This window comes from Hyla sarda, chromosome 4, assembly GCF_029499605.1.
Source record: "Hyla sarda isolate aHylSar1 chromosome 4, aHylSar1.hap1, whole genome shotgun sequence".
In the NCBI taxonomy this organism is placed as follows: Eukaryota; Metazoa; Chordata; class Amphibia; order Anura; family Hylidae; genus Hyla; species Hyla sarda.
In genome coordinates, this window is record NC_079192.1 from 143,694,131 (window position 1) to 143,838,309 (window position 144,179).

A 144,179-nucleotide genomic window follows, 5' to 3' on the forward strand; every position below is an offset into this window, starting at 1 on the left:
ATAAGTGTCATGTGATACATGACATGTGATAAGTGACATGTAATAAGTGACATTTGATAAGTGTCATGTGATATGTGACATGTGATAAGTGGGATGTGATAAGTGACATGTGATAAGTGTCATATAAAAAGTGTCATGTGATAAGTGACATGTAATAAGTGTCATGTGATATGTGATAAGTGACATGTAATAAGTGTCATGTGATAGGTGACACATAGTAAGTGACTTGTGATAAGTGATATGTAATAAGTGTCATATAATAAGTGTAATGTGATAAGTTTCATGTAATAAGTGTCATGTGATAAGTGCCATGTAGTAAGTGTCATGTGATAAGTGCCATGTTATAAGTGTCATGAGATAAGTGTCATGTGATATGTGATAAGTGACATGTAATAAGTGTCATGTGATATGTGATAAGTGACATGTAATAAGTGTCATGTGATATGTGACATGTAATAAGTGACATGTGATAAGTGTCATGTGATAAGTTTCATGTGATAAGTGACATGTAATAAGTGTCAAGTGATATGTGATAAGTGACATGTAATAAGTGTCATGTGATACGTGACATGTAATAAGTGACATGTGATAAGTGTCATGTAATTAGTGTCATGTGATAAGTGTCATGTAATAAGTGTCATGTAATAAGTGACATGTGATAAGTGACATGTAATTAGTGACATTTAATAAGTGTCATGTGATAAGTGACATGTAATAAGTGTCAAGTGATATGTGATAAGTGACATGTAATAAGTGTCATGTTATAAGTGTCATGTAATAAGTGTCATGTGATAAGTGTCATGTAATAAGTGTCATGTAATAAGTGACATGTGATAAGTGACATGTGATAAGTGACATGTAATTAGTAACATGTGATAAGTGGCATGTAATAAGTGTCATGTAAAAAGTGACATGTGAAAAGTGTCATATCATAAGTGTCACATGATAAGTGACGTGTAATAAGTGAAGTGTAATAAGTGTCATGTGATAAATGACATGTAATAAGTGCCATGTGATGTGACATGTGATAAATGAAATGTGGTGTCATGTTATAAGTGACATGTGATAAGTGACATATGATAAGTGCCATGTGATGTGACATGTGATAAATGAAATGTGGTGTCATGTTATAAGTGACATGTGATAAGTGACATGTAATAAGTGTCATATGATAAGTGCCATGTGATGTGACATGTGATAAATGAAATGTGGTGTCATGTTATAAGTGACATGTGATAAGTGACATATGATAAGTGCCATGTGATGTGACATGTGATAAATGAAATGTGGTGTCATGTTATAAGTGACATGTGATAAGTGACATATGATAAGTGCCATGTGATGTGACATGTGATAAATGAAATGTGGTGTCATGTTATAAGTGACATGTGATAAGTGACATATGATAAGTGCCATGTGATGTGACATGTGATAAATGAAATGTGGTGTCATGTTATAAGTGACATGTGATAAGTGTCATATGATAAGTGCCATGTGATGTGACATGTGATAAATGAAATGTGGTGTCATGTTATAAGTGACATGTGATAAGTGACATGCGGTAAGTCTCATGCGATAAGTGATGTGATAACAGACATGTGATAAGTGTGATTTTTTTTCTTTCTGCACACAGCTTTTCGAGTTTATGTTGGAAAATCGGGCTGGTATAAACTGGAGTCCCATTAAAACACAAGAGTGGATTTCATACAGATTAGGCACAAAATATGTGCAGATTCCATGTAAAAATCTGGGTAAACTTCTGCTGTGTGAACAGGCCCTAGAGGGAATTCTATCAATGCTAATGAAGTATTTGACAGATATAAAGGGGTTATCCAGCATTAGAAAAACAGCGCCACACCTGTCCTCAGGTTGTTTGTGGTATTGCAGCTCAGTCCCATTGAAGTGAATGGAGCCAAGTTATAATACCACCCACAACCTGAGGACATGTGTGGTTCTGTCTTTAGAATAAACCAGCTGTGTTTTTTTTTTCTATTCCTGTATAACAATGACATATAAAAGCCCAAATCCTGGTTTCTACACCCAAGACACATGAGGTAACCTGCCTTCAACCCTGTAACCCAAACCACACACACCTATCGGCATTCCAGACGGCTGACTCCGACACACTACAACTCCCGGCGTCCCTTGCGCGCTGGTTTCAGGGCGTGTCTGCGCCTGCGCTCTGCTGGTACCGGAGCAGGCTGAGTGTGCAGAGAGTGGAGAGTCGGTGGTTGGGTGCGGGCGGTTTCCTGGCGGCGGTGCTGGACACATCACACCGGGGTAAGGCTGTGCGGTATTCGTGAGCTGTGTGCCGGTGTGGACTGCTCTTACCGGAGGGGGCGCACTGAGAGCAGCTGCCGGGGTTAGTAACTTGTGATAGACGTCTGGAGTTTATCAGGAAGTGTCCAGGAGAGGCGGCACAGCCCTGATCTTACCTGACGGCTCCGGGAGACCACTGTGTATGACAGGCTGCTGCTCTCTGCTGTCAGCCACTGGGGTCACATATAGGAGAGCTGGGTGTAGTCCTGGGTGTGCACTGCTGTGTGATTCATAGTCCTGTCCCACTGGGTGACACATGTCTCCCTGTACTGGGTGCACTCTATGTGTCCTGCTCTAGGCTCTGAATACTTCTGTCATTATAATACTGCCCCCCAGGGGTGCACCATGGGACCATACATTACTATGGACCTTATTTATGATGTACATGAGTCCTTACGTGTGTGTGTGTGTGTGTGTGTGTGTGTGTGTATATATATATATATATATATATATATGTGACAGCAACCATATAGGCCAGTGGTCTCCAAACTGTGGAACTCCAGCTGTTGCAAAACTACATCTCCCAGCATGCCCGGACAGCCAACGGCTGTCCGGGCATGCTGGGAGTTGTAGTTTTGCAATGACTGAGCATTCTGGGAGTTGTAGATTTGCAACAGCTGGAGGTCCACATTTTGGAGACCTCTGATCTAGACATATAAAGGGAGTTGTAGTTTTGCAATGACTGTCTGGGCATTCTGGGAGTTGTAGATTTGCAACAGCTGGAGGTCCACATTTTGGAGACCTCTGATCTAGACATATAGAGGGAGTTGTAGTTTTGCAATGACTGTCTGGGCATTCTGGGAGTTGTAGATTTGCAACAGCTGGAGGTCCACATTTTGGAGACCTCCGATCTAGGCATATAGAGGGGGATTTTATCACGGATGGTGTAGGGGAGGGATTTTTCAGTGCTTTTTATTTGTGTGGGGGTAATGTGTACATGGGCCAAACCTATGGCATGTGGTAAATATGGCGCTAGTACACACACGGTTCCTCCTCTGCGCCTTTTTTAACCAATTGTGTCAAAATGCGATACTTACTACAAATCCCGTCCCCAGGTCTGAGCTGGTACAGATTTGTGACTAGTCGCACATGATAAATTCATGATCACTTTAAAAAGGTAACCAGACTGTGGCGTAGGCGCACCATTTTTATTAAAAAAAAAAAAGCATCTAAAGCAAAAGTTACAGCGAAAAGTCTCTAGACAGCCACTGCGAAAATCCGTGCGACAAATCAACACCACAAAACCAATGATAAATCCCCCTATCCCCTCCCCCTCCATAGACCCACAGGCAGATTACTTTGTGCATATACTTTATGGGGGAGATTTATCAAAAACTGTGCAGAGGAAGAGTGGTGCAGTTGCTCATGGCAACCAATCAGATCCCTTTTTTCATTTTTAGAAATCTGTGAAAATGAAGCAATCTGTTTGCCATGGGCAACTGCACCCCTCTTCCTTTGCACAGGATTTTATAAATCTCCCCCTATGGGCGGAATTTATCATTAGTTTTACCCTGTATTGCAACTTTTGCTTTAGATACTGTATCTTAAATTAACTGGTTAACTTTATGCCGTTGTCACGAATTTGATGTACAACTTTTTTGTACAAAGGGACGGACTCGATTGTAATTTCAAAAAATGTGTATTCTCCTCGTACGCCATGTGACTGTTTAAAAAAATTTGGCGCATGTGTGCATTACCTCCACACAAATGAATGGTGACGAAAAATCGTTCACTTACACCACAGTGAATAAATTACGCCCTGTGTGCTTGCATTGAACCTTAAAGGGGTACTCCGGGGCTTGGACATCTTATCCCCTATCCAAAGGATAGGGGATAAGATGCTTAATCGCTGGGGACCCCCGTGATCTTGCACGCCGCACCCCATTAAAATCAGTCCCCGGAGCATGTTCGCTCCGAGTCTGATTACTGTCGATCACGGGTTGTGTTGTGATGTCACGGCTCTGCCCCTCAATGCAAACCTATGGGAGGGGGTGTGACAGCTGTCACACCCCCTCCCATAGGTTTGCATTGAGGGGCGGAGCCGTAACATCACATGGGGGCAGAGCCGTGATGTCACAACGCTCCGTCCTCGTGATAGACAGTAATCAGACCCGGATCGAACACGCTCCGGGGACTGACTTTATTGGGGTGCAGCGTGCAAGATCACGGGGGTTCCAAGCGGCGGGACTCCCGCAATCAGGCATCTTTTGGATAGGGGATAAGATGTCATAGCGCCGGAGTACCCCTTTAATGGGAGACTCCACTGCTAGACATCTTATCCCCTATCCAAAGGATAGGGGATAAGATTTCTGATCGTGGGGGACCCCGCGATCTCCTTGCTGCACCCAGCGTTCCTTTAGAGAGCCGGTTGCAGCGCCGGAGGTTCGTGACATCACGACCACGCCCCCCTCATTGCAAGTCTATGGAAGGGGGTGTGATGGATGCTACGTGCACCGGATGTCTGGGATGCCGCAGACGAGATTTTGGGGGGTCCCCAGTGGCGGGACCCCCGCAATCAGACATCTTATCCCCTATCCTTTGGATAGGGGCGGAGTACCCCTTTAATGCTCATTTACACTATGGCATTTCCACAGATATTCAGAGCGGAGTTTCCGTCTGGAGGGAACACTGGCAAAACAAGTTGGTGCTAGGTCTGCTCGAAGATGCGCCGTCTGCATAGACAGCAATGCATTTCAGAGCATATTCTGCCGAATTTCTGTAGTGTAAATGGTGCAGTAGAATCTCATTGAGAACAAGAGAGGCTGCTGCATCATATTTTCCTAGCTGAATTCTGCTTGGGAGCTCCATAGTGTGAGTGGGCTCTTATTGTATATTGTCTTCCTCCAACATGAATATATTATGACAAAAAAGAGATAAAGCAGCAACACACACATATGCATATTCTTATGCGGTCTAAGTCATTTCCGGGACCTGTCAGACAGATAGGAAGAGGCTGCGCTGCGGCAGATATTGCATGACTTGCTTACAATGGGAAATTTTCTGATCTGGAAGACTCATCCGTATGTCTGTAAATATTTCTTATAAACTGTTGTATAAATAGGTTTTGTGTTGTATAAATAGTAACAATGTCAGGAATGAAGGGAATTAGTTGTAAACTATATACAATGGAAAAAAAAAAAAAGTATTGTGTATGTTAAAGGGATACTCTGCCCCTAGACATCTAATCCCCTGTCCAAAGCATAGGGGATGAGACGTCTAGGGGCGGAGTACCCCTTTAACGGATTACCACAGTGTTCCCTAAACTGTACTCTCCACCATTCTGGGAGTTGGAAGGAAAACACCGGATTATTAGATCAGTCTTTTTCTAATAAACATCTCTTCACTCATTAGGTTTTGGAATCACCAGTTTGTAACTGAGACATTTATCTGCAGTTTTTACTGCAGTTTTACATTCTTTATCCCAACCAAAGGTTATGAAAAAATTCCAGACTATTGACCTAATAGGTCACAGTGGAGAAAGCTATAGGGGATCTTGTGCTAATAATGGTCCTTGTGGTAACCAGCCCCATATGTGCCTCCATCTCTGTGTGAATGAAACATTTTACGGCGTTGCTATGGTTAACACCACTTTGCGTACTTTTTTTTTTTTTTTTTTACTACCTGCTTTAAATTCATTATATGGCTCCTTTGAGTTGCTGTAAAAGTTGTGGTTTGCTTGAAGAGAAACTTGGGCAGTATGTCTGTACTATATATATATATATATATATATATATATATATATATATATACATGTATTGAATTGTATTTGTATTCTTAGTGATCATATGGAAGGGGTTGGGTTACTACCTATTCAAATGCATTGAGATTTTTTCAGTAGGCAGAATTTCAGAAGCCATATCCACAGAAATCCTATCATTCTAAAATTTAGACTTTGACGTGTCTATGATATGATTATTGCGTTGAATTGGACAACGCAACTGTAGGTAGCCAGGAATGACTGTCTCGATCAATGGTCTCCAAAACTGTGGCCCTCCAGCTGTTGCAAAACTACAACTACCAGCATGCCCGGACAGCCAACGGCTGTCCGGGCATGCTGAGAGTTGTAGTTTTGCAACAGCTGGAGGGCCACAGTTTAAAAACGACTTGTCTAGATCAGTGGTCTCCAGCCTGTGGCTCTCCAGCTGTTGCCAATCTACAATTTTCAGAATGCCCAGAAAGTTATCAGCGGTCCAGGCATCCTGAGAGCCTATACAGTTGTCGCCCATACAACAAAAGGTACAATGCAACTCCAGTTTAAAGCGCAACTGTCATGAATTTGGGGCTATATAACCTACACACAGCCTTTGTACAGATTGTGTCTACAGTAGTGTTTTTACCTTAGTTCTCTCTGCTTTTATCATCCCAAAAAATGTTTCATAGCAGCCGCACACAGTCGAATAGGTGTGGAGCGAGATTCGCAATGCCCCGCTGCCGATACGCCTATCCCCTATACGTCAGCGCTGGGACCGCTGTGTGATTGACACACAGGTCCCTGCGCATGCGCAACTTAGCTTATCTTCCCTGCGCGCAGCAGCGTGTTATCCTGGCAAGCGCTCACTCCTGCCGCCGTCCTCCTTAGTGCACCTGCGCAGTGCTAGAGGCATAGAGCGCGTTCTCTGCCTCTAGCACTGTGCAGGCGCACTGAGGAGGCAGGAGCGAGCTCTTGCCAGAATATCTCATGCTGCTGCGCGCACGTAGGATAAGCTAAGTGGCGCATGCGCAGGGACCTGTGTGTCAATCACACAGTGGTCCCAGCGCTGACGTACAGGGGATAGGCTAGGATGTGGTGGGGCATTGTGAACCTCGCACCACGCCTATCCGACTGTGCAGCTGCTATCAAAAATGTTTTTTTGGGGTGGTAAAAACACTACTGTAGACACAATCTGTACAAAGGCTGTGTGTAGGTTACATAGCCCCAAGTTCATGACAGTTGCGCTTTAAAGGGGTTATCTGGGAGGAAACTTTTTCATATATATCAACTGGCTCCAGAAAAGTGAAACAGATTTGTAAATTACTTCTATTAAAAAAATCTTAATCCGTTCAGTATTTATGAGCTGCTGAAGTTGAGTTGTTCTTTTCTGTCTAAGTTCTCTGTGATGACACCTGTCTCGGGAACTGTCCAAAGTAGAAGCAAATCCCCATAGCAAACCTCTTCTACTCTGTGCAGTTCCCGAGACAAGCAGAGGTGTCAGCAGAGAGCACTGTTGGCAGACAGAAAAGAACAACTCAGCTTCAGCAGCTGATAATTATTGGAAGGATTAAGATTTTTTAATAGAAGTAATTTACAAATCTGTTTAACTTTCTGGAGCCAGTTGATATAATTTTTTTTTTTCCCTGGAAAACCCCTTCAGTCTTTATCTCATTGATGCCAACTATGAATGTTTCCCCCTCTGGCAAGAATATTTGCACCAGCCTTTTCAGTCCAGTAACCACCGCTGCCCCTATACACATTGTGATAAAGCTTGTATAGACAGATTGCATGTTGCATGGCCGATTATTAGAATGTTTATGGGCACCTTTTAAAGAAGAGGTGTTGACTATGAAAACTGGTAATGGCTGATTCATACAAGTGTATCCTACTGGGTGTATATGCAAGAGGAATGGATCCTGTATATATTTACTACTGAGTATATACCTTCTCATAGTAAATTATGAGTTTCCAAACTAGCTGATGTTTAAAGGAAAGTGCATCCTGATTTTTATGCTTATATAAAACATATGACTGAAGACTTCAAAGGATGATTAATCCTTGTAATTCTTCAGATTCCTTTTTTTAAATTGGGTTTGTACAAGATTGTGGATGAGTAAGGGCAAGGAACATGCATCTTGTAGGGCTAGACTGGCGTCCAAGCTGTCTACCTACATTATGGGTATGTGCACATACCCATATCCGAGGCAAGGACTGAGCCCGCCCTCACTCACCATGCACTCCCTCCCTCCCTCCCTGAGTCTGCTGTGCTGTGTCTCTTCATCTAATCACTGCAAGCTGCTCTGTAACCTTCTCTTCTCTGTTTTCATGTTGCAGTCTGTTCTGGGTCACCCTGAAGACTAGGACCTCCAACTGGTTACTATAAAACAGCACAGCCATTCAATTTGAATTAGAGATCATTATGTTAAGGGAGCCCTACAGTGTTTCCTAAAGCCTGTGGTTTGGGCATTAGGAAACTAGTGACAGGTTTCATAGAAGCCTATTACTGGTATGTTTATGTCCATGTTATGGATGCCAGTCCTAGTCTGACCACGTTTCTGATTACCTGGACTACAGATGTCCCGATACAAATACCAGTATTGGTATCTGGACCGATACTGGACATTTGTACTTGTGCAAATGTCACCGATACCATTGGCAATAACTGATCGGTGGGGTGCCGTTCAGCAGCGGATCTTATGTCTCAGCTGATCGGCGTGGGGGCAGCGGCTGCAGTGGATCCCGTGTCTCAGCTGATCGGCATGGGGGCAGGGCTTCTGTGCAAGTCCCTGAGGTTGCCTATGGAGAAATTTAAGGCCATTTCCTCCCAGTGTTCTATGGTGCATCCGCATGGGAGGGGGCAATAAGAGCAGGCAGGTATGGTGCATCCGCATGGGAGGGGGCAATAAGAGCAGGCAGGTATGGTGCATCCGCATGGGAGGGGGCAATAAGAGCAGGCAGGTATGGTGCATCCGCATGGGAGGGGGCAATAAGAGCAGGCAGGTATGGTGCATCCGCATGGGAGGGGGCAATAAGAGCAGGCAGGTATGGTGCATCCGCATGGGAGGGGGCAATAAGAGCAGGCAGGTATGGTGCATCCGCATGGGAGGGGGCAATAAGAGCAGGCAGGTGTGGTGCATCCGCATGGGAGGGGGCAATAAGAGCAGGCAGGTATGGTGCATCCGCATGGGAGGGGGCAATAAGAGCAGGCAGGTATGGTGCATCCGCATGGGAGGGGGCAATAAGAGCAGGCAGGTATGGTGCATCCGCATGGGAGGGGGCAATAAGAGCAGGCAGGTATGGTGCATCCGCATGGGAGGGGGCAATAAGAGCAGGCAGGTATGGTGCATCCGCATGGGAGGGGGCAATAAGAGCAGGCAGGTATGGTGCATCCGCATGGGAGGGGGCAATAAGAGCAGGCAGGTATGGTGCATCCGCATGGGAGGGGGCAATAAGAGCAGGCAGGTATGGTGCATCCGCATGGGAGGGGGCAATACGAGCAGGCAGGTATGGTGCATCCGCATGGGAGGGGGCAATAAGAGCAGGCAGGTATGGTGCATCCGCATGGGAGGGGGCAATAAGAGCAGGCAGGTATGGTGCATGAAATAGAGGAGCATTTTACCAAAACCCAGGGCACTAGTTTTTTTGCCCACATATCCTCCTGAGGGCGGTGCTGAGGCACCAAAACTAGTAGAGGGGGAGTGTCACCATTTGTGAGCCATATTGCAATCGCACATCGAATCACATATTTTACCATGTGTCATTTATTGTAATAGGTATCAGTAATTGGTATTGGTGAGTACTTGAGTATCAGTACTAGTACTCGGTCTTACATAAGTGGAATCAAGACATCTGTAACCTAGACGGACACCTGTCATTAAACCTGGGTCGGGCAGGAACGTTTGGCTCTAATGTGAATGCAAAAATGTATTTGCTATAAGCCTGTGTGAAGCTGTCTGTACACATAGATGGTTTAAGCAAAGGCAACAGCGAAACTCCATCTTAGGAACTTCACCCATTAAAGGGGTTATCCAGGAAAAAACTTTTTTTTTTTTTATATATATATCAACTGGCTCCAAAAAGTTAAACAGATTTGTAAATTACTTGTATTAAAAAATCTTAATCCTTTCAGTACTTATGAGCTGATGAAGTTGAGTTGTTCTTTTCTGTCTAAGTGCTCTCTGATGACACGTGTCTCGGGAACCGCCCAGTTTAGAAGCAAATCCCCATAGCAAACCTATTCTACTCTGTGCAGTTCCCGAGACAAGCAGAGATGTCAGCAGAGAGCACTGTTGCCAGACAGAAAACAACAAATCAACTTCAGCAGCTGATAATTATTGAAAGGATTAAGTTTTTTTTTATAGAAGTAATTTACAAATCTGTTGAACTTTCTGGAGCCAGTTGATAAAAAAAAAAATAAAATAAAAAGTTTTTTTCCTGGAATACCCCTTTAAACACTGTTTGGCCCTGTTAGGATCTGGAGAACACAGAAGATTTTTCCTGCAATGTTCTTTTAGCTGGATGTCGGACCTATATGGGCTCTGCTCCAATCATTTTGGGGGTGGTGAGCATCCTTTCTCAGCTCTATCTCTGTCAATAGAGATGTGTAGAACAGTGGGACAGCCTATTTTAGATGCTACTATTTATGTATTTGTTGTTTATTTGCTTCCTATGGTGTCACGGTATAATATGGATTTCTGAAGGTGCCCAGATTAATGCCGTATACGCAGCACCTTGTCAGCAGTGAGATCTGTGCTGATATGTGAGTCACTGCGAGGAATTTCTCAGCATCTATTTTTTTCACATCCTTATTAACCAGTGACCTCACCCTACTGTTTTGGAAATTTTTAGTCTCTTTGATTTTCTCAGTGCTATTTTGCTGCTATTGCTCTATGCCTAAGTTTCCCAACCGGGGTCCTCCAGCTGTTGCAAAACTTCAACTCCCAGCATGCCCGGACAGCCGAAGGCTGTCCGGGCATGCTGGGAGTTGTAGTTTTGCAACAGCTGGAGGCACCCCAGTTGGGAAACACGGCTCTATGCCATTGGGGCAGACAGCTGCCGGCTCCACCACATCACCATTTTCTGGTATTCAGTCTCTTGATATAATTCTGTATATTGCACAAATCCTCAGAGCCTTTAGAGTTAAAAGGGTACTCTGGTGGAAAACTTTTTTTATTTTTTATTTTAAATGAACTGGTGCCAGAAAGTTAAACAGATTTTTAAATGACTTCTATTAAAAAAATCTTTACCCTTCCAGTACTTTTTAGCAGCTGTATGCTACAGAGGATATTCTTTTGTTTTAATTTCTTTTTTGTCTTGTCCACAGTGCTCTCTGCTGACACCTCTGTCCGTGTCAGGAATAGCTTTGCTATGAGGATTTTCTCCTGCTCTGGACAGTTCCTGAGACGGGCATCGAGTGTCAGCAGAGAGAAAAAAAAGGAATTAAAAAATCCAAGAATTCCCTCTGTAGCATACAGCTGCTAAAAAGTACTGGAAGGATAACGATTTTTTAATAGAAGTAATTTATAAATCCTTTTAACTTTCTGGCACCAGTTGATAAAAAAAAAAAAAAAGAAAAAAAAAAAAGAGTATTTAAGTATTACTTTTTGGGGTTTCTTCTGTATTATTTATCATTTTGAAGGTTGGCGTAGATAGATTACCGACATTTACTAATTCCTTCAGCCTTTCTTGAGAAACAGGTTTACCTTGGTGGACTGCCTTGTTGTATTTCCCATGTATATGTATATGTTGCAGTCTCTTCTCACTTTGTCCAGTTGTAGCCATTGTGTGATCCTTTTATTTACAACAGTGCTTTGTATGATAGTACCCAAGAATCTGTGACCTAGAAAGACTAATAACCTCAAGAAGGAAACCCACAGGTGTCCATGCATTGTGTGTGTTGTGGCCGTGGGGGTTCTTTTCTTTCCAGCATGGAGGAGACTTTTTAACTTTTACTTTCAGGTATTGTGTTAATGCAGTTTAGTCTTTTTATCAGTATTGTTTCCATTGTTCTGCTCACCCTCTTTCATAGGAACAGAACAAGCTGCATCGGTTAGGCCCCTTTCACACTACAGGTATCATCCAGTATAAAGTCCAGAAAACGTCCGTCAAAAAATCCCATTCATGTCAATGGGATTTTTTGAACATCCTTTTGCATCAGGCATATCTGTTTTTCCTAATGTCAGTTATTTTTGCCGGCACAAAAGACGGTGCATGCACAAATTGTTTGTCCTGCAAAAGAAAAAATGGACCTTAACATTTTACATTGAAGTCTATGGGAGCCGGTGTTCAAAAAAACATTATTATTATCATCAGTTATTGTCAGGTTTTTTAACATCCATTTTATGCACTGAGCATGCTCAATACAGCTTTACAATAAAAGCTAAAAAGTTAAAAACTTGATAAAAAAAACAAAAAAAAACAGATGTAACTGGTAATAATGCATGAACTACATCAGGTTTTTAAGGAAAAAAAAAACATTAAAAATAACGGATGATGGTCATCAGTTATCATCCATTATTACCAGTTATTGCATCAGTTTTTTTCCCATCTGTTGGATGATACCTGTAGTGTGAAAGGGGCCTTATACTGCATGCTGGACACCAGTGGTGCTTGATGGATCCCATTGACTTTCATGGGGGCGGTCAGGTTTCTGGCCTTTTCTCTCACAAAATAGCTCAGCGCTCTGTCTCCTATTTTGTCTGGTGTTTCGGATTAAATCTGTAGTGGAAAAGCCTGATGAAACCTCTGACACAGATGTAAATAAGACCTTTTTAATAGTGATTAGAGATGAGCGAATTTACAGTAAATTCGATTCGTCACGAACTTCTCGGCTCAGCAGTTGATGACTTATCCTGCGTAAATTAGTTCAGCCTTTAGTTGCTCCAGTGGGCTGGAAAAGGTGGGTACAGTCCTAGGAAAGAGTCTCCTAGGACTGTATCCACCTTTTCCAGCCCACGGGAGCACCTGAAAGCTGAACTAATTTATGCAGGAAAAGTCATCCACTGCCGAGCCGAGAAGTTCGTGACGAATCGAATTTACTGTAAATTCGCTCATCTCTAATGGTGATCTCTCATTACTTCTGAGTAGTTCACAAACTTATCGCAAACTTCACACGTATACAAGACATTTCACTGATGATCAATGGATAATGTGCCTCCGAATGTATAGTGCATGATGGTCAGCAGATGTGTAGGCCCCATATTTCTTTTATCCGGAGGTCATAGGGCTCCAGTTCTTGTTCCAGGAATAAATAAGAGAACACTTTCCATTGAACAGCTGGAAATATTTCTGAACAGACAGAGGGAAGCTGGAATGTGATTAATATCTGTTGGTGGACTCCCCTCCGGCTTCCATCCTCTCTCCCACCGCTCATATACAGACGACGGGCAGAAGCTGTAGGTGATAACATAAACTCCTGGAGGCTCGGGGTCCTGGTATGTCATATACTTTCATACACTCATATATGCTTGCATATTAAAAGGACAAACCTGGTTACTGTAAAAGTCCTGTGTGACTGCCCTGTCAGGGTATGTTCACACGGCGAATGTCCGCACAGACATTCAAGTCTAATCTTTTGCAGAGTCCGCTCAGAAATTAATTACCGTCTATGAGACGGTGCATTTCCGAGCAGTCGTAGCATCCGCCAGATTAGTTAAATATGTGGAATGTCTGCACGTGTTTTCCATGCGGACATTCCGCACAGTTTCCTACCGTGTAAACCTGGCCTTAGGGTATGTTCACACTGCAGAATCTCCGCCCGAAGAGCAGCCGCCGCCGCCAAAGTCCTTCGGCACTAGGACCGCGCAGGCCTGCACCATCACCATTGCTGGCAATGTGAGTAATTCCAATGAAAGAATGAAAACGTTCATTCTTTTGGCATGTGAATTTCCACTGCAAATCTTTCCGCAGTGTAAATGGGTCAGCGGAACACCCATTCACACCATTGTTAGATTAGTGCAGCGGAATCTCTGGCTGGATGACTTAGAGTGGCGTTCTCCAAACTGTGGACCCCAATGTGTTGCAACACATGGGGGGAGAGAAAAAGTTGACCAGTAGCCCAACCAATTAGATTGCTTCTTTCATTTTTCATAAGCCTTTTTTTTTAAAGATAAAAGAAACAATCTAGTTGCTATGGGCAACTGGTATTCTTTTCCTCTGCACAATTTTGATTAACTTCCCTATGGAGTTCCATAGTTTTGAGACCTAGGACTTAAAGGGAAACTCCGTTGCTCAACGTTTGGAACAAACTGTTCCGAACGCTGGAGTCGGGAGCTCGTGACGTCATAACCCTGCCCCCTCAATGCAAGTCTATGGGAGCGGGCATAAGGGCTGTCAGGCCCGCTCCCATAGCCTTGCATTGAGGGGGCGGGCTATGATGTCACGAGCTCCCAGCTCCAGCGTTCGGAACAGTTTGTTCCAAATGCTGAGCAGCAGAGTACCCCTTTATTCTCATCACGTTTTTACATACCGTCGCTGCATACAGTTTTCAGTGTGAAAACCATATGAAAAAACTTACACAACTAAATGTATCTGGTTGTGTGCGGATTTGTTCTTGTACATTTTTTTTCCTGTGCGCATAACTGTGATCTACTACGGTTTATAGGCACTGGACTTTCTGGTTTTGGGTTCTTTTTTTGAGGATATAAAAACCACATAAATTTTTTATAACATTGCACTCAAAACGCATTGAGCATTAAAATACATGGAAACAAAAAACTGATACGGCAACCGTATGTTAAAAAGGACATGTGAATGTAGCCTGAGAGAGAGCTGCTCCAATTTTGGGACAGTCAATTTAGGTAGAATGTTTCTAGTCTCTGATCATAATGCCGCTATGTACTCTGAAATCACGATGGCAGTACGAGAGTGTTTCCCAGGCATCTGACAGGTTGTTTCATGAGCGTTTTATAGATTGTATCATGATGTTCGCTGTTTACATAGGAAGAATATTGCAGCATGATTCTCTTTTTCTTCCTGTGAAATCTGACCGGTACGGCATTGTATGTTGTATAACTGGGGTGACTATGCTTTCGAGTCCCTCAGTCAAACAGGATACACTCACACATGCACTTTAAGGGTAGGTTCACACGTGCTCTATGTTGCTGTGTGTTTCCTGATGTGTATTTTCCTATCCTCAGATGTCAATGGGTAGCAAAATCAGCTGTATATTTTGCTACACGTTGACTTCAAAAGGTAGAAAAATATTCAGTGGCAAAATTTGGCATGCGTGACCCTACCCTTAGACTTCATACAGAACATTGACATACATGGACTAGGTAGGGACACACGGGGGTATACCCTGGCATCCTGTTCACCTGGGTTAGCAGCGTATTCCATAGAAATTCATGATGGATACGTTCTGTTCTTTACAATCGGGGGGATATGTGCCTCCACACTGACTTTGTTCGGACATGTAATACCTGATCTTACATTTATCTGTAATATGAGTGCCGTACATTACTACAGTTCCTTGTGGTGACCATGCAGAGGAAATGTGTGGTCAGCTGCAGCTATATTGGCTAAGTGCCATTGTTTCTGAAGCTAGGTCCATGGGAATTGACTGATCACGGGCGATCTTTCTTTTTTTTTTTTTTTTTTTTTTTTTTTTTTTATTGAAGAGGGGTACATGTCTGCTATATGTAGTTATAATAAATACTATTCACAACTTATGTCACTAGAGACCCTTGTTAGAATTTTTTTTATTAATGTGGCCTTGATCAATATAGAGGCAAACATTACTAGAATGGGGGCAAGAAAAATCAGTATTGGAGATCCTTTTGCATGTTGTGGTCAGTGTCTGTAATTTCTTCATTAGGTCATGTTTGGTGGATGTGTCGGGTGTTTGCTATACCTTGGTATGCTCGAGGTCTGTCTAGTCGCATACAGTAAGCGGTCTAGTCACAAGGGCATATGCAGAGCCAGTGAAACTCTTGGTATGGTTCACTGCTTTTATTTAGTAGTCAAGTACGATCAGTTTTCCCTCCTTACTCATCTTCCTTTCCTACCATGTATCACAATAACATTTACAGGTAAGAGATGAGGCAAAACAGGCGACATCTTTGTTTTATAAGCTTGAATGAACCATTGACTTATAAAGCAGAAACTGCAGCATGGTTTATTACTCTTTTATGGAAATTCTCCTCTCCTCCTCCAGATTATAGAGATTGTTTGGTTGATGTGATGATCAGAGAAACTACCCAGATTCTGCAGCAGATTTATTCTTATAGGCACTATATTCACATTTCACTTTATTTCCTACACACCTGATCATATACTTTTATTATATGTGTCATTTGGAAAGTACAAGCTCTAGAAGCAAATCACAAGGTTGTTCCAATTCTCTGACCATTTCAGGACTCAGGGGATTACATGTCTGTGCAGCATCTGTGGGATTAATGGCAATGGCTGAAAGTATGTGTGTTTATACATACATACATACATACATACATACATAAATACATATATTTTGCTCAAAATAAATAAATAAAGGGAACACTTTCGTCTTTACATAGTTGAATGTGCTGACAACAAAATCTCACAAAAATTATCAATGGAAATCAAATTTATCAACCCATGGAGGTCTGGATATGGAGTCACACTCAAAATCACAATGTAAACCACACTACAGGCTGATCTAACTTTGATGTAATGTCCTTAAAACAAGTCAAAATGAGGCTCAATAGTGTGTGTGGCCTCCACGTGCCTGTATGACCTCCCTACAATGCCTGGGCATACTCCTGATGAGGTGGCACATGGTCTCCTGAGGGATGTCCTCCCAGACCTGGACTAAAGTATCCGCCAACTCCTGGACAGTCTGTGGTGCAACGTGGCGTTGGTGGATAGAGCAAGACATGATGTCCCAGATGTGCTCAATCGGATTCAGGTCTGGGGGAACGGGTAGGCCAGTCCATAGCATCAATGCCTTCCTCTTGCAGGAACTGCTGACACACTCCAGCCACATGAGGTCTAGCATTGTCTTGCATTAGCACCAGCATATGGTCTCACAAGGAGACTGAGGATCTCTTCTCGGCACCTAATGGCAGTCAGGCTACCTCTGGCAAGCACATGGAAGGCTGTTCGGCCCCCCAAAGAAATGCCACCCCACACCATTACTGACCCACCACCAAACCGTTCATGATGGTGGATGTTACAGGCAGCAGATCGTTCTCCACGGTGTCTCCAGACTCTGTCACGTCTGTCACATGTACTCAGTGTGAACCTGCTTTCATCTGTGAAGAGCACAGGGCACCAGTGCTGTATTTGCGAATCTTTGTGTTCTCTGGCAAATGTCAAAGATCCTGCACCGTGATGGGCTGTAAGCACAACCCCCACCTGTGGACGTCCGGCCCTCATACCACCCTCATGGAGTCTGTTTCTGACAGTTTGAGTGGACACATGCACATTTGTGGCCTGCTGGAGGTCACTTTGCAGGGCTCTGGCAGTGCTCCTCCTGCTGCTCCTTGCACAAAGGCAGAGGTAGTGGTCCTGCTGCTGGGTTGTTGCCCTCCTACAGCCTCCTCCACGTCTCCTGATGTACTGGCCTGTCTCCTGGTAGCGCCTCCATGCTCTGGACACTACGCTGACAGACACAGCAAACCTTTTTGCCACAGCTCGCATTGATGTGCCATCCTGGATGAGCTGCACTACCTGAACCACTTGTGTGGGTTGTAGACTTTGTCTCATGCTACCACTAGTGAAAAGCATTCAAAAGTGACCAAAACATCAGCCAGGAAGCATAGGAACTGAGAAGTGGTCTGTGGTCACCACCTGCAGAACCACTCCTTTATTGGGGGTGTCTTGCTAATTGCCTATAATTTCCATCTGTTGTCTGTTCCATTTGCACAACAGCATGTGAAATTGATTGTCAATCAGTGTTGCTTCCTGAGTGGACAGTGTGATTTCACAGAAGTGTCATTGATTTGGAGTTACATTGTGTTGTTTAAGTGCCCCCTTTATTTTTTTTGAGCAGTGTATATATGAAATTAAAGCCCTATTGTATTGTATGGTTGTATGCATCAAAACAACATAGCAAGACCCCAAATGTTTAATTTCTCATGTATAATTTCGGGAACATAGTGTGTGGTGACATTGTGAGGGCTTGTGCAGACCTGTGCCATTGTGAGGCTATATTCACATTACACATTGCATTCTGTCAGCTGTGTAAACAGTGCAGCGCTCTGCTGAACCTCATTATAGTATTTCGGCTGTGAGATTTCATTTCCTTTCTGAATGAAAAAGCCGGACTAATGCCTACATGTATACACACTTCTCATTACTATGCAGTCTGTACTGTGCTCAGAAATGGCAGTATTTTGCTATGTTCAGCTGGTCCTACATTTTCAATAACTGTCGGATCGGTTAAACCAGTGGTCCCCAAACTGTGGCCCTCCAGATGTTGCAAAACTACAATTCCCAGCATGCCTGGACAGCCGTTGGCTGTCCAGGCATGCTGGGAGTTGTAGTTTTGCAACATCTGGAGGGCCACAGTTTGGGGACCACTGGGTTAAACATTTGTTCAACCAACAGTTATCTGCCTCAACCTTCCCAAAAACATCAATCAGCCAATGAATGAGCAGACGTGCTGCCAATGGGCATGTGCTGCCAGCGATTGATTGCAGGGTCCAATGCTTGTAAGGGCTCATTTCCAGTATGCGGTTGGGTTGTCATACAGTCATACAGCTCTGGCACAGGCTTGCCCTCTGGCGGCAAAAATCCAATGCCTTATACTGTTGGCTGGTTTGGACAACTTTAGTATAACGCGTATGGACACCTTTAACCTGTTAACGACCATGGACGTGTATACTTGTCCATGCGCAGTTAAGGGGGTATGGCGTGGACTCCTGACTCGAGCCCGCGTCATACCGGCCGGCCCCCAGCTGATTCCTGTAGCTGGGGGCCACCGTTAATAGCCGACATGCAGCGATCGCCGCGGCCGGTTATTAACCCTTTTGATCGCCGCTGTCAAAGCTGACAGTGGCATTTAAAGGTGCCTTTATCCCGTCCCTGGTGGTCCAGTTGGGTGGATCGTACCCCCCCCCCCCCCCCCAACAGAGCGATCGTGCAGAGCACACAGATTAATGTGGTTTTATGGAACCACATTGATCTGTATGAGAAATCAAATGAGAGAACAAAAGTGTAAATAAGAAAAAAGAAAAAAAAAGTTTAAAAACACACATTAACCCCTTCCTTATTAAAAGTTTAAAGCACCCCCCTTTTCCCAAATTCCATATAAAAAATATATAAACATATGTGGTATCGCCGTGTGTGTAAATGTCCGAATTATAAAAATATAATGTTAATTAAACCGTACGGTCAGTGGCATGCGCGCCAAAAAATTCCAAAGTCCAAAATAGCATATTTTTGGTCACCTTTATGTACCATAAAAAAATGAATAAAAAGCAATCAAGAAGTCTGATCAAAACAAAAATGATACAAATAAAAACTTGCGCAAAATATGAGCCCTCATACCACATATTAAATGTATTCATTTTCCTGCATGTAGTTATGATTTTTTCCAGAACTACGACAAAATCAAACCTATATAAGTAGGGTATCAATTTAACCGTATGGACCTACAGAATAAAGATAAAATGTCATTTTTACCTAAAAATGTACTGCGTAGAATCGGAAGCCCCCAAAATTGAAAAATGGTGGGTTTTTTTCTTTAATTTTGTCTGATTTTTTTTTTTTTCTGTTTTGCCGTAGTTTTTTTTTTTTTTAGGTAAAATGACTGATGTCATTACAAAGTAGAATTGGTGGCGCGCAAAAAAAAAAAACCCTCATGGTTTTTTAGGTGCAAAATTTTAAGCGTTATGATTTTTAAAAGCTAAGGTGGAAAAAACGAAAGTGCAAGGGGTTAAGTTTGCAGCTCCTCTACTTTTAAGAACCGATGGAGAACACGACAGTATACCTTGATCTATCTATAAACACCCATAGAAGTGCAGACAGGCTCAGTCCTACACAATTTCAATACTGCTGTTGTCCTTTTTATCAATGCTTTGTGGGATAACTACGAACTTGGACACAATGCTGTTTAGCGAACGGCCTTTCCTATTACAGTGCTGAATTGAATAGTCCACCACGGATATCTTCAGAAGTTTTCCTCTTTATTGGTAAAATTTTCCTAAAAGCTTATTACAGTACAGACAATATGGGTAGGTGGATGTAGGTCCAGCTCCCTTCCTCAAGCACCGTGCGCATGGACTGGCGTGGGCAGCGCCAAACAGGTACAAAATAGAAGAAGGATGTCCAGTGCAGGATAGGTCCAACGTATAGCTTTATTGGTTAAAACCCAGGAAACATAGATACAGCAAACACAAGTGACTCGTTTCGGCTCAAGGAATAAGCCTTAGTCATAGTACAGACAATATGCTTTTCACTTACCGTATTTTTCCCGTATAAGACGCACTTTTTCTTCCCCAAATCTGGGGGGGGGGGGGGAAAGTCGGTGCGTCTTATACGGCGAATACACCCCCCTATCGCGGCGGTCCCTGCGGCCATCAACGGGCGGGACCCGCGGCTAATACAGGACATCACCGATCGCGGTGATGCCCTGTATTAACCCTTCAGATGTGGCGATCAAAGCTGACCACCGCGTCTGAAGGGAAAGTGACACTAACCCGGCTGTTCAGTCGGGCTGTTCGGGACCGCCGCGGTGAAATTTCACCGCGGCGGCCCCGAACAGCCCGACTGAATAGCCGGGTTAGTGCTTACAGGACACCGGGAGGGACCTTACCTGCCTCCTCGGTGTCTTCTCCGTTCAGGGATCCCCTGTATGGCCGGCGCTCTCCTTCCTCGTCATCACGTCGTCGCGTAACGACATGATGACGGCGCCGGAGAGCGAGGATACCCGGCCGACAGCAGAGACGTTCCGGAGCGACGGGGACACGGCGACAGCGATGGAGCGACATCCAGGCCAGCGGTGACGGGTCCGGAGTGGCGGGGACACGTGAGTATTACCTCCTATGCAGTGGTCTTCAATCTGCGGACCTCCAGATGTTGCAAAACTACAACTCCCAGCATGCCCATGCCCCCCCCCCCAAGACTTTCACATGTGAAAGAAGGGAATAAACAGCTAACTTTCTCAATCTCCCAATGCACATAAATACTCTTGTTGGCCGAGCATGGATGCTGTTTTAATGGAGAAAGGGAAGCAAGTCTCCGCCAGACTCCTTTTTGCTTTGGGGTTATCTCCCTGAGAACATAAGGATATGGGATGTTGAAAGGGGATGCATATACAGATTCAGTGCAAATGGACAAATTTACCTGGACGTTACCAGGATGGAAGTAATGAGAAAGAGGTACTCCATGTGGACTACTCAAGAGATTCCAGTCGAGATTAGGCTGTGTACTTTAGTGGTAAACAGAAATAACTTCTCGTTATGATGTAAGAAATTGCGTTATGGTCACTTGGAAGAAAAGAAATGCTGAACACTTCTGAGGTACTTTGCCTCCAATGTTCTGCCCACCACCATGTTTGAATGGCGTCACAGCTCCATAGCACATTCCAGCCTCTGGCTCTAGTACGTGTTGTCCTAAGCTGCAGGAAAGACTGTTTTTTTACTTTAATGTTCAGTCTCTCTGTGGGCAGGAAACACTCCCTTCACCCTCTTGGTTTGTTATTTATCAGATCTCATAACCTTGTTTTATTTTAATAATGAACAATGCTGTTAAAGGGGTACTCCGGTGGAAAACTGTTTTTTTTTTTTTTTTAAATCAACTGGTGCCAGAAAGTTAAACAGATTTGTAAATTACTTCTATTAAAAAAAAATCTTTACCCTTCCAGTACTTATTAGCAGCTGTATGCTACAGAGGAATTTCTTTTTCTTTTTGAATTTCTTTTTGTCTTGTCCACAGTGCTCTCTGCTGACACCTCTGTCTGTGTCAGGAACTGTCCAGAGCAGGAGAAGATCCCCATAGCAAACCTATGCTGCTCTAGACAGTTCCTGACACGGACAGGGGTGTCAGCAGAGAGCACTGGACAAGACAAAAAAGAAATTCAAAAAGAAAATAATTTTCTCTGTAGCATACAGCTGCTAACAAGTACTTGGGAGGATTAAGATTTTTAAATAGAAGTAATTTACAAATCTGTTTAACTTTCTGGCACCAGTTCATTTAAAAAATAATAATTTTCCACCAGAGTACCCCTTTGAGGCTGCATTCACACGTCGTTTTTACATTACGGGTGGCGGATCCGGCTGGGGGAGGGGCAAACCGGGCTCTCCCGTACCCCAGCCAGGCCAGTGCTGAAATCCATTTACTTTAATGAGCCAACCGTAGTCAAACGGTGACTCCGGTCGGCTCATTTTGACCAGTATCTGGTTTTGTGACCGGACCTAAAACCGTAGTATACTACGGTTTTGGGTTCTGTCAGGAAACCGCTGGGGTACAAGAGAGCCCGGTTTGCCCCTCCCCCAGCCGGATCCAACACCCACAACATAAAAACGAGGTGTGAATGCAGCCTAAGTCTTTACAAGGAAACTTGGCAGCGCACACCTTACCTAGGGTGCAGTCACGCCACGTTTTTGCGATACAGTTTCCGTATCAGGTTTTTGATGAAAAATGGATTCCTCAAAACCGGACTAAACTGTATCAAAACGTGTGTACAAATCTTAACCTGTATACGGTTTGAAAAATGATGTCCGGTTGCATCCGTTTTTTAAGAAAAAAACGTATACGTTTTTAACTTTTCACTCCATTGTGAATAAAGTTCCACTTGTTTGATTGAAATTCCAAGAAAAAAAGAACTGTGCAAAGTCAAAATCCGTATGGTGCAAAACGGATGGAACCGTACGCACATACAGTTCTGTACGGTTCCTCTTGACTCCCATGTTTATAAAAAAAATTTAAATAAAAAGTATACAGTTTTTCACCCGGACCAAAAACCGTGGTAGGTTACAGTTTTGGGTACAGGAAAAAAAAAACGGACAAGACTGTACAAGACTGAAAACAGATGCAACCAGATGCATTGTTTGGCATATGTTTTCAATGGAGAGTCAATTCGTATGGTTATCAACACGGTTCCATACGGTTTTCACATTGAAAACTTATATGGGAACTGTATTGCAAAAACGTGGCGTGAATGCAGCCTTAGTTGTGGTTTCCTCTCTGATTCCTGCTGGAACAGGTACATCTTTGGGTTTAAGATTGTAAGGTTCCATGGAAATAGTCCAACCAAGGAGCTTCTAGATGACTGTGATTCTCTGCAGAACAAGGTTATCATCATCGGGGGTAAATGCTTATGACTATTGTCTTCATGCCATGTACGTGGCTCTGTAAGAAAGTCTATGTGAAATGTACAAGCTGAATTCCTGTACAGAAAAATATAATCTTTTGTGCTTTATGTCAGTCTCTGGATTGCCTTGGATTCTAATTAAACTTTTTGTTGGACATTGTTTCTTCCTATCTGCTTCCTACAGATAAGAAGGAACAAGTTTCTTGTATTGATAAACAATCAGGGTTCCTACTGTTCATAGGGAACAAGGTTAAACCTGAACATTTCTCAGCTGTAGAAATAGTCAATTTTATTTTATTTTTTTAAACTAGAAAAGGTCTGTCTGAATTTGAACAATGATTCTAGTAAAAAAAAAAAAGTGATATAATTCTACATTTGGCGCTGTAAAGGAGTACTCCGCTGCTCAGCGTTTGGAACAAACTGTTCCGAACGCTGGAGTGGGTGCCTGGAGCTTGTGACGTCATAGTCCCGCCCCCTCTTGACGTCACGTCATGCCCCCTCAATGCAAGTCTATCAATGCAAGTCAGCTGTCACGCCCCCTCCCATAGATTTGCATTGAGGGGGCATGACGTGACGTCACGAGGGGGCGGGACTATGACGTCACGAGCTGCCGGCTCCAGCATTTGGAACAGTTTATTCCGAGCAGTTTGTTCCAAATGCTGAGCAGCGGAGTACCCCTTTAAAGTTATGGCATATTGCTGAGATTTCCGATTGACCAAATTTTCTCTGCACTTATTGTGGAAGTACAGTGATCCCTCAACTTACAATGGCCTCAACATACAATGGTCTTTCCTGGTCTTTTCTGGACCATTGTAAATTGAAACCAGACTCAACATACAGTACAATGCTACAGACAGTCCAGATCTGTGAAACGTGTCAATGGCTGGAAGAACCGACCAATCAGAATGGGCATTCACTGGTAAAACCCCTGTATTACTGATGTGTATGCACTGAATTCCTGTCTAGTAGCGCCTCCCTACAGTACAGGGAGGTATTACATGTTCTGTACTACTCTTTGGGCCAGGGTTAGCTGCTCCTTTGGACACCAGGTGAGGGCAGCTCCATGTTACTTTTTTAGGACATTGCGTGAACTGTACAGGACCCTGAAGAAGCTCCTGTCCTCTACATAGACAGTGATTACAGCTCCCAGCAGATCTTTCTTACTTTTATATGTGCGGACTCGCTTTATCTGTATATAAGTTATCTACTTATTTTTATTTATTTTTTTAATCCTCACTTTTTCTTATTTTTGGATGACATTTTGTGGCTTCAGAACCAATTACCAGGTTTCCATAGAGTTCTGGTCTCAACATACAATGGTTTCAACATACAATGGTCGTCCTGGAACCAATTAATATTGTAACTTGTGGGACCACTGTACGTGGAATAACAATTTTACCATTTCAGTTTAGTAGCAGCGTGTGCCAAAATCGGAGCCAACCTGGGACTTGTCGGGTTTGCCTGGAAAATGTGATTATAAACACAGAATCTTTTCATTTATTTATCAGAAATAAAACACTTTCTCAATTGTAGGTTTTTTTTAATTTTTTTTATTCTTATTTTTTGTAGCCTGTCTTCATGTATGAAAACGTATTTGTTTTAAAATGTTAGGTAAATCTGAATTTTCATGTTTTGTATTTTCTAGAATTACAGCAAGGATATTAAGAGGAAGTTGAGTAGCAGTCGGGTGTGGGGGACACCCAGTAAGTAGCCGACACAATGACTAGCGCCTTTCGGAAAGACTTGGACAAGTACAGAGATATGGATGATGATGAACTTCTTGGGAACCTTTCGGAAGCTGATCTGAAGCAACTGGAAAATGTCTTGGAAGAGCTTGATCCAGAGGTAAGTGTATGTGGTGCTGAAAATGTTAACTTTTATTATTCAGAAAAAACAACAAATTCCATTAGTTTATCTGTAGCAGAACATACAAGGCTTGTAGACGTGTACAGTCTATATAACAAAATATTGTATCTTCAGAAGCCAGGGCCCTTGATCTTGGGATGTAAGATATTGAATGTAATGTGTGACCCTTAGGTATAGTCAAGGGTCACGACTAAGCCCCCTCCAGAACAGTGAAATCTCTCCAAACTAGGCAGACTTTGCAACTCCCATATGTTATATAAATGGCTGTCTTTGATAGGAATCTTCTAGAAGATTGTTTATCACTGCTGTTTTGAGTGGTTGTCAAAGAGAAGTCATGGTATATGCCAGTTTTTCCCAACTAGCGTGCCTCCAGCTGTTGCAAAACTACAACTCCCAGCATGCCCGGACAGCCTTCGGCTGTCCGGGCATGCTGGGAGTTGTAGTTTTACAACAGCTGGAGGCACGCTAGTTGGGAAACACTGATGTACGTTTTCCCATTGATGGCTTTAGAACTGGCAGTTCAAAAACTGTACCTTTTTACAGTTTCTATGGACTTTACCATTGCCTCTAAGAACAGCTTTCTAGTACAAGTAGGACAAGACAAGTTCTTCCTTCTTATGACTTATATTGACAGCGGTTTCACGGATATCTCTATTGACTGTCCTCGGCAAACCGGCATTGAAGGAATACCAATTTGTTCCCATCGTATTGTTTTGAGCTCTTTGCAGGTGAACACGTTCTCTAGGTGGAGCACAGTTGTAAAAATATTTTGTTTCTTGCACCTCTCCCTTTTTTCCAGGCTTCTTGCTATGTGTTTTTGTGAAAATTCGCAGGCCACTCATAAAGGTCTGCACACCATGTATTAAAGGGGTATTCCAGGAAAAAACTTTTTTTATATATCAACTGGCTCCAGAAAGTTTAACAGATTTGTAAATTACTTCTATAAAAAAAAATCTTAATCCTTTCAGTACTTATGAGCTTCTGAAGTTGAGTTGTTCTTTTCTGTCTAAGTGCTCTCTGATGACACGCGTCATCGCGTTAAAGGGGTTATCCAGGAAAATCTTTTTTTATATCTCTATCTATCTAATATATATATATATATATATATATATATATATATATATATATATATATATATATATATCTCAACTGGCTCCATAAAGTTTAACAGATTTGTAAATTACTTCTATTAAAAAATCTTAATCCTTTCAGTACTTATGAGCTGCTGAAGTTGAGTGGTTCTTTTCTGTCCAAGTGCTCTCTGATGACACGCGTCTCAGGAAACGCCCAGTTTAGAAGCAAATCCCCATAGCAAACCTCTTCTCTGTGCAGTTCCCAAGACAAGCAGAGATGTCAGCAGAGAGCACTGTTGGCAGACAGAAAACAACAACTCAACTTCAGCAGCTGCTATTTATTGGAAGGAATAAGATTTTTTAATAGAAGTAATTTACAAATCTGTTTAACTTTCTGGAGCCAGATGATTATAAAAAAATAGTTTTTTTTTTTCCTGGAATACCCCTTTAATATTCAGTCTAGGCTCTTTTCTCCCATAAGCTTACTTTTGTCCCAGAGTTTAATATTCGCTCTAATGAATCCACCAATCCCCTCAACAGGACACAAATGATCAGGATTGTCTCCTCTATTTCTGTAAGATATTTAGTTATGTCTTTGAAAGCTTCTGCATGTGAAACAGTGTCTGTTTGGCTTCTGTTCTGCATTTCCTGTAGAACATTGTAATCTTTCCCAAGGGTTTGAGCTAGAGATGAGCGAAGTTACAGTGATTCCATTTATCACGAACTTCTCGGCTCGGCGATTGCTGACTTTATCCTGCATAAATGAGTTCAGCTCTCAGGTGCTCCGGTGGGCTGGAAAAGGTGGATACAGTCCTAGGAGAGAGTCTCCAGCCACAGGAGCACCTGAAAGCTGAACTCATTTATGCAGGATAAAGTCATCAACCGCCGAGCCGAGAAGTTCGTATCGAATCACTGTAACTTTGCTCCTCTCTAGTTTGAGCTTTCCTGCCAGAGTTGTGGCAATCCAAGCAGAAAAGTGACATGAAGAAAATGTTAACGGTTTAAAGGGAACATGTCACCAGGTTTTACCCTATAAGACTGCTCACTGTATGCTATGGGCTTAGAAGTAATAATTCCTATCATGTCTGTGTTTATAGCAGGCATTTTGTGTAAATGTTGGTGACTAGTTTCAGCCCCAACAACTACTTGGTAGTCATGAGCATCTGGCGCACCACTGAATCAAAGTTCTTTTTTTTGCAGGTTGCGCCAATGGCCTGCTATAACGCTAGGAATGATTATATAAATGCTGATCGCACAGTATAAGCAGTCCTATAGGGTAAAACCTGGTGACAGGTTCCCTTTTAGTTCTGCAGCTAACAATTGTTTTTATACTCGATTAGTTGGCCAATTATTTTTGTGATTTATTTGGATTAAAAAAAATAATGGATAAGGGACCAGAGTTAACAGAAGGACATGAGGAAAATGGGGACACACCATGAACATTTAAAGGGATACTCCGATGAAAACCTTTTTTCTTTTAAATCAACTGGTGGCAGAAAGTTAAACATATTTGTAAATTACTTCTATTAAAAAATCTTAATCCTTCCAGTACTTATTAGCTGCTGAATGCTACAGAGGAAATTCCTTTCTTTTTGGAACACTGATGACATCACGAGCACTGTGCTCTCTGCTGACATCTCTGTCCATTTTAGCAACCATGCAGAGCAGATGCATAGCAGATGTATGCTAAGGGCAGCATGGTGGCTCAGTGGTTAGCACTGCTGCCTTGCAGTGCTGGGGACTTGGGTTCAAATCCCACTAAGGACAACAATAAATAAAGCGTTATTATTAATATAATAACATCAGCAGAGAGAACTGTGCTCGTGATGTCATCAGAGAGCATTCCAAAAAGAAAAGAATTTCCTCTGTAGCATTCAGCAGCTAATAAGTACTGGAAGGATTAAGATTTTTTTAATAGAAGTAATTTACAAATATGTTTAACTTTCTGCCACCAGTTGATTTAAAAGAAAAAAGGTTTTCACCGGAGTACCCCTTTAACATGGGAAAGAGAGGGGACAGGACCTGAAGGGTTAACCTATGAGCCGGAGCCTCACTGCGGGGGAACAGAAGCATATGTGCCCACAAAATGACACTTAGAGGCACTGGAGGATAAGGGAGACCGTGACACAAATAGGTGCGGACTAAAGGGCCAAGAGGCAGGGAAAGAGGTAATGGTAGTAGGTATGCTGTTATTTGCTAGGCCACGACAGACAAATTGGTAATGGAAATCATTAACAATTTCCATTATGGATTCTTATTGACTAAATTGATCTTGCAGCCCTAGTTCCCTTAAGCTCCATTTTTCAGGTATACATTGCATTGTTATTATAGAATTGCTTTAGAATATCTTACCCATACTAAGATGTCTTCAGTTAAATGTATGTGTGGGGGTCACTTCAGGAAGAAAGCAGTGCAGTTTACGATCACATGACCAAGCACCATAGGCTTTTACAGAGAGATTTGGAACTGGGGGTATTGGCTTATTTTCAATGAAGGTTGATAGATTATATGACCTAAATAAGGATAATGAGGGGAATTCATCAATTGTTGTCTAGTATCTGTACTATTTTAGAGTTGAAAAGTCACGTTTGATTTTACCTTCCTTTGCCAAAGTCATCAAAAGTCGCACGCCACTTGATGAGCACAGGGACATTACCTCAGAGTCCTCCTACATTTCCCACCTGTTGTGTCCGGTGTATATGAGGCAGGGGGAGTAAGAAATCACTCATGGTCTGCCATATATCTTAAATTTTTAGCATTTTGAAACCCCTTAGGGACCAGGGATGCCCTTTTTACCTCCTCTCCAATTGCCATGCACAGTGGTAAATGCTGGACAGCGGCTATTGGCCACTGTCCGCGATTAACCCTTTAGACTCCGCGATCACACTTAATCATAGCGGCTATAATTTCAGATTTCACCTTGCCACTAGCTCAGGGAAACTGATCGGGACAACCGTGTTGAAGGTGCGGTGTCCCGATCAGCTTTTATGGCCACTTACCTGCCTCTCCTCAGTGTGATTTTTCGCTCCTATGGTTGTGGGTTTGCATCTAAAAGAGGGTAGCTGCGACTTTTTTTTCTGACTTTCAGAGAAAAGTCGCACATAATCTGTGCCCACAGCATAAAACTAGTCTAAAGCACTGCAAATAGTGGTTCACTTTCAAATATGATCAAAAGCAAGTGTCGCACAAAAGTCGCATGGGAAGAGACTTTTTGTGCAATAATTTTAGACTGAAAAAAAAATGGTTCTAAAGAGCTTGATGAATTCCCCTCAATATATCTAGTTTATAGGTTTTGCAGTAAAAATGTTAAGGTTACTTTTAGAGAAGGTGAAATGTTTACATAACTTTAAAGAATAGAAGAAGGGCTTACACCTTTGCATTACTTACAGGTGAAACTCGAAAAATTAGAATATCGGGCAAAAGTTAATTTATTTCAGTTATACAACTTAAAAGGTGAAACTAATATATGAGAGAGACTCATTACATGCAAAGAAAGGTAGTCCAAGCCGTGATTTGTCATAATTGTGATGATTATGGCTGACAGCTCATGAAAACCCCAAAGCCCCCCCCCCCCCCCCCAATTACAACATCCGTCTACCAGGAGATTTTGGAGCACTTCATGCTTTCTTTCCTTTTAGGTTGCCTTAATGAAATACAATGAACTTTTGCACGATATTCACATTTTTCGAGTTGCACCACTATATTCTAGTGCCTTGCAGAGATTGTCATTATTCACATCTCCATTTTCTTTACTGACTTATTTCTCAATTCAGGCTGAAAAGCATAGGAAACCAATTTACTTTTTAGTATGTTTTTGGAAGTAAACCTTAGGGCTTGTTCACATTAATACCCAACCCTGTTAATTCATGTCCCTTCTCAAATCCGTTCAAGCCTTTTTGGAAACTGTTGTAAATAGATCCCATTGATGTCAATGGGATTTTTTTACAGTCCTTTGTCACCCGTTTGCATGCGTTTGGTTCCTGTTCTGTTATTTTTAGCGAAGAAAAGACGTTGCATGCAGTATTTTTTTTTTCTCTGTCAAAAATAACGGATTAAAAATTGATATATGAAATGTAACATTCAAGTCTATGGCAAACGGATGAGCCTGTAATATTTAAATGCTAAGCAGATGTTGCAGGATGTTGTCCTGGTCAGATGTATGCTGGGCTCTGTCAACCTCTACTAATATATTTAAAGGGGTACTCCGCTCCTCAGCGTTTGGAACAAACTGTTCCGAATGCTGGCGCCCGGAGCTCATGACGTCATGAGGGGGCGGGGCTATGGCGTCACGAGCTCCTGGCGCCAGTGTTAGGAACAGTTTGTTCACGCCCCCCCATAGACTTGCATTGAGGGGCGGGGTGTGATGTCATGAGGGGGCGGGTCTATGATGTCACAAGCTCCCGGTGCCGGCTCCAGTGTTCGGAACTGTTTGTTCCCAACGCTGAGCAGCAGAGTGCCCCTTTAACAGACATGAAGAAACCCTTTTTTATGTCTCCTTAGAAGTCAACACTACTTTACACTTATGTTTCTGGCGCTGTGTACAGACCAGACCATTATTTAAATGCATAAAGTGAACAGTTACTGTGATGAAGATGGTTGATGCCTATTTCTCCATTTTTAGAAGGATTCTTGTAGAACTGGAAGAGTATGCCTTAGGTGTTATGGTGAAATACCATTTATAAGAGATACTAATGGAAATATTTATGTATTAATGCATCACCATAAACACCAATACCATAGATGTTCAGTGCTGTGGAAAAATATCTTTTACACTGCATTGTTTATTTGCTGTGAATAGACATTGGCAATCACTCATTCTATTGTATTTTCTATATCCTAGAATGCATTGCTGCCAGCGGGATTTCGACAGAAGGACCAAACGGTTAAGAAAGGAACAGGTTCATTTGACAGAGAGCATCTGCTAGAGTTCTTGGAAAAGGATGCTCTGGCACAAAAAGACAGGGAAGACTATGTACCGTTTACCGGAGAAAAAAAAGGTAAACTGTGTATTTTGTGTTGTTTTGTTTTCCTTCTATGAAGGGGGAAAAAACTTGGAAACCATTGTCCTGTTTTTTTCTCTGCAATAACAAAACACTCACTTCCTTCCTTCCTTAGGTACTAAAAATATTCTGATAAGCCTTAAAGGGGTACTCCACTGCTCAGCGTTTGGAACAAACTGTCCTGAACGCTGGAGCCGGGAGCTCGTGCCGTCATAGCTCCGCCCCTTCAATGCAAGTCTATGGGAGGGGGCGTGACGGCAGTCACGCCCCCTCCCATAGACTTGCATTGAGGGGGCGGGGCTATGACGGCACGAGCTCCCGATCCAGCGTTCAGGACAGTTTGTTCCAAACGCTGAGCAGCGGAGTACCCTTTTAATCTCATTAATCACAATGTTCAATGAACAGTATTTTCTGCACTAAATATATTAAATCAACAAAATTGTACAAAAAAATGGTCTAATATGGAGGTATTACTATAAGAACTAAGGATATAGAATAAAGTGTTAAGTGCGGTCAAGATAAATGTTCAGAGATCACACAAAAATAACACTCCAAAAACCTGTCCAGTGACACAGCATGCTTACACAACTGTATACTTTGCATTATTCACTATATCTTGTATTGTCCAGCCTTGTACGGAGACAAGCGGCAGTGTGAATGGAGGCCAAGTTGTACATTGCTCCATTGTGCTGCAGTCAATCAGGTGATGCATCAGTGCTCCAAAGGGAGAAGCAGGTGAAGATGTTTTAACCTCCCGTTTCTTTAGTCTGTTTTTGTTGCTTTCTTTTATCTGCTTAATATAGTCAGAGCCACGATGAGGTATTTAAGTATAAAAAACAGTGTCTTGTAATGTCACCAATTGGTCTCATATCTCCATTTTAATAAGAAGCTTGCGTGGGTGTTTTTGCACCTCTTTCCTTGTCTGACTCTTCTTCATACCCAGTAAGAAGGCAGCGACAGATTATTATACATACAGTAAATACAGTTAAGAGCCATATTTCCCTTATATTAAAAAACAAAAGGCTGAGATGCTTTAATACAGATCTCTGGTTCCACTTTTGTGCCTTTATATGTGGCATGTATAGTTCCGTATTTGGAAATTTTCATGTCAGCAAATGTTTACAGTAAACCCACATATAATGCAGCTGTACATAGCGTGTTTCCTAGGAAGTGTTATATACACAGCCTGGACGCTATAACTAGGTGAGTCACATGTGTTGGTTACTGATTAATTTTACTTGTGTTCCTTACATAGTCATAAGTGACATAAGTGAGTTAGCTGGACCATAAAGCTTTCATTTACAACTCCTTAAATGGAATAATTCAGAAGGGATGCCCTTACCTGTACACATTACCTATCTTATCACTGGTAATACTGCAACAAGCTATATAAGGGCAGAAAGTGGCATGACCTAGAATGGACAGCTTCTTAAGAAGGGGACTTTAGCTCCCTAGAACTGTGTTTCCCAACCAGGGTACCTCCAGCTGTTGCAAAACTACAACTCCCAGCATGCCTGGACAGCCGAAGGCTGTCCAGGCATGCTGGGAGTTGTAGTTTTGCAACAGCTGAATCACCCTGGTTGGGAAACACTGCCCTAACAGGATGAGATATGTTGGTTATTTTATTTTTCTTTGTATTTATAGTTTACTCTATCCTGCAGACCATGAAATACTTCTCTCTCATCTCAACCCCCCCCCCCCCCTCCCTCCGCTTACCCAGGTTCACATTGCCATTTAAAGGGGTACTCCACTGGAAAAAAAAAAATGAATCAACTGGTGCCAGAGAGTTAAACAGATTTGCAAATTACTTCTATTAAAAAATCTTTATCCTGCCAGTATGATCCACAGGAAGTTCTTTTCTTTTTGAATTTCCTTTCTGTCTGATCACAGTGCTCTCTGCTGACATCTCTGTCCATTTTAGGAACTGTCCAGAGTTGGAGCAAATCCCCATAGAAAACCTCTTCTGCTCTGGACAGTTCCTGAAATGGACAGGTGTCAACAGAGAGCACTGTGGTCAGACAGAAAGGAAATTCAAAAAGAAAAGAACTTCCTGTCGAGCATACATCAGCTGATAAGTACTGGAAGGATTAAGATTTTTAAATAGAAGTAATTTACAAATCTGTTTAACTTTCTGGCACCAGTTGATTAAAAGAGAAATTTTTTTTTCCAGTGGAGTACCCCTTTAACTTTCTGGCATAACAGCACCTTATATGTACTGGAAGGATTAAGATTTTTTTTAATAGAAGTAATTTACAAATTTGAGCAGAAAAGAAGAAGAATCCGGCACTAATGGCAGGTAAAAGGATCCACTTTATTGAAGCATATATATAAAATACAAGTTGGGCATGGTATCCTACGCATTTCAGACGAGCATGTCCTTAGTCATGCTTGTCCAAAACGCGTAGGATGTCATGCCCAGCTTGTATTTTATATATATGCTTCAACAAAGTGGATCCTTTTACCTTCCATTGGTGCCGGATTCTTCTTCTTTTCTGCTCATATTGAAGAAGGGGGACGCTACCCCACGACCCGGGCACAACTGAGGTAGTGAGGTTTGGAGCGATCATCTACTATATGGAAAGCAATTTACAAATCTGTTTAACTTTCTGGCACCCGTTGATTTAAAAAAAAAAAAAAAAATTTCCCCAGTGGAGTACCTCTTTAAAGGGGTACTCCGTTGGAAAATATATATATATTTTTTAATCAACCGGTGCCAGAAAGTTAAACAGATTTTTAAATGACTTCTATTAAAAAAATATTTATCCTTTTGAGTACTTATTAGTGGCTGTATATTACAGAGGAAGTTCTTTGTTTTTTTTTTTTTTGTTTTTTTTTTTCCTTTCTCTCTGCTGACACTTTTTTATCTGTATCAGGAACTGTCCGGAGCAGGAGATGTTTGCTATGGGGATTTGCTCCTTTTCTGGACAGTTCCTGATACGGACAGAGGTGTCAACAGAGAGCACTGTGGACAGGAAAACAAGCAAATCCAAAAAGAAAATAACTTTCTCTGTAGTATATAGCAGCTAATAGAGATGAGCGAAGTTACAGTGATTCGATTTGTCACGAACTTCTCGGCTCGGCGGTTGCTGACTTTATCCTGCATAAATTAGTTCAGCTTTCCGGTGCTCCGGTGTGCTGGAGACGCTCTCCTTGGACTGTATCCACCTTTTTGGAGAACCCGAAAGCTGAACTAATTTATGCAGGCTAAAGTCACCAACTGCCAAGCCGCGAAGTTGGTAATGAATCGAATCACTGTAACTTTGCTCATCTCTAGCAGCTAATAAGTACTGGAAGGATAACTATTTTTTAATAGAAGTAATTTACAAATCTGTTTAACTTTCTGGCACCAGTTGATTAAACATTTTTTTTTTTCCAGTGGAGTACCCCTTTCAAAAATATTATTTGCATAATTTCCTTTGTGTGGGTTATCATATTTTACATAAATTCACTATATCAGAGCATCACAATCATTCAGTTAAACTAGTACAATGCCATTACAATCTTTCTAGTTAACATAGTTTGAGTTGCATAGTCTAATTTGTTAACCATTTCTATGTCTATCTAGCTTGCATTGTTATGTATGGTTTCTACAGAGTCTTAGGCCCCATTCAAATCACGTTTTAGGTCTCCACAGCTGCTACTGTCAAAAAGGTATTTCAACATACGCCACAGCGTGCCCTCAATAGACCAGCAATTTCTATGTTAGGTCTATTTCATGACCATAGTTTTTTTATTTTTGTACTCTGCAGATAAACTTTCTTTGGTTGAGAAACAGACCAAATTAAGTAGCGAGTAGACTGTATGCTACCATATATGTCAGAATATATTTTTCACTCCACAATTTTTATTTTTGTTTGCCTGTAGATTTAGTAGTCTGTAGGTAGAACATTTAAAGGCCTATGGCTATTTAAAGGCAAGGAAGAAAAGAATGGAAACAAAAAAAATAAAATAAATAAAGCTGTTGGCATAATCAGGAAAAAAAAAATATATATATATACACCATCCAAAGAGAAGACACAGCAAACTGCAGCGGCATATAGGTGAATAAAGGGGCTAGAAGTTTATTTGCACCAACAAGTACATGGGACGTTGCATGTACTTGTTGGTGCAAATAAACTTCTAGCCCCTTTATTCACCTATATGCCGCTGTAGTTTGCTGTGTCTTCTCTTTGGATGGAATTTGCTTGGTCTGGTGGTGGCACGCGGTTTGGTCACTTACAGACGCACTGAGACTCTCCAGTGCTGACTCCTTTCTTTACTTGTATATACATGTGTGTATATATATATCTATCCTATATATAATAAATATATGACTAGGGTAGACTGAATAAATCCACCTTTTTCGTCCTGTTTTTTTCTTGAAGCTGTAGTCTGCATTAGTACTGAAATGTTATATTGTGTACTGTTTTGCATGTTTATCCACAGTTTGTCTTGCAATATGCAAAGCAATGAAGTACAGGTTTAGAAGGGAGGGTTTGAGATTTATTACAGTAGTTATGGTATAGCTATAACCTTTGCTCAGCGTTTTTGCACATTGCGATGCTCTATATAAGGAGCAAAGCCTTTAGTCACAGGCAATGGGGAAAGGCCATATAAAGGTCTTCTTAGAGCAAGAATTGAAGTAGTTGTACTTGTTTCTATGAATACACAGTTGTATTTACGGTGTGCGCCATGGTGATTCATTTAGTGCCTTCTTGAAATCCTGCCCCCTTTATTGCCTCACAGATCTTGTCTTTACCTGCAGAAATAACAGGTATTGATACTTAGATCATTTTAGTGTTTGAAGATCTGATGTTGTTCTTACTTGTTAGATTCTGGCTCCTACATGTAAAGAGACATAGAGTTTTTTGTACATCCTATTATGTCTTATCTGGTTTGAATGACTAAGGAGACTGTTTTTTGTTCAAACGTAAAAAACCTTATTTGTAATTCTTTAATATTACAACTAGCATAGTGTAAATTATAGCACCTCTATGGGGAAGCTATTTTTGGGGTTACTGCGGTGGTTCAGTAATATTTACAATTTTCTTTTGTTTATTGCTTTTTACCTTACCATTTGCCACAGTTTCACTGTGTTTCACCCAATGTCCCTTTTGCCATAAGCCTTACTATCTGGCTTACTATGTAAGCTGCAACCGGAATTTTCATTGGATTACAATCTGTTTATTCAGGCCGCTATTGGGTGGAATGGTTGTTGGTCCATGTGGTTGAATTGAGCAGCACCCGTTTATTTATTAGGCTGGATAAGGCACGGGTAAAGCAGCCCTTCAGTATAAGGACCCTGTTTGCTGCACTGTCAGTTTCTGGACTCCATGGAGTATTTTGAAATAAGTGTTAGGACATTGTTTATTTCAGCTATTTATGAAAATTTAGGTTAAAGGTAAGGTGTACTTTAAATGGGTTTCATCCAAACTCGGTGGCCTCCATATAATTTAAGCAGATAAGGATAAAAAGGAAAAAATATCCTGCGGTGGTGCTGCCTTGTGGATAGCACAATTATGGACAATGTAAAAAAGTAACAATGTATTTATTTAACACACAAAACTCTTTTTACATGAATAGCAAGACGCGTTTCGAAGGCATGTTCCTTCTTTGTCAATTGCTGGGGAAATACAGACATGGTGGGTACATATAACTGGTTTTGGGCGCCAAAAACATCTGGGCAGGGGTCAGTTTCAAAGAGGTGGGGCCACAAAACGTCACACATTTGCAGTATAATAAAGGAGAAAAAATAGCATGTAAATATTCACAATGGAGTGTATTTGGAACATAAAGGAATTGAGCCGCATGTCCTGTAAGTCGTCCTATGTCATCTACCTCTTGGAATGCCCCTGCGGCACCCAATATATTGGAAGGACCACACAGATGCTGAGCAGCCGCATGAACAAACACCGTTCCAATATAAAAAATGGATACCTACTACATAGCGTGTGAAGACATGCAGCATCCCACCATAATTGCTCCATCACTGGCTTCACAGTAACTCCAATCGAAGAAATCCCCGTAACTGCTAACAGAAGATTTACTCAGTTATGCAGGAGAGAGAACTTTTGGATCTTTAAAATTTAAACTTTGACCCCCATGGGATTCAACGAGTATATAGAACACACAATCTGAATAGATCCACTTTCAAAATAACCCCCTTACTCCACTAAAAAGTAGGCACCTCTGTGATTGGCTCCCCACCATCATAGAGGTAGTAGGCGAATACGCGATTGGCTCCATTGAAAAGACCTATAGCTCATCCGTAATATGGACTTTTTAAGTTGCAATAGTCGGCAGGTCTCTGGTCCACTAAGTATCATGGACCCACAGTTCATTGGCCGACACAGATGTTTCATAATTCCCGCATCAAAACACTGAATGTCTGCACCCAGCGGATTGGCTGTATTTACTATAAAAGAACACCATCTTATTGGTTGATTCAACCTTCGCTCCAGACATAAAATAGTCGGCGCTTTTCTCATTGGTTGTACTGACACCAAACAATCATAGCTTATTGGTCAAATACCTTGTATATACCTCCCACTACCACATACCGGCATGTAGCTGATTAGTCCCTTTCCCATCATCAAGAAGAATTCTGATTGGTTCATCCTGCTTACAGCAACAGATGACGTTACTATTCTCTGGCCGCCCATTGGTCGCCGCTCTATATGTTTTCAGTGGTCTCTTTGAACCCGAGATCCTCGACTACTTTGTCCCATAGCAACAGATGACGCAATAGGAGACAAACTATCCTATTGGTCGCTCAATCTACAGCCCGAATAGCGGCAAATACAAAATACATAAAACACATTTTTCTCTTGACACTAAGTTGCCAATTCCTTTATGTTCCAAATACACTCCATTGTGAATATTTACATGCTATTTTTTTCTCCTTTATTATACTGCAAATGTGTGACGTTTTGTGGCCCCACCTCTTTGAAACTCTGACCCCTGCCCAGATGTTTTTGGCGCCCAAAAACACAGTTATATGTACCCACCATGTCTGTATTTCCCCAGCAATTGGCAAAGAAGGAACATGCCTTTGAAACGCGTCTTGCCATTCATGTAAAAAGAGTTTCGTGTGTTAAATAAATACATTGTTACTTTTTTACATTGTCCGATCATAATTGTGCTATCCACAAGGCAGCGCCACCGCAGGATATTTTTTCCTTTTTATCCTTATCTGCTCGTATTTGCCGACCATCTTGGAGAGACCGGCCATCCCTGCAGGCTGCAGCCGGCGTTACCACAGCATCTTCCACCCACTACCCCATGTAACGGGGTGACACGCTTGTAACAAGACTTGCCACAGGTGAGCATATTTCTAAGGGCGACCGGGTATATTAGCCCACAGTATTGTCTCTCTTCCTTTCCATATAATTTAGATCTTTTTATGATGGCATCTGTCTGGGATCTCCAGTCCAGTGAATGCTATTCTGTGAAGACAGGGAGTGTCTGCCATGTCTAGGACTTTCTGTAACTACAGGGTTACATCAGAAACTTTTGATAGATTATTAACAGATAATGTTATTCCGTAAGAGACCAGGGGTACAGTGTTTATAGTGAGTCCTTACAATGATCACATGCAGATTCATACATTTCACTGACTCTCACACTGTTTATACTATAAAGTGGTGTCTCAAGTTACAGTGCACTCAGGTTACAATATTTTCAATATACAATGGTGTGTTCTAGGTCATTGTAACTTGAAAGCATGCTGGACATACAATGATACATACAGTCTGAATATGTGGTAAGTGTTAGTGGTTAGATGATCCAACCAGTAAAAGTAGGCATTAAAGGGGTACTCTGTTGAACATCTTATCCCCTATCCAAAGGATAGGGGAATAGATGTCTGATCAGGGGGGTCCCACCGCTGGGGACCCCCACAATCTCAAGCGTGGCACCCCAGTCATCCGTGCATAGAGAGAACTCCACTCTGTGCAGGATGACTGGCGACTACAGCCACCATGCCCCCTCCATTCATGTCTAAGGGAGGAGGTGTGACGGGTAAGTGTTAGCCGTCATGCCCCCTCCCATAGACATGAATGGAGGGGATGTAACGTCACGAACGCGGAAGCTCCAAGCTTCTGTGTGCCACCGCTGGCGGCCCGGACACGGCGGGACCCTTGCAATCAAACATCTTATCCCCTATGCTTTGGATAGGAGATAAGATGTTTTTCGGCAGAGTACCCCTTTAAATACTCTGTAATACTGAAGTGCATGTACTGATGTCACGGGACACAATTTTAACTTCCAATGGTTGTCCTTCATTCAATTAATATTGTACCTTGATGAAGCACTGTACTATGTGCAGAATCTCCTGTGTATTGTGTTGGCCGCAGCTGTAAGGATGACATGGAGAAGCCTAGCACAAGTAGACAGGCTGATGCGGCATCTTACAGGACTACACAAAGACATTGCAGTTCTATGTCACTGATCACCTGCTGACTGGTAGGATGCAGAGCAAGTACAGTGATGGGGCTGTGCCTGCTGTCTCTGGAGGGTAGTACTGTATGGTCAGTTGTGAATGGGCCAGCTACTTAGTGAGCAATGGGACCCAGAGCTAGGCCACTTTCCAGCTAGTGCTAACGTAAAGTCAGTGGCCAATGTGTGAAAAAACTTGCCTCTCAGTGGCTAATTTTCAGTTGTTTTCTATTGTAAACAATTTACTATGCCACTAAAAATGATTATTGGCTCCAGGCTTGGGCTAAGTGGCTAATAAACTCTACAGTTTTGTGCCATTCCATTTAACCATCTACATGGTCATGTAGATGTTACCCTGACTGAACGGTTAACTTGACTCCGGTGTAGCCATATTTTAGCTTCCGGCATCAGTGTAGTATTTTTGAATACAGCTGTTCAGAACAGATATACACTTCCTAGCAAGACAACACAAGCAATAAGAGTAGACCGCAGAATCAAGTGTCCCCTGCCAAAACTGCATGTTCTGAAGCTTGGTGCTTTCCTGCACTTTGATGTGGTCCTAAATACAAGCTTTCCCCACAGGTTTAATCTGCAGTTAGACATACAATTAATAGAATATTTTCTCATTGTTTAATGGAAAAGTTGGAATCTGTTACAAGTAGATTAGTTTAATCTCCACAAAATACGAATGAAGGGAGACGGTCCTAGTAAAGTCTTTGGACAAGACTTCAGATCAAAAATAAACTAAAGTTAAAGGGGGTTATCCAGAAATATAAAAACACAGCTAATATCTACCTAAAACAGCACCACACCATGTTGTGTGTGGTATTACAACTTGCCTCCATTTACTTCAATGCAACTAACATGCAATACCACACACATCCTGATGACAAGTGTGGAGCTGTATTAGAGAAAAAAATTGTTGCTTTTCTAATACTAGATGATTTAACTTAATTTTACCCCCACAGTATTTGTTACCTTTCTCCTTAAACCGTGTCATAGAAATCTTGCAGTAAATCCTCCTGTGGTCTTCCCTTTCCATTTGATAAAATTTTTTTTAGTTGAGAAAGCTAAAGGGCCCCCACATGCATAAGACTAAGTTCACATTTCCATTGTGATGCGTCCTGTTTTGGGTCCGTTCGGCTTTTTTTTTTTTAACCGAATAGCTCTAAAGGGGATTGGAGCATAACTGACCCCACCGGGTCCAGATGGATCCCATTTACTTGAATCGGGCCTGTCGGGGATCCGGCAGTTACCCGTAATTTAGCGGAGAAGAAGAAATGGCGCATGTACAATTTTTTTTTTCTCTACTTAACTTCTGTTGCTTCAACAGGCCGACAAAGCTCCATATAAGGCTGCATTCACACCACATTTTTGCAATACAGATCCCGTATACGTTTTCAATTTGAAAACCGTCCGGAACCGTATTGAAAACCGTATGCATTGACTCCATTGAAAACCGTATGCCAAAAGACGCATCCGGTTGTGTACTTTTTGCGTCTTGTACGGATTTGTCTGTAGCACCTGCAGGTCATATATGATTAGTTCCCCAGCCCGGGGGTGTGGAATAAGTGAAAAAAAATAAAAAATAAAAATAACGTTAAATACTGTGAAACCGCCATAATTTGGAAAAATACCGTGATATCCATTTTTGGTCATACCCCCAGCACTAATTGAAACGGTATACTGTTCCTTTAGCATGGGAGTCATTGAGAACCGTATGTGCGTACGGTTCCATCCGGTTTGCACAATACGGTTTTTGAGTTTGCACATGCGCAATGCACACCGAATGGAGTGAAAAGTTAAAAACTTAAAACATTTTTTTTTTTTTTTTTTTTAACAGATGCAACCAGACATCATTTTTCAAACCGCATCCGGTTTTCAACCAGATACAGGTTAAAATTTGTACACATGTTTTGATACAGTTTAGGCTGGGTTCATACCACGTTTTTGCAATACAGTTCCCAGATCAGGTTTTTGATAAAAAAAAAAAAAAAACGGATTCCTCAAAAGCTGACTAAACTGTATCAAAACGTGTGTACAAATTTTAATCCGTGTACGGTTTGAAAAATGACGTCCTGTTGCATCCGTTTTTTTAAGAAGAACAAGTATATATTTTTTTTTACTTTTCACTCCCATTATGAATAAACTTTCACTTGTTTGATTGAAATTCCAAGAAAAAAACCTGTCAAAAACCGTATGGAAATACGGTTGCCATTGACTCCCATGTTAAAAAAATTTAATAAAAAATTTAAAAAAATTCATTTTTTTCACCTGGACCAAAAACCGTGGTGGACTATGGTTTTGGGTACGGGAAAAAAACTGACAACCTTACAGGATGCAAAACGGACACAACCGGATGCATCTTTTGGCACACGGTTCCATACGGTTTTCAAATCGAAAACGGGAACTGTATAGCAAAAACATGGTGTGAACCCAGCCATAGTCAGGTTTTGAGGAATCCGTTTTTCATCAAAAACCTGATACGGGAACTGTATTGGAAAAACGTGGTGTGAATGCAGCCTTACAGAGCTAAAGAGCAGTGTGAAAGAGGCCTAACAGAACAGTTGTCCAACCCAATCTTGGTGGAACTGGAAGACTGTCTAGGGTGTATGGCACTATGGGGGAGATTTATTTAAAACCTGTCCAGAGGAAAAGTTGCTGAGTTGCCCATAGCAACCAATCAGATCGCTTCTTTCATTTTACAGAGGCCTTTTCAAAAATGAAAGAAGGGATCTGATTGGCTGCTATGGGCCACTCAGCAACTTTTCCTTTGGACAGGTTTTGATAAATCTCCCCCTATTTCCTGAAAGATGGTGTCGGGGGAGAAGATGGATCAGGCATGTTGTATTTCATTTGCCCATGGTTTTCTGGGAAATTAGCTGGTACTAGCGGTGTCTGGCAGCGGCTTACTTTTCCTTTCTCCATTTAGAATGCACAGACCCTCGGCCCAGCATTGATGTGTATGGGAGGGAAGCGGTGTATGGCCTCTTTAGGTGATATGTGACCCTTTTATGTCTCTATTAGTCACCTACATTTCTTTCAGACTAACCCAATTAAATAAGTATTTTATATGGGATAGATAATGAAGGCTATTAAGACATGAATTAGTTGTGTAAGAATGTGGGTTTTCTGCCGTCATAAATTGTGTATTGGTGTCAATTGAGACACCCTGAATGGTACGGTTACGTTGTACAACACTTGGAGAGTATAGTTTGTACCCGTAGTGGAACAGAAGAACACGCTCTGTTCCCTTTTATGTCTACTTACCTGACCATTGAGTGATGAGAGATTTAGAGCAAGCATTGGCTCCCTGTAGTAACCTTATTAGATAGCTGTATTGGGCCCTGATGTAATGTTTGGTGAGTAATGTGAGATTTGTGGGAGTGCTGACATAGGATTGTGGCTACATCCTGATAATATGGGGTTGGGCTTGTTTTCAATGATATCATCGTAGCTACTGCAATAATAGTGTTTGGCTTGGCGGAATAAAACAACATGCAGGTCGTTGTCTGCCCTGCAGAGTCTAAGTTCTGGAAATTAGCCAACCACTTATTCCTTCCATACCAAGTAGTATGTATGAATGGTATTTCAAGGGAAATGTGGAAGGCCTCATGAAAGAGGGGCCCAAAATAAGGCTGCGAGATCTCTATAGACATTGACTATAGAGATGAGCGAACTTACAGTAAATTCGATTTGTCACGAACTTCTCGGCTCGGCAGTTGATGACTTATCCTGCATAAATTAGTTCAGCTTTCCGGTGCTCCCGTGGGCTGGAAAAGGTGGATACAGTCCTAGGAGACTCTCTCCTAGGACTGTATCCACCTTTTTTCCAGCCCAACGGAGCACCTGAAAGCTGAACTCATTTATGCAGGAAAAGTCATCAACTGCCGAGCCGAGAAGTTCGTGACAAATCGAATTTACTGTAAGTACGCTCATCTCTAATTGACTAGTGCTGAGGTGTTTAGGACAGGGTTTCCTAACCAGCATGCCTCAAGCTGTTGCAAAATTACAACTCCCAGCATGCTGGGAGTTGTAGTTTTGCAAAAGCTGGAGCTGCACTGGTTTAAAGGGGTTATCCAGGAAAATCTTTTTTTATATCTCTATCTATTATATATATATATATATATATATATATATATATATATATATATATATATATATATATATATATATATATATATATATATAATCTATCTCAGCTGGCTCCAGAAAGTTAAGCAGATTTGTAAATTACTTCTATTAAAAAATCTTAATCCTTTCAGTACTTATGAGCTGCTGAAGTTGAGTTGTTCTTTTCTGTCTAAGTGCTCTCTGATAACACCTGTTCCGGGAACTGTCCAGAGTAGAAGCAAATCCCTATAGCAAACCTCTTCTACTCTGTGCAGTTCCTGAAACAAGCAGAGATGTCAGCAGAGAGCACTATTGCCAGACAGAAAAGAACAACTCAACTTTAGCAGCTGATAGTTATTGGAAAGATTAAGATTTTTTAATAGAAATAATTTACAAATCTGTTTAACTTTCTGGAGCCAGTTGATATAAAAAAAAATATTTTTTCCCCCTGGAATACACCTTTTTAACCCCTTAAGGACCAGGCCATTTTACACCTTAGGACCAGAGCGTTTTCTGAACATCTGACCACTGTCACTTTAAGCATTAATAACTCTAAGACGCTTTTACCTATCATTCTGATTCCAAGATTGTTTTTTCGTGACATATTCTACTTTATGCTATTGGTAAAATTTTGTCGATACTTGCATCGTTTCTTAGTGAAAAATTCCAAAATTTGATGAAAAAATTGAAAATTTTGCATTTTTCTAACTTTGAAGCTCTCTGCTTGTAAGGAAAATGGATATTCCAAATAATTATTTTTTTTTTTCACATATACAATATGTCCACTTTATGTTTGCATCATAAAATTTACGATTTTTTACTTTTGGAAGACACCATAGGGCTTCAAAGTTCAGCAGCAATTTTCCAATTTTTCACAAAATTTCCAAAATCACAATTTTTCAGGGACCAGTTCAGGTTTGAAGTGGATTTGAAGGGTCTTCATATTAGAAATACCCCATAAATGACCCCATTATAAAAACTGCACCCCCCAGAGTATTCAAAATGACATTCAGTCAGCGTTTTAACCCTTTAGGTGTTTCACAGGAATAGCAGCAAAGTGAAGGAGAAAATTCACAATCTTCATTTTTTACACTTGCATGTTCTTGTAGACCCAATTTTTGAATTTTTACAAGGGGTAAAAGGAGAAAATGTATACTTATATTTGTAGCCCAATTTCTCTTGAGTAAGCACATACCTCATATGTCTATGTAAAGTGTTCGGCGGGCACAGTAGAGGGCTCAGAAGCGAAGGAGCGACGAGGGGATTTTGGAGAGTACGTTTTTCTGAAATGGTTTTTGGGGGGCATGTTGCATTTAGGAAGCCCCTATGGTGCCAGAACAGGAAAAAATACCCACATGGCATACCATTTTGGAAACTAGACCCCTTGAGGAACGTAACAAGGAATAAAGTGAGCCTTAATACCCCACAGGTGTTTCACGACTTTTGCATATGTAAAAAAATGTTTTAAAAATGTCACTAAAATGTGTGTTTCCACCCAAATTTCACATGTATGCAAGGGTTAATAGAAGAGATGGGGTTACAAATTTTGGGGGGTATTTTCTGCTATTAACCCTTGCATACATGTGAAATTTGGGTGGAAACACACATTTTAGTGACATTTTTAAAACATTTTTTTACATATGCAAAAGTCGTGAAACACCTGTGGGGTATTAAGGCTCACTTTATTCCTTGTTACGTTCCTCAAGGGGTCTAGTTTCCAAAATGGTATGCCATGTGGGGGTTATTTTGCTGTCCTGGCACCATAGGGGCTTCCTAAATGCGACATGCCCCCGAGCAAAATTTGCTCTCAAAAAGCCAAATATGACTCCTTCTCTTCTGAGCATTGTAGTTCGCCCGTAGTACACTTCAGGTCAACTTATGGGGTACCTCCATACTCAGAAGAGATGGGGTTACAAATTTTGGGGGGTATTTTCTGCTGAGTATGGAGGTACCCCATAAGTTGACCTGAAGTGTACTACGGGCGAACTACAATGCTCAGAAGAGAAGGAGTCATATTTGGCTTTTTGAGAGCAAATTTTGCTCGGGGGCATGTCGCATTTAGGAAGCCCCTATGGTGCCAGGACAGCAAAATAACCCCCACATGGCATACCATTTTGGAAACTAGACCCCTTGAGGAACGTAACAAGAAATAAAGTGAGCCTTAATACCCCACAGGGGTTTCACGACTTTTGCATACGTAAAAAAAAAAAAAATTTTCACTAAAATGTGTGTTTCCCCCCAAATTTCACATTTTTGCAAGGGTTAATAGCAGAAAATACCCCCCCAAAATTTGTAACCCCATCTCTTATGAGTATGAAGGTACCCCATAAATTGACCTGAAGCGCACTACGGGCAAACTACAATGCTCATAAGAGAGGGAGTCCTATTTGGCTTTTTGAGAGCAAATTTTGCTCGGGGGGCATGTCGCATTTAGGAAGCCCCTATGGTGCCAGGACAGCAAAATAAACCCCACATGGCATACCATTTTGGAAACTAGACCCCTTGAGGAACGTAACAAGGGGTACAGTGAGCATTTACCCCCCACTGGTGTCTGTCAGATCTTTGGAACAGTGGGCTGTACAAAATTTTTAATTTGCGCAGCCCACTGTTCCAAAGATCTGTCAGACACCAGTGGGGGGTAAATTCTCACTGCACCCCTCATTACATTCCGTGAGGGGTGTAGTTTCCGAAATGGGGTCACATGTGAGGTTTTGTTTTTTTTGCGTTTGTCAAAACCGCTGTAACAATCAGCCAGCCCTGTGCAAATCACCTCAAATGTACATGGCGCACTCTCCCTTCTGGGCCTTGTTGTGCGCCCCCAGAGCACTTTACGCCCACATATGGGGTATCTCCGTAGTCGGGAGAAATTGCATTACAAATTTTGGGGGGCGTTTTTCCCTTTTACCTCTTGTCAAAATGAAAAGTATGGGGCAACACCAGCATGTTAGTGTAAAAAAATTTTTTTTTTAAACTAACATGCTGGTGTAGACCCCAACTTCACCTTTTCATGAGGGGTGAAAGGAGAAAAAGCCCCCCAAAATTTGTTAAGAAATTTCTCCCGAGTACGGCGATACCCCATATGTGTCCCTAAACTGTTGCCTTGAAATACGACAGGGCTCCAAAGTGAGAGCGCCATGCGCATTTGAGGCCTAAATTAGGGACTTGCATAGGGGTGGACATAGGGGTATTCTATGCCAGTGATTCCCAAACAGGGTGCCTCCAGCTGTTGCAAAACTCCCAGCATGCCTGGACAGTCAACGGCTGTCCGGCAATACTGGGAGTTGTTGTTTTGCAACAGTTGGAGGCTCCATTTTGGAAACAGTGGCGTACCAGACGTTTTTCATTTTTATTGGGGAGGGGAGGGGGGCTGTGTAGGGGTATGTGTATATGTAGTGTTTTTTACTTTTTATTTTATTTTGTGTTAGTGTAGTGTAGTGTTTTTAGGGTACAGTCACACAGGCAGGGGATTACAGCGCGTTTGAGCTGCCGCGCAAAATTTGCTGCATCGCAAACTTGCAGCCTGATACTCACTGTAAGCCCCCTGCCCATGTGAATGTACCCTGTACATTCACAGTGGGGGGGGGGGGACCTCCAGCTGTTGCAAAACTACAACTCCCAGCATGCACAGTCCATCAGTGCATGCTGGTAGTTATAGTTTTGCAACAGCTGGAGGCACACGGGTTGGGAAACACTGAGTTAGGAAACAGACAATGTTTCCCAACCAGTGTGCCTCCTGTTGTTGCAAAACCACAACTCCCAGCATTCTCAGGCATGCTGGGAGTAGTAGTTCGGCAACATCTTTAGAGCTAGATGTTGCCGAACTACAACTCCCAGCATGCTTGGAGTTGTAGTTTTGCAACATCTGGAGGACTACAGTTTGCAGACCACTAATACAGTGGTTCCCAATCTGTGCCCTTCCAGATGTTGCAAAACTACAACTCCCAGTATGCCAAAACTGTCCAGGCATGCTGGGAGTTGTAGTTCTGCAACATCTGAAGGGCCAGATGTTACAGAACTACAAATCCCAGCATGCCTGGACAGTAAGGGCATGCTGAGGATGTGTAGTTTTGCAACATCTGGAAGGGCACAGTGGTCTCCAAACTGTGGACCTCCAGATGTTGCAAAACTGCAACTCCCAGCATGCCCAGACGCCAAGGGCTGTCTGGGCATGCTGGGAGTTGTAGTTTACAGGGTCCCTTTACAGCAATGCATGTCGCTTTACGGTGACGTGCATTGCTGTAGAGGGCCCGACCGCGGCTGAAGATCTACTCACCTGTCTCCTCCTCCGCCGTCTTCATCGTCTGGATCCGGGTCTTCGGGGACGAGGTAAGTACCGGGGCTGGTCCCCAGCACTCCCCCGTCCCCCGCCGCGTCCTCTGGTCTTCCTCCCGTCCTCTCCGGACTTCAAGGGGCCGGGCAGGACGGGAGGAAGTAACCGCCCCCCCTCCTGCGATTGGTCGGTTAACTAACCGACAGATCGCAGGGGATCGGAGGAGGTGGCAGGCTTGCCACCTCGCTCCTAGGCTCCAGCATGGTCCTGGCTGTCTGTGACAGCCGGGATCATGCAAAATTACCGGGCGGTCGGGTCCCAGAGACCCGATCAGCCCGGTATCGCCGCAAATCGCAAGGGCGATTTCCCTTGCGATTTGCGGCGATCGCCGACATGGGGGGCCTACATGGCCCCCCTCGGCGTATGCCCTGGATGCCTGCTGAAGGATTTCAGCAGGCATCCAGTTCCGATCTCTGCCCGGCGAGCGGCAGAGACCGGAAAAGACCATGACGTTGTGGAACGTCATTGGTCCTTAAGAGGTTAAGTTTTCTAGTTTAAGAACTGTGATATACAATTTCTATTTATTTATTTTTTATATATAATTTTTTTTTTTTTTTTTGGGGAAGCCACCTAGCAGACGCACATTTCTTTCCTGTGTCATGTGTATGAGAGTTGGGTCCCACAGAGTAGATATTGCATGTGAACAGAATCCGACCTGCATAGACTGGCATTTGGTATGATTTTCCATAAAATGTAATAAACCAGATTTAACTGCAATGCCATGCCACCACTGGCAACTACATTTGGGTCTTGTTTTAATCTGCTTGCGGTACCTGCATCATGGAATCTTATTCAAACAGTGTAGCAGTGTGTGCCCACCGTTGACTGACTAGGCATAAATTGATGGAAAAACTGATTGGATGGATCAAGCAGGGGTACTCTGGTGGAAAACATTTATTTCTTAATTTTTAAATCAACTGGTGCCAGAAAGTTAAACATATTTATAAATTACTTCTAATTAAAAATCTTAATCCTTCCAGTACTTATCGGCTGCTGTATGCTCCACAGGAAATTCTTCTTGAATTTATTTTCTGTCTGACCACAGTGCTCTCTGCTGATACCTCTGTTCATGTCAGGAACTGTCCAGAGCAGGAGAAAATCCCCATAGCAAACCTCTTCTGCTCTGGACAGTTCCTGACATGGACAGAGGTGTCAGCAGAGAGCACTGTGGTCAGACAGAAAAGAAATTCAAAAAGAAAAAAGAACTTCCTGTGGAGCATACAGCAGCCGATAAGTACTAGAAGGATTAAGATTTTTTAGCAGAAGTAATTTACAAATCTGTTTAACTTTCTGGCACCAGTGGACTTTAAAAAAAGATTGTTTTCCACCCGAGTACCTCCTTAATATACAGGTGGCTAGTGTAGGTGTGCCTAAGTAAAGTGTTGTTTTCTTTTCCCTAATCTGTACAGCCATTCATGATATGTAGCACAATCTTGCATGTAGACATGGAAGAGAGAAGGAAATGAATAATGATGAGTGGGGCGACAACAAACAGAACCCAGGGGCTGGCGTCTGAGGTACAGATGGTCTACAATGGAGGTGATGACTTAGGAGTCAGGAGACCTGGGTTCAGTCTGGTGTCCATGTAACGGATCATACATCCAGGTGCCAGGCTGAGTCTGTGTTAAAGGGAACCTGTCATCAGATTTTACCATATATAAGGCACGGTAAAGAGTTATATCATGTAAAATCCTCTTTCTTACCATGCTCGGGGGAGGTTCCTGTTGGCAGTGATGGTGAGGATATGCTGTTGAAAGGTGTCCCCTGGGCGGGGGATTCATCCTTTTCTAGTCCCGTCTGCTGCGACTGTAGTCACGCCTCCTCATCGTGATTGACAGCCCAGGCACGAGCAAAGCAGTGATGTGGGCTGTCAATCATGCTGAGGAGGCATTATATATGGCAAAATCTGATGACAGGTTCCCATTAAAGGAGTAGTCTACTGAAAAGTATCTTCAGTCTGTTATACCCGGGCTGGGGGAAAAAAAACTCGAACTCCCCTTCCTCCATCCCCAGTTGCATTGCTACACCTGTTCGGTCCTCCGGTCTGGTCGTCTTCCTTCTTCCGTGTGCACGGATTGTGCTCAGCCTATCACCAGCCAAGGTGGGACATTGCTGTGGCCGGTGATTGGCTGAGCTCAGCGTGATGATCTGTGCACACAGAAGACGACCTGACTGGAGGACCGAACAGCTGTATTGGCGCTTTTTTATTTTTTAATGTAATATTTTTTTTTTTGCAGCCCGGGCACAACGGACTGAAAATACTTTTTAGTAGACTACTCCTTTAATGACTGGAATGTTATTTGAGTTCCCAAACTGACATTTTTTACCTCAAACTTTTTTTTTTTTTGGTTAGCCAAGGAGGTTACTCATTACCAAAATACTCTATTTTTGACACAAGTTTTTACACTGTAGAGTAAACCCTCAACTTACGATAGTTTCAACTTTCGATAGCCTCTTTGGGTTCTTTACTTGGCGCTCCTTGGTCTGTAGGACATCCAAATAGACTGCAGCTTCTTGCTGATGAAGTGTGCTGCTGCAGGAAGTGTTGCATGTTGCACTAGTGCATTTTCAGTAAAGTTTTCAGGCATTTCTGCAGTACAGTCACACACTACAAACAATACACCTCATATACATGTCCTAGCATGCTCTGACTTCTGCAGACCTTCATGACATGCTGGGATTTGTAGTTCTCCTTGCAGCTTTGTGAAGGGGGGCTCCAGAACCAATTATCACTTCTCCTTAGTTATGAATTTGTTATACAGTGGTTTAAACATACAATGGTTGCCCCTGGAACCAATTAATATTGTATGTTGTGAGACCATTGTATAAAGTCTTCTAGTCTACAGAGCAAAGCTATAAAAAAAATAGGTGGTTAACACTTTGAGGACTGCCTATTGTGAATGTTGTTGTGGTCATTGTAAACCTGAAATAAATAAAGATAAAATTCTGATACATTTTCTTAAAATTTGAAAGCAAATTCTTTGTTGTCTTTGGGCTAAGAGTAAAATTTCCATAGCCAAGTGGACACAATGAAAATACATGACACAAGGTCTTTTCCTATCTACGGTGGATCACCATGTGCTGAAATGGCAGATATCAACATGGATTTTCTGTAGGTAGTTGGAGCCTTCTTTCTCGCCTACTACTGTCCTCTACACAAACCCAATAATATGCACTGCTGCCTATGCATACCATGGCTATATGACAATAATGTATAGGATAACACAACCTCTTAATAAAGGGGTTCTCCGGCACTTAGACATCTTATCCCCTATCCAAAGGGGATAAGATGACTGATCGCGGGGTTCCCACCGCTGGGGACCCCCGTGATCTTGCATGCAGCACCCCAGTTAAAATCAGTCCCCGGAGCATGTTCGCTCTGGGTCTGATTACCAGCGACCACGGGGCCGGCGGCGTGTGACGTCACGCCTCTGCCCCCGTGTGACGTCATGCTCCGCCCCTCAATGCAAGCCCATGGGAGGGGGCGTGACAGCTGTCCTTTGGATAGGGGATAAGATGTCTAAGCGCCGGAGTACCCCTTTTAATGGCAGTAGTGTCTAATATTGGCATGGCATACACTTGTAAATACCATCCCTCATTTGATTTGTTGCAGCTCCTGTAACCATGATTTGTAATGTCACCGCCAACATTAAACAATTATTCCGGGTTACTATACAACTGTTGAAGTGTTTGCCACCAATACCTTTTTTTTTTTGCCAGGACTGGGGTCTGATCCAAAAGTAAAGAAAGGTATAAAGAAAAGCTTGACACATCTCTTCCCTTTGGATCCAATCCCAGATTTATCAGTGGAAAAAGGGCAGTAAGCATTCTGCAACTGCTTTTTGGGAACCTAGCCATTCAATCTACTACTTAAGAGTATGGGCTTTTGTATTGTCAAGTGTGAGGAGGAAGAAGTTCTAGATGGCAGAACATTGTACATTGGGCAGTTGCCCATTTTTCCACCCACTATTCCCCCAACTCTAGTTATATTTATTAGGTCTAACTCTGCCTATTAGAGATTTTCCATAGATTACACAGTCAATTACATTGTTTGTGTGACATAAGTGAACAAACCCGTTTACAAATGCGAAGACACATTTAACCCATTGTTCATTCAATGTAGTTCCCAGGGACATGCCACAGACATTTTCCCAAGCTTTTTCCACGGCAGCAAAGTCATTATTTTATAGCAGCAGTCGGGCATGTATTATTGTTGGTTTTCTTTGTCTTTGCGCTGTTCTGTGAGCCCTCTATATGAGATATTTACATTCCTAGAACTTGCACAGCCCAACTAATCAGAGGTCTCCTTACAAGAAGCAGAAGTGGCATAAGCTTTTATTCTGTATGCCCCCTCTTCTGGAAGAATACTTGAGCCTTGTGTTGTTGGGAGTATTTTTATTTTTTTATGGTCCTGATATCTGTCTGCCTTTCTAGTTACCGTATTTTTCGCCATATGACGCTCCGGCATATAAGACGCACCCAATTCTGAACCAAATACAATGTAAAGTATAGGACAGTGATCTTCAACCTGCGGACCTCCAGATGTTGCAAAACTACAACTCCCAGCATGCCCGGACAGCCGTTGGCTGTCCGGGCATGCCAGGAGTTGTAGTTTTGCAACATCTGGAGGTCCGCAGGTTGAAGATCACTAGTATAGGAGGTAATACTCCCCGCCGCTCCGGATCAGTCACCGCTGCCCTGGATGTCGCCCTCCAATGCTGTTGCAGCATCCCCGGGGTGTCCCCGTCACTCCGGAATGTCTCTGCTGCCCAGGATCCTCTCTCTCTGTCGCCGCCATCACGTCGCTAAGCACGCCGCTGGCACGGAGCAGTCATTCGCCGATCGGACACCGAGGAGGCGGGTAAGGTCCCTCCTGGTGTCCCTGCAAGCTGTTCGGGACGCCGTGATTTCACGGCGGCGGTCCCGAACAGCCCGACTAAGCAGCCGGGTAAGTTTCACTTGCGCTTCAGACGCGGCCGTGATCGGTGATGTCCTGTATTAGCCGCGGGTCCCGGCCGTTGATGGCCGCAGGGACCGCCGCGATATGACAATGTGTATTTGCCGTATAAGACGCACCAACTCCCCCCCACCCCCCCCCCCCCCCCAAAAAAAAAAAGTGCGTCTTATACGACGAAAAATATGGTACTTGACGTTCTAGTTGCTGGGGACTTATCCTGCATTATCAGTCAAGTTTTCCATCGGTAATATTTCTACCCCTGTGCCTTTTGCCCTGTTAGTTTCTCCTTGTTTTCGTCCTACCAGTATTTCTACTTGTCAAATCATTTGCAGTGAAATTCCGCTCCTGGGGTGAAAAACAATAGGGCTAAAGTGTGTGATGGAAATCGAGGAGACAAGGCTGTCAGTGGGACTTCTACCAGAAATGCAGAATATAAAAGTGGAAATGGGGCTATCACCAGCTCATTCACAGAACAAGCACTTAGTAATAATGGCCCATGCTATCTACATTGGAGGGATTGTGCTTGCTTCCTGTGTACACAGGCCTGATACCAGACTATTGTTCACATTCATATTTGCATATCAATAACCTCATCCATGTGTGTTTCTTGTGTCAACATAAAATTAAGTGCATTTTATAGAATAATAAAAGAAGAATCTAGGTCAGACAAGAGTTTGTGTAGCAATAGTCTTATGCAATTTTGTATGTTTAAAATACTGTTCCATCTAGATGTTACACAAACCTGCCTAATATTGAAATGTATATGCCATGCAATAGGGTTGCCACCTTTCTTGGGGGAAAAAATACCGGCCATGCTAATTTGCATAATTAATTATATATGCTTAACATCACAGGATACACATGTGAGGGAAATTTTGTCCTATTCTGACCCCTATAGCTTTTTTATTTTTTGCGCCCCGATCTGTAGTTTTTAATAGTACCTTTTTTGTTTTGATGTGACCTTTTGGCATGCCCTAATACAGCCTGTAGCTCAGCAGCTGCCCCAAATGAAAACTACAATTCCCAGCATGTTGGACTATATAATAGTGTATAGTATAGGTCAATGTTTCCCAACTAGGGGTACCTCCAGCTGTTGCAAAACTCTGTTCCATTGAAGTGAAGTTGTAATACCACACACAACCTAAAGACATGTGTGGAGCTGTTTGTGGAAGAAATCAGCTTTGTTTTATCTTTTCCTGGATAACCCCTTTTTAATGCTGTTGGTGGGATGACCCTTTTAATAAATGTGGAATATTTTACTCCAGCACAGTTTGCATTGTTCTGAATATATTCTCTCCTATAGACATTTTAATTTTCAGAGCTATTGTAAAATGTGTCTGTTTACTGCGAGTAACTAAGCATTTTAGACTCTGTGGCTTATTTTATAAGTTCTTCACACTAAAAGTCCTGCTAGAAATGATCCGTTTTACAAATGTGTAATCTAGTAGTATTGAGCTGGTAGCACACAGCGCTCCTAATGGCGTTAGCGCCACCTTCTGATCAGAGGTAATCCTAAAATGTGCAGTACTGTATTTGCTTACTGCAACACTGAATTCTGATATTTAAATGTTGTTTTGTGTGTTTTATTTTATAGGGAAATTGTTTGTCCCCAAGCAAAAGCCCAAAGATTTTTTAGCAGAGGAGAAGCTCTCTCTTGATCCAGAACTGGAAGAGGCTTTGAGCAGTGCCACAGACATTGAGCTGAGCGACCTTGCTGGTTTGTATTTAAAGAGATAATGTCACGTCTATGACATGTACTCTGCTTGTTTCCTACAATGACTTAAATGTGTATTCCAATAAAAATAGTCAGAAAGAAGATAGAATGTCCAGCGCAGAATAGGTCCAACGTATCGACTTTATTGATTAAAACCCAGGAAACATGGATGCAGCAAACACAGGTGATGCGCTTCGGCTCAAGAAATTAGCCTTAGTCATGTATGACAAAGGCTCATTCCTTGAGCCGAAATGCGTCACCTGTGTTTGCTGCATCCATGTTTCCTGGGTTTTAATCAATAAAGTCGATACGTTGGACCTATTCTGCGCTGGACATTCTATCTTCTTTCTGTACCTGTTTGGCGCTGCCCACGCTAGTCCGTGCGCATGGTGCTTGAGGAAGAGACACCAATAAAAATAGGCAGTAACACCTTCCACACCCGTATAGGTGGCCACAGGCATAATGCTAGACATTTACTATCCAACTATATATTGTTATTTCTGTGGTCTAAAAACTGATTTCCTTCATAAGGAAATTTCCTCCATTTGCAAAACTTTCTGCTTGGAAAGTTATTCCCGCCATCCATAGATCTCCTTTTATGCCTACGTTGTGACAATTCCTTCCTTTGAAGCATTCTTTCACTTCTAAGATCATTTTACAGTGAAATCTAAATAAAATTGAGTCATTTTACAAATGTAAAAAGTGTACCGTACTTGTGGCACTCATTTGGCCAGCATATGTTGAGATCCCACAGTCCCAACAGATTTGAAAATAAACTGTAAATTCCCCACAAGATCGTGCAGAATTATTTATATTTTCTTTTTTTTTCTGCAAATTCTTAAAAAATTAATAAAAAAAAAATTACAAATCTATTTAAATTTGTGTGTTTGTAAATATCTATGCGTGATATTGATTTAAAATACATACTGTATGACACATTCACTAAATCAATTTGGATGGTTTTAGTCCTGTCCTGATTTTAAAGGGGTATTCCAGGAAAAAAAAATCAACTGGCCTCCAGAAAGTTAAACAGATTTGTAAATGACTTCTATTTAAAAATCTTAATCCTTCCAATAATTATCAGCTGCTGAAGTTGAGTTGTTCTTTTCTGTCTGGCAACAGTGCTCTCTGCTGACATCTCTGCTTGTCTCAGGAACTGCACAGAGTAGAAGAGGTTTACTATGGGGATTTGCTTCTACTCTGGACAGTTCCCGAGACAGGTGTCATCAGAGAGCACTTAGACAGAAAAGAACAACTCAACTTCAGCAGCTTATAAGTACTGAAAGGATTCTTTTAATAGAAGTAATTTACAAATCTGTTTAACTTTCTGGAGCCAGTTGAGATATATGTTTTTCCTGGATAACCCTTTAAGTACAGAAACTTAAGGATTTTACTTAGAGTTTTATGTAAGTAATCGTATTACCAAGCATTTTCCCTTTTGCCTTTTAAGCTATCCTTGGAATGCCCAGCATTTATCCAAACAGCACTAGTAATGGATATGATATTCAAGGATTTCCCAGTGAGTATTTATTTATACCTAAAATTATGGGATATAAAGAAAGTTCAGCTTACATTTAGCAAACAAAAGTTTTCTTAAGACAGATAAATAATGGATTTAAAGGCTGTGGACACCTTTTTAATTTTTTTTATTCTTTCTTTGTACTACAAAAACATTTTGTCTTTAGGTCTTTATTAAAAATATTGTTTAGTTACTCCTACAGTCTCCTGGTTTTCACACAGTGCATCCTGTTCACAAAATCAGAAGCTGCTTGATGGGTCCAGCCCTTATTTTTTTTCTCTTCTGCATGGTCTTCTAAGCTGAAATTCGACTTTTAAAAGACTACCGTATTTAAAAACCATTAAATGGCATTTTATTCTCATTGAAGTCTATATTGGACTCGTTTTCTGTGAAAAGTATTCCTCTAAAGTATTTAACCCCTTACTCAGCGTTTTTTTTAGTTTTTTGCATTTTCGTTTTTTTTTTCTCCTTACTTTTAAAAATCATAACCCTTAAAAATGTTCCACCTAAAAATCCATATGAGTGCTTATTTCTTGTGCCACCAATTCTACTTTTGTAATGACATCAGAAAAAAAAAAAAAGTAGTTGCTTCAGGCATACTGGGGGGGGGGGTTTGGGGGGCTGGGGTTTGTGGGGCTGGGGGGCTGGGGTTTGTGGGGCTGGGGGGCTGGGGTTTGTGGGGCTGGGGGGGGGTTGGGGGGCTGGGGGGGGGTTGGGGGGCTGGGGGGGGGGGTGGCTGGGGGGGGGGCTGGGGGGGGGGGGCTGGGGGGGGGGGTTGGGGGGGCTGGGGGGGGGGGTTGTTGGGGGGGCTGGGGGGGGGGGTTGTTGGGGGGGCTGGGGGGGGGGGGCTGGTGGGGCTGGGGGGGCCAGGCCATCCACCTTCGCTGCAGGGACCTTTCACATTCCGGTGGGGAGGGTGAGCCGGTCTGTGCCATCCATCTTCACCGGGAGGCCCTCTTTTTTCCGGGCCGGCCCCGGACTAGTAACGTTGCATTGACAACGACGACCCGCAGCAGACATCCGTGTGCAAGGACAGCCCTAACGTCATGGATGTCTGCTGCGCACGGACGTCCCTGTGCGGCAACATCAGCCGCCGGGACCGATCGGATAAGACGCGCATCACCGCATAACCCTGCATTATATCTTGGGTGTACAGCGTACAGGTACTCCCTGCGTCCTTAAGGGGTTAAAAATGTAAAGGTAGCTAGGGACATATATACTAAAACATTCTATTTGTTATCCTCGCTTGGTTGATGTTAATCTTAATAATATAAAGATAAACCTAAAGTTAACCATAATGTGCTTCCGTAATGTGCTGAGCTAAGCAATTTAAGAAGTCCCACAAAAAATTGTTGGATCACTGGCCGTGTATGGCACTCAATTTATTGGGAGGATATTTAGAAAAAAACTTGAAAAGGTATGTTATTAGCCACTCCTAACTAACTTATACATAACAGTAAACTACTTTTTTTTTTTAGATATAACCACAAGTCCTTTTTAAGACAGGATAAGTAATAACACTTTTTTGTAGTTTCTTCCATTTTTCACAGACCTTTTGAAAAATGAAAGAAGTGATCTGATTGGTTGCTGTGGGCAACTGCACCACTCTTACTCTACACAGGTTTAGATAAATCTCCCCTAATGTGTTTTGAGAAGTTGCATATGCTGAGATCCACCAATTAATATTGAGTGCTATATTGGTTGTACATGCGTGCTTGTTCCTTTCATTGTTTTATCTGGTTTAATTCTTTTTTTTAAGATGTTGTAAAGGCAGAACCAGTCAGACCAGTGTTTGATGAACCACCAAACCCTACCAACGTAGAGGAGAGTTTGAAGAGAATAAAGAACAATGATCCTCGCTTGGTTGATGTTAACCTTAATAATATAAAGGTAAACCTAAAGTTTCTGAAAGACATTAGATATGCTCATCATTATTCAGCGTGAGAATCTGGTAGCTTAATTGGTATCTCTGCAGCTTTGCAGCATTAGAACAGTAAAGTATTCAGTTGTTTTCTCCTTGGTTTGCATTGCCTATGTTTAAGGCAGTCTGTTCTCCAAAATGTCCATTGGCTTCCAATAAAATTGATCATTGTGTGTTCTGCATTCATACCAGCCTCTGGGGTCAAAAGCCAATGGGATTTGTATCCTTTGAACAGCATGTTAGCAACATGCACTTTATGGGTAAAAAGATATGAATTAGGCAGATCCCATTACTGTCTTCTAATATATGAAATAAAAAATGTAATAAAGGGGTTTTACCATTTACAAAAAACATGGCTTCTGGCCATCTCCAGCCTGCTCATGGCTGAATGAGATGGTCGGGAAATTTGGTCACTCCAGACTGGCTGGAGATTGCCGGAAGCCATCTTTTTTTGTATACTGGGAGAACAGGGCTCAGCTTAGCACTTCCCCCGCCTCATTCTTTGCAGTCGATGGCGGTTTGAAAGCCCAGACTCGTCCAAACCTTTTCATGTGTCTCTATAATAAAGTTTTGTTAAATTACAATAACTCTTTAATGGTCAAGTTGTCAGTAAACAAATTCTCTTATCAGATGTCACATAGTTCTTCCAACCATACACAATGGCCCTGATTTTCTAAGAGTGTTGTGTAGTTTTCTTTGTGGTTTTTAATTCTCTACAATTTGTTTCCCCGGAATTTCCTAAGGTTTCCCTACATTTTTCACTTTTCCCTACATTTTGCTTTTTTTTTTACACATGCTCTGATCTGTAGGTTTTCCTGAAAGCCACCACATTTTCTGTGGAAACCTTAGTAAATAGGTTGAGTTTTTGTGAAAATGTCGAGGACACACCCCATTTTCCTGATGGCCATGCCCCCTTTTTCGGGTTTTCTCAGTAAAATGGAGAGTTGTTCGGGTTTTTTTCATTTCTGGCGCAATGAGACAGAAGCAAAACATGTCGGTTTACAATAGTAAATCAGGGCCAATGTGATTAATACATTATGAACTCTTATGACAAAAAAAACTAATATCAATACAAATACATCAAATCTGTTCTGGGATTAAAATAAACACTGTACTATTATGTACTTGCAGCATACTTTTGCATAAATCAGCAGTACAGTAGTAAAAATGCTCTTGACAAGATGTATCGGTTGTTAGAGTATTGGCAATATCTTGTGATTCCCTGTCTTCGGACAGTGCACAAGATTATGATCTTGGTATAAGGGCCTTATTGGACGGCCTAAGCCAATATGGATGGGTGCTTGTTCAGAGCCTTCAACGTGCCTTAGTAATTGTGTGGGGAGTGCCACACATACCAGCCCTCTGCTGCCATCACTTGCCAGCCGCACATCCCCTATTACATGGGGAGATGTTCTACCAACGGAAGATTGATTTCTTTTTTTCTTTCTTTTTTTGACAGGTATGTATGACCCAATCAGATATTGCAGTTTAGTTTTGGAGCTTTGTTGTGCCAGGATACCTTGTTTATGTCCACATTGTACTAGCCTCCTATGAGTAACTTAATTAAATTAAACTAAATGAATAGTAATTATTAAAATTAACCATGAATCATTCAGTTAAAATAGTGATACCATTATAACAGAATCCTGTACTTGTGTTGTGAAAAGTTATGTACCGTGCTTAATATATATGTTGTTTCTTTTAGAATATCCCAATTCCTACCTTGAAAGAATATGCAAAGGCTTTAGAATCAAATACACATGTAAAAACAATCAGCATTGCAGCAACAAGAAGCAATGATCCAGTAGCAGTAGTAAGTATCATTTGAATGGTCTGTACTCTGCTTTAACCCCTTAAGGACACAGGGCGTACAGGTACGATTCTATTCACCGCTGGTAATCCGTCAGTAAACGGAATAGGTTGCCTGCTGAAATCATTCAGCAGGTACCCCATGACAAAGCCAGGGGGTCCTGAAATCCCTGTATCGGCGATCGCCGCAAATCACCGTTCAATTAAGACTGGCTATTTGCGGCAATTCCGGGTCAATCGGGTCCCCGGTGACCTTGGAAAAAAACGTAATAGGTGCTGTCGGAGACGGCAGCTATAACCCTTTACCAGCAGGAGTGAGGTGACAACAGTGCCACCTCACGATCGTCCTGATTCAGGACTCCTGCTGGGGGTGCCGCTCCCGGAACCCGCTCCACTCCTATTCCGGAAGGGCAAGAGTGGGTGCCGGGAGTTGACACTGGCACCTGGGGCCCCCCAATCCTGCCACACCCCAGGACCTGCTGCTGCGATTACCTTCAGGGAACGCAGAGGTAGGAGGTGAGGCTTTGCCTCCTGCTGTTGCTTAGCAACAACTCCCTGCATGCACAAGTGCATGCTGGGAGTTGTTGTTGTTATGCGACAGCAGAAGGCACAACTACAACTCCCAGCATGCCCTTTGGTAGTTTGTGCATGCTGGGGGTTTTGGTTGTGCAACAACTGGAGGCACATTTATTCTATGAAAAAGCGTGCCTTCAGCTGTTGCATAACTACAACCCCCAGCATGCACGGACAGCAAAAGGGCATGCTGGGAGTTGTAGTAGTGTGCAACCAGCTATTGCATAACTACAAGTCCCAGCATGCCCTTCAGCTGTCAGTGCATGCTGAGAGTTGTAGTTTTGCAACAGCTGAAGGCACACTTTTTCATAGAATAAATGTGCCTCCAGTTGAGTTAAGTTGCAACCAGTGTACCTCCAGCATTGCATAACTACAACACCCAGCATGCACGGATAGCCGAATGGCATGCTGGTAGTTGTAGCTTTGCAACAGCTGGAGGTTTGCCCCCCCCCAATGATAATGTACAGGGTACATTCACACAAGCAGGGATTTACAGGGAGTTTCTCACTCCAAGTGTGAGATGCTGCAAATTTTCCACTGCAGCTCAAACTCCCAGCGGGAAACTCTCTGTGAACCCCCGCCGTGTGAATGTAGCCTAAAAACACTACAATACACAAAATGCTATTTCTCCCGAGTACGGGAATACCCATTATGTGTACGTAAAATGCTCTGCGGGCGCACAACAAGGCTCAGGAGTGTGAGCACATCATGTACATTTGAGGTGATTTGCACAGTGGTGGCTGCTGGATAAACGCAACAAAAAAAAAAAAACACCCACATGTGACCCCATTTTGGAAACTACACCTCTCACAGAACATAACTGACCATGGTGTCCCGCTCAGCTAGGATGCACTAGGAGAGTCCCTTACCTGCGTCCGATCGGCAATTGATTGCTCAAAGCCTGTGATCCAGGCTTGAGCAATTGACCGCCGAAAACACTTATCAATGCAATGCTATGGCAAAGCATTGATCAGTGCCTGCAATCAATGTAATGCATATTATTGTTCCCTATGGGGGCTGTAACATTGCAAAAAAACAAGTGTAAAGAAATAGTTTAATAAATGTGATTTCACCCCTTCCCTAATAAGTCTAAGTCACCCCCTTTTCCCATTTAAAAAAAAACAAAACTATGTAAATAAAAAAATATAAACGTGCTATCGCCGCATGCATAAATGTCCGAACTATAAAAATATATGTTAATAAAACTGCACGGTCAATGGCGTACACATAAAAAATTATAAATAGCGTATTTTTCGTAACTTTTTATACCATAAAAAATTTATAAAAAGCGATCAAAAAAATCTGATCAATACAAAAATAGTATCGATTAAAACTTCATATCACGGCACAAAAAATTAGCCATCATACATCCTCATATGCGGAAAAATTAAAAAGTTATAGGGGTCAGAAGAGTACATTTTTAAACCTTTTAATTTCCGTGCAGGTAGTTATGATTTTTTTTCCCCAGAAGTAAGACCAAATCAAACCTATATAAGTAGGGTACCATTTTAATTGTAGTGTTTTTTTTTACCGAAAAATGCACTGCGTAGAAAGGAAAGCCCCCAAAAGTTACAAAATTGCGTTTCACAATGATTTTTTTTTTTATCGTAGATTTTTGAGTAAAATTACTGATGTCATTACAAAGTACAATTGCGCAAAAAAAAAGCCATCACATGGGTCTGTAGGTGCAAAGTATAAAGTTATGATTTTTAAATGATGAGGAGGAAAAAATTTAAGTGCAAAAACTGAAAAACCCTGAATCCCCAAGGGGTTAACCCCTTAAGGACGCAGGACGTAAATGTACGTCCTGGTGAGGTGGTACTTAACGCACCAGGACGTACATTTACGTCCTAAGCATAACCGCGGGCATCGGAGCGATGCCCGTGTCATGCGCGGCTGATCCCGGCTGCTGATCGCAGCCAGGGACCCGCCGGCAATGGCCGACGCCCGCGATCTCGCGGGCGTCCGCCATTAACCCCTCAGGTGCCGGGATCAATACAGATCCCGGCATCTGCGTCAGTTCGCGATTTAAATGAACGATCGGATCGCCCGCAGCGCTGCTGCGGGGATCCGATCATTCATAACGCCGCACGGAGGTCCCCTCACCTTCCTCCGTCCGGCTCCCGGCATCTTCTGCTCTGGTCTGAGATCGAGCAGACCAGAGCAGAAGATAGCCGATAACACTGATCTGTTCTATGTCCTACGGTGAACGGCGTGAACGAAAAAAAATTAAAAAAGTCCAAAATTCCTACTTTTTTAATACATTTTATTAAAAAAAAAATTATAAAAAATGTATTAAGTTTTTTATATGCAAATGTGGTATCAAAAAAAAGTACAGATTATGGCGCAAAAAATGAGCCCCCATATCGCCACTTATACGGAAAAATAAAAAAGTTAAAGGTCATCAAAATAAAGGGATTATAAACGTACTAATTTGGTTAAAAAGTTTGTGATTTTTTTTTAAGCGCAACAATAATATAAAAGTATATAATAATGGGTATCATTTTAATCGTATTGACCCTCAGAATAAAGAACACATGTCATTTTTACCATAAATTGTACGGCGTGAAAACAAAACCTTCCAAAATTAGCAAAATTGCGTTTTTCGTTTTAATTTCCCCACAAAAATAGTGTTTTTTGGTTGCGCCATACATTTTATGATATAATGAGTGATGTCATTACAAAGGACAACTGGTCGCGCAAAAAACAAGCCCTCATACTAGTCTATGGATGAAAATATAAAAGAGTTATGATTTTTAGAAGGCGAGGAGGAAAAAATGAAAACGTAAAAATTAAATTGTCTGAGTCCTTAAGGCCAAAATGGGCTGAGTCCTTAAGGGGTTAAAGCATAACTATTATTACAAACGACTCAGCATAACTTAATAGTACAAGGGAATATAAGAAACATTGTAGTACATCTTACTAACCAGTTAACAATCCAGGATACCTGCCTTGAGTGTACCTGTCTTGAGGGATGCTAACAATATATGGAGTCGGCTCGCGACTAAAGACTGCTTTCAGCAGCTGAGGGCCACCGCTAATATCTGGTATGAGCGGTCTCCGCTACCAGTTATTTAAACTGTACATGTTACTGTCAGAACTAACAGTGGCATTCAATCAGTAGGGCTGAGCGATATTGGTGGTTAAGGGGTGCGGCGTGCGGTGGAGGCGGGGCGGGGAGGCGTTACATTATCGGATTATCGGCAAGGTAATTGCCGATACCGATAACGTCAAAAATCGTGAATATCGGCCGATATCGGCCAAACCGATAATCGGTCGATCCCTAGTGTTTAGGGCCAGTAGTGCATCACGTGCTTTCATGCAGACAGCGCGCTGCCTGCCTTTACTTAGCACACAGTGCAGATAGCTGGGCGCATGTCGACAGTCTGCATCAGACCAGTGAGCCAGCATCTGCAGCAGGCACAGAATAACAGAGCATCACCAAATGCCAGCATTTTGGTTTTTTTTAAGTCCCATCCCATTGCACAAAAAAATGTAATAAAAAGTCTGATCTGCAACAGATTATGAGGCAAAAAATTATCCCCCATACAGCTTTGTAGACAATAAAGAATTAAAAAAAAAGTTAGAGGTCTGAAAATGCACACTTAAATAATTTACATTTTAAGTCCATTTTACTGCAAATTGGTTAAAAAAAATCTATTTTATGGTAAAATGAAATTGTAATGAAAAGTGTAATTACAATCTACAATTGATCCTGCAAAAAACAAACCCTGTAGGTGTCTAGATAAAGCGAATTGAGTTATGGCTTTTAGAAGGAGAGAAGGATAAAATGAAAACCCAAAAATGTACATTTCCTGCATCATCAAGGGGCTTTAAAAAAAATAAAAAAAGCCCCCCCCCCCTTCTTACTACTTCATGTATGCATGCCAGCTTGTTCCGGAAATTACTGGTAGTATAGCAGAGAATCCTCACTTTAGCTTAAAGTCTAACTCCAATACCGCTCCAGAAAAAGGATATCTGTTTAAATCACCATGCAGCTTTGTAGCCCAAGCATACATGATCAGTAGACAGATTTGCCTGAAGCCCCATACAGATCTATGGGACTTCCAGCAAATCTCTTTCCGGATTGCTTTAGTCTCCGGCTACAAAGTTACCTGGAGAGTTAAACAGATATTCTATGTGGAGAGAGTGACCAGAGTTATGCTTTAACTTTTGCACCAAGGCTCATATGCCTATCTCTGCCCTTGTATACCGCAGCAGCAGTCGCAGCATGTCGCCTTTTATTGTAGTTTGGTGATATTTATCTTATTCATTTTTAGTCCTTCAAACTTAAGTGTATGACATTTTTTCCCCCCCCTATAATATAAAACTGTATTTTGTTTACACACTTTTTTCCCCCCTTCCCTTAGGCATTTGCTGACATGCTGAAAGTTAACCGAACTCTAAGGAGTTTAAATATTGAATCTAACTTCGTCACTGGTGCTGGTATTTTGGCCTTGGTGGAAGCACTTAAAGAGAACGAAACTTTACGAGAAATCAAAATTGACAACCAGGTATAATTTGTTTTTTAGTTGCACCATGATCATGTTTTCATCTTAGTCTTTTGTATAGACAGGCTGCTGTAGGATTACTCTTGACAGGATAAATATGAGGATAAGTAAAGCCAGATTTAACATAAGCGACATCTGTTCACTAAAGTGTAAAGGAAACACACAAAAAATATTAAGAAGGGGATGACTCATTTTAAAAATTTAAAATGGACATTGCTGACATTTAGATCTTATTTTCGCTCTGTCTGATGTAGTACGATTTGTCTTTTTATTAGGTGCCATATTACAAAATAATGGAATTCAGAGTTTACTGTTTCTTTTTGTTCTCCCTAGAGTAGAGTGGATACACAGATCTTATATAAAGCACAAAGGGCTCAACCTGTTAGACAAACAAATTACAATTTGTCTTGTGAAGCACCTGAAATTCCCAGCCACTGGTGTTACGATGGTACCCGGTGCCTGTTTTTTTTCCCCTCCCCCCTCCTCTTGACACAAAGAAGTCCCCATTCAGCCAATTGCTGGATGAGAGGAATCACTGCTGTGCTAAGCAGGAACTTCCTTGCATTAGGAGGAGACCTGGAAGCGGTGAGCAGGGAGTACCAGGCACAATCACAACAGCAGTGGCAGGGGATCTTAGCATTAGAGTATGGAAATATATATATATATATATATATATATATATATATATATATATATAAATATATAAATATATAAATATATAAATATATAAATATATAAATATATAAATATAAATATAAATATAAATATATATATATAAATTTTTTAGCCCAGCTAGGTAACGATTAAAAAAAAATTATATACTTAAATTTCTTTTTTGGTTTTTTTTATTCATGATTATTTATGTCATTTTCTAAACAGAGACAGCAACTGGGAACTGGAGTGGAGATGGAGATTGCTCGACTGCTGGAGCTTAATACATCAATTCTCAAATTTGGATATCACTTCACACAGCAAGGGCCACGGACAAGGGCGGCTAATGCTATAACTAAAAATAATGATCTGGGTAAGCCTGGAAGTAGTGTGCATTACTTGTATTTGTAATCATGTTGCCCATAAGTACAGGAAGCAGCTGCAAGCTATACAAGCATTTAGTCTGTCCAGTTACATAATGAAACATGTGGCAAGAAGCTGCTTTAAGTGTTAGTGGAATAATAATAGCTACTTCAGATTTTGTGTATATTCAGAGAAGAAAAACAAGAATACCCATTACATTTCCAACAGTGGTCTCAGTGGTCACTTTACCAGTGTTACCCTTCATATGTAGCAGAAAGCTGCTATCAAAACAGCAGCAGCATCATGAATTATTTTTTGTTTATTTTCACCTGGGGGTGGTAGTGTTTGTCTCTCCAATATCATTAGCAATTGGCACTGCAGTTATGATGTGTGGTGCTGTCTTTGAAGTATTCCCAAAAATGTATGGCATATGCACAGCAAATGCCTAAAAGGTATGGGTGTCATCTTTGGGGCTATCACGTTTTGGGAAAATGAATGACCCACACCCATTTACCAATTCTCAGCTGCAGTATCCACTATGTACTTTAATGCAATAATGGCTGCACTTCTGCACATATTTCTTGTCTGTCAGTCGTTTTCAGCCCTCAAAATTGCCCACAGCTTTATACTATAGACAGAGAAAGGAGCGTATTGATACCTAGTGTTTCAGTCATGCAACTTGCATGACTGAAAAAAAATGCTGCTACATCAAGTGCCCAGGGGCAGACCCTTTGCTTTAAGTGCCCAGTTCTCTGTATTGAGTTCTTGCCTAGCCCCTCCTTTTAGCTCTGAGTGATAGCTCTAACATCCAATCAAATCTTAGAGACAGCTGGGACATTAAAATATGTTTTTCTGTCATGGTTATTGCATGTCCAGAAGACAAAGCTTTCTTACATTCCATTGGCCATCCTCTGTATAGAACGATCAGCAGTTTTGTGGGCTCAAGGCTGCTGACATATTCCTTCTTAATATAGATCTTGGCGCACATACTCCTACATTACTCTTGACCTCTTTTCTCTCCCCTGTGTTAATTTCTCAGTGTGGTGGTTACGGGTACTTATCACTTCATATCTACTGGCAGCTCTTCCAACCTGACTGCAGGAGTACGCAGGTTACATAGTGCTTGGATTCTGCAACCTTTCTTGGTTGTATTGGTCTGCTTTATCTGTTGCATGTTAAAAATGCCTCTCTGCATGCTGGTGTGGACAAGGGGCCTGTATACATCTGGTAGTAACTGACTTTATATCCAGTAATATAAAGTAATGGAATAGCTTGATAGAGAGATGCTACTAATTTGTGATTTGTTCTACTAATATAACTAAACTGTTGAGACCTCCAACATGTTGCTACTATGTTACTTTTACTATGGAACAGATCTGCTAAGATGAGATTCCCTATAATGGAACTATACTAAAGGTATGCTAGTAAACAATGGGAAATCTGTGTTGTCACTTATTGAAGTTAGTGAAGGTAGTCTGGTGGCCCTTATGGCAACACTTTTTTCTTTGGCCAAATTAAAGTTCTCACGGTGACATAGGGGTGATTTATCAAAACCTGTACAGAGGTAAAGTAGTGCAGTAGTCCATAGCAACCAATCAGATGATTTGATTTTTTTTCAGAGGCTTTTTTTAATTTTATTATAGCAGGAACCTGAATTGCTGCAATTGATATGTTTTGTTTAGCTGATCAAGATTGTCTTCTGTTCTTATTACAGTTCGCAAAAGACGTGTGGAAGGAGACCACGAGTAAGCTTTCTACTTTGAGAACATTACTTAGAGGTTTCAACATCACTGGTGAATACATGAGCTTCATTCAGGTGTTATAGTCTCTGACTTCACCTGGCTGGGAAGAAGGGAAGATACTGGAAAACTACAGTTAGCTAAACGTTCTTTCACTATTTTTTTGATACACGTTGCTTCTTTTGATCTAAACCCTAGCAGACCATAAACTGTTGGAGATTTGAAGATTTTAGCCTACTCCTTGTGGAACTATGAATTTTAGTACTTTTACAGATACATTTCCAAGATCGCCACCCAGAAATGTCACGAAGATGCTGGATAGGAAGACTGAAACTTCTTAACTATAGCTTATAATACTGGCGTTTACAACGGAATGACTAGATGACAAGAATATTCTTCTATGTTTTCAGTTTGGATCATATGAGGAAAGATCTGCAATGTACAACATATAGAATTTGTATCTCCTACACTGCAATTGTTGGGACTATGTTAGTTGCTTTCAAATAAATTGGTGAATTTACACATTGGCCCAGATTTGCTAACATTGGCGGATTTTCAAAATCCCTATGCATGAGTGTTTAGCTCTAACATGCTACTAAGTCTGCTTGTTGTTTAGTTTATTGGGTTGCTTTCTGTTGCACCATGAACTGTAGGAAACCCCTAAGTAAATATGTTAGGACATACGAAAAATCAAAGGACAAGTCTCCTTTAGGGTATCTAAGCTGCTTTGTCAGTCTCAGTGAAAAATCTGAAAAAAAAAAAAAAAACTGCAAGAATGTGTTGTCTTTCAATTTAGAATATGTGGGCCATTGTATTCATTCTCTGCAGTTGTTTCCTAGGTTTTAGGTAACATGGCATCATCACATTGTTTTGCCTAGCAATGACTGGATTCATGCTGTTCAGTCATCTTAGGCTATGTGCACAAGGCAGAATGTCCGCATAGATTTGTGAATGTAACTTGACCAGAATTCTGGATCTTTCAATCATTTGCGGAATCTATAATAATTGATGCGGAATTCATGTAGAATTTCCGCATGAATTCACAGTACACGTAAAAAGAGTACCTTTATTCAATGCAAAAGGTAAATTCCAGGCAAATTCTGCACAAAATCCGCATTTAACGCAAAAATATGACATGACTTATATTTTTGCGGATTGTTGAATTTTGGCTGCGGAGCGTCCGCAGCGAAAATTCTGCTGTGTAAATGGGACTGCGGAATCCCATTGAAGTAAATTTGGCTTCAAAATCATGCAGAATTTCCATGCATATTTCAATGCGGAAATCCATGTGGAAATTCTACCATGTGATCATAGTCTAATAGTTGTGGCCATGATAGTGATGCACAGAGTGGGAGCTGGATTTGGCTTTAGATTTCAGTTAAATCTATTTTGCATCCTGTGAAGATATTAAATAATGAGATTCTAGAAATCTCAATTCGACTATAGCAAGCACTCCTACTCAGGATAGATTTCTTCTTCCTGTTAAGTTTTCTTTGATAAATACATTATGAATCCTTGAGGGATGGGTGTACATTGTCTTGGTTTCTTCTTTTGCTGGAAACAAGTACGGTAATTTGTAAAGCGATCATATTGCACTTCTGCAATGTCTTCAGGGAAACAATGTACCAAATATACATTCTCAGGAAATGATATACCTGGGAGTACCTAATATATCTTAGGATTTATGTCTTACCTTATGTATCTATGACTATCCCATGCCAGGGAACTATAGACCTGGAAATATCTGTCTTAACCTTCTATGATTCCATATACAGCCCATCAGGGGAAATAACAGCCCTGGGAATATATATATATATATATATATATATATATATATATATATATATATATATATATATATATCTTAACCAAACTTTCCATCTTGGGGAATTATATGTCTGGTATAGTTAGTATGTCTTCGTTTTATATGCCTCTGAATATCATACCGAGGAAATATAGACTTGAATAGTCAAAACATGTTAATATCATCATATATCTCCAGTTATCCTGTCCCAGGGTACCACAGACAAGAGAATACTTATTTCACAAGTTCCATTGCCTCCAAATATCCCATGAAACTATAGAAATTTTAACCTTTTTTTATAAACCCTTCTCAGATAAAATATATATGTATAGATATATTCTTGAATGAATAGATAGCCATAATAAATGTAGCCTTTTAGCCATTTAGATGAACCTACAGAACTCCATGTTTAAGGCAACATTTTACTTTACTTCCTTTACCATCCTTGATTTAGATGCTGAACATATGTACATTGGCTGTATTGTATTGTTTTTTTTCTCCATTTTATTTTTTGTTATAGTGTACACAACATTCATTTAAGGGTGCCAAACACTGTATTCTGGCGGTATATATTTGTATGTATTATACTTAATACTTGTTAAGGAGAGAACTTCAAATTTTCAGCATTTATAAATAAAGTTTGTTTTTCAAATTGTTGTTTTTGTGCTGACAATACAATGACTACAAAAGAAAACCAGCATAATATGTATGATACAAGACAAAACCCCCATCTGGGTACACCCTTCATATATAGTAAAATAAAAAACATAACAGATGAATTTAACCTTCTTTCCTCAGTATTCACTGCAGTGTTGGTCTTCTGCCAAGTAGTAAGTCTAAGGGGGTCACACACAGCATAAAAAAAATAAATAAAAAAAAAATACAAACATATTTTATTCAATTTTGTAAGAAAATACAAAATACAGAAAAGCAAAATAAAATAAAAGAATCTACAACAAAGCAGTTTACACGTTAGGTGCAATTTTTACAGGTAGGACATTTCAGCGTACAGGAAGTATCACTGTCGATCCTCCTCTCCCTTGGGAGACAACTAGCCCCTTGCGACATCTCCTAATGTGATCAAATCTTTCCTGAGTCGGAAGCATTCAGAATGCACCATGACTTATGATAATAATCTCATTTCTGTCATTAGGTGGGTAAACGTAGGCCTCCTAGCGTGCCACTCAACGATTCTATACTGTACCATTCAGTGGAACCAAATGGAGTGACTATATCTACTATTTCTGACATTGTATAGTGGGAAAGGATAAATACCCTCCATTTATCAAAGAACTTGCCAGTATGCGTGTCCCTGTGACGTTTAGTGTCTAACCTGTCTATCTCACATAGCAGTTTTAGCTGAGAGATAAGCATGGCCTCGGTTGGTGTTTCTGGCCGTAGCCAGTTAGAGAAAAGACATCTCAGTGCCACATGTCAAGTTATATGGACCAATGGAGGTGTTTTCCCTTCCCTCTGGGCATCACGTTCCGGGGGTCTATTTTGGTGGAACAGTAGGGTTCTCAGTGTGAAGGGTAGGGTAATGCCCCAAAGATTCTTAACAAAGCGTATAACCATGTGCCAAAATTCCATAACCTGTGAACATGACCATACCCCATGCCACATATCTGTAAGGGGACTGGAACACTTTGGGCACTCTGTGATCCTGTCAGGGAAGTCAGGCGACGGACGAATGTTGAAACCATACAATGCTCTATGAGCAAATTTGAAGTAAGTCTCACGCCATCTTTCATTTATGATGTGCCGCCGTACCACCTGCCATCCCTTCAGGACACGCTGAAATATCTTCTCCTGGGACCCACTTCGACCAGTTAGAGAATATGGACTCTGGATCTAATCTGATGAGAGCACCTTTCAGAGGGGGATATAAATTAGAAATCGTCAGCTTGCGAGGGCAGTCACCTACCAGACGGTCAAAGTCATGTTCTATGGCTTCCCTAGACACATTTCGCAGCAGGGATGACAGGAAAGAGTGTAGGTGTATGAGTGTGTAAGTATGTGTAGCCGGAAGTGAGTATTTCAGGATCATCTCATGAGGTGTGTGCCATCTCTTATCAGCCTTGTTAATCATGTGTCGTACTGCTGTTAGACCTTCGGATGCCCATAGCGACGGTTTGAGAAGTCAAGATGTGTGGGCCTTCCGGGTGTTTGGTGAGGGGGAGATGTTTGGAAACTAAAAAAGGGAGGTGAAATAGTTTTCGAACCTCCTTCCACGTCACTACTGTGTCCCGTAGTAGGACTGAGTGTTTTAGCAATGGTGGTAGCTTAGCATAGGAGGTATGCAGAATAGTGGTTAAATCCCAAGGGTTCGCCATTTCCCTTTCCAACTGAGTGATGGCGTGGAACGAGGAGCCGTGAATCCAGTCAATTACAAATCGAAACAGGCAGGCCAGGTTGTAGCCCCTCAGATTAGGGAAATTCAGACCTCCCTCTTGTGTACCCAACATTAGTTTTTTCAAGGCTATTTTCGGTCTTTTACCAGCCCAAATGAACTTGGTGAAGGCCGAGTTTAGATTCTGTATGTCTGCATGTCTCAGTAGTAGGGGAAGGGTTTGCATTGGATAAAGGAGTCTGGAAAAACTAACCATTTTAAGCAAGTGACACCTGCCCATAAATGTGAGGGGTATATTATTCCAGCGCAGTAGCTCTGCACGGATCCTAGCGAACAAGGGCGGGTAGTTTAAATTAGATATTGTGGCAGGCGTTTTACCAATGTTGATCCCTAAATAAGTGACCGAGGAGGAGGCCATTCTAATGCCTAACCCTGCAACGCGGTTGGCCCATCTTGGTGCGGAGGTTCCTAGAGCTAGCAGTTCTGATTTATGTAGGTTAATTTTATAGCCTGAAAAACTTCCAAACTGTTGTAGATGGGTAAGTAATCGATGTAATGATTGGTCAGGGGAATCTATAAATAATAGCACATCATCTGCAAACATAGTTAGTTTAACTTCTTCTCTGCCTACTTTTATGCCGGAATATATTTGCGTGGACAATAGAGATCTGGCTAGAGGTTCCAGTGCTAGATTAAAAAGTAGTGGGGAAAGTGGGCACCCCTGTCTGGTACCCTTGGATAGAGCTATGGGTGCAGATAAAATTCCGTGTGTATAAATCTGAGCGACCAGAGTGGGATACAATCCTGTTAGGTATGTGCGGAATGTGCCCTGCAGACCTATCCGATCCAGCACCATCCCCAGCCAGTCCCACCTTACGTTATCGAACGCCTTTTCGGCATCAAGTGTTAACAGGGCTGGCCTTTCTCCTGGCTGGGGACAGAGCTGCAATCTGTCCAGGACCGCTAGAACAGTTCTAAGATTCATGGTAGCAGACCTGTTCCTAATAAATCCCACTTGATGGGTGCCCACTAAGGCTGGCATGAACCTTGATAGTCTATCTGCTAAGATTTTAGATAGAATTTTAACGTCTTGGTTGATCAGTGAGATGGGTCTATATGAGCCAGGATCTGTGGTATCTTTGCCTTGTTTGTGTAATAGTTTGATGTATGCCAGTGATGCAGCTGGGGAAAGAGATCCTGTGGTCATATAGACCGTATACACGTCAACTAGCACTGAGGTTAGCTGTGGTAGAAGCGCCTTGTAGAATTCCCCTGTGTACCCATCACGTCCCGGGGCTTTACAATTATGTAGATTCCTAATGGTAGAGCTCACTTCCTCCTCCGTTATAGGCGAATTAAGCATATCCCTCTGTTCACCCGTCAGTTGAGGAATATCCACCCCTTGTAAAAATGTTTCCCCTAACGTCATATCCGCAGGGCCAACACGATATAGGTCAGCGTAGAAGCCAGCCAGAATTTTGTTTATGACATGAGGATCTGTGTTCAGCGTTCCTGCGGTGTCTTTTAGGGCTGTGATATGTGTGAGGGGGCGTTTACCTCTCGCTAGCCTAGCCATTAAGCGACCTGCCTTGTTCCCGTGGTGGAATAGATCCACCTCAAAATGAGCCCTCTTCATCCTCTCCCTCCTGTCAAGCCACAGTTCAAATTGGGCCTTTGCCTCTTTCCATTTCTCCTTGTGGTCATCTGTGGGGGAACCAAGGAATACGGCGTATGCAGATTGCAATCGGGCACTAGCCTCCGCAAATTTCACCCGGGAGGTACGTTTTAGATTGGCCATATGTGCAATCAGCCTATCCCAGCTTTGCCAGTTTCCCAGAACAATGTCGGATTTGTACGGTGATCAGCATTTTGTGCTGTAAATTCTAGCCACCATGATCAGTTCTTCCACAAATGCGTCATTTTTCACCAAGTAAGTGGGGAACTTCCACAAAATATCTGAGCCCTTTGGGCATGAGGGGTATAGGTGTAATATCATGGGGGCATGGTTAGATAGTGCCAATTCTCCGATGCGCACTTCCTCTACTCTATTACTCATTTCCGTGGTCACCAACATATAATCCAGCCTGGACCAAGAGTTGTGCGCATTGGAGAAGTGGGTGAATTCCCTATCTTCGGGATGGTGCAGTCTCCATGCATCTGTCATTCCCAGTTGCTCCAGGAACAGTGGTAGTACACAGTCCCTAGACCGAATGGGGATGGTCGAATTAGGGGTAGGTGGGCTTTTTCTGTCCACTAATGGGTCCAATACTGTATTTAGGTCTCCACCCAGTAACTTTCCCGGTGTCCTGTCAGACGGAATTCTGTCAGTAAGATCAATAAAGAACCTTTTGTTTTCTCCATTGGGTGCGTATACATTATAGATACTAAATGTGTCCCCGTTATGTTCCAAGATAATATGAGAGACCCTACCTTCTGTGTCTGTTGTATGGGAAAGGAGTTTAAACATGAACGATTTCTTTATGAGGGTGATGACTCCGGCTTTCCCATCGTTTGCGGGTGAGCCAAAGACATGTCCCACCCATTGTTGGTGCATCCTTACGAAATCAGCAGTCGCCAAATTAGTCTCCTGCATTAATACAATGTCAGGATTGAAGCGTTTTAGGTATCTAAGAAAAAGCCTCCGTTTATGTGGAGAGCGTAGGCCTTTGACGTTCCAAGATATAATTTTAGTCATGGTGCATTCCTAGTCGTGTTTTACCGGCTAACATGATACATAAGTGTAAGCAAAAGGCAGTTAGCCCTAATACAGTAGTTACATTCATCTGGGAAGAGACGCTACTTCTATAAGCATGAACCTGTCGCTGCAACTGTGATGCTCGATGTTCATGGACTAAGTAAGAGACTGACTGTTGAAATCCCACCTGCATAGTTAAGGTAAATGAAACCAAAACAATAAACCATTGACAACCAAACAAAAGAAACCCATAAGGCATCTGAGGAAAAATGATGCCCCTCTCTAGGGTAGAGGACCTCCTTTTTTCGTCTGACGTAGCAGTAGGTAACACAATATACATTGAAACCCCAATTGTGTCAAGGCGAGTCAACCCCTCCCCCCTGAGATCAAGCTTCGTGAAGTAATGGCCCTTATGAGACTAGCACATAATGAAACTCCCAGCTACGTCTCCCCCACTGGTCAATACCCTTAAAGTACCCTCACTCGAATTCTGTAAAAGTGCCTTTCAGGTGGCCGTGTATCCCTCCCGTAAATCCTGTCTCAGGTGTATAGCTCTAGCTCACTACCCAGTACTGGAATACAGGACTTAGCTGTCTCCACCCCAAGCCGGGAAGAGAAGGAACGTTAGGTGAGGGAACTGCATTCAAAACTGGTAAGTTAATGAGAAAAGTGAACCTGTCTGTGGCCCCCAGGCCCGATCATGTCCCAGACGTCTGTCTCCCTGTCGGCTGTACAGTCAATTTGGACCCACTGTGGCTGCTCAGTCCGGCGATGATTGGCGTCTCCCTCCTACTGCTTGTCTGGGTGATCTGTCTCGCCTGCGGTAATCTCTCGGTGGTGGTGAGATCGTGCCTGCGTTTCTGTTTACCGATCTGGATCGCCGGTTCACTCGGGGAGATCTTGACCTTCGCCGGCGTGGTGATCGTTGACTCCTAGGATGGTGAGTAGTCTGATGCAAAATCGCCTCCAGCGCTGTAGAAGCCTCCTCAGGTGTTTTATATAGAGACATGGAACCATCTGCATGGAACACTCGTAAAGTGGCCGGGTACTGGAGTTGAAATCTGCAGTTCGCTTTGAATAGGGATGTGCAGATGGCGCTGAACGCCCTCCTGCGTTTCGCCACTTCCACGGAAAAGTCCTCAAAGATTAGGAGGCGCATTCCCTGTAGCATTAGCGGTTGCTGTAAGCGCCGGTAAGCTTGCAAAACTTCGACCTTGTCATTAAAGTCCAAGAATCGTAATATTACTTGTCTAGGGCGGTTTGCTGGTGTCGCCCTGTTATCTTTTGCAGAAGGAGGTGGTGGCCCTATCCTGTGAGCCCGTTCCACCCTGCATGGATGGGATAGTGTTAATGCTTTAGGTAAGTCCTGTTCACAAAACTTCTGTAGATCTTGTGGCAAGATAGATTCCAGGACCCCCACAATCCTAAGATTGTTTCTTCTGGACCAATTTTCAAGGTATTCCAACTTTTCAGACACACTGACCAGCTCAGCTTCGAGTTTAAGTGCCTTTCTGAGATATTCTCTCCATCTTCCAAGTGGGACACCCTTTGCTCCACCTCTAGAATTCTGCTTGAATGGCCCCTTACTTCTAGTTGTAAGCTTTGCAGTGCAGTCTTCAGCACCTCCTCCACAATATGTTGGACAGTAGGTACCATACGTGCAGCCACTTCAGTTGCCAGCAAAGCGTAATCAATATTAAACTGCCCATCCTGTGCTGCCTGGTGGGTAGGTGTAGTAATCTGAGTGGAGTGGTCACCCAGGATATGGGGCATGCAGGGTGAAGCTGTTCTTGTGGGGGGGGGGGGGGGGGAAGGCAGGGGCTCCTGTGTGCCTACCTCCATAGCAGATTCCCCCGACACTGCATGTGGCGCAGTTCGAGGAGCGGCTTTACTTCGGGGAATCTCCGTTTCTCCGGGGCTCCTCTCACTGCGTCTCCGCATCTCCATTGCTGCGGTGCCGGGCTCTCTGTCTTCCTCCCAGCCTTCCTGGATGGCGCGCGCGGCCGCCATTTTAGATGCGGCGCGCTGCTGGTCCGGAGCAGCAGGTGTAGATGGCTGCTGCGCTGTACGAAGCGAATCATCTTCGCGTCTCCTGCGGTCACTCAGGTGTCCCCTCCGCTTGATTTGCCTGGCGTGGGGCCGGTACGTTGCCGATAACTGGCGGGGGTAGCGGGAGCTCGCCTCAGGCGCCTGCTACATCAGACGCGTCGGAACCGGAAGTCTCTATGTGGGGTTTTTTATGTTTTGTTTTTGTGTGCATAATCCATATTTGTCCAGTTAAAAAAAGACACTTGTCCTTCAGTCAGTTCAACCAAGGAGGTGAAGGGAAGGGGTATGGGTAAATGAAGGGGAGGGGATTCTATATTTCTACATATGCATTAATGTTGTTTTGTTCTAGGCATGTATCTAACCCTGTTTTAAAGCCCTTAACTGTTCCTCCTGTGACCAGTTCCTGAGGTATAGAGAAAAGAGCAGTGGAATCCTAGTTCCACGAAGAAGCGGTGCTTGGTAGCGCTCATTTCCAGCGAGAGACGAAAGATTATAGTCTACGAACTCGGGTATGGCATAAAGAAAAAAGTCTTTATTCGCACATGTAGTAACACAAGGGATAACGCGTTTCGAGGGGCGGAGACCCCCTCTTCGTCAGATCCAATCATATGTTGGGATAGGTTCCCATCCCACTTATACAGAAAAAAGCCCGCGAGAAAGTACACACTGGCGAATCAAATTGCGTTACACTATATACATCTTATTTAAATGTACAAATCAATAATCAATAATATATATAAACCTTAAAAGGATTAAAAGAATTCCCACTGGGAAAAGAGGAAGGGGAAAGATCAGAGGAAGCTATAATGATAATGCTCACTTATAGATCCTAGGTTGAGGGTTCGGGTGGCTCCCTCGTTTGGGCCGCCAATAGTAGAAATGAAGCTCAGTGGTCCGGTGCCATGGTTCCTGGTGAGATGAAAAAACGCACAGCAGAGGAGGAACTGGCCGCACAGGAAATGGGAGACCCGTTCTCCCGGCCGAGAGTTGCTCCGGGTAGATGTCGGATCACCGCGTCGGCGGAGTTCCATGGGACACACTGCACCTGACATTCTCTAGGTTAGGAGGCACGGAGAATGGGAGGAATCGCATGCTCTAAAGACAGTCGCTCAGCTGCACGGAGTGGTGAGTGAGGTTTACTCTGTCTTACTATCAGAGGTATTCATTATTTGTGATGATTCACACACCTGGATGTTAGGTTTTACTGGACATAGTCTCATTGATTCAATGTATAAGTTCTACTGCCTCATTAAGACCATACGGTTGGAGTGATTCCAGCCTATATATCCAAAACATTTCCCTCTTTGCTAGGGCTTCTGAACGGTTGGTGATATGGTTGGGAATGTAATCAATTGGAATAATGGAGAATGAATTTGCAACATCTTTGTGTTGTAAAGTGATGTGACGTGACAGACTGTGTTTCATATACCCCTTCTTGATGTTACTTCTATGTTGGTTGGTCCTTAGATGCAGTTTCTGTGACGTGCGACCAACATATTGTAAACCGCAGCAACAGTTGATTAGGTAGATCACATATTGGGACTGACAGGTAAGATGGAATTGTATGTTGAATTTTTCTCCTGTGTGATGACTTGAAAAGGAGATATTGGGGTTGGTTATTGTTTTGCAGCACAGGCATCTTTTGGTGTTGCATCTGAAGGCCCCTTTCTTTTGGCTCGTTTCCATATTTGTTGTTGCTTTTTTCTTTTGTTTTTTGAGGCGGCTTGGAGCCAACATGTTTTTTAAGGAGGGGGCCCTTCTAAAGGTCATTGAAGGTTGTATGGGTAAAATATCTTTGAGGTACGGATCGCATCTCAAAAGGCCCCAATGTTTTTTTAGGATGTTCCTAATTTTCGAATGGCCGGTTGAATAGGTGGTAATAAAGTTGCCGGCATATTTTTTAGTATTTGAGATCTTTGCTAGACCAGTCTGTCTATTGGTGGTTTCATTTATTTGTTCATCCTTAGTTTCCACCTTCATTTCTTTAGGTATCTGTGATGAAGCTAGACAGTCATCCTGTGTGAGTAGCAGAGTTTTGTGATATGCATTCTCTACCAAGGATTTAGGATATCCTTTCACTTTAAAACGTTTTTTTTAGGGTTTTGGATTGCGTGATGAAAGTTCTTGTCTCCGTGCAATTTTTCCTGATTCGTCGGAATTGGCCATTTATTGTAATGGCCGCTTAGAAATGGAACATAACTGTTCGAATCTACTGGCTTGAAATGAGTAGAAGTGATAATTTTGTTATTAATATGTGAAATTTGGAGGTCTAGAAATTCAATAGACATGCTTGAGATATTCGGGGTCAAAGTGATGCCCCAGTTGTTTTCATTAATTTCTTTGATTAATGTTTCAAGTTCTTCTGGGGAGCCTCTCCATAGTAGGAACAAATCATCTATATATCTTTTATAGATGACTGTATTGTTCTGGAATAAGGGGTTCTTTCTGAGGAACCTGTCTTCAAATTGGCCCATAAAGAGATTGGCATATGACGGGGCGACTCCTTTTATTTGGTGGAAGGTCGCCCCGTCGTATGTAAAAAAATTATTTTTTAGAACGATTTCTAGACACTTCATAAGGAATGAGGTCTGTTCCGGTGGCATAATGGGATCATTGTCTAAGTAAAAAGCCGTACATGCTAGGCCCAGATCGTGTTTTATATTGGAGTATAGTGCGGATACGTCCATAGTAACCAGCAGCATGCCTTCCTCCCATGTGACATCTTTGAGGGTGGTAATTAGTTCGTCCGAGTTTTTTAAGTAGCTCGGTAATTTTTGGACATAGGGTTGGAGTATCAGATCAAGATACTGTGAGATGTTGCTGGTTATGCTGTCTATGCCCGATATGATGGGTCTTCCGGGTGGGTGTATCTGATCTTTGTGGATTTTAGGCAGATGGTAATAAAATGCCATTTTTGGGTTGGGTATCCATAGAAAGAGTTTTTCTTTTTTCGTGAGAATTTTATGTTGTAAGCCCTCCTCTAGGAGGGTGGATATTTGGATTTTTAGTTTTGGTAAGGGGTCGTTCGCTACTTGTTGGTAGTAGGAGGTGTCTCCTAGTATTTTCCAGGCTTCAATGTTATAGTCATTGTAGTTCTGAATAACAACTCCGCCACCTTTGTCCGCAGGGCGGACCACAATGTCCGTATTGTCCTGTAGAGTTTTCAATGATGTTTGTTCATTTTTTGAGAGGTGTCCCTCTTTGGAATAGGAGGGAAATTTATCCGGGAGGGATTTGAATTCCTCTGCTACGGAATCGTGGAATGCCCTTAATAGATGTCCCTGACTGTTTGTTGGGTAAAACTTTGACTTGCTTCTGACTGTGGGATGGATCCCCAAAGTTTCAGTTGTATCTGATTCAGCCATTTTTTTGGTGTTATTGGGTAGTATGAAATGACGCTGTAGGGTGAGTTTCCTAGTGAACCTATGCAAGTCAAGAAACAAGTCGAATTTTTTGGGGTGATATTTAGGGCAAAACGAGAGGCCCTTTTGTAACAAGGATAATTCACCCTCATTGAGGGTGTGATCAGATAGGTTGAAAATTTTGATAGTTTGATCTTTTGTGGCAGTGGAAGTTTTGGGATCCTTTAGGAATTCCGTTTTAGTTTTTCGTTGTTGTTTGTGGTTACCCCCTCTTGTGCCACGTCTAGTTTTCATTTTGTGGCTTTCCCTGGGGTGAAATAATCCATTATTGTTCTCGTTTTGTTGTTGCCTTCCTCTAAAAAATGGTTCTGAGGTCCCTTGATGTGGCTGGGATTTTCTACCTCGGGATGAGGGGGTGATTGGTTCTGACCCTGATTCTTCCCCTCTGTGGTCTTAGCCGTGTCGTCTGAGAGAGTAATTAGATCAGATAACAAGGGGGCATCGATGTCATTAGAAGTGGGTTGATGAATCTCTGCTGTTATTGTGAACGTATGTAGTGATTCTCTGATTGTTTTCAAAAAAGGTACCAGGGCTTCTTGTCCAGCTTTAGAGTTATCCACCATTACTGGTTTTAATACTATTGGAGAGGGTGCTGGGCTGGTCTCGTGAACTGTCATTATCGACAAATCCAGTGAGTTGTCTTTCAAAGGTGAAGGAGAAAGTTGGAGGATTGGTGTGATATCTTCTATGTTGAAGATGGGGTCCTCCTTAAGTTTTTCTTTTAGACGTGAAATTGACTGTCTGATATTATTCATATGTTCCGCCACTCGGTGGGGATCTTGTTTGGGTGTATCCGAGATGGGTACAATGTCGTCCATATCGATTCGGAGTGATAGATTTTTTTCCAATGCAACAACATTAGTAGGTTTTTGTATGATGGTACTTGATTTCTTCTGGAGTGAAGTATTTGTGCTTCTTCCCTTCTGTGAGCGGACTGCAATGGGTGTCTTGGGATGGATAACATTATTCTTATCAATGATATTGCTCTTCTTCCTTTGAGGGATGGTCGGATAAGGTTGAGAGTGGTGAGAATTATCCTCTCTGTTCTTTCTGTTTCGTCGTGTAGGTGGAATTCCGCCATACTTGTCCTCTGTTGGTATTGTAAGGTTGAGGATGTTTCTGAGGTCCCCAGATCTTATTAGAGTTATAGTTGTGATATGGTTTATTCATTTTCCTGGGAGTTCTTAAACCGTTGTTTCTTGGTGTGGTTACAGATCCGAGTTTCGAAGTTGGATTGGGAGATGGAGGTGTTGAATCCTTTTTCTCCAAGGGTTGTTTACTGATATTACTGAGGTAGACACTTCCATTAATTCACAGTTCTTATGATAGAGAAGGCATGTTGCTCCTGGAGACAACCTTTTTCTTTTTCTCCAGACGATAGGAGTGCCTCCTTGTCTTTTGTGGGTGTTTTACTTGAAACAATTTCCCCCCCATATTTTTTCTATGGGCCATTTATATACTTAAAAAAGGTTGATCATATCCCCCTTAAAAGTCTCTTCTTAGCCAAACAAATGTAACTCTTTTAATCTTTCCTCATAACTAAGATACCCCTTATTAGTTTAGGTATCCGTCTCTGTACCCTTTCCAACTCCATAACGTCCCTTTTATAAACCGCTGCCCAAAACTGAAAAGAATATTTCAGATGAGGCCGTACCAATCCTTTATAAAGCTGCAGTATTATGCCCCTGTCCCTGAAGTCCAATACCTTAATTTACCTATTAGATGTCTGAAGCACAGTGTCAAACTACTTTGCAAAATCCAAAAACCTTATGGGGGAGAGTTATCAAAACCTGTGTAGAGCAAGAGATGTGCAGTTGTCCATAGAAACCAATCAGATTGCTTCATTTAAAAAAAAAAGCCTCTGAAAAATGAAAGAAGCAATGTGATTGGTTGCTGTGGGCAACTGCACCACTCTTCCTCTACACTGGTTTAGATAAATCTCCCTTTATGGGGGAGATTTATCAAAACCTGTGCGGAGAAAGTTGACCAGTTGCCCATAGCAACCAATCAGATGGCTTCTTTTATTTTTCAGAGGCTGTTAAAATGAAAGAAGTAATCTGGTTGCTATCAGCAACTGGTCAACTTTCCCTCTCCATTGGTGTTGACAAATCTCCCCAAATATTCACAGCCATCCCTCAAGGCTTCTGCTCACATCTTCATAAAAGCAAATTAGATTAGTTTGACAACTTCTGTCATTAGTAAACCCATGCTGGTTATCACTTATTATACAATTATCCCCTATGTATTCCTGTATGTAATCCCTTATGAGCCATTTAAACAATTTTCTAGGGAAGGGTGGATGGCCCTAATCAATGATTGACAACTTTAGTTCTATGTATTCAATGAAAGCCATTCAAGAAAGTCACTGAGACTGTCCATTACCCCATTGTATGATACTGGCATAATATTATACAGCTACTGTAAACAGCTGGGGGCTGCCGAGTATGGAGCAGGCTCAAGTCAGGAGCCCCCTCCATACACCCCGAGCGCCGCCATACTTGTCAGGGGCTTTCAGGTCTGGTCCTGCTTGCCCAAAGTATGGCTAAAGACCTGAAAAATTCACCTGCTCGGCGCCTGAAACGGCATGTCCCAGACAATAGGATTTTCACATCCCTGTTCATGGCAGCTGTTCATCCATCCCATGGCAGAAGGAGACTTTCAGGACAATGTATTATGTCACAAGGGTTGTTTAGTTGTGTACTGAACATGAAAGTGACTTTTCCTTGCTTCCCTGGCCTTCACAGTACTCACATGGGGCTTTTACATACTAGGGGAAATTCCCTATTTACCTAATAGTGGAGGTTGAAACACAAAAAGCATTTGCAAGACTGGCTCTCACCCTCACTTGAAATTCAGGACGTGCTCTGTTCCTTCTGCAGGAACTTCATCATATCCAATAGTGGCGAAAAGGCCATTATCTGCACATTATCCATAAGTGTATATCACTTCAAATAGACTGTATCTGCCATATTCCAATTGCAACAGCTGGATGCCCGCGATTCCGGGACCACTGCTACACGCGCGCTGTTAGCACCTTATTCATACGTGCAATCCGCACCACCTGTTACCTGCATCCACTCACAGCCCCGGTCGGCAGAGTTACTCCTGGACATCATCCTCCCCAAGGCCGGACGCCTCCCGTGCCAGCCCAGGACACTCGGACCCCCAGAGATTCAGCCACTCACCCAACATACCACCCAGGCGGGCATTGATATCCAGAGTGCCGGACTCAGCCGCGCCAGCCCGGACCTGAGGACTCCAAAGGAGGGTGAGTGGTGCTGTGCACCGAGACTTGACATCCTCATCGCTGACAGTGTTTGCCACATTGTCTGCATTACCTATCCATGAATTTCCTATTGTAGCTATTGTCGCTACACTCACTACCATATATCGTTACTCTGGACACACCCAAACTAATTGTGACTTTTCATTCTGGACATTTCTTGTGGATTTTTCATTGAAATATCCCTATGAATTATATGGACTGAGAACGTTTTCTCCTGATATATGCAGCAGATATTTAATTAATGAATTTTCTTTGGTGCTACTTACCCATCATATTTATTTCATTTTAATCCTACTATATTCTGTATTTTTTATTATATCTATTTTTTTACCCAGTATATTCCATTCGCCTTTAGCAAGGGCCCTGCTAGGCGATTGGCCATATATATCCTTTTTATATAATAAAGACCATTTCTTGGATCCCATCTCCACTAGTCTTTTCCTTTTTCTCTCCCCTGTGCTTTTGAGGACTGGTTCACATAAATATTTTTTATTTATAATTTCTACATATATTTTTATTGGGTACCTTCCTTTTGATAATGGTCATTATATATATTTTTCAGCAAATATGCATATCTAACCTGCATTCAGCCATATATCTACGTTGTGTGTACTAGTTAGTTAAAACTCCAAGGGAGGGAGGTATTATTTTGGGCACTTTGGGTAGGGATGTGCTGGAAATATGCAAATCCTATGATGTTTATGTGGCAGCTTCTGGAGTTGTCATGGTCGGAAGAAGCCTTCATAGTGGTCTGATCCAGATAGAGAAAAGACACCACCTATGAGTCAATGGATGCATTAGCACTGTAATCACTAATATGGTCTGCAACACCTTTGTAGAGCTGAGGTCACCACTATATGGTCACCATGTGGGGGTTATTTTGTCTGTGTACAGTGTATGTTTTAGTGGTGTTTTGGTAATACTGGTACCGTATATACTCGAGTATAAGCCGAGTTTTTCAGCACGATTTTTGGTGCTGAAAACACCCCCCTCGGCTTATACTCGAGTGAACTCTCCACCCGCAGTGGTCTCCAACCTGCGGAACTCCAGAGGTTTCAAAACTACAACTCCCAGCAAGCCCGGGCAGCCATCGGCTGTCCGGGCTTGCTGGGAGTTGTAGTTTTGAAACCTCCGGAGGTCCGCAGGTTGAAGACCACTGCGGCCTCCGACATCATCCAGCCCCCTCTCACCCCCCTTTAGTTCTGTACAGTACTCACCTCCGCTCGGCGCTGGTCCGGTGCTGCAGGACTGTCCGGAGAGGAGGTGGTCCGGTTGGATAGTGGTTCCGGGCTGCTATCTTCACCGGGGAGGCCTCTTCTAAGCGCTTCGGGCCCGGCCCCAGAATAGTCACGTTGCCTTGACAATGACGCAGAGGTACGTTCATTGCCAACGTACTTCTGCGTCATTGTCAAGGCAACGCCTCTATTCCGGGCCCGCAGCGCGGAGAAGAGGCGCCCCCAGTGAAGATAGCAGCCCGGAACCACTATCCCACCGGACCACCTCCTCTCCGGACAGTCCTGCAGCACCGGACCAGCGCTGAGCGGAGGTGAGTACTGTACAGAACTAAAGGGGGTGAGAGGGGGCTGGATGATGTCGAAGGCCGCAGTGGTCTTCAACCTGCGGACCTCCGGAGGTTTCAAAACTACAACTCCCAGCAAGCCCGGACAGCCGATGGTGAAGACCACTGAGGGCGGATGATGAGAAGAGGATGATGAAGGGGGGGTGAGGGATGATAAGGGGATGATGAAGGGGGGTGGGGATGATAAGAGGATGATGAAGGGGGGGGGTGTGGGATGAAGAAGGGGGGTGGGGATGATGACAAGGGGATGATGAAGGGGGGGGTGTGGGATGATTACAAGGGGATGATGAAGGGGGTGGGGATGATGACAAGGGGATGATGAAGGGGGGTAGGGATGATGACAAGGGGATGATGAAGGGGGGATGTGTGGGATGATGACAAGGGGATGATGACAGGTGATGATGATGAGGGTCTGGATGATGACAGGCGGTGATGATGATGAGGATGTTAATGACGGGTCTGGATGATGACAGGGGGAGATGATGTATTTCCCACCCTAGGCTTATACTCGAGTCAATAACTTTTCCTGGGATTTTGGGTTGAAATTAGGGGTCTCGGCTTATACTCGGGTCGGCTTATACTCGAGTATATAAGGTACATCATTCGTATGATGGTATTTAGTCACAAAATGATCAAAAATTATTTGTCTTGGTAAGTGAGAAGTAAAGGTAAGGTGCCACCATGCAGAGAGGTCAAGGAATGCCATACGTATGCTTATGTTAAAAGCACAAAACACAGAAAAGAAAAAACAACATCATTTTTAGTCAAACTTCTCTTTCAAAGTTGTTGTGACTTTGAGACCTAAAAAAAGAAAAGCCTTGAATGGTCAAAGCAGTACAAAGCAGTTTTAATTGTTGGCTTTTTGTTCTAGAGCTTACAGTTGGTCTCATTGGTTGGAACATAACAGGGTATAAATAGAATGTTCGTGATATGCTTTTTTAGAAATGATACAATCATTGTGTAGGCTGGCAGGTCTACATCCCTCCTACGACCTTTTCCTTATATGCCAGGTGGTGGTCCACTGCGCTTTTGAGTCCTGCAAAAATAAAGTATACATTTGGAAATGGACAGAACATAGTCATTAGGGAACTATGTAAAAAAAAAAAGTGAACTTATGCCCACCATATCACCAAAAAAAGGGATTTCAGTGACATCTAGACAAGACAAAAACCAGGTGGACTCTGTTTAAAGGAGTACTCTGGGATACAGAGGTTTTTATGCAAATTTACCAGTCTGTAAGGGATATAAAAAAGATAAAATATTAACTTACCTCCCATCTGCTCCTGGGTGGCATTTGCAGAGTTTATATACCCCAATCCAACCAATCTGCAATTGAATCGTTCAGCCTTAAAGGAAATCTATAATGGAAATTTTTTATAATCCCCTGTGCCCGGACTGCAAAGCGAAACAAAACAAACTCTGTCACCTTCAGACGTTCCCCCAATGTGCCGATATCTGTGTCCCGGTCCTCCGGTGTTGGTCTTCCTGGGGACGACGAGTCATACTGCTCTCAGCGTATCGGCGGCTGCAACGATGTCCCGCCTCGGCCGGTGGTAGGCTGAGTGCACTGTCATGTAAGGAGCCCTGGCAGCAGGGAGAAGGCGGGGCCCAGGCTCTTACATGACAGTGCGCTCAGCCTACCACAAGCCGAGGCAGGACATTGCTGCGGCAGGTGACAACGGTACTTACATTGTCCTGTTCAGTGGCGGGAATCTCCTGTAATCTCTTCTGTTAGCTTTGCGCCGGGCACGGGCGGAGTTTACTGACGTCACTGTTGTTCTCTCACAGTGGGACCCAGCAGGGAGCAGCAGCGGTGATGTTACTAAGCTCCGCCCATGCCCCAAGCAACTGCTGTTCTCTCCTGGGTCTCTGTGAGAGAACAGCAGCAGTGACGTCAGTAATCTCCGCCCATGCCCCAACCTGGGTGCCTGGAACAAAACTAAAAGAAGAGATTACAGGAGATCCACGAAACGGGACAAGGTAAGTATTGTTGTCACCAGTGTCACCTGCACTACCTGTCGGTACTGACAGGTTAGTGCAGGTGACACTGGTGACAGATTTCCTTTAAAGTTTTTGTTACTTTTTTGCACAGGGATTATAAAAAAAATTTACACTATAGATCTCCTTTAATAATGTCAGTCTACTTTCCAATTCCTGCTAAAGTCTGGTATAACAGAGTCCTTCAGATTCTCAGGCCAGACAACAGAGACTGATGGCTGATTCATTTACCTGGCCGCTATTTCACCAGCGCAGCCGGTATTTTGGCCACCCTGATGGTATTTTTATATTACAAATACCGGCAATGCAGTGGCTGGTATTTATTCAAACCCCTGAATGAGCATATTAGAGGCAACATAAAGAAGTGGCAGGTGGGCACCGAGCGCCCTTCCTCCTGCATGGATCGGCCACCATCTATTATTAAAGAGTAGCTCCCACCATCCATTTTTTTTCTGTCCCTGCCTGTTGCCCATCTATCCCTAACCCCCTTCCTGCCTTTACATTTTTTTTCTTACCTATATTAAAAATGCTTTTTTTTGTCTGCCTGGTAGTGTGCTCACTACCCCCCCAAAGGACGAGGGGGCACTCCCTCCGTCTGGAGAAGAAAAGGTTTAGTCTAAAGGGGCGGCACGCCTTCTTTACCGTGAGGACTGTGAATTTATGGAACGGTCTACCTCAGGAACTGGTCACAGCAGGAACAATTAACAGCTTTAAAGCAGCGTTAGATACATTCCTGGAACAAAATAACATTAATGCTTATGCAGAATTATAAAACTACATCCCTTTCCCTTATCCCCTTACATCCTTCCCTTCAATCCCCTGGTTGGACTTGATGGACGTATGTCTTTTTTCAACCATACTAACTATGACTTCCCCAGCAGGCACAGCGTCACTGATGCCTGCTGGGGCCGATACTTCCGCCCTTAGTTCACTATACAGGCTGCCTCCAGCTGTTTCACAACAACAACTACCAGCTTGCCCTGACATCTGCTGGCTGTCAGGGCATGCTGGGAGTTGTAGTGGTGAAACAACTGGAGGCACCCTGTGTTGAAAACAATAACTTTGTTAGTGCCGCGGCGTTACCCCGAACCCCACTCCCCCCCCCGTTGAAATCAATAGTTGCCGCAGTGTTACCCTGATCCCTGCTCCCCCCCCCAGCCATACCCAAGTGCAGAGCAGCAGCAGCTGCTGCGGCGGCGTGTAAAGCCAGGGAGCTAATGCGCTCTCGGCGCTCGCTCCCCCCTGTCTGATTGACAGGCAGGGAGCAAGCGCAGGCTAAATGAATTAGGACCGATGTCCGGCCGGCATCGATCCGAATTCAGGCGTGACGTCACACCAGCCTGCAGCCGGCCTCTAGGAGGGAGACCCCTAGTGGCCAGTTTTCAACATTAAAATAAACTATTTTAATGAAAAAAATGTAATAGATTTATATTAGAGATATGTTGTAGTACATAAGTACTACAACATATATATATATATATATATATATATATATATATATATATATATATAAAAAAAGTTTGGTGACCGTGCCCATTTAAGGGAGAAGGAAATAAACGTGCGGGCAGCTGCTCCAGGGGTGTGGTGGGCTCTCAGCACTCCACAATGCCCTCTGGTCATGATGGGTAGATGTAGAGTCATGAGCTGTGTCAGGGCATGCTGGTAGTTGTAGTTAGTAACTAACTGCAACTCCCAAGTGAAAAAAAAAAAAAAGCTATCAAAAAGTCACACCAAAACAAAAATGGTATAGTTAAAACCACAGCCCCCTATATGGAGAAATAAAAAGAAAGTTATAGGAGTCAGAAGAGGACACAGCTTCCCCTGCATATGTATTATATCTTTTATATCACTTTTTGTGATGTCACGCATATATAATTAATTACACTAATTAGCATAGCCATTATTTTTTGCAAGAAAGATGGCAATCCTACCTACATGTAGATCTGAACTAAGGACCCCAGAGGTGCAAGGTAACTATAGTACAGTGGTCTCCAAACTGTAACTCCCAGCATGCCCCGACAGCTGTTGGCTGGCCATACATGCTGGGAGTTGTAGTTTTGCAACATCTGGAGGTCCAGAGTTCGGAGACCACTGCACTAGCCCATGGGGACAATATGTGAGCATAGTATGAAGCTCTCCACCAATAATCACACGTCACCACAGCAACCCTACACTACATACACTGGGGCAGAGGTATCTAAACCTGTACAGGGAAAAGCAACCAATCAGATTGCTTCTTTCATTTCTGAAAAAGCCTCTGAAAAATTAAAGAAGTGATCTGATTGGTTGCTATGGGCAACTCAGCAGCTGTTCCTCTGGACAGGATTTGATAAATCTCCCCCACTATGCGCAGGGGATGCTGGGACATACAACGTGCACTCAGCTACCACGGACTACATTTCCCAGCTGTCCCTGCTCAGTCCATGATGTAACTGCAGGTGCGCCGCTCCAGGACTCCATTTCCCGGCATGCTCCATGTCTTTACACTAATACACACGTGTCCCCCTATAACTGCACAGGGTGTACTATGGAGGTGACCGCTTCACATTTATAAGTTCCTATAATTCAGAGTAAGGCAGGGCGCTCACTTTCCCCGGGGTGATGACTTCCTCCCGGTAGACGTCCAGTGACTTCCGCTCCTGCGCACTTCCTGTGAGGATCCCGGTGAGGCCCGGACATGGACGTGCTGGAGGGACTGTTCGGTAGCGATGCAGAGTCCGACAATGAGCAGAAAAGGAACGGTAAGTATGGCGGTATGTGCTCTGTTGTGTGGACGAGGAGGGCTCTATACACCACAGTGCTGTGAGCGGGCATGGAGCGGACTCCTGGCACAGGATGGGCAATGCCAGGGGCACCCGGAGAGTGTCAGCTCAGGAGCAGTGCTGGGGCACCACATTATCACTCTTCATATAATGGGATGTTATAGGCAGGAAATGAGGGGAAATACAGTAATGGAGAAAAGAAAACACCTCAGTCCTTAAGCACCCTTGCCACACACACCCTGGTCCATAAGCACCCTTGCCAGTTCTTCACCCCCCAAACCCCACCCCCCTTGGGGTTCATCAGCGCCTCCATTCCATACCCCCCCACCTTGGTCCATCGGTGCCACTGCTCTTAATTGTTCAATTGTCCCTAAAATAACATTTTAATTAGAGATTCTTAGTGTAAAGAATCACACCATTTTGAAACCTTGCGTGTTAATAACTTCAGAACAAATTATTGGTCGGGGGCTAAGTTTTTGCATTTATTTGTAAAATGATAGATATGTCCACGCATTGCAATGCATATCTCCAATTAGAGCTACTTTGACGTCATTTAATGCTGATGGTAATGTGACCTGCTATCATTTCCACTTTTTAGAAGACTCGGACTCTGGATCTGGCTCTGACTCCGAACCAAGGAACGCCGCCGGCTCAGTGAGCAATGCCTCTGCTAGTGACAGTGATCGGGAGGAGGATGATGATGGACATGCTGCTTTAAAACCCAGCAACAGGGAACTGTTTGGAGATGACAGTGAGGATGAAGCTGGGTCCCAACACAGTGGGAGCTACAACCGCTCAGAGAGGTCTGATAATCAGTCTGAAGGGAACGCCCACTCCGATCAGGAAGACAATGACCAGTCAGACGCTGAACAGCACAGTGGCTCTGAAAACTTTCAGGATGAAGATGATGATAGAGGACACAGATCAGACCGTAGCAGCCACCACTCTGATGCCGAAGGGTCAGAAAAAGAGGCCCATTCTGAAGATGAAAAATGGGGCAGGGAGGATAAAAGTGACCAGTCTGATGATGAGGAGAAAATTCAGAACTCAGATGATGAAGCACAACATTCAGATGATGAGAGGAATATGAGATCAGATGAAGAGATGCACAGGCAGTCAGAGGGAGAAGACAATGACCACCATCAGTCTGATGAGGATCGCCGGCATCATTCAGATGACGATGACAATGAGCAAAGACATTCTGACGATGACAGACAGCATTCAGATGGAGAAGAACAGGACCAGCAACGATCTGATGACGATGAGCCAAAGCTTCAACATTCAGAGGACGAACAGGAGCGACAGCGGTCAGATGACGAACAGGAGCGACAGCGGTCAGATGATGAGCGACAGCGGTCAGATGACGAACAGGAGCGACAGCGGTCAGATGATGAGCGACAGCGGTCAGATGACGAACAGGAGCGACAGCGGTCAGATGATGAGCAGCAGCATTCTGACGATGACGACCAAGAGCGCCGCTATTCAGACGATGAGCAAAGACAACATTCAGATGATGAACCGGAGAGCCATCGCTCTGATGATGAGCCGCAGCATTCGGATGGTGAAGAGCAAGAACGCAGATCAGGTCTGTGACCCCTTTTTTTTATTTTTATTTTAAATATTTTATATTTATATATTCCTGCAACACCAACATACTGAGAACTGTATAATCTGGAAACTTTTGGGTACTTTGAAATCCATATATCGGTTTATTGTTAATTCTAACTTCTTGTGTCTCTCAGTATCCGCAAAAGGCAGTGACAGTGAAGAGGAGATCGTGCGCCAGAGGCCGAAAAAGAAGAAAAGGCAGTCGGACTCTGAGATGGATAGCGATGGGGAAACACCCAAAGGTATGGTGCCCTTGTATAAGTCTATAACTTTTTTATTTCTTTACATTGATATTGTTTTTGATTCATTTACTTTCATCAGTTATCCAATACAGTGATCCCTCAACTTACAATGGCTTCAACATACAATGGTCTTTTCTGGACCATTGTAAGTTGAAACCAGACTCAACATACAATACTACAGACAGACCAGATCTGTGAAACGTGTCAATGAACCGACCACTGGTAAAACCCCTGTATTACTGAAGTGTATGCACTAACTGGTGTCTGGTAGCGCCCCCTACAGTACAGGGAGGTATTACATGTTCTGTACTACTCTTTTGGGCCAGGATTAGCTGTTCCTTTGGACACCAGGTGAGGGCGGCTCCATGTTACTTTATTAGGACACTGGGTGTACTGTACAGGACCCTGAAGAAGATCCTGTCCTCTACATTGACCAGTGCTTCTCAAGCAGGGTGCCCCCAGCTGTTTCAAAACTACAACTCCCAGCATGCCCGGACAGCCTTTGGCTGTCCGGGCATGCTGGGAGTTGTAGTTTTGCAACAGCTGGAGGCTCCCTGCTTGGGAAACACTGACATAGACAGTGATTACAGCTCCCAGCAGCAGACTTGTTTTATCTATATTAGTTATCTACTTATTTTTCTTTCATTCTCACTCCTATTTTTGGATGACATTTTGGTGCCTTTAGAACCAATTACCAGGTTTCCATAGATTCATGTTCTCAACATTCAATGGTCGACCCAGAACCAAGTAATATTGTAACTTGAGGGACCACTGTGTAAGGGAACAACATTAGCAGTTATTCCTTTAATGTATTCGATCCTTTAGCAGGGTAGACAGTCTTTCAATAAAAAGTGACTTTCTTGTCAGGCTGTCACCAGACTTTGGGCGGTTTGTATAATGGCTTGTGAACTTTGTCGTATTAGTTCTATAAGCAGCAGCCTGTAGTCTGTGAATTGGATTTCGGCGCTTTCCTCATTTGAAGTGAATTCATCGTCCTTTGTGTATACAATCTGTAAGGCTGCATTAAAATGTATGCAATGACCTCTACTGTCCTAGAGTTATTTTAACATTGAGCTATCACCTATGAACAAAATAACTGCTGACTAGCTGATCACAAGATTGGAGGTCCGTGTCCCTTTAGTAAACAGCAGCACGCATGCTCAGATATTGCTTCATTGACTCTTTATAGGACTTATGAACATAGCAGAGTACAGCGCTCAGCTATGTTCAGAAGTCCCATAAAGAGTAAATGTAGCTGAGCATGTAAATCTTATCTATAGATAAGAAATTTTAACCCCTTACCTCTTTGGTGATTTTTTTCATTTTTGCACTTTTTTCCTCCTCACCTTCTAAAAATCAGAACACTTTCAATTTTTCACGTAAAAATCCATATGAGGGCTTATTCTTTGCACCAACAATTTTACTTTGTAATACCATTAATAATTTCATTACAAAATCTACAGGGAAACCTGAAAAAAAATTTGTGGGGCAAAATTGAAGAGAAAAAGCCATTTTGTAAATTTTTGCAGCTTCCGTTTCTACACAGTGCAGTTTCCGGTAAAAATTGCACCTTATATTTATTCTGTAGGGCCATACAGTCGCAAGGATACCCAATTTAGATAGGTTTGATTTTATTTTACTACAAAAAAAAAAAAATTTATAACTACATGCAGAAAAATGTATACGTTGAAAAATGTCCTCTTCTGACCCCTATAACTTTTTTTTTTTTTTTTTCTGTAAAAGGGGCGGTATGAGGGCTTGCGCCATGATCTGAAGTTTTTATTGGTACCATTTTTGTTTTGATTGGACTTCTTAATCTTTTTATACATTTTTATTTTTATGGTATAAAAAGTTACCAAAAATATGCTATTTTGGGCTTAGAATTTTTTTTACATGTACGCCATTGACTGTGCAGTTTAATTAACTATATATTTTTATAGTTCGTACATTTACGCTTATGGCGATACCACATATGTATGTTTACAGTTTTTTTTATGGGAAAAGCGTTGTGATTCTGACTTTTATTAGGGAAGGGGTAAAATCACATTTTATTAACACTTTATTTTTTATTGCAATGTTATAGCCCCATAGGGAACTATAGCATTGCACACACTGATTTCCTACACTGATCACTGCCATGCAATAGCATAGCATTGATCAGTGTTATCGCCTCACAACTTCTCCTGCCTGGATCTCAGGCACGGAGCAGTCATTCGGCGATTGGACAGCGAGGAGGCAGGTAGGGATCCTCCTCGCGTCCTGCAAGCTGTTTGGGATGCCGCAATTTCGCCACGGCGGTCTCGAACAGCACCACTGAGCTAACCGGCAATGTTTACTTTCATTTTAGATGCGGCGATCAAGTTTGATTGCCTAGTCTAAAGGGTTAATGCCGGACATCAGCCATGGGTCCTGGTTGCCTATAGCAACAGGGACCCACTGGGGTTAAATCTTGTCCATATATCCAATCTATTCCATTTTCTTGTCTTGCTTGACATTTCATAACAATTTCTTTCTATAGCGGGGAAGAAAGGTGCTTCTGACTTGTTTGGAGATGCAGATGATATTTCTTCAGACAGTGATGGTGGAGAGAAGCCTCCAACGCCAGGCCAACCAATGGTATGTATCCATAGACATAGACTGCCAGGCTAACTCATCCATAGAGCCTCTTGTTCTTATAGAATCTAGACAGCGGGTATAATCTTCTAACATGCATGCTTTTCTACGTCCGCCCTCAAGCTGCTCGTACACAGGGGTGCTGGCCAAGAATCCTATTGGATGATGGCTCTTTCCCCTGACCTCTATGGAAACATACACACTTTTTTCCACAGGTCTTAAATGTTTGTTTGCTTGGGCAGAGTGGGACTAGCTGCTTCAAGGCACTTATCTGACACCTCAAAGGATTGACCGCATTGAAATCTGAGGTTGGGGGCCAGTCAGGAGTCCTTCATACACATTTGATTCTTGACTTGTCCCATTGTATATGTAAACTTTTGCAGAGAGAAAGTCGCAGACCAGAGCAGAAGACCCGTGGAAGTAGGTGAAGGGACCTCTGTCTGCCGTTCTGGACAATCTGATCGCCCGCAGGGCTGCCGCAACAATCCGATAATCCATTTTAGTGACTGCAATGCTGCAGATGCCGTGATCTCTATTGATCACGGCATCTGAGGGGTTAATGGCGGACATCCGTGCAATCATCCGTGCAATCGTGCTTTCAGCAGCCGGGACCTATAGGATGTAAATGTATGTCCTGGTGCGTTAAGTACCAGCTCACCAGGACGTACATTTACGTCCGGCGTCGTTAAGGGGTTAAAAAAGGAATACAAAGTGATCTCACATGTATATTTCCCGCCACAAATATTTTTATTGGTTGCATCATGTTTTATGGTAAAATTAAAGGTATCGTTAAAAAAATACAATTGGTTGTGCAAATAACAAGTCCGCATGTGGGTTTATAGATACGAAAAACAAGAGAAAAAATAAAACCCAACAATGAAAATAGGCTGTGCCCTCAAGGCCAAAATGGTCTGTGTCCTTTTAAAAAGGTATGCAACATCTTTTTCCCCATCCAAAGGGGACCCCCGTAATCTCCGTGCCAGCAGAGGCGGCGTTAGGAACGCGAAAGCTTATAGATTCCGCGTTTGAAACGTCACATCACGCCACCTCCATTCATGTCAATTGGAGGAGGTGTGACGGCTATGATGTAGTTGTCGCGTCTCTTCCCATAGAAATGGATGGGGCGTGGCGGCCGCATTGACAATCATCAGGCACGGAGCAGAGTTAGGGGATAAGATGTTTGTGACGGAATACCCCTTTAAGGCATAATTTGGGATCAGCAGATGAGAAATTGAGTGATAGGAGGAGAAAAAAAAAAAAGTGTGTGTGTGTGTGTGTATATATAATATATATATATATATATATATATATATATATGTGTGTCCATAAGACGCAGGTCCATGAATTGTTGTGTAAACATGTGCACATGATTATATTTATGTAATTAAAGATCAAATTACAAGAAAGCAAAAAATGTTATAAATCTTTAGGTGTGGACATAATATTCATTGTATTGTTTGGTATCTATATGTAATATTTTACTGACTTCCTGACTCTTTTATACTGCAGGATGACGATGGGATGGACCACGATCGTCCAGAGGAGGAACCTGTTCCTGAGACTAGAATAGAAGTTGAGATTCCTAAAGTGAACACAGACCTTGGAAATGACTTGTATTTTGTGAAGCTTCCCAACTTTCTTAGTGTTGAGCCCAGGTAAGGTCCTATGATAACTCGGAAGTGCTGTATTCAGATTATAATCGATCACCTCAATCCTTGAACCCAGTGAAGCTCTCCATTTACATATTTTTACATACCCTAATCCATTCCCACATCATAGATGTATACCCAATCCACAGCACAAGTGATACATGTATACTTGCTGAAATTACTGAAATCAGGATCCTAAAAACATAACTTTGCTCCTTTTAAAGTCTAAGTGACTGACAAACTGCTGTCACATATAGGTGACCACTATTCCGTTGACACTCCTCCTTGCAGCACTCATATTGAAGGAGGAACCCCATTCCTTTAGTAATTTGGGTTCCCAGTAGTTGGGTGCCACCAATCATGAATGTATTACCTATTCAGTAAAGTCCTTTAAAACAGGATCTGCTTTTCAAGAGGCGCTTTTTCTATACTGACTCACAAACAGGGGGTCCCGAGCAGAGGACTCCCTCTCTGTGGCACTATGCATATGGACCGGGATTGTCCTTATGAGACACCCTGATGACTCCTTATCCAGACTACATGAAAGTGATGACAGGTTCCCTTTTACTCAGAGCCCCTGTAAACAGCAGCTCTTGCTCATGGCAGCTGTGGACCCCAGCTATAAGCTCCTAGCCAAGTAGAAAATGGTTAAATAAGGCACACAGCTTCCTTTTAGTAGTATTAATATTCCTATTATATAAATATTTATTCAGTACAAGTGGAGAAAGGGTATCTACAATAAAAAGTCTCGATATTTAAAGGGGTTATCCAGGAAAAAACTTTTTTTTCTCTATCGGCTCCATTGGGGGACACAGACCTTGACCTTGGGTATATGCTGCTGTCTCTAGGAGGCTTGACACTATGGTAATCAAAGTCGGCTCCTCCCAGCAGGATATGCCCGCCTCCAGGCCACTGAGCAATTCAGTTTTTGCTTAGTGTCTTAAGGAGGTGGACACTGGTCTGGTGTTCTCCAGACCAGGTCTCATATTTTTTATTTTCTTATGTTTAGGGAATGTGTTAGTTCTTTATTCCTTTTTTTATTTCTGTTTTCAGGTGGGGACTCAGGAACGCAATGTTCACTGTTTCCCCATTGCGAGAGGTGGCAGGCATCTTGGATATACTGTTAACCCCCTCTTGCCAACAGTCAGCGCTTGGGGTTGTACCTCATGGGTCCGGGTCCCCCTACCTCCCTGTTCGCCTCGCTATGAGCTTGGCTTGCCGCAGGTAAAAATGCTGACTGAAGACTACAGTCTGAAGACTTCTTTAGGCAAGTTCTTCAGCATGAGGTGAGTATTTTTTATTTCCCTAGGTCTTGAAACAGCTGGAGACCCCTGTTTTTGGCCCTATCCTGCAGAAGCTGGGGCTGGCCTTGAGTTATCTTATTGTTCCCTGCAGGGGGATTGTTTTTTATTATTGGGGGAGCAGTGGCTACACAGTACACAGTAAGGGGGCACTTTATTGAGGCGTGTGTTTTATTGTAGACGCGCCGCAGGCTTCTCCCTGCGGGTGGGTGCGCTTTTTACTTTCGCTTTTGGCAGCCGCGGCTGCCGACGGTACTTCGCCCGCTCTGTCCCCGGGCGCACAGAGCTCACTGCAGGCGGCGTGTGTGCTCGGGAATCAGAGCGGGTACCATTACTGAGGAATCCCGCTGTATCCTTCGGCGGCTCGGCGGACGTTAGCTCCGCCCACCTGGCCGCATAAGCACCTCAGTAGCGCAAAATGGCCACCAATCAGCGCTGTGCGCGCGTTGGGGCCATGCAGGGGCCAATCACAAAGCTCCTTGCCCTGACCCAGCCTCTTCCTCCTACTGGCCGGCGTCTTTTCTCTCTCCCCTCAGCATGGTGCGGAGTTCTTCTCACAGCAGCTGCCTTGGGACACAGACTTGGGTGAGACTGTTCATTTTTTTTGTCATGTCCGTGCCCAGAACTGTTTCTCCCTCTAAGCAGATATCGGGAATATTAGTTACCCATTACGCTTGTAAAAACTGTTCTGCTGAACCCACTTGTTCTGCCTGCTCCACTGCTCCCCCAGACCCCCCTGCTATTTCTAACCCAGGTGCCCCTTCAGACCCGGTGGGTTTGGCCGCCCTTCCAGCCTGCGTTTCCTCCCTCTCCCAGTCTATATCCGACTTGGCACAGGTCTCCCGTTCTGTGGTGACTGCCTTGGAGAGGTCTACCCTTCGCCGGCCCTCTAGAAGGTCCCGTTCCCCTTCTCCCTACGCTTCGCATAAGCATAATAGGGGTGTCTCCTCTGACTCATCCCCGGAGTCTCCTGGTAGACACAGGCGTTCCTCTCACAGTTCTCGCCCGACTGCTTCTTCAGGCCACACGCGTCACTCTTCCAGAGGACGTTCCCGTGGTCACCGCTCTGGCTCTCCTGAACCACGTATGAGGTTGCAGTCTCCCTCTTCCAGGGACGCCTCCACTTGTTCACACACTCCTGAAGATCTGGCTCAGTGGACACAGTGAACTCATTGGTTATGGCCATAAGAGACACCTTTAACCTAGAGGACACAGCTCCAGAAGTATCCTTTCATCATGCCCGATTGGCACCCAAAGTGTTCAGCTCTCATGCTGAATTTGAGGCCATTCTAGAATCTGCCTGGAAGCACCCTGAGAAGAAGTTTCAGGGACTGAAGAAAGTCCAAGCGCGATATCCTTTCTCCAAGGACCTTGTCTCCAAAATTACTTCCTCTCAGTCGGTGGATCCTCAGTTTTCCCACCTCTCTAAAGCTACTACTTTGCCGCTGGCGGATGCAGCTGCCTTCAAGGATCCTGAAGACATAAAGGTTGAGTCGTTAGCGAAGTATGCCTTCGCCTCCACCTGGGTGTCTAAGGCCCTCTCGGTTTGGCATTCCCAACTCCGTCAGGGCATTCTTTCAGGTTCTCCTCCTGAAGAACTGTCTGCTCTAGCCCTCCAATGTTCCAAAGCTGGAGATTTCCTTTGTTCTGCTTCCTTGCACTCAGCTCACTGCTCTGCCTTTGCCACTGGCAATCTAGTGGCCCTCCGCCATTCCATTTGGCTTAAAACTTGGAACGCGGATGCTGCATCTAAGAAGTCTCTCACCGAGGTTCCTTTTACTGGTTTCCGACTTTTTGGCAAGCGCCTGGATGAGATTATCTCTGAGGCGACAGGGGGCAAGAGCTCTTTATTACCTCAAGACAAGTCTAGCACTTCTTTCCGCAGGAAGTCTTCTTCTTTCTTTCGGACGTCTGGCCCTTCTAAAGGGTCCAGCCAGGCGTCTCCTCGGGACAAGAAGGTCCCCTTTTTCAAGGCGCGTCCCTCGTGGAAGTCGGACACCAACCGTTTTGCGGCCAAATCGGGCAACCGCAAACCCACTTCTGCATGAAGGGACGCCCCCACCCGCAGCTCTTTCTCGGGTGGGAGGTCGCCTCTTGCTTTTTCGAGACATTTGGACCACGCATATTCAGGACTCCTGGGTCAGGGACGTGGTATCCAACGGATACTGGATAGAATTTGCCTCCCTTCCGAGGGATCATTTTTTTCCAGTCCCGTGCTCCCCGATCTCCCTCGCTTGCGAGGGGATTTCGGGAGGCTCTTCAGTCCCTTCTCGTCCAGGGTGTCATTGTCACAGTTCCTTCAAGGGAACGCTTTTGGCGTTTTTATGCCAATCTTTTCGCGGTTCCCAAGAAAAACTGTTCTGTGCGGCCAATCCTGGATCTCAAACGTCTCAACCAACATCTTCTTATCCGCCATTTCCGAATGGAATCTCTCCATTCGGTGGTGGCATCTATGGATCAAGGGGAGTTTCTTTCCTCGGTGGACATCAAGGATGCCTACCTCCACGTTCCAATTTTTCACGGACACCAGCGGTACCTCCGCTTTGCGGTTCAGGAAGGTCATTATCAATTTGTGGCTCTCCCCTTCGGTCTGGCCACAGCGCCACGAGTCTTTACCAAGGTTCTGGCGCCTGTGGTAGCTCTGTTACGGTCAAGAGGGGTCTCAGTGATACCCTACTTGGACGACCTCCTCATCAAAGCCCCCACCAGAGCCCAGGCTCTAGAGAATGTGAGCCTCACTCTTCAGACCTTATGTTGCTTCGGGGGTATGGTCAACTGAGACAAGTTCTCTCCCCCACCCAGTCTCTGGTCTTCTTGGGGCTTCAGTTCGACTCTGCCTCAGCTCAGATTTGCCTTCTGCCGGACAAACGTCTGGCCCTCTTGTCGGGAGTCCGCTCCCTCCGGATACCATCCCCGGTCACCATCCGTACTTGCATGAAAGTCTTGGGTCGGATGGTGAAGCACTCAGACGGATCCCTCCAAGGAACAGCCCAGGATAAAGGCAGCGCACTGGACTACAATGGTAAAATGGTTTATTTACCCGGCATGCAACGCCTTTCGCTGGATAACCAGCTTCATCAGTTGCCTGATGAAGCTGGTTATCCTGCGAAACGCGTTGCATGCCGGGTAAATAAACCATTTTACCTTTGAAGTCCTGTGCGCTGCCTTTATCCTGGGCTGTTCCTTGGAGGGATCCGTCTGAGTGCTTCGCCTGTGTATCCAGGAGCAGCTGCCGTTCTTCGCCCGTTGTAGGGTCACCTCACGCTTTTACCATAGTTGTACTTGGTCGCAGTACAACTATACTTGGTGAGCAATTCCACTTGTTTGTTCATCTTCTTTTTACATTACGTTATCACACTAGGAGCGCTCTCCTTGTTTGTATATTGGGTTGGATGGTGGCAGCCATGGAGGCCGTACCCTTTGCCCAGTTTCATTACTTTTCTTCAGCTGGCGATTCTTGCATGATGGGACAGGTCCCCTCTCTCTCTCGATCGCAAGATTGCTCTCCCTCTCCGGACCCGTCGGTCTCTGCGCTGGTGGCTCCGCTCCCCCCCCTTCTTCAGGGGCGTTCATTCCTCCCCCTCCACTGGCAGGTGGTCACGACGGACGCCAGCCTGTCGGGCTGGGGGGGGTGTTTTCAGGGATCAGACGATTCAAGGCCTCTGGCCTCCCCAAGAAGCCCTTCCTTCCATAAACTTCCTGGAATGCTTTGTCTGAAGCATTGGGAGTGCCTGCTTCAGGGCTACCCTGTCCGTGTCCAGTCGGACAATGCCACGGCTGTGGCGTACATCAATCGGCAGGGCGGCACTCGCAGCTCAGCTGCCATATCAGAGGTGTCAAAGATCCTTCTCTGGGCGGAACAAGTAGTTCCAGCCATTTCGGCGATACACATTCTGGGAGTGCTCAACTGGGAAGCGGATTTCCTCAGTCCGGTCCTCAGCCGACCCCGGAGAGTGGTCTCTTCTTCCGGAGGTGCTCGCGCAGATCTGCGACCTCTGGGGGTCCCCAGACGTGGACCTCTTCGCATCTCGACACAACCGAAAGATTCCGACGTTTGTGTCAAAGTTCAGGGATCCCCTGGCTCTAGCCGTGGATACCCTAGTAATTCCGTGGTCGGGCTTCGTACTGCCCTACCTGTTCCCTCCTCTCCTCCTCCTTCCCAGGGTTCTGAGGAAGCTCAAGGCGGAAGGAGTCCCCGGCATTCTGGTGGCTTCAGACTGGCCTTGAAGGGCATGGTACACCGACGTGGTCTGGCTTCTGAACGACGTTCCATTCCGTCTTCCACTTTGTCCAGACCTACTGTCACAGGGTCCCCTTTGCCACCCCAATTTACAGTCGCTGCATTTGACGGCGTTGTGGTTGAGACCGTGGTTCTAAGGGCCCGCGGATTCTCTTCCCAGGAAATTCGCACCATGGTCAGGGCTTGCAAGCCCTCCTCTGCAAAAATGTATCACCGTACCTGGCGGGCTTACTTTCGTTGGTGCGAAGCTCAGACCTTTTCTCCAGTTACCTTTTCCGTTCCCAGTCTTCTCTCCCTTCTGTAGTCTGGTTTGGAACAAGGGCTGGCTCTCAGTTCCATTAAGGGTCAGGTTTCCGCCCTTTCCATTCTCTTTCAGTGTCCTCTGGCTTCCAATTCGCATGTCCGGACCTTCCTTCAGGGTGTGGCACATGCTGCCCCCCCCTTTACCGGTCCCCTTCTCCCCCTTGGGACTTGAACTTAGTTCTAGGCGCTCTTCAGGACGCACCCTTTGAGCCTCTTAGGGAGGTTCCCCTTCGCCTACTATCCTGGAAAGTTGCTTTTCTTATAGCGATTACTTCCATTAGGAGAGTATCTGAACTGGCAGCTCTTTCCTGCCATCCTCCTATCTTGATAATTCATCAGGGCAAGGTTGTTTTCTGGCCAGATCCGTCCTTCTTACCCAAGGTGTTTTTGGCCTTTCATCTTAACGAGGACATCGTCCTTCCGTCCTTTTGTCCCGTTCCTTCTCATCCCAGGGAGAGCCTGCTCCACAAATTGGATGTGGTACATGCTGTTCGGACTTATCTTTCTGTCACCTCTTCCTTTTGTCAGTGAGATTCTTTTTTTCGTCCTTACGGAAGGTTGTCGGAAGGGACAGTCTGCTTCCAAGGCCACCATTTCTAGGTGGATACGATGTGCTATTTCGGAAGCTTACCGCTGCAAGGGGAAGATCCCACCCTTCAGCGTTTTGGCTCATTCCACCCGCTCTGTGGGAGCATCCTGGGCTCTCTGAAACAAGGCCTCGGCCTTGCAGATCTGTAAAGCGGCCACCTGGTCATCTTTGCACACTTTTCGAGATTCTACCAGGTTCACACCTTCGCATCGGCTGATGCTATTCTGGGCCGTAAAGTGTTGTAGGCGGCGGTGGTACAGCTGACTGCCTGACCGGTTTTCCCTGCCCACCCAAGGGACGGCTTTGGTACGTCCCAGAGTCTGTGTCCCCCCCCCCCCCCCCAATGGAGCCGATAGAGAAAAGGAGATTTTTTTAGATTTACCGTAATCCATTGGGGGACACAGCTCCCGCCCTTTTCTGGGGTTCCTTTTCTGTAATCTGTCCGAGGGAGTGTTCAGTTATTTTTTTCTTCTGGTTCTCGGACAATTCATTTTTTTTTTTTCTTGGACCTGTCGGTCTCCTCCTATTGCTCTGAGACTAAACTGAATTGCTCAGTGGCCTGGAGGCCGACTTTTTGGTTACCATAGTGTCAAGCCTCCTAGAGACAGCAGCATATACCCAGAGTCTGTGTCCCCCAACGGATCCTTCGAGAAAGAGATTTTACGGTAAGTCTAAAAAAATCTCCTTTTTTGTTTATATATCAACTGGCTCCAGAATGTTACAGTTTTGTAAATTACTTCTATTAAAAAATCTTAATCATTTCAGTACTTATGAGCTGCTGAAGTTGAGTTGTTCTTTTCTGTCTAAGTGCTCTGTGATGACACCTGTCTCGGGAACTGTCCAGAGTAGAAGCAAATCCCCATAGCAAACCTCTTCTACTCTGCGCAGTTCCCGAGACAAGCAGAGATGTCAGCAGAGAGCACTGTTGACAGACAGAAAAGAACAACTCAACTTCAGCAGCTGATTATTGGAAGGATTAAGATTTTTTTAATAGAAGTAATTTACAAATCTGTTTGACTTTCTGTAGGCAGAACGTTTTTTCTTGGAATACACCTTTTTAACAATGTATCAGTATCTTCTTTTAATTGGTAAAAATATATAGAACTCATTTTCCCTTTAACCTGTTAATGACCCGTGACGTGCATGCACATTATGGGTATAAAAATGTATGGAGTAGAGTCTTCTCCATACTTGGTCAGTATCAGTAACCGACATTTGATATAGTTCCGATGTCAGTCATTTTTTTTTTTTTTTTCCCCCAAGAATCATTTTTGCGTTTAAACAATACAAACAATCCGGGCATACCCGGAGTAAACAGTAGAAAGTGGTGAACCACCATTAACAAAAAGCAAACAAGTGTATTCCGTCAGATAAAAACAATGATAATAACATCTGTAAAGTCCGCAAGCTGTGTAAGGTAAGTTTACTTAATACAAGCATACAGCAAGAAATAGATACAACACCAATGGATATGATAGTAATAAATTAACGTTTTGTAAAATTCAGTGGGGTTTCGATGTTTCGGCAACATTCTCAGATCAGGGAAGAGTGAATGAATGAGAAGCAAGGGGTAGCGAGGAAGTAAAGGGAGAGGGGGGGAAATGAGGTGCAAGGAAAGAGGTGACTAGGGGAAGAAGTGAAGGGAGGGGGAGTAGATATAAGGGTCAAGGAATGTGAGTGTCTTTAGAAGACATCCACTGGGACCAAGTTTTCTCAAACTTAAGGTAAGTAGAGTTACCTAGTGAAATGATTTTTTTTCATATGAGCATGTGAGATTGAGGTATGCTATGACATCCTGTATGGATGGAATCTTAGCTGACTTCCACACTCTGGTTAAAAGTGTCTTAGCAGTGGCACACATTATACACACGACCCCTAAAATCCTGATGATATTGGTCTATGCCCAACAGTAGCAATACCTGTTGCGGAGACCAGTCATTGTAGTCGGGTATAATTTCTTGGGCTAGGGTCCTACAATCTCTCCAATAATCCTGTGTTAGTGGGCAAGACCATAGAATGTGGAATAGAGTACCTCTGTCACCACATAATCTATGTGGGTAGTAAATTTCAAATATTTCTGAGATGTCTGGAATGCGGACATCCACTCCTCATCCATAAAGGTAAGGTTTAAATCTGATTCCCAGCTTCTCAGTGTATGGAACTTGTGGAAATAAGCAGTGTGCATTAGAACATTATATAGTGTTTTCAAGCCCCTTCTACCCCTAGATACATGAATGAAGGTGACCGGGTCTCTGCATAGGGGTGATGGTGTCATAGAGTTTACTAAGTGCCAAAGTTGGAGATATTTAAAAAAAATCGGAGTTAGGGAGCTCGTATAATTCACGCAATTGGGAAAATGATTGGAGTGTATTGCCGTCCATCAAGTCGCCCACTGTAGTTATCCCTCTGTCTGTCCAGTGTCTGAAATCTGTGTCAGGAAGTAAAGCACGTATGAAGGTGAAGGACAAAGCTTGTTTCAGGCAGGAAATATTGGATTGTGCCAGTTTGTGAAAGTCGACCCAGGCAGCTAACGAGGCTGACACCACAGGGCCCAGATCAGTGGGTGTTTGCACGTGCCAGAATGGAGTGAGGAGCAGATCTGGTAAGGAAAAGGGTTGTCATGTGACGCTCCAGGTGACCCCATGGAGTGGATTCATCGAGGACTAACCATCCTGATGGGGTGGACAAGTAGTAGTAGAGCAGGTCCGGTAAGGCTAGTCCATCTAGGCGACCTTCTCTCGACAAGATGGAGCGTGCTATGCGAGGTTTCCCCTGAGCCCATATGAATGTTGTGAGCATTGAGTGTGCTTGTTGGAAAAATTCTGAGGGTAGGTGAATTGGCAGTGAACAAAACAGGTACAGGAATTTTGGTAGGAGTAGCATTTTAAAAGTCGCTATGCGGCCTGTCCAGGAGATGTCATGTTGGGTAAGTCGAGTAATTTCTGTTTGGATTGTGGAAAAGAGGGGAAGGTAATTCAATCTGTATAGGTCTGCGGGGGACCGGGCAAGGGTGATACCTAAGTATTTAATGCCCAATGTTTGCCAGTCAAAAGCCAGTGTGTCCTTAAAATTCTTCAATAACTGGGTGGGGAGATTTATGGGAAGGACCTGGGTTTTGGACGAATTGAGGTGGTAATAAGAGAGAGTGCCGAATTTATCGATTAGGGACATGACTGCTGGCAGGGAACATTCAGGGCAGGTGAGGAGCGCATCATCTGCATAGAGGGATATTTTATGGGAGCATCCTCCGATTTCCATCCGTTATCTGAGGGTCTTCTCTAATTGCTTGGGCTAGGGGTTCCATGGCTAAAATGAATATTAAGGGAGGCAGGGGACACCCCTGACGAGTACCGTTCGTGAGGGTGTATTCCGGGGAAAGGGCACCATTGACAGGCTTTGGCTAAGGGATTGTTGTACAGGGCTGTTATAGCAGTAAGTATAGGGCCACCAAACCCCAATTTATTTAGTACCGAGAAGGCGAACTCCCACCTGAGGCGTTCGAACGCCTTCTCGGTGTCCAGAGCCAGGGCTAGGACTGGCAGCTTGCGGGCCACTGCTAAGTGTACAATGCCTAGCGCACGCCTAGTGTTGTAGTAGGCTTGTCTGCGTGGGACAGCCTGCTTGGTCTGCGGCTACAAGAGAGGGTAATAAAGGGGATAGTCTATTGGCGATAATTTTCCAAATATTTTTATGTCGATATTTAGAAGGGAAATTGGGCGGAAGTTTTGGGGATGGTCGGGGGGTTTAACAGGTTTGGGTATGGTCACAATGAGAGCCTGCATATTTTTGCTGGGGAAGGTGCCTGATTCAAGGACATGTTGAAAAAACCTACAAAGGTGCGTTGGTAAGGTGGTGTGAAAGTTTTTATAGTAGTGGTTAGCAAAGCCGTCTGGACCTGGGGCCTTATCTGTAGGGAGTTGTTTAATAACTTGAGCAATCTCCTGTGGCGTGATGGGATTATTAACAGTGGAGACCTGTTGGGGGGGGGGGGGGGGGGGGGCGAGAAGTATGGAAGACAAGAAGTTGTCGATCATATCTAGTATATTAGGGGGAGTCGGGATAGTCTCTCAAATTATAGAGGCCTGTGTAATAATTGCGGAACCCGTGGGCAATTTCAGAGGGTGTGTATACTTTGGTGTTAGTATGAGGGTGTAAGAGGTGTGGGATCCTAGATTTAGTATATTCAGTCGAGCCACTAAAAATTTACCTGCTTTGTTGCTGGACGCTCTATGGCAGGGGGTGAGACAGCTGTCTTGCCCCCTGCCACAGACTTGCATTGGGGGGCGGAGCGTGACGTCACGATACTCCGTCCCCGTGATCGGCAGTCATCAGACCCGAAGCTATGTTCGCTCTGGGGCCTGATGAGAGCGGGGTGCTGCGTGCGAGATCGCGGGGGTCGCCATCGGCGGGACCCCGCGCGATCAGGCAACTTATCCCCTATCCTTTAGGGGATAAGTTGTCAGCACGGTAGTACCCCTTTAAGGCTTTGTGGTCATAATAAAACAAAGATTTCGGGATTTTTAAAATATAGATTAGAAAAAAACCTCAAATGTTTAAATATATTTAACTTAGCTTTATTTAGGGTCTATTCACATGTACAGGATCCTGCGCATATTTGATGGCCAGGATTTGATGCACATGATTTTATGCTGTGTTCAGTCATTTTAGTTTACATTGAAATCTGATGCATAAAATCTTGCGCTTCAAATCTCTGCAGTATACTGTACATGTGAATATACTCTTTTTAATCAACTGGTGCCAGAAAGTTAAACAGATTTGTAAATTACTTCTATTAAGAAAAATCTTTATCCTTCCAGTACTTATTAGCGGCTGTATATTACAGAGAAAGTTCCTTTCTTTTTGGATTTCTTTTTTTTTTAATCTGTCCAGTGCTCTCTGCTGGCACCTCTGTCCATATTAGGACAGTTCCTGATATGGACAGAGGTGTCAGCAGAGAGCACCGTGGACAGAAAAAAAAAAGAAATCCAAAATGAAAAGAACTTTGTCTGTTGTATATAACAGCTAATACGTACTGGAAGGATAAAGAAGTAATTTGCAGATCTGTTTAACTTTCTGCCACCAGTTGATTAAAAGTTTTCCACCGGAGTACCCCTTTAAGCATTAGACAATCTTCTAATGGCACATTCCTATTAACCCCCCCCCCCTTGATAGTGCAGATACATATTATACCATGACTAATAGTGTAGTTATTTGTCTTTAGACCCTTTGATCCACAATATTATGAGGATGAATTTGAAGATGAAGAAATGTTGGATGAAGAAGGAAGAACTAGGCTAAAACTAAAGGTATTTATTTTTTATTTTTTTATAATTCATTTGGATTTTATTTAAGTTTGATGTTTATTCCAAAGGTAAAATGAAACACAAGTAAATATGAATAATTGAAAAAACACTTAACACCTTGGCACTATGGAAAAATAAAAGTAATCATGTGCCCCACAGCAGCTATACCAGTCTAATGGGTCCCTGTATGACCATTAATAGTGGGATAAAACACAAAGCTATGGCTGGCAGCAGCGCTAATTGGGGTCTTGTTGATTAGTCAGTAAACGGGTCTATATGTGTGTATGAGAGCACAGGTGATATCTGTGCACGCCCATACACCTGGATACTACTAGTGCTTTAGTATCCATGTCTATGGGCACACATATAGACCTGTTTACTGACTAATCAACAAAACCCCAATTAGCGCTGCTGCCAGCCATAGCTTTTTGTTTCATCCCAAATATTACTAATTGATGATAGAACAAGTAAGAATATAAAGGATAGGTTTCTGGTGAGTAGTCTGCATCTGCACAGAAACTATGTAGGCATGAGCATGGTGTTGGTTAAAGCCACGGGTGTTGCTGGTGAGTGCACGTTTTATGTTAGTGATTATGTATGATTCTGTTAATGGGATGGGGAATTGAATAATCACTTTCCAGGTCTGATGGGTGTAATATTTCAGACTATTGCTTAATTTTCTTTTGTCTTTTAGTATACACTAGGGATCGACCGATATCGTTTTTTTTTCGGGCCGATACCGATAATCGGTGGAGGTTAAGGGCGATAGCCGATAACTTATACCGATATTCCGGTATAAGTTATCGGCTATTTATCCCCCCTCGACACCGCTGCAGGTGGCTTTTGTGGTGCCATAGGCCGCCGCCGCCACCACCCGCTTCTCTCCCCTACCTGTCAGGGTGGTCCGGGCCATCCATCCTTCCTTCCTGTTGTGTCCGGCGGCATTCCGGGTGGAAGATGAACCGGTCCGTGCTGTCCTTCTTCTCCGGGGTCCTCTTCTCCACTCCAGGCAGGCTACGGCCTAGTACGCTGCATAGACGCCGCCGCAGTGACGCCAATGCGCAGCGACGCACCTGATGTCACGTCGTCTATGCGGCGTACTAGGCCGGAGCCTGCCCGGAGTGGAGAAGACGACCCCCAGAGAAGGACAGCCCGTACCGGTGCACCCTCCACCCGGAATGCCGCCGTACACTACAGGAAGGAAGGATGGATGGCCCGGACCACCCCCATTACGGGTAAGTTTATTTATTTATTTTTTATTGACTCGGAGGGTGGGGGAGGGGCCCGACCGGTATAGCGGTATGGGCAAAAATCCATACCGATATACCGCCCAGCACTACGGTGGGGGGTGCGATGCGGTGGGTCGGGGGGGGGGGCGGTCGCGGTGCAGCAGGTCGGGGGGGGGCGGTTGCGGGGCGGTTAAGGGGGGGGGGGCATTATCGGCAATGTAATTGCAGATACTGATAATGCCCAAAATCGTGATTATCGGCCGATAATATTGGCCATACCGATAATCGGTCGATCCCTAGTATACACCATTATTTTCCCCAAATTTGGGACAAAATGCTTTTGAGACTTGAGGGGTATATCCCAGTTGACAAACCATAAGGCCCTGAGAACCTTATTAATCTCTCTACCTTCTGCATTTTCTCAGTTTCTCCACCATCATTGTAAGGAAGCATTTTTATGGTTCTGACTCATGCATGTGTTTTCTTTATTCTGCAAATAGGTAGAAAATACCATCAGATGGCGAACCCGCAGGGACGAAGAAGGGAATGATATCAGGGAGAGTAATGCGCGTATTGTCAAGTGGTCTGATGGCAGGTAAGTGTCAAGCTTATAAATTTATTTTTATTTTTATTTTTTTCCTTCATCTACTTTCAATTTTTACTTGTATTTAACATAATGTCTGTCATTTGTCCTGCAGTATGTCCTTACACTTGGGTAATGAAGTATTTGATGTGTACAAAGCTCCTTTACAAGGGGACCACAACCATCTCTTTATCAGACAAGGAACAGGTTTACAAGGTCAGGCTGTATTCAAGACCAAGCTGACATTCAGGTAAGGGGTTAATATTTTTATTTTTTACCCTTTTTTTTTGTGTTTAGTATTGACAGCAGCAGTATATAGTTCTTACTTGGCATTGTATGGCTGTACTGTTTATAGAATGTCATACTCATAAAGTCCTATGGATCATCAGACATAAGCTGACAGACACAAGGGTGATAATCATTTATTTTAATAACTTCATATTTGTGCTCTCTGGTATTGGGTATGGCATCTGGTATTGCTATTTAGAGATACACAACACCAGGAGCACCATGTTTAGTTAAAAACTCTGGTATCGTATATTGGTATGTAGATATTTTTTCTTCTTGTTTTGTATCAAACAGAAAAATCACCATGTCTTGCTCCATTTCTTGGTGTAAAGTATACAGCTTTTCTTCACTAGAGTTGTCCTCAGCACCAGATACATATGGCACCCAGTGGTACATTGTATGTCCATAGTACAGACCCAGTGCGGTCTTTGGGACCTACCAACGGGCCTCACAAATCCCAAGGGCCAGGTAGCCAATGCACATAGACGTATGCAGCTATTGAATATATTTTTTGTTTTCTATTAATATGTGTGAAAGCTCCTAGGGTCAGGTTTTCCCTACAATGTCCTAAATACTACAGCAGATTCCCTTCAATCCCAGCATATTTATATACTGCAAAGTCTAAAAATCCTCTTATTTCTGAATTTGTCTTTGGTTGAAATATATATACAGTGTGATTTTTTTTTTTTGTCCTCAGGCCTCATTCCACAGACAGCGCTACTCACAGGAAGATGACCTTGTCCCTTGCAGACAGATGTTCTAAGACCCAAAAGATCAGAATTCTTCCAATGGCAGGGCGTGATCCAGAATCTCAGAGAACAGAAATGATTAAGGTAAAACAGAAGATGACTTTGGTGTATCCCTTAATCCATGTTATATTTGTAAGCTGCCATTCAGCCAGCCTGGTACAGATTATTTTTAGAATTACTTTCTATAGAGTCACAGTTGTGATGCTGTTGCTATAAGACCTAAATGCTCATTCACCAAACACCCAATATAATACAGTGACCCACCGACCTATGATGGCCCCGACATACGATCATTTCAACATACGATGGCCTCTCAGAGGCCATTGCATGTTAAAGGCAGCATCAACATACGATGCTTTTGTATGTCGGGGCCATCGCATAAACAGCTATCCGGCAGCGCAGACTGCTTCAGCTGCCACCGGATAGCCGTTTACGGTGCCCCGTGTAGTCCGCTGACGATCACTTACCTGTCCTCGGGGCTCCGGCGCGTCCTCTTCGGGATCCCCTGCATCGTCGGCGCTCTCCATCGTCGCTACGCACGTCGTCCCGTCATCCAATAGGAGCGGCGTGCGTAGTAACGTGATGGCGGCGACGGAGAGCGAGGAAGCCGGGGAAGCAGAGGCCTTGCCGGAGCGTTGGGGACACCACGGGGACGTGGCGACAGCGATGGAAGGCAACATCCAGGGCAGCGGTGATGGTCTGGAGCGGCGGAGACAGGTGGTCTACATCCTGCGGACCTCCAGATGTTGCAAAACTACAAATCCCAGCATGCCCGGACAGCCGTTTGCTGTCCGGACATGCTGGGTGTTGTAGTTTTGCAACATCTGGAGGTCCGCAGGTTGTAGACCACTGTCCTATACTTTACATTGCACGGATCCCTCAACATATGATGGTTTCAACAACGATGGTCCATGTGGAACGGATTACCATTGTATGTTGAGGGACCACTGTATATCTCAATGGGGAAAACGATTAGAGAAGATGGTTAAACCTGGATGTCACATTTATGAAGCCCCTGCAGAATAACATTGTGTTCTATATTTGCAAACACATTTTATTAAAGGACATCTGCAGCGTTACAAACACTTATCCCCTATCCTCAAGATGGGGGATAATTGTTTGATTGCTGGGGCCCCCGGCGATCTCCTGTACGGGGCCGCGGCTCTCCCGTGCAGTGGGCGTGCCAGCCGCAGCATGACGTTGTGGCCGGCACGCCTCCTCCATACATCTCTATGGGGGAGGCAGCATTCGTGCCTCCCCGCATCCCCCATAGAACTGTTTGGAGACGGGGCATCACCATCGACCTCTAGGTCAACGCTACGCGCCTTAGCGCTCACCATGAGCGCTTATGGCGGCGCCCCGTTAGGGAGATCGGGGGGGGGGGGGGTCCCAGCGGTCGGACCCCCCGCGATCTAACACTTATCCCCTATCCTGTGGATAGGGGATAAGTGTAATGCCGCTGCAGTTGTCCTTTAATTCAATACTTACTCAATACTACTGTATATAGTGCTATCTTACCGTCTCATAATGGAGCCATTATGGATCTAAATGGACAAATCCCATTCCAGTCAGGGTTTTTGTTTGGGTTCTGATGTTTTTTGCTGGGAAAATAGCACTGTAGAGTGTGCTGTCCATGTCATGAAAAATGCTGGAACCACTGGTGGGAACAGCAAAATGTGAATAAAAACTAAAAGCTTTCTATATAACCCTATTTCTGCAGAGTACTGCTCAAAATAGTCATGCTTTCATACTTGTTTCCATACAGAAAGAAGAAGAGAGACTAAAAGCCTCAATCCGCAGAGAATCCCAGCAACGCAGAATCAAGGAAAAGCAGCATCAGCGTGGCCTGAGCGCCAATTACCTGGAGCCTGACCGCTATGATGATGAGGACGAAGGAGAAGAGTCCATAAGTCTGGCAGCCATCAAGAACAGATATAAAGGAGGAAGAGGTATAGAAACATTGTCCCCAACATAGTCCCATTCATAGGTTTTAGTCTCCTACTTCACATCTCAACCAGGAGGAAGTGTAGAGAGTGACTGAATTATAAGAGTATGAGGATTTTTTTGTTTTTTTTTCTTCTATTTTTAAGCCCTACTAACTAGGTAACTATTTTTGGACTTAACCCCTTCAGGACGGAGCCCATTTTGGCCTTAAGGACCGGAGCGTTTTTTGCACATCTGACCACTGTCACTTTAAACATTAATAACTCTGGAATGCTTTTAGTTATCATTCTGATTCCGAGATTGTTTTTTTGTGACATATTCTACTTTAACATAGTGGTAAATTTTTGTCGATACTTGCATCATTTCTTGGTGAAAAATCCGTAAATTTGATGAAAACTTTGAAAATTTTGCATTTTTCTAACTTTGAAGCTCTCTGCTTGTAAGGAAAATGGATATTACGAATACATTTTTTTTTGGTTCACATATACAATATGTCTACTTTATGTTTACATCATAAAATTGACGTGTTTTTACTTTTGGAAGACACCAGAGGGCTTCAACGGTCAGCAGCAATTTTCCGATTTTAGACAAAATTTTCAAACTCAGTATTTTTCAGGGACCAGTTCAGGTTTGAAGTGGATTTGAAGGGTCTTCATATTAGAAATACCCCATAAATGACCCCATTATAAAAACTACACCCCCAAAAGTATTCAAAATGACATTCAGTCAGCGTTTTAACCCTTTAGGTGTTTCACAGGAATAGAAGCAAAGTGAAGGAGAAAATTCACAATCTTCATTTTTTACACTCACATGTTCTTGCAGACCCAATTTTTGAATTTTTACAAGGGGTAAAAGGACAAAATTTTTACTTGTCTTTGTAGCCCAATTTCTCTCGAGTAAGCACATACCTCATATGTCTATGTAAAGTGTTCGGCGGGCACAGTAGAGGGCTCAGAAGGGAAGGAGCGACAAGGGGATTTTGGAGAGTACGTTTTTCTGAAATGGTTTTTGGGGGGCATGTTACCTTTAGGAAGCCCTTATGGTGCCAGAACAGCAAAAAAAAACCCACATGGCATACCATTTTGGAAACTAGACCCCTCGGGGAATGTAACATGGGATAAAGTGAACCTTAATACCCCACAGGTTTTTCACGACTTTTGCAAATGTAAAAAAAAAAAAAAAATTTTTACCTAAAATGCTTGTTTTCCCAAAAATTTTTTATTTTTAAAAAGGGTAATAGCAGAAAATACCCCTAAAAATTTGAAGCCCAATTTCTCCCGATTCAGAAAACACCCCATATGGGGGTGAAAAGTGCTCTGCTGGCGCACTACAGGTCTCGGAAGAGAAGGAGTCACATTTGGCTTTTTGAACGCAAATTTTTCTCTGGGGGCATGCCGCATTTAGGAAGCCCCTATGGTGCCAGGACAGCAAAAAACCCCCCACATGGCGTACCATTTTGGAAACTAGACCCCTCGGGGAACGTAACAAGGGGTTAAGTGAACCTTTATACCCCACAGGTGTTTCACGACTTTTGCATATGTAAAAAAAAAATTTTTTTTTTTACCTAAAATGCTTGTTTTCCAAAAAATTTTACATTTTTAAAAAGGGTAAAAGCAGAAAATACCCCCCAAAATTTGTAACACAATTTCTCCCGAGTACGGCGATACCCCATATGTGGCCCTAAACTGTTGCCTTGAAATACGACAGGGCTCCAAAGTGAGAGCGCCATGCGCATTTGAGGCCTAAATTAGGGATTGCATAGGGGTGGACATAGGGGTATTCTACGCCAGTGATTCCCAAACAGGGTGCCTCCAGCTGTTGCAAAACTCCCAGCATGCCTGGACATTCAACGGCTGTCCGACAATACTGGGAGTTGTTTTGCAACAGCTGGAGGCTCCGTTCTGGAAACAGTGGAGTACCAGACGTTTTTAATTTTTATTGGGGAGGGGAGGGGGGCTGTGTAGGGGTATGTGTATATGTAGTGTTTTTTACTTTTTATTTTATTTTTTGTTAGTGTAGTGTTTTTAGGGTACAGTCACACGGGCGGGGGTTCACAGTAGTTTCTCGCTGGCAATTTGAGCTGCAGCAGAAAGTTTGCGGCAGCTCAAACTTGCAGCCAGATACTTACTGTAATCCTCCGCCCATGTGAGTGTACCCTGTACGTTCACATTGGGGGGGACATCCAGCTGTTGCATAACTACAACTCCCAGCATGCCCGTTGGCTGTCGGTGACTGCTGAGAGTTGCAGTTTTGCAACAGCTGTAGGCACACTGGTTATGTATCACTGAGTTTGTGACCTAACTCAGTGTTTCACAACCAGTGTGCCTCCAGCTGTTGCAAAACTACAACTCCCAGCATGTACGGTGCATGGTGTACGGTGACTGCTGAGAGTTGTAGTTTGCAACAGCTGGAGGCACACCGGTCGTGAAACACTGAGTTAGGTAAAAAAAAACTCTGTGTTTCACAACCAGTGTGCCTTCAGCTGTTGCAAAACTACAACTCTCAGCAGTCACCGACAGCCAACGGGCATGCTGGGAGTTGTAGTTATGCAACCAGCAGATGCACCACTACAACTCCCAGCATGCACTTTAGCTGTTTGTGCAAGCTGGGAGTTGTAGTTATACAACAGCTGAAGGTACACTTTTCCATAGAAAGAATGTGCCTCCAGCTGTTGCAAAACCATAAGTCCCAGCATGCCCATAAGGGAATGCTGGGAGTTGTGGTGGTCTGCCTCCTGCTGTTGCATAACTACAGCTCCCAGCATGCCCTTTTTGCATGCTGGGAGCTGTTGCTAAGCAACAGCAGGAGGCTGTCACTCACCTCCAACGATCCTCACCGCACAGGTCAGTCCCTCGTCGTCTCCGCCGCCGCAGCTGCTCCTGGGGCCCCGATCCCAACATTAACGCCGGGGATCGGGGTCCCCAGCACCCGGGGTGCACGTCCCGCACCCGCTCACGTCCTCCGGAAGAGGGGCGGAGCGGGTGCGGGAGTGACACCCGCAGCAGGCGCCCTGATTGGTCGGCCGGTAATCCGGCCGACGAATCAGGGCGATCGTGAGGTGGCACCAGTGCCACCTCACCCCTGCAGGCTCTGGCTGTTCGGGGCCGTCAGAGACTGCCCCGAACAGCCAGTTATTCCGGGTCACCGGAGACCCGATTGACCTGGAATCGCCGCAGATCGCTGGACTGAATTGTCCAGCGATCTGCGGCGATCGCCGACATGGGGGGACATAATGACCCCCCTGGGCGATATGCCGGGATGCCTGCTGAACGATTTCAGCAGGCATCCGGCTCCGGTCCCCAACCGGCTAGCGGTGGAGGCCGGAATTCCCACGGGCGTATGGATACGCCCTCGGTCCTTAAGGACTCGGGATGCAGGGCGTATCCATACGCCCTATGTCCTGAAGAGGTTAAAGGGGTACTCCAGTGGAAAAAAAATTTCTTGTTTTTAAATAAACTGGTGCCAGAAAGTTAAACAGATTTGTAAATGACTTCTATTAAAAAATCTTAATAGTTCCAGTACTTATCAGCTGCTGTATACTACAGAGGAAATTCTTTTCTCTTTTGAGTTTCTTTTCTGTCTGTCCACGGTGCTCTCTGCCGACACCTCTGTTCATGTCAGGAACTGTCCAGAGTAGAAGAGGTTTGCTATGGGAAATTGTTCCTGCTCTGGACAGTTCCTGACATGGACAGAGGTGTCAGCAGAGAGCACTGTGGTCAGACAGAAAGGAAATTCAGAAAGAAAAGAACTTCCTCTGTATTATACAGCAACTGATAAGTAATGGAAGGATTAAGATTACTTAATAGAAGTAATTTACAAATCTGTTTAACTTTCTGGCACCAGTTGATTTAAAAAAAAAAAAAAAAAAAAATTTCAGCAGGAGTACCACTTTAACCCCTTAAGGACTCAGGGTTTTTCCGTTTTTGCACTTTAGTTTTTTCCTCCTTACCTTTTAAAAATCATAACCCTTTCAATTTTCCACCTAAAAATCCATATTATGGTGTATTTTTTGCGTCGCCAATTCTACTTTGCAGTGACATTAGTAATTTTACCCAAAAATGCACGGCGAAACGGAAAAAAAAAATCATTGCGACAAAATCGAAAAAAAGCCATTTTCTAACTTTTGGGGGCTTCCGTTTCTACGCAGTGCATATTTCGGTAAAAATGACACCTTATCATTATTCTGTAGGTCCATACGGTTAAAATGATACCCTACTTATATAGGTTTGATTTTGTCGCACTTCTGGAAAAAATCATAACTACATGCAGGAAAATGTATACGTTTAAAAATGTCATCTTCTGACCCCTATAACTTTTTTATTTTTCCACGTACAGGGCAGTATGAAGTTTTTATCGGTATGATTTTTGTTTTGATCGGACTTTTTGATCATTTTTATTCATTTTTTTAATGGTATAAAAAGTGACCAAAATACGCTTTTTTTGGACTTTGGAATTTTTTTGCGCGTACGCCATTGACCGTGCGGTTTAATTAATGATATATTTTTATAGTTTGGACATGTACGCACGCGGCGATACCACATATGTTTATTTATTTATTTTTTTTATGGGAAAAGGGGGGTGATTCAAACTTTTATTAGGGAAGGGGTTAAATGACCTTTTAACACTTTTTTTTAAATTTTTTTTGCAGTGTTATAGGTCCCATAGGGACCTATAACACTGCACACACTGATCTCCTATGCTGATCACTGGCGTGTATTAACACGCCTGTGATCAGTATTATCGGTGCTTGACTGCTCCTGCCTGGATCTCAGGCACGGAGCAGTCATTCGTCGATCGGACACCGAGGAGGCAGGTAAGGGCCCTCCCGGTGTCCGGTCAGCTGTTCGGGACGCGGCGATTTCACCGCGGCGGTCCCGGACAGCCCGACTGAGCAGCCGGGTCACTTTCAGTTTCACTTTAGAAGCGGCGGTCAGCTTTGACCGCCGCTTCTAAAGGGTTAATACCACACATCGCCGCGATCGGCGATGTGTGGTATTAGCCGCGGGTCCCGGCCGTTAATGAGCGCCGGGACCGACGCCATATGATGCAGGATCGCGGCGCGATCCCGCTTCATATCGCGGGAGCCGGCGCAGGACGTAAATATACGTCCTGCGTCGTTAAGGGGTTAAGCTTTTGCATCTGTACCATTGGATAAGCCTACAGAATACCAGTGACTGTCTCTCTGCTGTCTCAGACCTAATGTCCTCTTTATATCTGAAACGAAATCTTTCTAAAACGGAACTTCTTGTCTTTTCTCCATCAACTGATACTGTACCTAACCCTGACATTTCCATCTCGGTATGTGGTACTACCAGAACTCCCGGGCAGCAGGCTCGCTGTCTTGGAGTTATACTTGACTCTGATCTGTCTTTCACTCCCCATATTCAGTCTCTTTCACGTTCTTGTCACATGCATCTCAAAAACATTTCAAGAATCTGCCCGTTTCTCACTACTGAATCTGCTAAAACTCTCATTATTGCTTTGATTCACTCCCGCCTCGACTACTGTAACTCTTCACTAATAGGCCTTCCTTTCTCCAAACTCTCTCCTCTCCAGTCCATCCTTAATGCCGCAGCCAGAATCATCTTCCTCTCCAGCTGCTACACCGACGCTTCCTCCCTGTGCCAGTCACTACACTGGTTACCAATTCAGTCCAGAATACAGTACAAAATCCTCAGTCTCACACACAAAGCTCTCCACAATGCTGTACCTCCCTACATCTCCTCTCTCATCTCCGTCTACCATCCTACACGTTCTCTCCGATCTGCTAATGATCTCACACTAACATCTTCTATAATCCGAACTTCTCACTCCCGTCTCCAAGACTTCACTTGTGCTGCACCGGTTCTCTGGAATGCTATCCCTCAATCCCTCAGACTCAACAACAACATCCATAGTTTCAAACGTGGCCTAAAAACACATCTCTTCAGACAGGCCTTCTTTAATTTTCACATTCTTTAATTGGCCTCAACATATCCCCACACCTCTTGTTTGATTAGTTATTGTGTAATTTTATGTCTGATACTTGTCTTTGTTTGTACTGCATAATTGTAAGCGCTGCAGAATCTGTAGGTGCTATATAAATAAATAAAATAAATAAATAAGCCATTCTATCTGCTGAAGAATTATATGAATTGGGAATTATATTGAATCTTTTTATGATTTATTTCAGAGGAAAGAGCACGTATCTATTCATCAGATAGTGATGAAGGGTCAGATGATGACAAAGCCCAGAGACTACTTAAAGCAAAGAAGCTGAACAGCGATGAGGAGGTGAGTCTCTTTGTATATACCAGCTTGCTAATATACACCCTGATGCTCAGGCATTACTTATTGTTAACAAATATGTAACCTCAGTAGGCAATGGTCTGCTTATATAGTTTCTGCATCTGTAAATTGTTTAATCATGCTCAGCATTGCTTACATAACCCTCCTGCAGCACTTTACAGGATCGGTTGTAATTGACATGTACCCAACCTTATTGGAACCTATGAATGAATGACGCAGCGTATTTCCCGGTGCTGCCGTAAATTTTGCGCAGCGTGAAATATATTTCAGGCTGCGTATACGCCAGGTGGGAACACACCTTAACACACACAGTAACTGCTGCTATCAAGTTGTAGATTGTTTTTAAATAGCCAATTCATATGTTCAGTACATGAAATAAAGTGTTGTAATATTGATCATTAACATTTTTGATACATTCTGTTCTCCTGATTAGGAAGAAGGAGAACCATCAAACAAGAGAAAAGCGGAAGACGACGACAAAGCCAACAAAAAGCCCAAGAAATATGTCATTAGTGATGAGGAGGATGAAGATGAGGATTTGTAACATGTGTAAATATATTTTTCATGTTGTACATAGACTGAATTCTGTTCATTAAATAAATTTACAAAATACTAAAGTCCTTATGATTATGCTACTTTGGCTGCTATATAAAACGGAATCTATGTATAAGCACAATCTTCACTGATCAGCCTTAAAGGGGTACTACTGTGCTGACAACTTATCCCCTATCTAAAGGATAGGGGATAAGTTGCCTGATCGTGCGGGGTCCCGCAGCTGGGAACCCCCGCGATCTCGCACGCAGCACCCCGCTCTGGGTCTGATGACGGGGCCGGTGAATGTGACGTCACAGCTCCGCCCCCGTGTGACATCACGCTCCGCCCCCTCAATGCAAGTCTATGGCAGGGGCGAGACAGCTGCCATAGACTGACTTTGAGGGGCGGAGCGTGACGTCACATGGGGGCGGAGCCGAAACGTCACAATACTCCGGCCCTGTGATCGGCAGTCATCAGACCCGGAGCGATGTTTGCTCCGGGGCCTGATGAGAGCGGGGTGCTGCGTGCGAGATCGCGGGGTTCCCTAGCGGGAGGACCCTGCGCGAACAGGCAACTTATCCCCTATCCTTTAGATAGGGGATAAGTTGTCAGCATGGTAGTACCCCTTTAACATTTAAAATGAATTCTAAAACATCCCTGACACATCAATGTATGTGCTTTGGTATCAGACACCAAGACATTAGCAGCCGAGTCTTCTAGGCATTTTAAGTTTTCAGGTGGGACCTCTGCGGATCAGACTTGTTTTTCCTTTTCCAATACATCCTAAAAAAACTCAACTGAATTGATATCAGGAATTTGGAGGCCAAGTAAACATGTTGAAGTCTCATATTTCTCCAACTGTTAGAGAGCAGTTTTTGCAGTGGGGCAGAGCGCATTAACCCTTAGACGACACAGGGCGTACATATACGGCGCGGTCTGTGTATGAAGCGCACTCACAAGCTAAGTCGCATCAGCAGCTAAGAAATGCTACGCACCGGTGTACTCACCGATGTCCAGCATTAACCTTTCAGATGCTGCGATCAAAGTTGATCATGACGCCTAAGTGTTAATTAGGGCTGCTGGTCCTTTGGGGCTTACCTTTGGGGCTCGATTGCTGGGTCATGTGACTTTCGATCTGGTCTCTGCTTCTCCAGCCTACTCCTGCAGGCTAGAGAAGCAGAGCACTGATAACACCGATCAATGTTGTGCTATAGCAGAGCATTGTTCAGTGTTTGCAAAGAAAAGATTGTATATAATAGATTCCTAAAAAAAAAAATTGTACAAAAAAGCATTAATATATGTGAATAAGCCCCTTCCTTAAATTAATCACCCCTCTCTTGCCATTTTTCATAAAAATAAAGTAAAAATTAGCAAGGTATTGCTATGTGCAAAGATATCCGAACCATTAAAGGGTCATCAACAAAAACTTGTGTACAGAGCCCTGCTTGTCCACCCTCACTTCCACTATTTGGACTCTTCATAGAGACACACAGGCAATAGCTGCAGGGACAAAAATATACACATCTTTTAACCAATGTACATTACAAATATAAATCTAATGGTATTATCTACATTATTAAAAAAAAAAATCTATTTTGTTGGCGACGGGTAAATGTTAAAATGTAATGTTACTGAAAACGTAAAAAAATGCTGATTTTTGGTCACTTCATATACCAGAAGAAAATTATAAAAAGCAATCAAACTCCCATCAAAACAAAATACTACAGATAAGAAATTACAGATCACACTGAAAAAAATTAGCCTATATACAGGAAAATAAGTATTTTAAGCATACTACTTTTTTTTTTTATTTTTTTACAGAAGTTATATCGTAATTCTGTTTTACAAAATAAAAATAACAATTTTAATTGTAAAGCCCACCTTGTAAAAACTTTGATCCTACTAAAATTACTGGTACGCTGCGCAAAATCTGCAGCAACGGGAAATGCGCTGTGTATTCTCAGATGATCATATACACAGGGCTAGCCGGTGGAGCTGCTCGCGGGAATGACTGTGATGCGTGGCCCCGCCTCCAATCTTCACTGGAAATGCAGGGCTGAAAATTTTCTGCGTATAAGGTACATGGGACCGTACCCTAACACAACAAAAGGGCTTGACCTTAGCAAAAGGGAGATTGCTTTAGGCAACACCATGCGGCAAAAAAATGCGCCAGAATTTTGGCACAAAGTTCTGAGACAGTTTAAGGCAACTAAACTTAACCTAAGAAATCAAAGAATGCAACATATTTATGAAACGGCCTAATACACTTAGACTATGCAGTCTACAACTGTGACAGATTTATCAAAGTTTACACTGGGATGCCGAAATAACCCTACCCGTAACCGGCTCAATAAAACACAAATAAGGACAGAATAAAGAGATAAAAATGGTATAAAAAAATATATGAAAGAATGTAAATCAAAAGAGATTGACACGATCACCAAAGAACACACCCTATGAATGAAGGCAGAAACTATTATAATGTTACCAAAGTAGAATAAAGACAAATACATCTGGCATTTACACAATGGAACAGCCTAGAAATGAAGGCCATTGTCTCACTATATAACAGCATCAATAAAGACAACCACTATTTTGACAATACTAGTGTGTGTGTGTGTGTGTGTGTGTGTGTGTATATGTATATATAATATATAATCAGTATTTAACACAAGTGAGCACATCCCTCACATTTTTGTAAATATATATATCTTTTCATGTAACACTAAAATGACCCTCTGCTACAATGTAATGTAGTCCACAGCCTGTATAACAGTGTTTAATGTTGTGTACTCTCAATATAACAACACAAGGCCAGTAATGTCTAATCCTTGGCTACAAAAGTGAGTACACACCTAAAGTGTCGACATTTTGTGTGGTCCAGCACTTCTTAAAGGGGTTATACACGAATGAAAAAACAAAAATTTTAGCTCCCCGTTTGTCTCCAGATTGGGTATGGTTTTACTATTTGGCTCCTTTCACTTCAATGGAACTAAGCTGCAGAACCACACCCATTCTAAAGACAGATGGGGAGCGGTTTTTGATAGAAAGTAGCTGTTATTTCTATTCCTGGATAACCCCCTTTTTTTTTTTTTTTTTTTGTAAATTACTTCTATTAAGAAATCTTAATCGTTCCAGTATTTATTAGCTGCTGAATACTACAGAAGAAATTCTTTTCTTTTTGGAACACAGAGCTCTCTGCTGACATCACAAGCACAGTGCTCTCTGCTGACATCTCTGTCCATAGCATATGTTTGCTATGGGGACCGTGACCACGGACCTAATTGTACGTCCTGGTTTGGCGGTACTCCGCACACCAGGATGTACATTTACGTCCTGTGTATGACCGAGAGCATCGGAGCAGTGCTTGCGTCATACATGGCAGGTTCCGGCTACTAGCAGCAGCCGGGGACCTGCCCATAATGGCAGACATCTGCGATCGCGCGGATGTCCTCCATTAACCCCTCAGATGCCGTGATCAATACAGATCTTCCAGCATGGCGGCCGGAGGTCCCCTCACCTAGCTCCAGCCGTCACCCGGGGTCTTATGCTCTGGTCTGAGATCGAGAAAAGATCTGAGTAGAAAAATCCCCTCCCCCAATAAAAATTTTAATTGTCAGTTTTTCCCATTTTACCCCCAAAAAACAGTAAAAAAAAAAATGTTTATAAACATATTTGGTATCGCCTCGTACGTAAATGTCCGAACTATCAAAATATAATGTTAATGATCCTATATGGTGAACGGCGTAAACGTAAAAAAACATTTTACAAATTTTTTTTTATTATAAAAAATGATCTAAAAATTTTAAATATGCAAATGTGGAATCGATAAAAAGTACAGATGATGGCACAAAAAATTAGCCCTCATAACGCCCTATATACGGAAAAATGAAAAAGTTATAGGTGGTCAAAATAGGGCGATTTTAGATTACTGATTTTCTACAAGAAGTTTTAGATTTTTTTTAAGCGGTACAAAAATATAAAAGTATCTAGCCATGGGTATCATTAATCGTACAGAATAAAGAAGGTGAAATGTGTATCTAATGTGATCTATAGGAAATTTAGCTTAGGCCAGCGGTCTTCAAACTGTGGCCCTCCAGATGTTTCAAAACTACAACTCCCAGCATGCCCGGACAGCCAACGGCTGTCCGGGCATGCTGGGAATTGTAGTTTTGCAACATCTGGAGGGCCACAGTTTGAAGACCACTGGCTTAAGCCATGTTCACCTCTATTCTGAGCCATATTTTGTGATATACATTGAAAAACCGTCCGAATTGTATTATGTACCCACACTGGATCCATTCATTTAGAAGCACTAAACAGTATAAAAGTGACTACTTTCTTGCCATTTATAAGCGTATACAATTTCACATTAATCAGATGTCATGGAGACCAAGAATAAATCTGCCCCAAACCTATTTCCAAGTAACTTGTAATAGAGCTTCACATCCACAGCGGGGCAGTATTACATCTAGCTTCTTCAAACTAATGGGGACGATTTATCATTCAATATAGACGTTATTTTCCGTCGATCATTGGCACCCTTATTTATCATAAGCGACTTTTATAATGAGTCACTAAAAATTGCACAAACCCCGATTTCTAGGCGCTAAAGTACGCCGACCAAAAGTACTCGTACAAAACCTCTCTACCGTATGCAAAGCACCATTACATAGCAACAGTCATTCCACCCCTAAGCGACCACTGACATAAATGCACATCCTGTTGCGGAGTTACTTAGTAATGTTGAGCACGAATATTCGGAATGCTAATTTTTATCGCAAATATTAGCAATTTTAAACATATACATTTTCCTGCATGTAGTTATGATTTTTTCCAGAAGTCCGACAAAATCAAACCTATATAAGTAGGGTATCATTTTAACTTTATGGACCTACAGAATAAAGATAAGGTGTTATTTTTACCAAAAAATGTACTGCGTAGAAACGGAAGCCCCCAAAAGACAAAATGGCGTTGTTTTTTAAATTTTGTCTCACAATGATTTTTTTTTTTCCGTTTCACCGTAGATTTTTGGGTAAAATGACTGTCATTACAAAGTAGAATTGGTGGCGCAAAAAATAAGCCATCATATGGATTTTTAGGTGCAAAATTGAAAGAGTTATGATTTTTTAAAGGTAAGGAGGAAAAAACGAAAATGGAAAAAGCCCAGGTCCTTAAGGGGTTAAAATGTATGATCGGATCACCCACTGCTCTGCAGCGTGGATCCGATCATACATCATGGCAGAACCTGACTGAATCCACGAAAGTTTTGAGGTAAACAACGCAAGAGTCCTGGGAATCTGCGGAAAGGTCTAAACAAGAGTGTAAGCTAGAGCTTTTTCTCGCCCATACAAAGCGGCGGGGAATTCATCATCTACAGTACACAATTATTATAAATTTCACGCTGCAATGGAAAAATTTGGACAGAAAAAATGGTGGTAAAAAAAAGAGTAGGGTACACTTTGAATGATGAATCTCTCCCAATGTGTCTATCTTTCTCTTTGTTCTGAGCATTTTCTTCATTCTGTATTGTAACTACACAGGATATGCCAGAAATACCTGCTTTGTAGTGCAGCCAAGGGAAATGGGCCAAGCAAACAAATGCAGAAGTTTTTGGATTACTTTATTGTGCAGAAAATGCCTTTCCAGAGCAAAACAGCCTATGTTTTTACTGCATTTGATATCGATATGAACAGAACTTCATGATATCAGGTAGTAAATGCCAGATAGGTATGGGACCCTCACCTATCGGGAGAGCAAAGGTCCCAATGGTCACCATTTGCCAATTCAATATTGTTACAGGCCTACCTGTTCTTGCAGAGAATTCTCTGTGCTGCTGTGGTATTAGTATGGAACATATGGGGGCATTTATCATTGTGTTTTGAGCTTGTTTTTTTAGCGTTTAGTTGTTGCTATTTAGGCGCAGCGCTGCGCCTCAGGGTATTTTTTGCGCCTTTTCAATTTACACCTTTTTTTAAAAAAAGCATACAGGCCAAATGTTAAAGGGGTACTCCGGTGGAAAACTTTTTTTTTTTTTTTAAATCAACTGGCGCCAAAAAGTTTTGTAAATGACTGAAAAATAATTGAATAGTAAGCGCTGTATTATACACACAAATTACAAACTGACCTGTAGATTGTACGGTTGCTGATAAAAATCAGTGGTTGCGCTGTAAGTGTAATGATCCCAGAGCAATGCTGTTACAGCGCGATCGCTGTGTATAGCAGTAAAGGAGGTACCACTCTGCAGATACGTGGGCTCCCTGAAGTGGTGTTCCAGAGGTTGCAAGTGGTTCTTACTGAATTGACTCCCGGATGTAGCGGGTTACTTCTTTTAATGTTGTTTCCCAGAGTGTTACTTCATGAAGGGTCCGGTCTCTAGGGAGGAGCGTGGATTGCAGTGGGAGCGCCCCCCGGCCGGTGGCGCCTCTACCAACTTGCACGCATGCTACTATCAGGTTAAGGTTCCGACTGAGTGTGTTGTGAGTGACGTCACTATGGTATCCTCAGCAGTCCACAAGGCTATCGACGTCTAGATTGCCTTAATGGACCATTAGTTCTCTCTTATAGCTGTGCGCTCCTCGGAGTCAATTCAGTAAGAACCACTTGCAACCTCTGGAACACCACTTCAGGGAGCCCACGTATCTGCAGAGCGGCACCTCCTTCACTGTAACAGCATTGCTGTGGGATCATTACACTTACACCGCAACCACCGATTATTATCAGCAACTGTACTATCTACAGGTCAGTTTGTAATTTGTGTATATAATACAGCGCTTACTATTCAATTATTGTTCAGTATATTACTTTCTACACAGTGTGCATCCATAGGGGAGCACATTTATAGTAAAGCAGCAGTACAATCACACATCATACCAGACCCATCCAGCGCTAGTGATCTTTTTTATTTTCTAAGATTTGTAAATTACTTCTATTCAAAATTCTTAATCCTTCCAGTACTTATTAGTGGCTGTATACTACAGAGGAAATTCTTTTCTTTTTGGATTTCTTTTCTGTCATGACCACAGTGCTCTCTGCTTACACCTCTGTTAATTTTAGGAACTGTCCAGAGCAGCATATGTTTGCTATGGGGATTTTCTCCTGCTCTGGACAGTTCCTGACATTGACAGAGGTGTCAGGTCGTGACAGAAAAGAAATCCAAAAAGAAGAATTTCCTCTGTGGTATACAGCCGCTCATAAGTACTGGAAGGATTAAGATTTTTTTAATAGAAGTAATTTACAAATCTGTTTAACTTTCTGGCACCAGTTGATTTAAAAAAAAAAAAAAAAGTTTTCCACCAGAGTACCCCTTTAAGGGGTTAGTCTTGTGCAGTGGTAATGAATCTATCAACTGCGACTGTTGCGAAAAAGTAGCAAAACCCACCATTAAGGCGCAATTCTACACTCTTCACATACACCTGGCGTAGCTTTTTGGTGTATGTGAAGAGTGAAATTTCAGAAAATGTGTATCCTCCACAAAATGTATCAAATGCCCTGTGACAATTTAATAAATTTGGCGAAGTAGCGCAAAAAAAGAACAAAAAAATTAACTAAATCACACACATCTTAGTAAATGCCCCTCATAGTCTAAGGCATTGTTTCCCAACCAGGGTGCCTCCAGCTGTTGCAAAACTACATCTCCCAGCATGCCCGGACAGCCTTTGGCTGTCCGGTCATGCTGGGAGTTGTAGTTTTGCAACAGCTGGAGGCACCCTGGTTGGGAAACACTGGTCTAAGGAAACCCTGGATCTTCAAACATTATTTCCCCAAGGGGGTGTAGACTTCAGGAAATTTCCATGTCACTACCCGCAGCGTGGTCATGTGACCAACTCAAAGATGATTAAGGCATAACACATACAACACTATACATTACAGACCAAAAGTTTGGACACACCTTCTCATTCAGAGTTTTCTTTATTTTCATGACTATGAAAATTGTAGATTCACACTGAAGGCATCAAAACTATGAATTGACACATGTGGAATTATAGACATAACAAAAAAGTGTGAAACAACTGAAAATATGTCATATTCTAGGTTCTTCAAAGTAGCCACCTTTTGCTTTGATCACTGCTTTGCACACTCTTGGCATTCTCTTGATGAGCTTCAAGAGGTAGTCACCTAAAATGGTTTTCCAACAGTCTTGAAGGAGTTCCCAGAGATGCTTAGCACTTGTTGGCCCTTTTGCCTTCATTGGCTTCAGGTCTGGTGACTGTGGAGGCCAGGTCATCTGGCGCAGCACCCCATCTCTCTCCTTCTTGGTCAAATAGCCCTTACACAGCCTGGAGGTGTGTTTGGGGTCATTGTCCTGTTGGTAAATAAATGATGGTCCAACTAAACACAAACCAGATGGAATAGCATGCCGCTGCAAGATGCTGTAGTAGCCATGCTGGTTCAGTATGCCTTCAATTTTGAATAAATCCCCAATAATGTCACCAGTAAAGCACCCCCACACCATCACACCTCCTCCTCCATGCTTCAGGGTGGGAACCAGGCATGTAGAGTCCATCTGTTCAGCTTTTCTGCGTCGCACAAAGACACGGTGGTTGGAACCAAAGATCTCAAATTTGGACTCATCAGACCAAAGCACAGGTTTCCATTGGTCTAATGTCCATTCCTTGTGTTCTTTAGCCCAAACAAGTCTCTTCTGCTTGTTGCCAGTCCTTAGCAGGGGTTTCCTAGCAGGTATTCTACCATAAAGGCCTGATTCACACAGTCTCCTCTTAACAGTTGTTCTAGAGATGTGTCTGCTGCTAGAACTCTGTTTGGCATTGACCTGGTCTCTAATCTGAGCTGCTGTTAACCTGCGATTTCTGAGGCTGGTGACTCGGATGAACTTATCCTCCGCAGCAGAGGTAACTCTTGGTCTTCCTTTCCTGGGGCGCTCCGCATGTGAGCCAGTTTCTTTGCAGATCTTGATGGTTTTTGTGACTGCACTTGGGGACACTTTCCACCTAGAATATGACATATTTTCAGTTGTTTCACAATTTTTTGTTCTGTATATAATTCCACATGTGTTAATTCATAGTTTTGATGCCTTCAGTGGGAATCTACAATATTCATAGTCATGAAAATAAAGAAAACTCTTTGAATGGTGTGTCCAAACTTTTGGTCTGTACTGTACATATATCACTATGAGGGAGACACTGCAGGAGAGCCCCTAGGACACAGAGGGACTCAACCTGACAGGGCCTAAGTACTGCACGGGACTATATCCCGTACTGGGACATCACAGATAGCTATATAAATTGCGTTCTGGAAAGAGTTTGTTTTCTGGATGAATTACAAACTGAGTTTGTTCTGTGCCGCAGCAGAAGCTGGAAGTTAACCTGAACCATGAAGGATTTAGTACATAATGATCCTTTTCATGTGCCGAGTTATGACCTGATAAGCTGCTTAACTGGGTGACCCCCAGAAGTGATACTTTATGTTACACCAGGAGGTCAACACCACTCTCTCTTGCCCCTTCTTTCAGCCGAAAGAAGAAAACTGGAGATATGGATTAGATCAATCTGCATAGATTGTAAACCTTAGTATTAACAAAAAACAAAGTATTAAAAAACATCTTTTTTTCTTTAAAAATGTAAATATTTGTATATACATTATACAAGCAGCCATTGTACAGGCCCAACATCTGCCTTGTTTTATTAGGTTACTCACACATGTTCACAATTATGGGGATGGCTGTTAAAATATTTTAGTATGTATGAAAAATAATCATGAACTCTGCTTATCCCGGGGACTGCCACAGCATGACAAGGAATAATGCTTCCTCCAAACCCATTCTTCAAAAAACATAGCGGTGCTAAGATTCAATCTTGTTCCTTCAATGGCCCAGATTTACCAATGTCAAAACATTTTTTTGTTGTGTTTTGGAATTTTCAAGAATAGTTACATCTTTCTCATTGGATTTATCATGACTTTCCATGTTTCTTTCAGGATGTGATCCCCGTATTCTTGCACTCCTGGTACATTTAAAGGGGTACTCCGGCGCTTAGACATCTTATCCCCTATCCAAAGGATAAAGGGTTAAGATGCCTGATCGCGGGGGTCCCATCGCTGGGGATCTTGCACACCGCATCCCGTTTATAATCAGTCCCCGAAGCGTGTTCACTCCGGGTCTGATTACTGGCGACCACAGGGCCGGCAGCGTGTGACGTCACGCTCCGCCCCTCAATGCAAGCCTTTGGGGGGGGGGGGGGGGGGTGGTGTGACAGCTGTCACGCCCCCTCCCATAGGCTTGCATTGAGGGGGGCGGAAACACGGGGCGGAGCCTTGACGTCACAACGCTCCGGCCCAGTGATTGACAGTAATCAGACCCGGAGCGAACACGCTTTGGGGACTGATTATAAACGGGGTGCGGCGTGCAAGATCCCCAGCGGTGGGACCCCCACGATCAGGAATCTTATCCCCTATCCTTTGGATAGGGGATAAGATGTCTAAGCGCCGGAGTACCCCTTTAAAGCTATTTTCAAACAATGGAATTTTGGCACTAGAATTCCACACAGAGATTCCGCAGCAGCAGAGTCCTACTGATATCAATTGGATTCTGCTGCACTGTTCACATGGCAAAATTTCCACGCCAGATGTTTCTGGCACGGAAATTTAAATTCCAGCGTCTGCAGAAAGAATAGACATGAAAAAAAAAAATGCCAAATACAGAAACTAAAACCCTAACATGGCATGATTTTGTATTTATCCTGTGTAATCCATTACACTTTAGACTACTTGTCCTACCATTGCATGGACAAAATATATAACAGGACCCCCAATGTTCCAATTATAATAGCAGTGTTGCCTTATGTGGCAGAACAAACCACAACCAGGACTGGGTTGTAAATAATCTGTGAATCTTTGGGCACTTGTGCAGCGCAGGGCTTGTATTTTTAGTTCCTCCATATAGGAAATGTACCACTAGTTGCTTGAGACCAGTAAAATGCTTTTATTGTAGTTAAGGGGGAACTCTGGTAAAAAAAAAAATAGAAAAAATATATTAATTTTTCAAATCAACTGGTGCCAGAAAGTTAAACAGATTTGTAAATTACTTCTATTTAAAAAAAAATCTTAATCCTACCAGTACTTATCAGCTGCTGTATGCTCCAGACAAAGTTATTTTCTTTTTGAAAATCTTTTCTGTCTGACCACAGTGCTCTCTGCTGACACCTCTGTCCATGTCAAGAATTGTCCAGAGCAGGATAGGTTTGCTATGGGGATTTTTTCAAACCTCTGGACAGTTCCTGACATGGACAGAGGTGTCAGCAGAGAGCACTGTGGTCAGACAGAAAATAAATTCAAAAAGAACAGAGCTTCCTCTGGAGCATACAGCAGCTGATAAGTACTGGAAGGAATAAGATTTTTAAATAGACGTAATTTACAAATCTATTTAAATTTCTGGCACCAGTTAATTTAAAAACAATTGTGAGTAAAAACCAAGCAGGGCATTTCCGTCCTTAAGGGGTACTCCGGTGGAAAACTTTTATTTTTTTAAATCAACAGGTGCCAGAAAGTTAAACAGATTTGTAAATTACTTCTATTAAAAAATCTTAATCCTTCCAGTACTTATTAGCTGCTGAATACTGCAGAAGAAATTCTTTTCTTTTTGGAACACAGAGCTCTCTGCTGACATTACGAGCACAGTGCTCTCTGCTGACATCTCTGTCCATTTTAAGAACTGTCCAGAGTAGGAAAATATCACCATAGAAAACATATGCTGCTCTGGACAGTTCCTAAAATGGACAGAGATGTCAGCAGAGAGCACTGTGGTCATGATGTCAGCAGAGAGCACTGTGCTCATGATGTCAGCAGACAGTTCTGTGTTCCAAAAAGAAAAGAATTTCCACTGTAGTATTCAGCAGCTAATAAGTCCTGGAAGGACTAAGATTTTTTACAAGAAGTAATTTACAAATCTGTTTAGCTTTCTGGCTCCAGTTGATTTAAAAAAAAAAAAAAAAAGTTTTCCCCCGGAGTACCCCTTGAAGTCTTGGACCTTCATTAGGATAATCTGCTGTGCTTTTTAGATCCCCTGTATTCTGCTTAAGGGGCTACAGACATCATCAAGAGGGACAACTGTTGTAGTCTTATTCATGGCTACAGTAGAGTTGTGCCTTTAATCTTGCATAACTCTAAAGTGTTTGTGGCCATTTTTATGCTTTTGATACACATGTATATTCCACACTTCTGTACCAGGGATTCTTTATTGTGTGTCAGAAAGGCCGTGGGCTCAACTTTAGCATTAGGGCTCAGGATAACTTCAACCTTTGCACCTTATAGTTGTATTCCTCTTGTTTCTTGGTTTAGAATGCATTGTATGCCAGTCATGCAGGTTTTATAAAAATGTTCAGTCCCTGTTGTCTCTTCCTTCCTCCCTATGTGAATTCAGTACAGTACCTACACTGTAGCAATGCAATAGAAAAGAGCTAGAAAATAAAGTGTAAGCAGTTCTAATATAGTGTCCTGAGAAATGTCTCCTCATACTGTAGTATACAGGCCTGAACTGAAAAGCTGTTCCTGCTGACCATCCAATGTGTAGGGGGGATATCCCAACTCTTCCACAACTCTCTTCAGCGGGACTTAACCTGCTGGCGGAGAAGTCTTGGACTGTGGACTGTTTCTATTTTAACCAACCAATGATGACACCAGTGACATTTATATCAGTTTTTTTGCTTTATTTTTTGTGTTTTTTTTTTCTTAAATGACAAATATATTTCCTTGTCATTTCTAGCAAGGAACACCAATGAAATATCACGTGAACATACCCTTAAAAGGGGAGTGGGGGCTATATGTCACATATATTGCTGACATTCCCACCAGTGTACTGTAACGCCGATTGTCGGCCTCCACCAGTGTACTGTCTCTGTAACGCTGATGGTCGGCTCCCACCAGTGTACTGTCCCTGTAATGCCGATTGTCGGCCCCCACCAGTGTACTGTCCGTGTTATGCCCATGGTCGGCTCCCACCAGTGTACTGTCACTGTAATGCCGATGGACGGCTCCCACCAGTGTACTGTCCCAGTAACGTCGATGGACGGCTCCCACCAGTGTACTGTCACTGTAACGCCGATGGACGGCTCCCATCAGTGTACTGTCACCGTAACGCCGATGGACGGCTCCCACCAGTGTACTGTCACGGTAACGCCGATGGCCGGCTCCCACCAGTGTACTGTCACTGTAACGCCGATGGCCGGCACCCACCAGTGTACTGTCACTGTAACGCTGATGGCCGGCTCCCATCAGTGTACTGTCACTGTAACGCCGATGGCCGGCTCCCATCAGTGTACTGTCACTGTAATGCCGATGGACGTCTCCCATCAGTGTACTGTCACTGTAACGCCGATGGACGGCTCCCACCAGTGTACTGTCACGGTAACGCTGATGGCCGGCTCCCACCAGTGTACTGTCACTGTAACGTCGATGGACGGCTCCCACCAGTGTACTGTCACGGTAACGCCGATGGACGGCTCCCACCAGTGTACTGTCACGGTAACGCCGATGGCCGGCTCCCACCAGTGTACTGTCACTGTAACGTCGATGGACGGCTCCCACCAGTGTACTGTCACGGTAACGCCGATGGCCGGCTCCCACCAGTGTACTGTCACTGTAACGTCGATGGCCGGCTCCCACCAGTGTACTGTCACTGTAACGCCGATGGCCGGCTCCCATCAGTGTACTGTCACGGTAACGCCGATGGCCGGCTCCCACCAGTGTACTGTCACTGTAACGTCGATGGACGGCTCCCACCAGTGTACTGTCAAGGTAACGCCGATGGCCGGCTCCCACCAGTATACTGTCACTGTAACGTCGATGGCCGGCTCCCACCAGTGTACTGTCACTGTATCGCCGATGGCCGGCTCCCATCAGTGTACTGTCACTGTAACGCCGATGGCCGGCTCCCATCAGTGTACTGTCACTGTAACGCCGATGGCCGGCTCCCATCAGTGTACTGTCACTGTAATGCCGATGGACGTCTCCCATCAGTGTACTGTCACTGTAATGCCGATGGACGGCTCCCATTAGTGTACTGTCACTGTAACGCCGATGGCCGGCTCCCACCAGTGTACTGTCACTGTAACGCCGATGGACGGCTCCCACCAGTGTACTGTCACTGTAACGCCGATGGACGGCTCCCATCAGTGTACTGTCACCGTAACGCCGATGGACGGCTCCCATCAGTGTACTGTCACCGTAACGCCGATGGACGGCTCCCATCAGTGTACTGTCACTGTAACGCCGATGGATGGCTCCCACCAGTGTACTGTCACTGTAACGCCGATGGTCGGCTCCCACCAGTGTACTGTCACGGTAACGCCGATGGCCGGCTCCCACCAGTGTACTGTCACTGTAACGCCGATGGCCGGCTCCCACCAGTGTACTGTCACGGTAACGCCTATGGACGGCTCCCATCAGTGTACTGTCACTGTAACGCCGATGGCCGGCTCCCACCAGTGCACTGTCACTGTAACGCCGATGGCCGGCTCCCACCAGTGCACTGTCACTGTAATGCCCATTCTGCTGGTATATTGTCCCTCACCAGAGCCGGAGGCTCCTAGTCTGCTAGTCTAGTCTCCTAGTCCTTTGCCAACGGATTAACCATATGTAAAGCTGTATAATGGATCACACATAACCTCACAAGCCACTAGTAGTTACAAGTCATTCCATAAAATCTGCAGCTAAGACAGATGATCTTGTCTGATTCATTAAGAAAAAGGCAAATAAGGTAAATAAAATATTGTTATGTAATAAAGACATCATACAAATAGGGACGATATTTGCAGTAAAACCAGAAAGCTTTGTTAATGGAGTCACTTGTGCTGAGGATGTGGATCTTTGGTTATTTATCAATGCGAAAATGTAAAGCCACAAGCATCCCTAGTGTATTCTTCTTCTTAGACTTGTCACACAATCTCTGCTGTAGCACTGATGTTACAAACTTAAGTGATCCCCAGAGAAAAAGCTCATGTTTACCTCTGGGAGGTCCATATTAGGTGATGTGAGGGAGGGGAGGGAGACTCAGGGGGCACACATGGTACAGAGGAGAAGAGGAAGAGAAGCTGAGTATAAACATCAGATATGTTACAACGGAGAACGTCTCATTAAAGGGGTGTTCCTATTTTAATAAGTGATGGGATATTGCTAGCATATGCCATAACTCTATGATCAGTGGGGGGTCTGACCTCTGGGGCACTCTCTGAGAATGAGGGGAATGTAGTGCTCATGTAGTGCTAAGTCTCCGACACTTTTTCCCTGCACAGTATCACTGTAGAAATCCACTGTGCAAGGAACTGCTTCACTGCCCTATTCAAATGAATTGGATGGCTGCACTTCTCAATAGAGATGTTGCGAATTGTTCGCTGGCAAACAGTTCCCGGCGAACTTAGTATGTTCGCGTTCGCATCGCCGGGCGAACATGTGAAGTTCGATTCGCCCCCTATACTTTAACATTGCGGTAAACTTTGACCCTGTGAGTCAGAGTCAACAGACACATTACAGCCAATCAGCAGCAGTCCCTCCCTTCCAGACCCTCCTACCTCCTGCACGGACGCCATTTTACCTTCATTCGGCATGCTGCAGGCTTAGAAAGTGGAGGGTCAGAGAAGCTGCTCCTGCTGTAATAGGGAAAGCGATAGCTAGGTTGCTGCTAGGTGGTGTATTCAGGGTCCAGTTTACTTCTAAAGCACTAGTCTAACATCTGCTTTAACCCCTTAAGGACCCAGTCAATTTTCACTGTAGGACACGGCCATTTTTTGCACATCTGACCACTGTCACTTTAAACATTAATAACTCTGGGATGCTTTTACCTTTCATTCTGATTCCGAGATTGTTTTTTCGTGACATATTCTACTTTATGTTAGTGGTAAAATTTTGTTGATACTTGCATCATTTCTTGGTGAAAAATTCCAAAATTTGATGAAAAAATTGAAAATTTAGAATTTTTTTTTAACTTTGAAACTCTCTGCTTACAAGGAAAATGAATATTCCAAATAAATTATATATTGATTCACATATACAATATGTCTACTTTATGTTTCCATCATAAAGTTGACATGTTTTCACATCCGAGCATGTCGCCAGCCCACTAAGACCGGATGCCCTAAGTGTACCAACGTCTGGGGGTGTTAAGTATACCTGCTGCTGGGGTGCCATTACACTCCACCAGCCTTTTTCTACATCTTTGAATATCTTGAATATCTATGCCAGCTATCCAACATTTAGGATATTGGTCACAGTTTGTGGTTTATTGGCTATACTTTATATACCTGTCAGGCTAGGCAGTTTATGTATCTATGTTTATTTAGTGGTAGCTCCTATCGTGTTGCTACCATTGTGTGTAGTGCACCCATCTATTAGTGCACTAACACTAAGTCATCCCCTGCCGTATTCCTGACCAATTACAACTACTTCATGGTACCTATGCATATTTACTGGTAATGGTTAATGGTGATTTTGTCTACTACATCACCACCTGTTTCTACTTTAATAATCCAGAGGACTTAGTTATATATATATGCATCTTTATTTGTATATCTATGCTAGCAAATTATGCATTTTTTGTTTGTGTACATGGCTGTATTGAGTAAACATCATGGCTATTGATAGCCTCCACTTTGCATAGGGCACAATTTAATATATGTGGCATACCTCATGCACCTAGCGTACATCCCACACTAGGAGGGCAAACTTGGAGGAATTAGCCACTATCTGGGCTTGGTTCGCTGCGTTCTGAGGGAATACTTGGTCATCATAAGTGCCCTCTTTTAAAAATTGGTGCTATCACTATCACCAATATTTATGTTTGGTGCCACTGTTTTCCCTGATGATCCTGTTTAAATTTGACAGGTGAAACGCGTTGGAGTTGGGTTATTTTTTGATTGTCTTTGCACTATGTGTGGTAAGTGTGGTTATCACACACACTTTGTCTTTGGAGCCTTGGGTTGTGCAGCCCTATCCCCTTCTATCTATTGCCTCATTTTGTTGTTTTTCCCCCTCACTTAGTGAGAGCAGGGAACGTCACCGTGGTTGAGGCCACCCTGTTAAGGAGGTGGGTCCCTCAAAAGGCAGGGAAAGAGGGATGGGTATATTGATCATAGTGGGCACATATCCCTCCATCTCTCTTATCTATGGATTATTTCATTGTTGAATAATCGTATATTCACATCCTCTAATCCAGGACCTCAGTCGCTCCTATCTTAGATTATCCATCTGTATCTACTGCAGGCGTGGTTCACCTATCTATCCTCAATATTTGGGTCTGCACACCCCCGGGCTCCCTAGCACTATTTAGTACATGTAGCACTTACCTTAGTTCAATTGTCATCTTCCAATTTTAGTTTTTAGTACATTAAAAGTTATATTTAACATTATTTTGTATTGATCATGAGGACGACTTCTCGGTGACTTGCTAAGACCCTCTTGACATTTATCATTACGATAATATAGGATCACAAAACTATGTAAGTGATTCCCTAGTTGGTGATAACCTTAGATGTTTTTACTTTTGGAAGACATCAGAGGGCTTCAAAGTTCAGCAGCAATTTTCCAATTTTTCACAAAATTTTCTAAATCGGAATTTTTCAGGGACCAGTTCTGTTTTAAAGTGGATTTGAAGGGCATTCTTATTAGAAATACCCCACAAATGACCCCATTATTAAAAAAGTGCACCCCTCAAAGTATTCAAAATGACATTCAAAAGGTTTGTTAACCCTTTAGGTGTTTCACAGGAATAGCAGCAAATTGAAGGAGAAAATTCAAAATCTTCATTTTTTACACTCGCATTTTCTTGTAGATCCAGTTATTGAATTTTTACAAGGGGTAAAAGGAGAGAAATCTTCCTAAAATGTGTAACCCAATTTCTCTCGAGTAATAAAATACATCATATGTGTATGTCAAGTGTACGGCGGGCGCAGTAGAGGGCTCAAAAGGGAAGGAGTGACAGTGGGATTTTGGAGAGTGAGTTTTTCTGAAATAATTTTTGGTGGGCATGTCACATTTCGGAAGCCCCTATGGTGCCAGAACAGCAAAAAAAAAAAACACATGGCATACTATGTTGGAAACTACACCCCTCAAGGCACGTAACAAGGGGTCCAGTGAGCCTTAACACCCCACAGGTGTTTGACAACTTTTCGTTAAAGTTGGATGTGAAAATTATTATTTTTTTCACTAAAATGCTAGTTTTCCCTCAAATTTTAAATTTTTACAAGGGATAATAGGACAAAATGACCCCCAAAATTTGTAACCCCATCTCTTCTGAGTATGGAAATACCCCATGTTAGGATGTAAAATGCTTTGCGGGCAAACTGCAATGCTTAGAAGAGAAGGAGCGCCATTGAGCTTTTGGGAAAAAAATAGTTTGGAATGGAAGTCAGGGGCCATGTGCGTTTACAAAGCCCCCCATGGTGCCAGAACAGTGTACCCCCCCCCCCCCACATGTGACCCTATTTTGGAAACTACACCCCTCACAGAATTTAATAAGGGGTGCAATGAGTATTTATACCCCACTGGCGTTTGACAGATCTTTGGAACAGTGGGATGTGCAAATGAAAAATTTTATTTTTCATTTTCACGGACCACTGTTCCAAAAATCTGCCAGACCCCTGTGGGGCGTAAATGCTCACTGTACCCCTTATTACATTACGTGAGGGGTGTAGTTTCCAAAATGGGGTCACATGTGGGTATTTATTTTTTTGCGTTTATGTCAGAACCGCTGCAAATCATAAATTTAGGCCTCAACTGTACATAGTGCACTCTCACTCCTGAGCCTTGTTATGCGCCCACAGAGCATTTTAAGCCCCCATATGGGGTATTTACATACTCAGGAGAAATTGCGTTACAAATTTTGGGGGTCTTTTTTTCCTTTTAATGCTTGTGAAAATAAAAAGTATAGGGCAACACCAGCATGTTAGTGTAATTTTTTTTTTTTTTACACTAACAAGCTGGTGTGGACCCCAACTTTTCCTTTTCATAAGGGGTAAAAGGAGAAAAAGCCCCCCCAAAATATGGAGTGCAATTTCTCCCGAGTACGGAGATACCCCATATGTGGCCCTAAACTGTTTCCTTGAAATACGACAGGGCTCCGAAGTGAGAGAGCTCCATGCGCATTTGAGGACTAAATTAGGGATTGCATAGGGGTGGACATAGGGGTATTCTGCGCCTGTGATTCCCAAACAGGGTACCTCCAGCTGTTGCTAAATTCCCAGCACGCCTGGACAGTCAGCGGCTGTCCGGAAATGCTGGGAGTTATTGTTTTGCAACAGCTGAAGGCTCCGTTTTGGAAACACTGCCATACAATATGTTTTTCATTTTTATTGGTGGGGGGGGGACAGTGTAAGGGGGTGTATATGTTGTGTTTTACCCTTTATTATGTGTTAGTGTAGTGTAGCATTTTTAGGGTACATTCGCACTGGCGCGTTACGGTGAGTTTCCGGCTAGGAGTTTGCGCTGCGGTGAAAAATTTGCCGCAGCCCAAACTTGAAGCAGGAAACTTACTGTAAGCCTGCCCGTGTGAATGTACCCTGTACAGCTGTTTCAAAACTACAACTCCCAGCATGTACTGACAGACCGTGCATGCTGGGAGTTGTACTTTTGCAACAGCTGGAGACACACATGGTTGGAAAACCTTCAGTTAGGTTCTGTTACCTAACTCAGTATTTTCCAACCAGTGTGCCTCCAGCTGTTACAAAACTACAACTCCCAGCATGTACTGATCGCCGAAGGGCATGCTGGGAGATGTAGTTATGCAATAGCTGGAGGTACGCAACTACAACTCCCAGCATGCCGAGACAGCTGTTTGCTGTTTGGACATGCTGGGATTTGCAGTTTTTCAACATCTGGGGGGCTACAGTTTTAGAGAACACTGCAAGGTGATCTCCAAACTGTGGTCCTCCAGCTGTTGCAAAACTACAAATTCCAGCATGCCCTGACAGCAAACAGTTGTTTGGGCATGCTAGGAGTTGTAGTTTTGCAAGATCTGGAGGGATACAGTTTAGGGACCACTATATAGTGAACTCAAACTGTAGCCCTCCAGCTGTTGCAAAACCACAACTCCCAGCATGCCCAAACAGCTGTCTGGGCATGCTGGGAGTTGTAATTTTGCAACATCTGGAGGGTTACAGTTAGAGACCACTGTATAATGGTCTCAAACTGTACCCTCCAGATGTTGCTACGCAACTCACCGTCGGTTCCAGCCGCACGTCATCGCCGCCCGCCGATCTCCGTCGCCCGCAGCCTCCGTCGCCCACCTGGATCGGTAAGTGGATCTTCGGCGCCGGTCCGCGTCGTTTCCCCTTCCTGCCCTGCCTATTGTGGGTGGGCAGGACGGGGAAAACTAAAGTTAACCCCCCGCCCCCGATCTGCTATTGGTGGTCGCGTCTAGACCACCAATAGCAGGAATAGGAGGGGTGGCACCCCTGCCACCTCACTCCTATGCCTTCAGGGGGATCGTGGGTGTCTTAGACAACCGCGATCCCCCTTATATTCCGATTCACCGGGTCACCATAGACCCGTAATGACCCAGAATTGCGCAAATCGCAAGTGTGAATTCACTTGCGATTTGCCGCGATGGCTGACATGGGGGGGGTCTGATGACCCCCCTGGGCGTTTGCACGGGATGTCTGCTGAATGATTTCAGCAGGCATCCCGGTCCGATCCCCGCCCATTGCATTAAGTACCAGGGTGTCATGACGTACGCGCACGTCAAGGGTCCTTAAGTGGTTAAGGACAGCACCCAAAAAAGCCCTTTTTGGGCTCAAATATCAGTCCATGTGTCTTACAACAGCTGGAGGCACCCTGATTGGGAGGGAACCGCTGGTTAAAAGGGGTACTCCAGTGTAAAATTTAAGTTCCTTCAAGCAACTAACTACAGTATTAAAAGGGCTATAAGTTCAGTCCGTGTGTCTTGCAACAGCTGGAGGCACCCTGGTTGGGAGGGAACCGCTGGTTAAAAGGGGTACTCCAGTGTAAAACTTAAGTTCCTTCAAGCAACTAACTACAGTATTAAAAGGGCTATAAGTTCAGTCCGTGTGTCTTGCAACTGCTGGAGGCACCCTGGTTGGGGACCTCTGCTTAAAAGGGGAACTCTGCTGGCAACTTTTTTTGCTCATTGTCACACTAGTGCAAATCACATTTGTTCAAATAAAAATAAAAAATACCTTTTTTGGCTGTGAAATAAAACCAGTGCTGCCTAAAGGGGGGCCTCTAACTATCTGCTGCCTATATGTGCTGCCTAAAGGGGGGAACTAAATATGTGCTGCCTAAAGGGGGCTCTATGTGCTGCCTAAAGGGAGGCTCTAACTATGTGCTGCCTAATATGGGGGAATCTATGTGCTGCCTAAAGCGGGGCTCTATGTGCTGCCTAAAGGGGGGATCTAACTATGTGCTGCCTAATATGGGGGAATCTATGTGCTGCCTAAAGCGGGGCTCTATGTGCTGCCTAAAGGGGGGATCTAACTATGTGATGCCTAAAGGGGGCGCTATGTGCTGCCTAAAGGGGGCTAAAGCACGCTATTCCAAAGAATTTAGGAATGTTAGGTGATTTTTGCCCTTTATGGATTTTATGGGAGTTTTGCCATGGATCCCCCTCCGGCACGCCACAGTCCAGGTATTAGTCCCCTTGAAACAACTTTTAAATCACTATTGTGGCCTGAAAGAGTTCCTGTGGGTTTTAAAATTCACCTGCCCATTGAAGTCAATGGCGGTTCGCCCGGTTTGTGAAAATATGCGGAAGTTTGCGTTCGGCGTTCGCGAACCGAAAATTTTATGTTCGCGACATCAATACTTCTCAACTGTCCAGAGCAGGAGAGGTTTGCTATGGGAATTTGCTCCTGCTCTGGACAGTTCCTAAAATGGACAGAGGTGTCAGCAGGGAGCACTGTGGTTAGACAGAAAAAACTATACAACTTCCTCTGTATACAGCAGCTGATGAGTACTAAAGAATTAAGATTTTTAAATAGAAGTAATTTACACATCTGTTTAACTTTTTGGCACCAGTTGATAAACAATAATAATAATAATAATAATTTTTTCCACCAGAGTACCCCTTCAACATATTAGCAATGCTGTCTAATAACAGGTCTATCGCCCATGCTGGGATTTGTAGTTTTACAATAGCTGGAGGCACGCTGGTTGGGAAACGCTGGACTAGACTGTATATAAGTCACCAGATCCCCACAGTATAGTCAGTTTTTACATATTTAACCTCTTCAGGACCCATGACGTATGCATACGTCATCACACCCTGGGTCTTAAGGACCCATGACGTATGCATACGTCATGTCTTTTCCTGGTCTCCGCCGCTCACCCGGCGGAGATCGGAAGTGGATCCCTGCTGAAATCCTTCAGCAGGGATCCAGGGCAAACGCCGAGGGGGGCCATGTAGGCCCCCCATGTCGGCGATCGCCGCAAATCGCAAGGGAAATCGCCCTTGCGATCTGCGGCGATATCGGGCTGATCGGGTCTCTGGGACCCGACCGCCCGGTAATTTCGCATGATCCCGGCTGTCACAGACAGCCAGGACCATGCTGAAGACTAGGAGCGAGGTGGCAAACCTGCCACCTCCTCCTATTCCTTGCCATATGTCGGTTAGTTAACCGACTAATCGCAGGAGGGGGGGCGGTTACTTCCTCCTGTCCTGCCCGGCCCCTTGAAGTCCGGAGAGGACGGGAGGAAGACCGGAGGACGCGGCGGGGGACGGGGGAGTGCTGGGGACCGGCCCCGGTACTTACCTCGTCCCTGAAGACCCGGATCCCGGCGAGGAAGATGGCGGCGGCGGCGACAGGTGAGTAGATCTTCAGCCGCGGTCGGGCCCTTTACAGCAATGCACGTCGCCGTAAAGCGACATGCATTGCTGTATTGGGACCCTATATACTACAACTCCCAGCATTCCCAGACAGCCCTTGGCGTCTGGGCATGCTGGGAGTTGCAGTTTTGCAACATCTGGAGGTCCACAGTTTGGAGACCACTGTGCCCTTCCAGATGTTGCAAAACTACACATTCTCAGCATGCCCTTACTGTCCAGGCATGCTGGGAGTTGTAGTTCTGTAACATCTGGCCCTTCAGATGCCGCAGAACTACAACTCCCAGCATGCCTGGACAGTTTTGGCATACTGGGAGTTGTAGTTTTGCAACATCTGGAAGGGCACAGATTGGGAACCACTGTATTAGTGGTCTGCAAACTGTAGTCCTCCAGATGTTGCAAACTACAACTCCAAGCATGCTGGGAGTTGTAGTTCGGCAACATCTGGCTCTAAAGATGTTGCCGAACTACTACTCCCAGCATGCCTGAGAATGTTTGGGAGTTGTGGTTTTGCAACAACAGGAGGCACACTGGTTGGGAAACATTGTCTGTTTCCTAACTCAGTGTTTCCCAACCCGTGTGCCTCCAGCTGTTGCAAAACTATAACTACCAGCATGCACTGATAGACTGTGCATGCTGGGAATTGTAGTTTTGCAACAGCTGGAGGTCCCCCCCTTGTGAATGTACAGGGTACATTCACATGGGCAGGGGGCTTACAGTGAGTGTCAGGCTGCAAGTTTGCGATGCAGCAAATTTTGCGAGGCAGCTCAAACTCGCAGCGGGAAAATCGCTGTAACCCCCCGCCCGTGTGACTGTACCCTAAAAACACTACACTACACTAACACAAAATAAAATAAAAAGTAAAAAACACTACATATACACATACCCCTACACAACCCCCCTCCCTCCCCAATAAAAATGAAAATAGTCTGGTACGCCACTGTTTTCAAAATGGAGCCTCCAGCTGTTGCAAAACAACAACTCCTAGTATTGCCGGACAGCCGTTGACTGTCCAAGCATGCTGGGAGTTTTGCAACAGCTGGAGGCACCCTGTTTGGGAATCAATGGCATAGAATTCCCCTATGTCCACCCCAATGCAAATCCCTAATTCAGGCCTCAAATGCACATGGCACTCTCACTTCGGAGCCCTGTCGTATTTCAAGGCAACAGTTTAGGGTCACATATGGGGTATCGCCGTACTCGGGAGAAATTGCCTTACAGATTTTGGGGGGCTTTTTCTCCTTTCACCCCTTATGAAAAGGGGAAATTGGGGTCTACACCAGCATGTTAGTGTAAAAAAATAAATTTTTTACACTAACATGCTGGTGTTGCCCTATACTTTTCATTTTGACAAGAGGTAAAAGGGAAAAAAGACCCCCAAAATTTGTAATACAACTTCTCCCGACTATGGAGATACCCCATATGTGGGCGCAAAGTGCTCTGGGGGCGCACAATAAGGCTCAGAAGGGAGAGTGCACCATGTACATTTGAGGTGATTTGCACAGGGGTGGCTGATTGTTACAGCGGTTTTGACAAACGCAAAAAAAATAAACACATGTGACCCCATTTCGGAAACTACACCCCTCATGGAATGTAATGAGGGGTGCAGTGAGAATTTACACCCCGCTGGTGTCTGACAGATCTTTGGAACAGTGGGCTGCGCAAATTAAAAATTGTGTACAGCCCACTGTTCCAAAGATCTGACAGACACCAGTGGGGGGTAAATGCTCACTGTACCCCTTGTTACGTTCCTCAAGGGGTCTAGTTTCCAAAATGGTATGCCATGTGGGGGTTATTTTGCTGTTCTGGCACCATTGGGGCTTCCTAAATGCGACAAGCCCCCCGAGCAAAATTTGCTCTCAAAAAGCCAAATATGACTCCTTCTCTTCTGAGCATTGTAGTTCGCCCGTAGTGCGCTTCAGGTCAACTTATGGGGTACCTCCATACTTGGAAGAGATGGGGTTACAAATTTTGGGGGGTATTTTCTGCTATTAACCCTTGCAAAAATGTGAAATTTGAGGGGAAGCACACATTTTATTGAAATTTTTTAAAACATTTTTTTACATATGCAAAAGTCGTGAAACACCTGTGGGGTATTAAGGCTCACTTTAATCCTTGTTACGTTCCTCAAGGGGTCTAGTTTCCAAAATGGTATGCCATGTGTTTTTTTTCCTGTTCTGGCACCATAGGGGCT

The 144,179-nt window shown here is 43.4% G+C and overlaps 2 protein-coding genes across 4 annotated transcripts; both read left to right on the plus strand.

Moving 5' to 3' along the window:
• Positions 1-2,169: 2,169 nt before the first annotated feature.
• LOC130368528 (tropomodulin-3-like) lies at positions 2,170-70,272 on the plus strand. Of its 3 annotated transcripts, none has more exons than XM_056572318.1 (10): positions 2,170-2,280; positions 24,889-25,088; positions 31,023-31,179; positions 54,592-54,714; positions 56,162-56,230; positions 57,990-58,120; positions 59,857-59,964; positions 64,904-65,047; positions 65,924-66,068; positions 67,773-70,267. In XM_056572318.1, the coding sequence occupies exons 2-10, from the start codon at positions 24,963-24,965 to the stop codon at positions 67,805-67,807; spliced, it is 1,038 nt and encodes a 345-aa protein (XP_056428293.1). In that variant the 5' UTR covers positions 2,170-2,280; positions 24,889-24,962; the 3' UTR covers positions 67,808-70,267. The 3 variants fall into 3 exon arrangements, with proteins under 3 accessions (XP_056428293.1, XP_056428294.1, XP_056428295.1); XM_056572319.1 differs by lacking the exon at positions 2,170-2,280 and adding an exon at positions 2,344-2,362; XM_056572320.1 differs by lacking the exons at positions 2,170-2,280; positions 24,889-25,088; positions 31,023-31,179 and adding exons at positions 42,396-42,437; positions 42,530-42,593 and having other exon boundaries at positions 67,773-70,272.
• Positions 70,273-89,513: 19,241 nt separating this feature from the next.
• Positions 89,514-119,288, plus strand: LEO1 (LEO1 homolog, Paf1/RNA polymerase II complex component). Its single transcript, XM_056572313.1, has 12 exons — positions 89,514-89,721; positions 90,341-91,327; positions 91,485-91,592; positions 94,111-94,208; positions 95,715-95,860; positions 107,509-107,593; positions 109,320-109,414; positions 109,518-109,652; positions 110,388-110,523; positions 112,205-112,388; positions 118,556-118,656; positions 119,105-119,288. Exons 1-12 carry the CDS (start codon positions 89,658-89,660, stop codon positions 119,213-119,215), a joined length of 2,250 nt encoding a protein of 749 aa, XP_056428288.1. The 5' UTR covers positions 89,514-89,657; the 3' UTR covers positions 119,216-119,288.
• Positions 119,289-144,179: the final 24,891 nt, after the last annotated feature.

Excerpts from the sequence above, each read along its gene's own strand:
- LOC130368528 (XM_056572318.1), top strand. The coding sequence starts at position 24,963 with ATGACTAGCGCCTTTCGGAAAGACTTGGACAAGTACAGAGATATGGAT. Across the intron at positions 59,965-64,903 it reads GCAATGATCCAGTAGCAGTA|GCATTTGCTGACATGCTGAA; the intron begins GTAAGTATCATT and ends CCCTTCCCTTAG. Across the intron at positions 65,048-65,923 it reads AAATCAAAATTGACAACCAG|AGACAGCAACTGGGAACTGG; the intron begins GTATAATTTGTT and ends TTTTCTAAACAG.
- LEO1 (XM_056572313.1), top strand. The coding sequence starts at position 89,658 with ATGGACGTGCTGGAGGGACTGTTCGGTAGCGATGCAGAGTCCGACAAT. Across the intron at positions 94,209-95,714 it reads CAACGCCAGGCCAACCAATG|GATGACGATGGGATGGACCA; the intron begins GTATGTATCCAT and ends TTTATACTGCAG. Across the intron at positions 109,653-110,387 it reads AAGACCAAGCTGACATTCAG|GCCTCATTCCACAGACAGCG; the intron begins GTAAGGGGTTAA and ends TTTTGTCCTCAG.